This window comes from Oryzias latipes, chromosome 1 (assembly GCF_002234675.1).
Source record: "Oryzias latipes chromosome 1, ASM223467v1".
NCBI lineage: Eukaryota > Metazoa > Chordata > Actinopteri > Beloniformes > Adrianichthyidae > Oryzias > Oryzias latipes.
Window position 1 is genome coordinate 12,964,899 of NC_019859.2, and position 121,896 is coordinate 13,086,794.

Here is a 121,896-nt window from a genome sequence, read left to right on the forward strand (position 1 = left end):
TACTTGTTTACACAACCAAAATGAACAGTTTTCTTCAATGCAGTTTTCTCTAACCATTTTTTTAGGAAAGGTGGCTTTTAAGCAACCACATGAAAGTGTTTTCTCAAAAATGACCAGTAACTAAACTTAGAAAATATTAAACTCTGGTAAACTTCAAAACAGGAGACTATGAGAGAAATAAAACAAAGAACTAAGTATTGGGCAGAACAATACTTTGGACTTAAATAGACTTGGGAGCAATTAACTGAAACCGTGTGAATGATTGAAAGTAAAACTGAAAATAACCTGAACACAACAAAACATAGTGAAGACACTTAAAAACTAAACTGAAAACAAAAAAATCACCAGTCCTAATGCTATTCTTGTTGACCTCTGATTGAAAAATCGCAGGATTGAATCCCGCCTTGCTTGTGTCGAAGTGTCCTTGGGCAAGACACTGAACCCCACATTGCTCCTGGTGGTTACAGGTTGGCTCCAGTGTTAGGCAGCGGAGCCGCCATCAGTGGGTAAATGTGTGTGTGCATGGGTGAATGGGATTGTGACTGTAAAGGGCTTTGGTCCTTTCAAGAAGGGAGCGATGAGCCTATGGCTCGCTCAGCATATTTTCTGATCTATTTTAAACTGTAATTGTTTTTTTGTCCAGTCCTGATTCACAGCAATTTGAATAAATAAATGCTTAGATATGCTATTTTAAGCTTAATTTTCCCAAAACATGTCCTCCTTCCTCAGAAAAATGGCACAAGAAAATGTTAAAGATCCACTCCAATAAAAAAAATCTGTTTTTGGTGTTTTTAACGTGTTCTTGAAACATTTTTCTCATGATATCTGGTTTAAAAACTGTAAAGCTGGATAACTACTATTGCTCGCCATTTTTGTAGCACCAGTAATGTTAGGTTGGGGTTGTGCTGCGGGCGGGAGAGACACGTGTAAACAGATGGATAACGGGAAATGGGGACGGGCTACTCAACGCCAACAGTCTTGCCCACAACTAAGAGGCAAATTTGAATAAACTACTGCCTCCCTGCAGAAGTCACAGAAAATGATTGTGATTTTTTTAAATTTGGCTAAAAACAACATATCATTATCAAAAGACCACTGGGAACGCTTTTGAAAGATCAAAAGATGATCTGAGTGGGGTTTTTAAAAACACGATTCTCATTGGGGTGGGTCTTTACTGTAAATGAAGAAATAATTTTGAAGCGTTAATTATAACATAAATATAAAGAATGTGAAACCATTGTAACAGAAAATCTGCTTTTACAGTTTGCCTTTAGTAACTAAGGAGCCAGTCCTAAAATCAGCTTAAAACAAGCAATTTGGAGAACATTGTTAATGTTATATTTTATTGCTGTAATTGCAATATCATTGCATAATACAGTGAATTAATCTTTTACCTTGCTTTGTATGTGGTAGATTTTCTTATGGACTCAGTTGCCATCGTTAATAATGTGATGGAGGCAAAGCACAGCAGGTTCACATCAAACGCCCGTCAGAAGTCAGCCTAACAGGGGCACAAACAAAGTCCAAACGCTGTGTCACGTCTAGAAGATTTTGATCTGACTAAATGAAAGCTAATGCTCTCTGCGTTTTAACAAGACTGCCTCTGACATCGTCTCCGTCCACCTTCTTGTGCTCTGGGCGCTCTTTACACAGGCGCTTCCCTCAGCAAATGTGGTTACATTTTACAGTTTTCATATTCCCCTTTCAGCTCTCTCCATCCTCCCAGGCAATTAGGATGAACTAGAGCTGGCAAGCCAGACCAAAGCCATTATGATGTGTTCGTGAGCGCCTGCGTGTACATGTGTGTATACCCAGGTGATGTACTTTAAGGCAAAAGAGAAGAATCTATTTTCTCTTCGCACAGAAAAAGGCATGGATCAAAGTAATTGGACAGTTTGGCTCGCGCTTCGACTCTCTGGAGCCTATGTGCATTTTTCTATATGTTTTTTCAATTGACATTACTCCCCATTGCCAATAATGAGACATATATTCTCGGCCTTTATCCACTCTCTGTTGTTCTTGAATTTTCCATATTCTAATCTGCAATCATCTCCTTATGCTGGCTGCACACATGTGGTGCACCAAATTAATACTCGCTTTTTAATCTATTGAAGCAGAGGATGGAGGAGAAGAAAAGGCTAATGGAGGACAGACATGCATGATGCAGAAAGAGATGGGCGAGTAATATAAATTAGAGGGAGAGGTTAACGACATGTGCAAGCTGCTTCACTGAAAAGTGGACTAATGCAACAATAAATCCCACTTATGAACTTGACTGTGTTCTGTGTTATACCACAAAACTGCAGAAGAAATTGGGAATTTTGATGTTCTTACTTTTGCTTTTTTGTCTCACCTATCTGAACATTTTTGAAAATTTAAAAAAAAAAAATTGTAGATTGGAGCCAAAACACACATTTTCAGATGGAAACATAAAACTTTGAGACTGTTAGCCTGTGATGACGGATAAAGAGGACAGTTATTGGAAGGCGCTGGTCTGATTTTATGCTAGTTTTTGGGAGGGCTAACATCAAACCATCCACTTTTTAAGACAAGGCTATTCATTTATTTTAAGTGCTACTTTGTTAACTAAATAATTTTTGTCACTTAAGAGGAAGAATTCACAAAACAAAAAAACCATACTGTCATACAGAAATCCAAATTATTGATGAGTTAAGAAAAACCAGCCTCATTCCATCTCGGTTATACATATGTTGGTTGTTTGTTTTTGTTTTTTTTACAAAAATGAATGTCTACTCTCATTTTCCATGTGGGCCTACTTAGGGTCATGTGACTTTTGAGATTTTGCCATTGACTGTATATGAGAACTTGACTGAGTGACCCCTCCGGCAATCCAAACAGGAAGTACGCTCTGGTCCCATTCATTCATTCATTTATCTTCTAAGGCCATTTTGTCCCTTTTGGGGTCACAGGGCTGCTGGAGCCTATCGCGCCTTGTGGGCGAAAGCAGGGGACACCTTGCTTTCAGCCGGATGCAAGGCCACAATCACACACCCATACACATTCCCATTCACACCTAGGGACAATAGAGTAACCAATTCACCTATGAAGCATTTTTTTTTTTGGGATGGTGGGCTTCCTCCCTTTGGTCCTTAAAGCCAAAATCTCATAGATTTAGATCTCATAGAAATAAAAAGCTAGTACTCAGCTTTTTATTTCTCAGAATTGCTACACTACCTTATTTTTAACATGTTCTTGCTAATCGTAATTTCTTTCACAATATTTTTTCTGTAGCGCAAGTATCAATAAAAGTATGTGGTGTCACAATACACATTTGAAGCATTTGATTGACGGCCCAAATTGAGCCCAATTTCAGAGAAAGGGGGGTGGTCTTCTGACACTCCTGATTGGCGAGAGTGGTTGCCATAGAAATGTGGACTCAGAACAACTCGGACTAATCTTTCCAATGATTTCTGTTTCCAACATGACGAAGGCTGTATTGTGAATGGACTTTATTTTGTTTCTGTGGGTGACGTCACCCTCACTCTGTCCAGTTTTCATTTACGGTCAATTGTTTCTGCCTGCCACAAAACTTAGAAAATTGTAATTTTTTTGTAAAATATCTACATTTTGCCCAATGGACCAATGTAAGTATTACAGAATTTGGAATGAGACTGGGATGGTCAGGAAGCAGATTTGGAGTAACTAATGAATGCACCAGTTCAACCCTTGTGCTATCTTAGATGACCCCACCCTTGCATTGACGTGTTATTCCTACCATGACAAAGGTGGATAAAGGTGGAAAGATTTCATGTAATCATGGACACCAGTGAAGATCACAAATCATTGAAGAAAAAAGGTCTAACTCACTGACAAGTGGGTCTAGATGACCCAACTCCATATGTTAAAGTGCCTAGGATAGCACAAGGGTTACATTGTACACTTGACATAAAGTGTTTTCTGTTCAAAAATGTCAAACATATAATTGTGAAGTTTTAATGTCTTTGCTTCTGAAAGTCAACTAAAGCCCAAACATTTACATCTCCTATGATCCTGCATACTCCTTTCAAAAAATTAAAAAAGCTTGATGATGAATTTCTATTATAACAGAATATTTTTTCTTTTCTTTTAAATGAATTTTGAAACACACACACATTTATTCATGTATCACACACTCATCCTTCATATGCCATATGAACCTATAGGTAGAGGTAATAAATGGCATGACTACACTGAGCTTGCTCTCAATTTAAAGGATCAACAGCTCCAGCTTACACGATGCTTTTACAGAACAATCTGGGGTTTTTTAGTATGTCCAATGGCAGTGATCTGAGTGAAAATACTATTTGTATATAATCTAACACTTCTGTGCTTGTGAGAGGTCATTACATATGACCTATTTGACTGTAGAGGATAATATCATCCTAGGACACATGAGCACAGGCATGTGATGTCCACAGGTCCACACTTCAGGGAATGAAGACCAAATACGACCATTACACACAAACCCACACATGCTCATTCCCTGGTGTGTTGCAGCATAATAACAGGGATAGGGAGAAATGGGGAGCAAAATACAGAGAGTAGATGGCAAGGAAACAAGGGTTTAAAAGTAAAGAACGAAGATTAAATAGAAGGTTGTGAAGAAGGATAAATGTCAGACATGAGAGATGCATTCAACATCACAAGCAGACCAGACAGATAGTATTTTCCTTTCTAACTTCACAAAATGTTTTTACAACAACTTCCCCCAGAAGATACCTACCTTTTTCTTTTTTGCTCCATGTTTCTTTTTATGAGTTTAAGGTTTTATAGCTGAATGCTTACAGAGTTCAAGGTGTGCAGAAGGAGGATTGCATACTGTTATTTTGCTGCTGAAAGTGTTTTTACTGCATGTTTTTTGTGTGATTACATGTAAATGGCGAGATTAGAGAGCATGCAGAATGATTGAAAAGGAGCACAGTGATGTTCTTCTGTCTGTTTCGTTGGTGCTGTAAAGCCATAAAGTTGCACCAGAGACTTCTGAGTGATGGAATTGGACTACCACAACCAGGAGACCAATAACATTTGAAGCTCAGACGGCTCATGCCAAGTGACCAATGAAGGGGGCTGAATTGCCCATCATTTCTCAGCTTCATGCATCCGCTGAGCCTCATTCCCAGACTCCCCCAGTAACAGCACAGCATTTGTATCTTGAGTGTTGCAGAAATGTTTTGGCTTTATTTTTCTCTTTTTATTATTTTTTTTTATTTTGTCCAAAAACATGCAGGCTCTTTCAGAAGTGAAATGAAACAGTACCATATAAAAATAGCATTTCAAGTGAAATATATCAAAATTTCTTAGAACTCAGAATGAAAAATGTATATCCAAATACAAAGAGAAAATCTAACTGAGGGAGAAGTTAACTAAATTTTTTTTTTGCTTTTGTTGCACAATAAGCCTGCAAAATAAAAAAGCTCATTTGAATCCACCATCTTCTTATAGACAATGTCCGATTACTGTATACAACCCATGTGTCTTCTGCTAAATGATGTAAAGCTAATGAACCCGATAACAATTGTACTAAAAAGTCAATCCAAAAAGAAGAAAGGATTATGAAACACAGAGTGTTTAGCATATCAGAGGTCCAGAAAAATCAAAGATCATCAAATTTAAACAAATTTTCACCAAAAAATACTTAATCTTATATTTGTAGAGAAAATTATTGCTAAAATGATATTTTTTACATTTATTTTACTTTGCAGGATGCTTTAACTAACGTGGAGGGATTGCTCATTTGTCTCCTTATATTTTGTAGTTTATCCAAACTGCCTTAAAAACATTAGCTCTGTCAGAGCAAAATCTTTATGTTTTTTTAGCCCCAGCATGCTTGTGTTTGTGCTCGGGTCCCTGGGTGTCTGTTGTGCGTGTATTGATTTCCCCGTATTGAACAGACAAAACAGCAGGGTGATCCAAATCAGTGCTTTCTGTAACGAAAGAACAGCCCTCTTTTTTTTAGTGAAAAATACATGATAAAAGGGAAATTCTGGTTTGTTTGGCAGCTTCTTCAAGTCTCTTCTTTTTGAAACAAACTGAGTCTTCAGCCTCACTGTCAGGCACCAGTGCTGATTTATGAGTAACACATCTCCCATTTGTGTAATTCACAAACTGACCTCAGCTGTTTGACTTATTGATTTTTGCTAGAGTGGGGCTCTTAAAGCACTCGTCTTGTCCTGATGCTGGGACTCGGTCCAGAATACAGTGTGTTCAGAGTCCTTGGTGCTGCCGTGTCCTGTGGTTGTCCAGGGGTCACTGCAGATGGTGAGAAGCACTGGCTGGCCTGTGGTTGTTTCCCAGGTGTCTGTGTGTAATGGCTCCCACAGAACCTACTCCTCGCCGACCATTACTTTCTATGAATAGCTGCTGCATTGCAGATGGGGTGGAACACGTGAAATGGGGAGGAAGGCTGTAACGGTAAGATTGATGCCAATAATGGTAAAGGGAAATGGTTTGCTGAGAAAGGGGGGAGCAGAATAAGATGACCAAGGCGCTGTGTCCATGCTATTGTTGGCGCAGGACTGAAAGTGAAATTCTGTTTTCAAGGTCAGTTGGGTCCTTATACAGAAATAATTCCAAGTGAAGCTGGCTGCTTTTTATTTTCATTGGCTTAGAAAAATTGTCTGGTCCTTCAGAGGACCATCGTATAAGAGGAAAAAATTCAGTCACCTGCCGAGAGGAGTAAAGGAAAACAGCAAGAGGGTTGATAAAATTGATAAAACAATGATTTTCTTCCATTTTTTTATGGTTATCTTTAAGAATGTTCAATGATTGCTGTGGATGAACATCTTACTAAGTGCATCCAAAGTGTCCTTTTGCCCTTTAGAAATAAACAGTATAATTATGTATTACATATATTTGGTGGAAGAGAGCAGAAAGGCAAAAAGGATCAATTCATTATAAAATCCAGTTTACTTCAGAAAAGAATAAAAATAATTAACTTATTTGAAACTGATTTGGAACAGATTTATTTTAGGCAAATATCACCCAAAAAAAGTACAAAAGAAGACAAACAAGAGAGATGTCATGGATATACCAAGCTTAAGATGATTAGTCATTCGTTGTTTAGAAAAAAAAAATTGAAGTAAAATAAATATATATCCATATAAATACATGTTCAGACAAATGCAAATTATACTTTTAATTAGATACAATACATGACCCATTGAATCCATGAAATTTGAAGTTTATCAACTTTAAGTGGCGCTTTAATTATGATTATTCCATTTTTAGGAAATATCAAAAACCTGTGTCATTTTCGACATAGATTCTGCAGAGAGGCAGGAGTACATTAGAAATTTGCCTCTAAATTGTGGGTGAAACTGTTGGCACCTGCGTCCCGAACAGCTTGAGCCAGATGTCAGCTCGGACAAAGAAGATGAAGACGTATGGATCTAGTCGTCTACAAGTGGATGCATCGGAATAGATTGGAGCAGGGAGCTTGTGGCCCACTGATTGTTGCACCTACATTACAGCTACAAGCTTTTTCCAACAGCATTTTTTCATCTGCTCCCGATTCCCAACTATTTAAATACTCAGAAATGCAATTTTAAGCTTAATTTTCTTTGATTACAGTATGTCCTCCATCGTGAGAAAAATGCCATGTTAAAAACACAATTTTCATTGGAGTGGGTGTGTGACGAACATTTTAATACAATGCCTTACTCTTCATTTCGTCGCAAAGAAAATCTAAATATGTTTTTACTAGGGGTGTAATGATTCATTTAAACAATGATTTGATTCACGTCACAATTAGTGGTTGCTGATCTGTTTCATAGTCGATATTAGCTCAGTTGGAAGGATCTTATTCAATCCAGTCAATCCGACCTCATATCGATCCAGGACATCATTAGTGAAAGGTTCGACCAGGGGAACAGGTGAAGTTTTCCAAATCACATGTAAATTTAATGTGTACAAGCAAACAAGTAAACAAGATTTAATGGCACCATTCACATTTCAGTTTCATTAAGTTCAGCTCACTGTTGTTTTTCCACAACAAAATAATGCAAACGAGACATTAGAACATTCTACCACACTGTATGGTCACATGACTGCAGAATTCAGTGCTACAAAGGACTGGAATGATGGCCTGATCATTTTTTGCTGCCATCACGTGTGTGTTGTCCATTGTGATGACACTTGGTCATTTTTACCTCAGTAAAATGAACCTACGATGTGTCAATCCAAATGGTATATTGATTATCGATTTATCTTATTTTGAAACGATTTGATAATGGGTTGGTTAGATTCAATTAACAACATGCCTCAGACAGTTTTTAGAAAGTGCTGGAGGCTGCATATTATTGACTTTATGAAAGAAGCCTATAGACCACTGAACATTTAAACAGGGGCTGTATTTGACCCACGGCCGGACTTTGGACATGCCCTTTCTCATGTCTGGTTGGAGTTTTAAGTTCTTTTAAACTCTAAACAGACCCCCTTTTCCCTCCCTTCCTCTCTCTCTCTCTGTCATGCTCCGCTTTCGGTCCATATACTCCGCGTGGTTCCGCTCTCTCACTCGACTCGCGGTTACCGGGCGCACGGTTGCCAAGAGAGACGCGTGTGCAGCCACATCGGTGGAAAAAACGGCACGGGATCTCCCCCCGCCATTTCCTCGTGTAATAGCCCTGGAATGTCGTGTAGTGGATCGGGCTCTTCCTCGCGGAAGGAGTTCGATGTGAAGCAGATCCTTAGGATCCGATGGAGGTGGTTCGGTCACCCCGCGGTTCCTCCGCCTCTTTCCCCGCCGGTGGGAGATTACCTCGCCAGGAGGAGGACGGGCGGCAGCTCCGGGGAAGGACCGTCCGTTAGCGGCTGTAGCAACTCCAATTCAGCCAGTCTGAACCACAGCTCGGGGAGCCACAGCGGACTGGTGGCCAGCGGCAGCGCGGGCTCGAACCTGTGCAACGGCAGCAACAGAAAGTTTGCCGAATCGGCGGGGAGTCGAAGCGGTCCGGGGGGAGCGACGTTCGGAGCCACGGGGAACTCCTGCACGCGCTCCTTCAGCCACCCAGAGTGCAGAGGCTCGTGGGTGTCCCCTCCGCTCCCCCGTCGCCCTCGCCAGGTGACAAACATGGAGCCCCCTGTCGAGGCCCCGATGCCCCACTTAGTAGCCGAGCCGTCGGCTCATGGCGTGGTTGAGCCGGAGCCTGAGGAGGCTGCCTTGGCGGCGGCTGTGGGCGCGGAGGAGAACAACAACCACCCGGAAACAGACACGAGTTCGTGCAGGTAGGATGGAGATGGAGATTTTATAGTGTCATGGTATTAATAAAAGCTGTGAAAAATACTTTATATTTTGTTTTACAAAAGTCAAAAATAGTAACTTTTGGAAAAGTTTCGACATCAAATGTTCCCCAATGTGGTCCTTTTTTTAAGTTAGTGGAAATAATCCGCTCACATGAAAAGTGGAAACTGAAGAAAATAGTTCTACTGTCTGATTTGGATGATGCTAATCGTTTACTACTTTTATGTGAAAAACCTACAAAAATTGAAAAGAATTACATCGAAAAGTACTATTTTGACTATGACTCAATATGCAAGACTGTAATTGCATATATATATATATATATATATATATATATATATATATATATATATATATATATATATATATATATATATATATATATATATATATTCCTTATGCAGTCTTCGTATTAAAGACAACTATTCATATGTTTTCTCCTAGTTTTCCTTAATCTCAGATAAGTCTCTTTTTTAAGACTTTTCTTATTGTCACTGCTGATATAGTTTCTACGAGGGAAACAGTAAATGATTATGGTTTACTGTTGTGTCAAGTTTCAAATCATATCTTCGTTAATTATAATGGGTGTTAGGCAGAGCAAATTACTCCTCACACATGCGTAAAACCGGTAGGTAAACAAAAATAAAAGAACACATTTTGAATTACATGCATAAAGCCTTGGACATCTTGTGGTTGCCATACCAACGCAGAGATTAGTGTACGTGCGGTTTGGGTTCCTTACATGGATGATTGTGCAGTTGTGTGTGCGACCCATTCCTCTTCTTTTGAGGGTTCCTGCGTACTCCAAGAACCAGGGTGCCATGTTTCTGAAGGGGATCGTGGGAAGCGATGCATATGGAATCTCAAAATGTCTTAAGGCTCTGCTGGGCTCAGCTCCGCTCAAGCCCCCCCCCCCCCCCTTTTTTTTTTGAGGCTACACCAAGCTGTGCCCCGTTTAATCCTGCTGTGCTTTATTTCATTACCCTCTTCTCCCTCCTTCTGTCTCCTGTTCATCCACGCCCAACCCTGCACCATTCATTTGGCCTCTCTATTTCCTCCTGTCAATAGCCATGGAAGTGTGTGTGTGGGTGTGAAAGAGTGAAGCAGGGAGGGAGAATGACAGTTGGCGGACTGTCCTAGCTTGATGCAGGGATTTAACAATCTGTCTGCTTGGTGAGAACCTCCTTCTTTCCACTCGTCCTCTCCACCTCTCTGTTCTATGTTGAGTGCCCACCAGGCTCCGTTCGGGGGAACTGGAAGGCAGTGTTCCCCCACTTCAAAGTCATCTCCTCTGGCAGTATTTAGCCACACCATTCATCTATATACACACATGCACACACACACACCCCTGCACACTCGAGGACAGGAAAGCTCGCCAAAAAAGCTTCCTTTGAGGGTTTGATCTGGATAGGGAAAAGAGGAAATTGAGACAGAAGAGGATGACATGATGAGGTGGAATGAAGGGAGTGAATGATGAGATTAGCTCCAGATGTAAAAGTGGAGACAGGAGAAATGTAGAGGAAGGGAGGAGGAAGACTCTGGTTACAAACATATCAGATTCAAGGCACACATGCAAGCAAAAAGACTAAAGTAAGTGCACGCCATGTGCACCAGTTTTGCTCTTAACTGTTTTTTGGCTCTTCTCAGAGAAACAAACATCACTAATAAATGCGGAAAGAGTGTTTTTATTATCTTTCAGAATAAAACATTCAAATAACTTCATTCTCAACAAATACTTGGAACGAGTTTCCATTCTTTCTCTGTTGGTTAGAATAAATGGAAAATTGTAGTTTATCACAGTTTGATGGAGCCCCATCACACCATGAGGCTTCAGAAATCTAAAAGTGATTTATATCTTTTCCGTCTGTGGAATTGCAGTCATTTTCCAGTGTTGGTTTTATGTTATTCTGGGCCAATTCTGACACTTTTGTTGTTGGGGGGGGAAAAAAAATAAAATAAAAGTCCAGTGTTGAGTCATAAGTTAAGTGCTGTTCTGGGAGCTATAGCGGCGGAAAATTCTTGAGTAGCTGTGGTCCTCGTTTCTAAGAAACCCAAAACCAGAGTGTGGACTCACACCTCCGGCTTTGCTTTTTTTTTTTTTGTTTTATGCAGGTTTGACCCTACCTGGAAGTCTGTTCATTAATGTGTTACTGCCGCACTCAAGCCCCAAACTGCTTGCAATTAAATGAAACGGGGTGAATTACAGTGTATTTAGAGCTCAGCTCCCGCTTTGATTTTAATTGGCTTGTTCTCTTTTTAAGTGTTCTATACTTGTCTCTCCTTTTGCAGCTTGTAACTAGACCATCAAAAAAGGCTTTTGTATGCCCCTGGCAACATATAGTAACCCAGTTAAAATCAAATAAGAAGGAGTTTGCTTAAGAACATGATGAGAAAAAAATTCTGATGTCTGTCAAGACGGACTTAAGCAGCTTAGACTTTCCTTTCACCCCTTTGAACAACAGAGAAACATCCCTTTGTTTTCCTCTTTGTCCTGCGTTCACAGGACGTCCAACAGCAGTGCCACACTGTCTTCATGTGTGTCGATGGAGCCAGAGGACTGCATGTTCACCGCTTTGTCTCATGCTGACGTGACGTTCCGCAAGATGGAGGGCTATTTGAGGTCAAGACAGCTGTGCGACGTCATCCTTGTGGCTGGAGAGAGGAGGATACCTGCCCACAGGTGAAAGCACAACAACTAAACAGTCTCTGAATGTATATTATTAACTTAAATAAGTCAATCTGCAGCTGTCATTGGAAAAAAAGTTGACACTCGATGTGCAGTGTCACGTCTGGAAAGCATTTTTTTTTTTTTTTAAATGCAGCAGCTCCAAAACAACATACAAAAAGTCCTTTCTATTTTTGTCATATTTCTGCATCACATGAACTATAGTTAGCAGTCTCTTGTGGGCCACACAGCACTCATCTGCCTTAAAGCCCACAATATCCTGTTCTGGTTTGTGTTTGCTTTTGGCATATGGCCATTGGTTTGCACATACCAGCAGGAACATTCCTCTTCTCTCAACGCTTTCAACTTCTGTCCCATTTGACAAAATCAAGCACGAGAACCATATGTACCGGTAACAACCCCTCTGCCGTTGTTGTGTATACTGTACATGTGCTCTTTGCTGTTTAATGATGTGGGAGTAAAGGCCCGTACACACCGGGACGAATATTCGCCAGGCGTTATTCGCCAGCGTTTTTGAGCCGAGCGAACATGCAATTTCATTCCCTGACATTAGATGGCGCTTAATGTAAACAGAAATACTCCTGTACACAAGGTGGCGCTGCGCAACTTTACGCTTCTTAAACTCGCTTTTCCCTCAGAAGAAGAGAGCAAGTATTTACGCACTTGTCAGAATAATACAAAGAAAACGTGAATATTTCAAGCACCAGTTGCTCCAACTGGTGCTTGGTTCGGGGATATTTTAGAATGTCCGTCATTATTTCTTCGTGGCTGTGTAGATGCAACTCTGCGTCTATCTTCTTCGCTGGTATGTGTGCTCAGCAAGGCAGTTTTGTGTTTGAGTGCCCCCAAGTTGTGTTTTACTGTAACTTCAGAAGCTCCAGACACGTGTGCAAAAGCGCCGTTCTCATTGGTCGAATAGATTTCGACGCGACGCGTCAAAAAAAAGAAACGCCTCGGGTTCGTTTTTTTTTTTTTTGACGCGTGGCGTTTTTTCGCGTCAGTGTGCACACTCTTATTGGTGCCCTTTGTTTAGTCGCGAGGCGTTAAACGTCGGCGAAAATCGCGCGCGAAATTTGTCCCGCTGTGTACGGGGCCTAAGACTTGTGCGTTTATTAAAGTTGGTCTGCTGGCAATTAACTCTTTGTATTTGTACAGCCTCCTGTTTTTAGGATAAAACCTTAATCTTTTTTTTCTGTCCTCTTCTTTCTTTTTTAATTTTTTCTTTGCAATTTTCAGAGGGCTCCTTAAATTAATCAAAGTCACAAAGTTTTGCAAAGAGCAACATTTTTAAATACTCATGAAAATGTAGAGCACACAAACCCACACATGACAAAACGTGACCCAACTTCACAATCCTGTCCAGAACTTTTCCTGTGAATTAAGGATCCACTTCAATAGAGATTTGACACATGGTGCATGAAAACCTCATTGTAAACCCATCATGTTGTATTTTGTCTATATGGCAGCAGTGGTCGACCTCTGATCCGAAGATTGCAGGTTCTGTTCCCGCCTTACTCAGCCATGTGTTAAAGTGACCCTGGGCACTTTAAAGGCCCGTACACACCGGGACGAATATTCGCCAGGCGTTATTCGCCAGCGTTTTTCGCCACGTTTTTTGTGTTCACACCCAGGCGATTTTCGCTGACGATGAGCCGAGCGAACATGCAATTTCCTTCCCTGCCATTAGATGGCGCTTAATGTAAACAGAAATACTCCTGTACACAAGGTGGCGCTGCGCAAATTTACGCTTCTTAAAGTCGCTTTTTACTATGAAGAAGAGAGCAAGTATTTACGCGCTTGTCAGAATAATACAAAGAAAACGTGAATATTTCATGCACCAGTAGCTCTAACTGGTGCTTGGTTCGGGGATATTTTAGAATGTCCGTCATTATTTCTTCGTGGCTGTGTAGATGCAACTCTGCGTCTATCTTCTTCGCTGGTATGTGTGCTCAGCAAGGCAGTTTTGTGTTTGAGTGCCCCCAAGTTGTGTTTTACTGTAACTTCAGAAGCTCCAGACACGTGTGCAAAAGCGCCGTTCTCATTGGTCGAATAGATTTCGACGCGACGCGTCGAAAAAAAAAAAGAACCCGAGGCGTTTTTTTTTTTGACGCTTTGACGCATGCCGTTTTTTCGCGTCGGTGTGCACACTCTCATTGGTGCCCTTTGTTTAGTCACGCGGCGTTAAACGTCGGCGAAAATCACCGGTGAAATTCGTCCCGGTGTGAACGGGCCTTCACACATGGGTGGCTGCCTGGAGCGCTGAGCGGGTCTCCCTTGGGGGGTCCTGACTCGTACCTGGGGTTGGGGCGGGGGGATGCCCGGAACTCCTGGGTGGTGATGGGGTGCTCGTCTGGGGCTGTGGGTGCCCTTCTCGGGTCGGGCCCTGCGTTGGGCTCTTCCGGTGCGGCGGGGGGGCTGTTCTCCTGGTTGGGCTGGGGCGCCGCTCTCTTTCCCCCGTGCTTCCCTGCTCTCTGGCTCTGGGGGCCTCGCGGCGGTCCTGCTGGTCCTGGCCTGGGTGGCGGATTTGGTCGCCCGGGGGGCGGTTGTCCCCTGCCTGCTGCCGTGTGGCATTGGGGGGTTCTGGCTGCCGCTGCTGCTGCGGCGGGGGTCTGGGTGTGGGGATGGCTGGGCGCTCCTCCTCCTTCTTTTCACATTCCACCATCCATTTTAGAAGAACATAAACACTCACCTGAGCACAGGTGTTAGCTCACCTTTGCACTAATAGTTTGCATAATTGAATGAATGAAAGATTTCACACTAGTTGGTTTAAAGGCATAGGTATGCATTCGTGAACACTATCTGTTTTGTGTACATGTTGACATGTGGACATTTTTGCAGCTAGCAGGTGTGTTGATGACATTTGAGTGTGTGTGTGGACAGGCCCCGCCCTTTTTGTACTACATTTGAGCCTTGCCGTAATGATAAACAACCAGTAAACTTGTCTGCTCTATGCTGCTTCATGGTCTTATCCCCCCCTCCCACTATCACCCCCCCCCCCCCCCCCTCTCTCTAACGTCCCTCTCTCTTCTTCCCTCCTTTCCTTTTCCGTCCGGTCCAACACCAAAGATTTTCAAACATAATTGAAATTGATAAAGTTTGGTCTCAATTACAAAAGGGGTTTATTCAGTCATGCCTTTGGTTTGTCTGAAGATTAATAACCCCTCTTGTTAAAGTAAAATATGTCCAACACAAGAGGCCTCAGCTCTCATCTGTCTGCCCAGCTGTTGGACAGGACAAGTTTAAAAAAAATAAAAATAAAGTGACCCTGGGCAAAACATCACTCCTGGTGGTTCCAGTGTTTGGTGCCAGTGTTTGGCGAAGCCGTCATCGGTGTGTGTGAATGGTCAAATGGGACTGTGACTGTAAAATATACGCCATTTACCGTATGTGATGGCTTTCAAGATCTTTCATGATCTTTGTTTTATTTAATTGCTATTTTCAACAGTTCATTGTATCCCATAATGCCATAAACACAGACTTAAAGATTGACTCCGATCATCTTTTGATCGGTTGTAAAAGTGTTCCCAGTGGTCCTTAAAAAATGGTTTTGCAGTTTTTAGTCATAGTGTGTCGTTTTCTAGGACAGTTTCTGCGGGGTGGCAGGAGTTTATTAATAATTTGCATTTGAGTTTTAGGCAGGACTGTTGGTGTTAGCCCGGCCTATTCCCATCATTCATCCGTCTTCGTGCTCTCCCTCTAGCTTACAGCCCCTCACAACATCAACCTAAAATTACTGGTGCAACAAAAATGGCGAGCAATATTAGAACTATCCAGCTGTACAGTTTTGATCCAGATGAGGAAAACTAAAACGTATTTGGATCTAGTTGTCTGTAAGAAGATGCATCATAACGGAGCAGAGCAGGGAGCTAGTGGCTTGCCATTGTAACTTGTACGTCACACTGGCAAGCTTTTTCCAACAGCATTTTTGTGTCTGCTTTTGATTTACAACAATTTGGGTAAAGAAATACTTAGAAATGCAATTTTAAGCTTAATTTTCTTTATATGTCTTTCATCATAAGAAAATTGCCCCAAGAACATGTTAAAAACACCAAAAACCCGTTTTTCATGTAAGTGAGTCTTTAAGTTATAACCATGCATACGGGGGCATACATTTGTCCACTAAGACTCATGATTATCTGCTGTTTTTGGCTCCACACAACAAACATAATGCTACAGAGCTGACCAACTTCTCTATTTTCTGAATTTTTCCAGCTTGTTCCACAAACCCACAAACATGTGGCAATCCCATGAGCCACATGGGTGTCATGACCAGCAGCTGCACACTGGCGTGCTTGGAGAAAAAGTCACGGGACCATACATCCCTTGTGGCTTCGTTATTATTTTCCTCGCTCACTGTATTCAAGGGTAGATGAAGTGCTTGTTCCAATTATTCAGTCTCACACTAGTTGTCAGTGTGCAGTTGTCAGCTTTTACCCTCCTTTCTTGAGATCGACTCCTCTGTTTCTTGTTGTCCTCGGGCATTTTGTCGTCTCGCTGCTGTCTCTGTTGTGTGACGCTTTCTGACTGTCCTGTCTTTCTTCAGCAGAGTCCTTTGTGTCTTATAACCTTTCTCTGAATGTTGGTTTTGTTTCTCCTAACAAGGTGGAGGCCCCATGAAAGCTAGAGTCTGTGGGGTGGTGGTGGAGGGTTGCTGTATTTGAAATCTTGCAGGAAAACCTCCTGCTGACTGTAGAGTGTTTTGACATTTTTGTCTGCACAAAACTCACAAACGCACCACAGGTACAAAGCTTGTCTCTGCTCCAGGCTATTTGTCAAGGTTTCACTGACACACTTAGCGATAAGGTTATACTCATGTGTATATACTTTAGACACGCTCGATGCTCGAACCCATTCTGCTCCCCCGTGAAGTCTCAAACACGGAAGGACGTGCAGCTTGGAGGTGAGGAAAGCTGCTGTATCACGTCTGAAGTTGTCTCCAAGCCACTATTCTTTGTCATCGGTTAATCTAAAGGGTATTTCTATAGTTCCCTGAAAAGGAGTTCAGCAGTAATCGATCATCAAGGTGGTGTCTTAATGGTGCAATCAATAGTAAAGAGTGGAATGACATCACTGGTTGAAAGGAATACAGTCCTCTCAAAGCTGAAACCAGGTCACAGTTGGCTTCGACGTGACTGATATTTATGTTTCACATCAGGTACCCCTCCGCCATAATTAGACCAAGGAATCATTGTCCCTTTAATTGTTCATCTTCTGTATTGATGATAACGTACAGTTTTAATAGGAGAGAGCCTTCTTTAGGACTTTTTTTATTCACAGAAGTTTTGTGAATGTGAAGCTTGATTAAAAAAAAATTTAAAGACCCACGCCAATGAAATGTTGGAATGGAAATGATTGTAGTTATTAAGTAAAATCTTCAGTGGTGGGCCACTAGCTCCCTGCTCCGCTGCATTCTGATGCATGCAGTTGTAGACAAATAGATCCATGTACGTTCTCATTTTCCTTGTCTGAGCTGAAATCTGGCTCAACACTGTACGGCTGGATAGCTCCAATATAGCTTGCCATTTTTGTTGCACTGGTAATGTATGGTTGGGTTTGTGAGGGGCTATAAGCTAGTGGGAGGGTTTACACAAAGGGATGATGGGAAATGAGGGAAGGCTTATTCCACGCTTACAGTCCCGCCCACAACAAACTACTGCAGCTCTGCTGTATGTCCCAAAAAACAACACAGGATTTCTGACTTTGACTAAAAATGACAATCATAATTAAAAGACTCATGGGAACATTTTGAAAATAACTCAAAAGATGATTGGAGTGGCACTTTAAATATCTACAAAATCCACAAGCTGGTTTTTCAGCTGCTTTCATTTTAATGTAATTGTTATCGTAACGGATTAAAGGCCAACGCAGATTAAGCTAAAGCTGCCTAAGCAATGCTTACAGGAACTGAAAATCTAACAGAAACCAAAAGGTCGTCTGTTCCTCTGTAACAGCTGTGCGTCTCTTCTCTGTCCTCCCCAGGCTCGTTCTGTCATCTGTGTCAGATTACTTTGCAGCCATGTTTACCAGTGATGTGAGGGAAGCCAAGCAGGATGAGGTGAAGATGGAAGGAGTAGACCCTGATGCATTGTGGGTCCTGGTTCAGTATGCATACACAGGTATGCACACATACCTACGTTTCCTTCATTATTTGTACATCATTGTGTACAATTATTAACTTTTTATACTACTTTCCTTTATTATGTACTAATTCTTTTTGATTGGAGATTTCTGATAAAAACGAGATTAATTGAACGTAATGCTGCAAAAATCAGTTAACGTATTTATCGGCCCGAGACATACAAAGAACATTTTTGTTGCTATAGCGTCATCACATATCACTATGTTACTTGAATCCACCTATAAAACTATCATTGTGCTCTTAAAGTGTGACATCATCAGCGTTTTAGGTGACCTATAGATGTGTCGTAGCTGTTTATACCTTTGGGAGACCCATGATTATTGTACTAATAACAAAGGCCACTCAAAACTGCTTCAGATATTCTAACTTGTATGCATAATTAATGAGAAGTATAAGATTTTCTGATTACAACAACATGATTTTTCTCTGTTCTTCTTGGCCAGGCCGGCTCGAGTTAAAAGAGGACACCATCGAGTCTCTGTTGTCAGCCTCCTGTTTGTTGCAGTTGTCTTCGGTTGTCCAAGCCTGCTGTTCTTTCCTTGTGAAACAGCTCCACCCGTCTAACTGCCTCGGCATTCGCTCCTACGCCGATGCTCAAGGCTGCAACGACCTGCAGAGAGCTGCTCACGCCTACACCATGGTGGGAGCAGACAGCACAGCCTGTTTAAATTGTAGTCTCAGCTCTAGGTCACCTTAGAAGTCATTATGAGCAAATAAACAAATTACCAGGATTAAAAATTAATGGTTGTGCGTTTTTTGGGGAAACATTACACTCACGTTAACCATTTAATTTTAGTTTATTTATAACTGTCTTCTTTACATACATCTTTCTTTTATTAGGTGTTGGTCACAGACAGGATTTTTCTTGACAGTATGTGACAGTAGATGCTTTTTAGAATAGGGTTGCCATGGTGACAGTGAAAAGCCTCCTTTATTTACTGGATTTTTCTTTTTTTTAACCCCTTATTTAGTCATTTCTTATTGTGTTGCTATTGTATCTTTCTTTGTCAGCAGCAATGTTCATGTGTCCTTCTTTCTAAGGAATAGTCAGTTATGATACTGTAAAAGGGCCTCTGGTTGGATGTTTGGCGCATCATTAAACACATCATTTACATGAACGCTACAGTCTTTGGGATTCATCAAACTAAAGGCTACACAGTGTGTACTTCTCCACCAGTGTAAGAGCTGAGAAACGGCTTTTCTGTGGCTTTTCTATGAGTTTCCTTAGATCTTTATCTTATAACAATATTGTGCAAAAAGCATCGAGCTCGATTTTACAAAACTTTAATTGAGAGCGGAAGCGTCGGCTGAGAGGGAACTCATTAAATTTTGTTGCCGACCTAAATCTCAGTCATTAAAATTGCAAAGGAAAAACCCACTTGCCTTGTTGACGATGGGAGTCGAACTCTCCCAGGCTTTTTGCATGTTTTTGTAGGAAGAAGGTCACATTTAATTAATGATTCTCTTAGCTATGAGTCTATAGTTAAGGAAAAATAGGAAGTAATATTGGAAAATTGGAAAATATTCCATTTTGATCATTTTATGACCATTTGTTGATCAAATAATTTACTGTTTATAAAAAAACACTTTAGACCTACACATTTGCCTTTGTCTTTATTTACATCATTTTTTTTATCTTTTACCTATTAAAGTCGTTATTGCTTTGTCAAACTTTTTTATTCTTTTCTCCTGATGCCTCCCACCTCATTGATGTGTTTTTTTCCAACTGTTTTTCATGCTATTCCCCTGATTTCTGTACCTTTCCCTGTCTACCTATCACTAAATTTCACTTTTTATCCACCAGGAGCACTTTTTAGATGTTATCGGAGGCCAGGAGTTTCTTCTCCTCCCTGTGGAGGAAATGGAAAGACTGCTCAAATCTGATGACATCAACGTGCCAGACGAGGAAACGGTGGTAACTTCTTTGTTAACCTGGGTCTCTCATGACGCTCCCACCCGCCATCTCCACCTTCCCTTGCTGCTGGCTCACGTCAGAATACCGCTGCTGCAACCACAGGTAAGAGCTGCAAAAATTCATAGATGCACATTTTGAAAAACATTGACAAACAAATAGAAGATGATTGTGTCCAATTTTAAAACCGGCAGATTTTTACATTAATTTTAAGCCTAAGATCTTCTATTTCTTATTTATTGATGTTTTGCTTCTAAACTAGCATCCAGAGAAGACGTTAAGTCTGATATTTTAGGAAAAAAAAGCTAAAACTCCAAATAGCCCAACAAGGAAAATACATCTTTAGATCTCTGCACATTATTTTTCCAGAGCTACTTCAAAAATACAAAGCAGAGATATTCTTTGTGAACAGACGTTCTAGTCAAAAAATACAACCGTCTTATCTTCTTTTTTAGATGTAGTTCAGATGAGTCTGCATAAAGATGGAAGCCGTGTGAACTGAACTTCTAATAGAAAATTGCTTATACTTTAATAGATTAGCAATAAAATGAAATGCCAGATATCCTCAGAGCTAATTCAGCTTTCATGTTTACTGTGTATGAGTTGTTATGGAACAGGTGCATAAGTGTCACATCATAGGTATATATGGTGGACACTGCGAAGATTAAGCTGATTTTATATTGATTTTGCTTGTGTCTGGACTTGTTCTTCTTCTTTACTCAAGAACTACACAACATTGTGTTTGTGGTGTTTTTAGCATGTTCTTGAGGAATTCTTCTCATGATGGAGGACATATATTAAGAAAATGAAGCTCAAAATAGCATTTCTTAGTGTTTCTTTATGCAAATCCTTGCGAATACAAAAAAGTTGGAAGAAGAGCCTTTTTGTGACGTAGATAATAGGCTAAGCAGGCAAAAAGCTCCTCGCTCCGCTTAACCCTTGTGCTATCTTAGATGACCCCACCCTTACCTTGACGTGTTATTCCTACCATGACAAAGGTGGATAAAAGTGGAAAGATTTCATGTAATCCATGGACACCAGTGAAGATCACAAATCATTGAAGAAAAAAGGGTCAACGCACTGTCTAGTGGGTCTAGATGACCCAACTCCCAACGTTAAAGTGCCTAGGATAGCACAAGGGTTACACCGAGAGCTCTCAGCAACAGAGAGGGCACAGGGTGCAGCCAGGGTTGCTCCCTGCTGACAGTCCCGCTAACATCTCGTAGACAAATGTCTAATGAACCACTGACCCTCTGCCGAAACTATGTCAACACATGTTTTTAAATGGGCTATAAACTGAAAAATCACAGTTAAAAGACCGCTGGGAACGCTTTTACAATAGATCAAAAGAGGATTGGATTTGGACTTCTTTTCTGACCATTTGAAGTTATAGGTGGCTAAAATGTTCAAAATGGTCATTAATCAGAGCTTTTCTTGGATTTTATCTCTTATTGCTGCATCACTTGTGTAAAAAATACAGACAAAATACAATTAAGTGTTTACAATGAAATACAGATTCCTTTTGGCAGCCTTGTGAAACTAATACTAGTAGAGTTGCATATAAACCTTCCAGAGTCTTCCAATCAATACTCATCAACCAATTACTCAGCTTTTTATCTTGGCTACTGGGCTTTTACTGATGCGGATACTATTAGTTCTCAAAGTTAACAGCTTTAATCCAGACTTCCGATAACTAGTGTCACATAAAGCACAGCATATAGATGTGGATCTTTGGTTTTGGAGCGCCAAACCTTTGCTTGACTGTAAGAGTGACGCACTCGGTCAGCTGCAATTCTGTTTTGGTAAAAGTGGGTCAAGGCAAAGAGAATCAGTTAACCAAAGAATGTTCACCTAATGTTAAATGAATTTACCAATCTAGGAAAAAAAGTCAAATCGGAATGAACAGGAACGTTATATCATCTAGAATGGCATCTACTTTAAGGGTGTCATATGACAGCAATGAGAAAACCAATTGTTATTATAAAATTGATTTTAGTTTAGAGGGAAAATTCTTTTACCAGACAGGCGAAGAGGCGCCTAAAGCAAAACTAAAAGCACACCTGGGAGGTGTTTGTGTCGCTGTGGGTGTGTTTGTTTTAAGCGGTTAGCACCCGCGTCGTCTTTTTTTCAAGCACCAGGATAACGCAGCGTCTGCAAGCCGCCCTGTAAAGAGAGGACGGGGAGCAGAAGGTGGGACACCTGATGTATTCAGTTTTATCTCACCCCTCCACATGCAGCCTGTCACAGCACGATGGATAAATGACTACAAGGGGAAGGAAAAATGTTTTTCTAAATCTGTCCTTCAGCAAATATGCACACATAAACGACTGCGCCTGTGTACAACTGAAGTGCGGGGTGATCCTTGCGTGAAAGCTGCTTATCCATTTGTCATGCTTGTTTTATGCTCTCCAGTTCTTGTATCCAAATTAGATTTTGCATCCAGTGACCAAATCCTTTTGATGGCGGTGGGCGAACTGGGAAGGGGGATAAAAAGGAAAGCAAGACGTCCAATGTAACGATTGTTTTGTTTGATTGGAATTTATTTATTTATTTATTTTGGAGCCTCGCTCAAGAGAGTTCAACCAGTAAACAAATAAGTGCAGACGCACAGAAATTGAAAAACCTGAAAATTGCTGGATATGCCAGGTAATCCTAACTGCTTGCCTATTGCCACACATGCGCACCAAGACACACAATCACATTCCTGTCTAAATGTAAATCATGTAATTCTTGCCTTCAGGGAGAACTTGTCTCCTGCCACCCTGTCTCTCACAGGCAGCCGTTTCCTCCAGATTTATTTTAAGAAACAGTCTGGCGGATCGAGGGCTTCATGCTGCAGCCTCCGGTTGTTTGTGTGCTCGTGTGTGTGTGTGCACGCGCGTGTGTGTGTTATGAGGTTAGAGGGTATTGACTTGAGCGCTGATGAGATGTTGAAAACAGATTAGAGTTCTAGTGTGTCAGATGATTGGTGTGTACATGCTTGTGCATGTAAGAGACCCAGAGAGGAGAGGGGCCACTAATAGCTGCTGGTGTGATCTGATATAATCTCTGAATCGATAAAAGAACAGGCTTTTTCAAACTCTCACCCCTCTCCCTCTTCAAAAGGAGCAGAAAACGTGTTAGCCAACACTATCCAGTTGGCCAGCATCCATATTTTTCTACAGTATTTTCACCTTGTGATTATGTTGTTATCATTTTCACAAGATCCAGTGTGTTGATATGTGAATCTCCCCCCCCCCATGTGTGCAGTTCTTGGCAGACCTGGAGTCTAATCCGCTCCTCCGTGACAGTGTGGAGTGTCAGCGACTCCTGATGGAGGGGATGAAGTATCATCTTTTGCCCCAGCGGCAGCCCTTGCTGCAGAGTCCCCGCACGCGGCCACGCAAAGCCACCGTGGGGGCCATGTTTGCCGTCGGGGGGATGGACGCCTCAAAAGGTATAAAAGACTGGAGTTGTGGGGTCAGTCCTTGACCTTTCTCCGAAGTGCAGAGTAAAAGGAGTCTTTAATATAAGTTGCTACGGAGCAAAAGCCACAGGAGCCAAGAAATGCATAATAAAGAAAACAACATATATAAGTCACTCAGGAATAAAAATCACACTTTTGGGAGAAAAGCGAAACACTTCTAAACAGAACTGCCTAGCCCGGTGTAATGATGCATTCACACAAATTGCATTTGCATCTTTTTTTGACATGCATCAAGTTCCATCCTTAATGCTTGTCCAAAAATGTTTACATAAACTAGACGCTCTAGTTGCATGTGGGAGAAGCTACCATCCAATTTTAGGCCTCATCCCTACAATGAAGCATTGACTATACATCTCATTTATAATGCATGGAAGACATGGAGAACGTGGAGAGATCAGATTTATATATTTTGAATAGCTCTACAAAAGTATCCATAATCATTTTTCCATGTCTGGGTACAGATTATGCCGTCTTTTTTTCTCTTTCTATACTGCAGGAGCTGCGTCTGAATGACGGCGCTATCAGCGCTATTTCCGTGTCTCTATAACCTAGTTTGATGAATTTCTGTTCTTCGATAGTTTGAGAAGAAGAAAAATAAAAAAACAAGAGTAATGTATCGATGCAAATCAGCAAAATACCATAAAGTTCAGGAGAACAACCAGATTGTCCTCCATGTTTGTTTTGGACGGTGCTTCTTCTTCTGTGGTGCTGTCAGGAGCAAATACTGATACACACACCTACAGTCCCCTCTAGTGGTTGTTAGTGGGAAAATAATGGATATATAAGCCAATTTTTTTATTTTTTCAAATTAACACATCAGTCGCTCTTGAGTATCGCCCACCTGACTAAACTATGCAAAAAAACGCGACTGATTTTCTGAAAAATACACTAATCAAAAGCCCTGCAAGAGGAAATCATTAAATGTCCTTCATGAAGGAATGAAATTAATGCTATAGAGTTATCATCAGATGAGAGCAGCTGTCTGTGGAAAGAGTCATAATGGCGTGCACTTTAGTCTGCACAGGAGCTGCAAAATGCATAGGCTTATGAATAAATGTGTCGGAGTGCAACAGTGCAGCCCATCATGCATAATACATGTTGTTGAACGGTTGTTTACATAATGATATGCAAATAGAACAAATAGTTCTGCAGCTGCAGAATCATGGTTCTGGCCTAAAAAGTGCTGAAATAAACGGCTCCTAATCATTCTTCATCTATTTATTGTCTTTTTCTTCTTTTTCTTTAAATCCAGGTGCCACAAACATTGAACAGTACTGTCTGCGCCGGGACACGTGGAGGCAGGTCGCAACCATGAGCGGGCGACGACTGCAGTTTGGTGTCGCTGTGCTTGACGGCCGTCTTTATGTGGTCGGAGGCAGAGATGGACTCAAGACTCTGAACACCGTGGAGTGTTATAGTCCTCAGAGCAAAACCTGGAGCGTCATGCCGCCCATGTCCACACACAGGCACGGTTTGGGTACGTATCTGTTTCACAACAAACCAAATGTTAAAGACCCACTCTGATGACATATTCAGGCTTAAAATTGCATTTTTGAGGATTTGACCTCCCTGCTCTCCTCTGCAACAGGGAGGGGAAGGGGGGCGGTGTTGCTCCATTCCTCAACTCAGAGGCAAAATTCTAATCCACTACAGAATCCATGTCCTTGAAAACTATACTTTTCTTTATTGTTTTGGCTTAAAATGGCATAATCATAATTAAAAGACCACCAGGAACACTTTGGAGTAAGTCTTTAATGGTTAAACTTGAGGACTTTTCATCAGCATTTCATTAATGTTCCACACCTCTGATATTAGTTCTGCAGAGGAAAAAGACACTTTAGTGTTGCAGCACAAAAACACATCGTTCTCCCAAATCACCTCTGAAGCCTACTGTTACTCTGACACGTTTTCCTAAGACCTGCTGTGCTGCTTGTACGTGTTTTGAAATGTGTTTGTGGAACGAAGACGAGGACTCAGACGCATCTGGAAGCGCAGATGTTCTGGCAGATAATTCCCTGCAGTCTTAATGCCCTGGATTTGGTTGCGCACGGAATGAAGTCACAGATCGTGCTTTTAAAGGTTGTAGGAGGTTTCCTGCTTTTTGACAGTGATCTACATCTGCCGCCGTAGGTGTGGCTGTTTTAGAGGGGCCCATGTATGCAGTGGGGGGACATGATGGTTGGAGCTACCTCAGTACAGTTGAAAGGTGAGCACAAACTTTGCAGTGATGTTTAACTTGTGGGCATTTACTCTAGACATGGGGCCCCTTAACTTTACTACCAAATGTCATCAGGTTTGTCGCTCTTTTAGTTTACTTTTAATGCATGACAGTAATAAAAATGCATTATTTAGAGAAAGATTTCAGTTTGTGAACAGATTTGGCTTCTTCTGTAAAGTGTTGGTTTGGTCTTCCAGGTGGGACCCCCAAGCTCGTCAGTGGAGCTTTGTAGCAAGCATGGCGACGCCTCGCAGCACAGTTGGAGTTGCTGTTCTCAATGGAAAGTAGGTGAAATATTTGCTTTCCTGACTTTTTTTTAACAGGTTGCATGCAATATTTAGTTGGAGAAAATCCTTTTATTTATTTTGGAAATATGCTTTGAATTTTATGTGATAAATCACCTCCTAACTGCATGACATTGGAAACTAGAATTCCTTTTTTGTGCTGCTGAAAAAAAAAGGACCACACTTAAGTTCTAAATCATCACTTTCCTGGTGACAAATAAAGACTTACATGAATAAAATTTGCATGATAAGAGAAAATCACATGTTTCACAGGGAGTTGACTCGTATATGAATATGATTATCAGCCTCCTTTGAGGAATTTAAATCAGTTTCTGCTCATAAATTTAAAAAGACAACGTTCTGTAGGACTTCAGAGGAAAAATATCCTCTTGATTTAATCTGGGTTTTGTAGTCAATCTTTTTAAATAAAGTTAATGTGCCTTTTTTAACAAAACATTGAATTCTAACTAGAGACGAACTTTCAGAATTAACATGAGCTAAAATACCATTAACATTATTTTTAGAAGCTTTTTAGTTAAACTGGATTAGATTATCAAAGAAAATTGAAAAATATGCTAGTTAAATAATGAAGCCAATATAATGTTTCAGTATTTTCCTCGTGTTGAACCTTCTGTTATTTGTTTCATTGGACAGTTGACCTTTCATGGTTAAATTTAGGTAAAATTTTGGAAAAAATAATGATTTAATAGATTAAGTCGTTTAAATAGAAGGCTGGTTGGAGAGAAAATTTTGTGTGGATCTACAAAGTTTGCATAAAGAAAAACGATGATGCCAAGATGGAATTTAAAATGTTCAAATATTTCAGTTAAACCAAAATTAAATTATTAAAAGTATTAGGAATAAAACTTGTACAAAGAATTTACAAAGGACTCTTAGTCTGCTTAAATGCACAGATTTAGAAGAAAAACCTGTCAAGCAGTCCAAGAAAAAGGAAAAAATGAACTGAAGGCAAATGAAATTGTTTTTTCACTCAAGTTTGATATGTTTGCATTATTTTTCTTTAAACTTGAAATGAACTTTAAAAAGAACATTCATTTTATAAGGAATTTTCTGAAGTTGTTCCCTTCTGACAGCTCTTTGATGGTGACAGTTTTGTAACAGATTCTCCACCTTTCATTAAAAACCCAGTTTATAACAAACCTACGAATATAATCAAATGGAAAAATAGAAATAAAGACCAAATCTTTGTTTTCATAGGTGATGTTTGGACAATCAGTGCGAGAGACGTAAAAAAGAATAGTGTAAAACAGAATTATTTTAAGCTCTGGAGGAGTAAAGGTGATTTAAAGAGCTGCTAAACCATGCAGTAATGTAAAATGGTCACCATTATTTGTTTTTGCTGTCATTTTCTAGAGAATCTATTATTTTCATTAATGGATCGCATGGTTATGTTATTTCCTGATGCCATAAACATTATAAATGATCACTTTTTGAATAAATATTTTATAATCAGGACCTTTAATGGAATATCTCAGTGATTCCCATGAATGTTAGCTTATTCTGACAACTTAAAAATGTCTCAAATTGTTACAATTCTAAGAATGCATTGATTTATGGTATAATGGTTTTGTTTCTTAGGCTGTATGCTGTGGGAGGTCGTGACGGCTCTTCGTGTCTGCGTTCAGTCGAGTGCTTTGACCCTCACATAAACAGGTCAGACAGCCGACTTGCAGTGGCTGCAGTTAATTTCCTTTGGCTGCTTTATTTCCTGTCTGCTATTGCATCTGAAGACAAGCCTCCATCCACCACGGTTGTGTATGAAGTCACCACAAGCATTCTTCAGTTGGATCTTTAAAAGTACTTTTTAAAACCATCTGGGGGAAAAAAAGAATTTATCTGTGATTTAATATTATCGTCTAAACTGGGACATTTTAAATGAGATGATTGAGATCTTTTCCAAGGCAAAAAATGTTATAAATGCAGCTTTTATTAGATCAGAATGCTCTTTCAAAGTTAATATTTTACTTTTTTGTGTTGTTGGTTTTTTTTCCTGATGGTTTTGAACACTATGTACAGATGGAACAGCTGTGCTCCCATGGCTAAAAGGCGTGGAGGTGTGGGTGTGGCCACGTGGCATGGTTTCCTGTACGCCATCGGAGGTCACGATGCTCCAGCTTCGTCTTTGGCCTCTCGGCTAAGCGACTGTGTGGAAAGGTGTGGCTGCATTCGAAAGCTTTTTTAATGTTTACGTGTCATGATGTTATTTTCCACCAAAACAGGGAAATATGAGACACTATTTTGCGTAGACGTGTTTTGCCGCTTTTTTAGAGCCATTTTTTTAATCCCTTTTACTTTGTTATTTTTTTTCTTTTACATAGTGATCTATTTCAAGATTAGACGCTTATTTTACAAACACTCACTTCTTTTCTCAAAACTCCTCCAGGTCAAATTTGGTTGCTGCTTTTTTTAAACAAAATATTTATATGTATTTATTTATTTATTTTTTACTTTTATTTTATTTACTTTTTAGGTTGTTGTTAATTGCTGCTTCCCAACATGAAAAAAAGTTGTCAAATTAACCTTAAAAGCCCAGAAGACAATTGTTCTTGGGTTCTCCAGGGATAAGCTTCTACTCTTCTCATGTTTGCTGTGTGAGCTGTCATTTTTGTTGTTTTTGTTAGGTTGGGAGAGTTTTCTGGAAATGAGTTTTCTTAGTGTCTCAGTCGTAGTTCTTAATCTCCCTTTTCAACATCTGCATCTGCAGTAAAAAAAAAAGTTGTTTTCTATTTAATAAATTCTTTGTTGGGAAGTTAGAATTAACTTAGCGTAGACCCAGGCTTCTCTTGAACCCATCTTAGACAGACAAAATGCCATGTTTGCATACTTAAGGGTTTCAGGAGGCTAAAATGGATTGTTGTGTCCATATAAACAGAATTAAGTGGGCTGCGCTGTCAGAACAGGTGTGGAACTCTGGAAAAAAAAGAAGTTCTTTGATTCAGTACATTAAGCTTAAATCTTTTTGTTTCTTAACAATTTTAAATCAATCAATCAAAAACCAAGTATTTTATTTGTGTTTAGTATTTTCATTGAATCTTTGTGAAGCCTCTTTGCCTCAGACGTTGGTAAAGTCCTTTTTAAATTTAGTCTCTGCACGCCCAATGATTTCATTACATTTTTCATTAGCTGCTGGGTCCAGTAAACAGTCACCAGCAGGAGACTTGCAGCGAAATGAAGAGCTGTCATGCTTTCATTGATTTTCTGTGGTGATTCCATCTGCTTCCAGCGATGATGCACAGCTTTGTTGTATCGCTTCCTAGTGTTAGCTCCAAATTAAACACGAACATTTAATGGGTTTTGATTCTTGATGTAAAAAAAAAATGTTGTTTCAAAAACTGTTGATTTATAAGCAACATGGTCTGAATAAAGTGGGTTTCACTATTGTATTTGCAGATATGACCCGCAGACAGACATGTGGACCGCTGTAGCCCCTATGAGCCTCAGCCGAGATGCTGTTGGCGTTTGTCTCCTCGGCGACCGCCTCTATGCTGTAGGCGGGTATGATGGACAGGTGTATCTCAATACTGTGGAAGCCTACGACCCTCAAACCAACGAGTGGTCACAGGTATTGCATACAGATATATAGTTTTGGTTTGTTTTTTATGCTGTTAAGCAGTGTTGTGATAAGAATACCAAACATTGTATCTCGTTCATCTGAAGCAGCTGACCTTCCTCCGCGTCCTCTCCACCAGTCTTCTTTGTCATTTAAATGTGTGTTTTCCCCGAGCTAATATTGTCCTTGCTGCTGTAGGAGGTTGAGGGGACTTTTGAAAAGTTCAACTCTTCCTGCAGCTCTCAAGTATTTGGATCACTCTTCCATTTATACCTCATCTCCTGCAAAGCCTCAAAGGTTTCTCCACCAAAGTCGCTGGGAATGTGACATTTTAGAGACTGGCACCATGCTGACAACAAGAGAGGTGTGGGTGTGTTACAGCTGACAGACAGATGGGAATAAATCAAAACCACAAAATGAGCTCTCTATCATTTGGTAGAAACTAACACACACACACACAAAAAAAAAGATTTGTGTTACTTTTTCCCAGGTATCATCACTTCTGCTTGTTTTTTGCAGAAAGTTGTCAAAGGGTAAACAGTTGAGTCCAAAACTGTTTTGTTAGATCGAAATCCTTTTAGTGATTTAATTAAATGCTGTTACATTTTACCAATAAGAATAAGAAAAACCTTTATTTGTCCCTTTAAGAGAAAAATGCCTGCTTGGTCACTGGTCACTTATTCCAGTTCTCATATACAGTCGATGAGTAAAACTGGATTTTAGAAATGACAGCACAGCTTCTCATACGAACAATTTAACTGGAGCTGCATGTCAGATTTCCTGTTTGTGCCCATCTGTGATTCCTGTTTACTCTTTTGTGTTTCAGGTAGCGCCTCTGTGTCTGGGCAGGGCAGGTGCTTGTGTGGTGACCGTCAGACTGTAAAAAAAAAAACAAAAAAAAGACTTTCAATGGCAGACTGCACAGGATTGGGCTCAGAGACTGTCTTCATCGTCCCTGCTGAAAATTATGAACACTCAATGATCCAGCTGCACACAAAACATCCTTTCTGGTTTGTTTTTATATTTATGCACACCATTTATATTCTTGGGAGAAATTGTGTTGAAGTTTGACTTCAGCATCCTGACAAATGTTCACATCTGAGCGACTTCCAGCAAGGACCGAGCTGCCACCTGCACACACAGGGAAAACAGATCTGCTGCTTTTATCCAAGTACAACAGAACTGCTGTCTTACAACTTTAGATTTTCTGCCTATTAGATTTTTTCCTCTACACAAACTATCTCACCCTGACAGAGCTGCTTTCAGCATCTATTTTTGCTGACAAATGGGTGAGATTGTCAAGAATGCCTCACTGTATGCTCCCTGCTCTCCTTCCACTATCTGATGCTGTTATTTTAATACCTTCCCCGGTATTTTTATGCTGAAGTTGGCAAGTGAGTATCTCCGCTTGGCTGCTGTTGTGCGCACATTTCTGACAGAAAGGGTTTTGACATAATCAGCACGAGCTTAAAAACAGCTGCTCGCTGAAGAATGGCGAGCGTCTTCATTCAGAGAAAACACTTTGTACTTCGCCTGACGTTTTTCCTGTGTTGCATCAGATCTGAAGCTTCTCCAGGTGGAGAGGCCTCTTTTTTTTTGTTTGCAAGGTCCACAAAGAAGTTGTCAAACTTCGTATTTTTGTATTCATTTTTAATTGTGCTTTTCTGATTGTTGCATACAAAGTTTGTAAATGTGAAAAAGATTTAGTCTGCAACGTTAATGAGTTTTTATTGCCATCTTGTTTTTTTGTTGCCATTTTTTTCTCCATGTCAGTTCAGCCTTTTTGTCTACCAGCTACCTTTTTCTATTCTCAATGTTAGAGTCCCACTACAATCATCTTTTGGTCTATTTTTAAGAGCGTTCCCATTGGGCTTTTAATTATAATTGCGCCTTTTTTTACCCCCAAAAAAAACTTCTGTTTTCACTTTCTGCCACTAGCTTACAGCCCCTTACAAACCCAGCTTAACATTACCAGTGCAACGATATTTGGGAAGCAATATCAGAGCTTTCCAGCCGTACAGTTTTGATGCAGATGCCTGCTCAGATGAGGAAAACGAAGATTTACATGGAGCTAGTCATCTGCAAATGGATTCATCAGAATGGAGCAGAGCAAGGGGACATTTTTTTATCTGCTCCTGATTCACAACAGTTTGAAATGCAATTTTAATTTTCTTTATGAATGTCCTTCATTAGAAAATTGCCCCAACAACATGTTGAAACTGTGATTTTCATTGCAGTGGGTCTTTAAGCCATTGTGTGGATGTTTGTGTAAAAAGAACTGTTCTGTCTTCAAAGTCCGCAAGGAGTCCCTTATCTTAAATGAGAATCTTCCTTCCTACATTCCCTCCTCCACACATTTTCAATCCCCTGCTTCACTCTCCTTATCCACGTTTCCCTTTTCATCGTCGCACACACATCCCCGTACAGATGCCTGCGCCATTTCCTTCTACAGCTGGACGGAGCACACAGCAGACCATGTAATGAGACCATGAATTTAATCATGTCAATTCCAACGGCGCTGACATTTTGTTTGATGTCATGTTCAGAGGGTTATTAGATTTGAAGCAAGTATTAGATGAGAGGAGGAATATAAATCTAGGAGATAAACTTGTGTATTCTTACTCGTTGTTTGTGACTAGATTTACGACTGGAATGACGCACAATGACTTCGTTGTTGTACATCTGTGTCTTTTGTTTTGTTGGTTTTTTTTGTACAGTGCTGGTATAAAGCGTGTTCTTCAGTAAGAGTCAAATCAAGCACCCTGTCAAGAGCTGACAGATGTGGGGCTAATGTAGCCCCAAGAATCCACTTTACATTCAAACATGACAGATAGTACACACTCCCATCTGTGCATAAACGGCTGAAAGCCGAGCGCCCCAGGATCTGTGGATGATTGAAAAGCAACCCAAATTTTTCAGCATGACGTCTAAACGGCTGAGACAGGCAAGCTGGTAATTTCCTGCAGCTGAGCTGATGCTTCTCCCCTCTCGTGTACCGGGGCTTTATTTTGTTTGACTCACCTTCTAACCCGCCTGCGGTTTTTGCTTTCGTATTTCCATTTAGAGCTCAGTAGAAGGCATCTTTACTGTGTTTTTGTGTTTACAGGCAGTTAAATATTATTTAAAAAGGGTACATTCCAAAATATGTCAAAAGCTTATATTTATTACTATGTATATAAAGATACAAGTCTGTACATGTTTTTGTGAAAATGATAGTGAATACATTTATGTGCTTCTTTTTGTACCACGAATTCCGATGAAGAATTCAAAATACGCTTTATTGATCTACAACATAGACAGCTGGTGCCACAGATGCTCCTCTGGTTTACCTCTTTAGTAATTCTGTACATGCAGTAGATGCTGCTGCTTAATGATCTTTTATACAATAAAGTCAAAAAGTGATTTAAAACTTGTTTTTATTTTTTCCACCCTGTCTTCCAACAGCACCATCTACCCTTGTTTACAGTGCAGATGTTTTCGCAGGCAGCCTGCATTCGTCACAATCACTATAACTGTCATCACGTTGTAAATTTGTTTATGGGCGGCTCGTTTCTCCTGCAGCACCCCCATCAGTGCAGCTCTACTGGTGGCCTTCGCGGTTCAGTGGTTTGGTCTGCTCAAGCGTGGCTTTGCATTTATTTTCTGTGCCTGGAAGTTCATACGGAGGCTCGTTACTCTTTAGGAGCGCCTCTCCTCACTTGCAAAGCTGCAGAAACAGCGACAGGTTGAAGTGTTTGTTGAGTAAAGCAAATGTGTGTGCGTGCGGGAGAGGAATGATCACAATTTATGGATACTTTTTAGCACAGAGGCAGCGACTGGAAGCCGGCTGAGTCCTCGGTTATTTATTACAAGTGAAGCCTTAAATCATTAGCAGTTCTGACAAATGGCTCCTACTGGCACTGAGAAATGGTGTCAGTGACCTTGTCTTGTAACCTTAACACCGCCTGATTCTATTACACCCAGCAAAAACAAGAAGATGGTCCACTTGTTCAGGATCCAAACAGAGAAATCTCCTACAAAGAGCTCGGCCATGAAGCTAATCTTTTTATCAAAGAACTTAACGATAGGATGAATTTATTTTAAGGATTTTCAAGAATCCTTTTAAACTTAACTGTATTATATAGCAAGCATGTCTAAAGTCTGGCCAGTGGGCCAAATGAGGCAAAAGAAAATCTTAAAATTAATCACATGTGGCCCCCAGCACTTCTTCTAAAAGCTGTGTGCACGATTTCTTGGTTGTGATTGGCTAAAATTACATTATAAACCACTAAAAAAATACATTAAAATACTTTTTTTTTTACTTCACAAAAATTGTTCTAACAATAGATTTTGGTCTATATCCGCCAGTCCAGTGAGCATTGATCCACACTGGTTTTCTGCAGAGACATCTTTGAAATTTCTAGGGCACTTGATTTTGGAATTGTGGCTTCTGACAGCACTCCACACTGACAAACACACTATATAGTGCACTATGTAGTGTGTAGGGGATGACGTTGGACACAGCCTTGGTGATGAAAAACATTTGTCCTAAATAGTAGCACGAGTTTGCCAAAGCAAAAATGTGACATTTAACAAAAATATCATTAATTGTACATTTGTATTTAATGTTGGTTCAAAGAATGTCTGGTTGGTCATCGCACATTTTTACCTCATCAAGTCTGGCTGTTTTCAGATAGTTTGGACAACCTCAGTAGAGCTTTTAACTGACCTCTTTCTTAAACTTGTTCAAACACAGAACAACTTTCTATAGTAGTCCGGGACTTTTTTTTGGTCTATCTTAATTTTTTTTGTTTGCTATAATAATTTACCTTTAAAACTGTTTTTGCGGCGGTGTTTGATACCCATCATCTTAGTACAACGCCACCTTCTATTTTTTCACAGATACATTTTTGATTCTATTAAACAATATTGCCATTCAATTAATGCAATTCTAAGTGGAAAATTTATCATTTTTTTACTGCAAAAATCAAAATCAAACAGTCTTCTTTATTTTGTAGCAAAAGATCAAACATGTTGGGACAAAAAAAAGTATAAATCCACAAATGAAGCAAAGACGAAGTGAAAAATGTTTTAAAAACACGTGAAGCATTATTCTTAGGGGTGTCAATATTATGTGTCATAACTCTGATTGTGTTTGCTGTAACCCTTGTGCTATTCTAGGCACTTTAACATTGGGAGTTGGGTCATCTAGACCCACTAGACAGTGCTCTGAACCTTTTTTCTTCAATGATTTGTGATCTTCATTGGTGTCCATGGATTACATGAAATCTTTCCACCTTTATCCACCTTTGTCATGGTAGAGAGAACACGCCAATGCAAGGGTGGGGTCATCTAAGATAGCACAAGGGTTAAACCAAGAATTTTCAAAGCTGTAAACAATTTGAAAATTTCTCATTCAATTTTGAATAAAAACTATACTAACTGTAAATGACACAGAAATGCTCTGCAGAAATTAAAAAGGGGAATAAATTAAATCGTAACAGATTTTCTGCTGCTGAAGAAAACAAATCATGGGACATTACCACTGTTTTGCACATGAATTAATGTTTTATGATCTGTGAAAGAACCAGAAGATAACTGGGAAAAACTTTTTTTTCACACTTAGTCTTAGTCTTGCAAACTAAACATTTTGCAGCATTCATATTTCACTAAGTATTATTCTGCATTTCTATTTTGCCCATTTTCCGAGGAAAATCCTCCTGCAGCTCTTTTCTGTGCATCTTAATGAGATCTGAGTCAGCATGGTGTGTTTTGTTTCAGGGATCCGGAGCGCACACAGCAATATGTGTTTCATGCAGCTGTTATTTCAATTCATCCCTCTGGAGGGAAATATCATCTCTCGTTTTTCCGTCAAACTTTTAGAAAATACTTATAGGGGTCACAGCAGGGTTTGCTATATCTGTCATCAATAATGAAATTACCAGAGATGGAAAGGCTGACGTTGTCTGGGGTGATGAGATCATTCAGTCTGACTTCATGACAGCGACTTCTTTAATTACTGTCAGTTTGGACAGAAAGGTTTTAGAAATAGTTTTGCGCAATTATTCTTCTAGATTAAAAGTGCAAAACTAACACCTGGCACAGCAATGTTAACCATTCAGAACATAATATCTTCATTACATGTATAATCTACATAATTATGAGAGGCATAATTGTGATATTATATATCTTTGTAAGGATATCATTTTTTATTTCTTAAAAAGACATTGATCTATTTTCAAACATTACCCTTCAGTGGAGAGGAATCAAACCTCACATGAAGATCTGCCGTAGGTCAACGTTAAATTCTATTTGGACATTTAAGAAATAAAAAAAAGCTTTTTCTAATATTCTAATCTTTCTTGTAGTGTCAAATAAGGGGTAAAATTAGGAAAAGTAAAAGTAGAAAAGTAAAGATAAATGTGACAATGAAAGCAAAATTAGGTAAAATCAACTAAGTCTTGCAATCTGCAGCAGCCTTTAATCCTTTAGCTTCACAAATCAGCCTTCTTTTTTTCATCATCCTCATTCCCCTGCCAACATTTTCAATTATTGTATCACAAATATGAAAACTCAATAAAACAACCCAAGGCAGTCATTTTTTTTATCCTACTTATGCATTTCAGACATTTAGTCAATGCAGAATGGAGGAAGAAAACTAAAAAGAGCAGCTCACATCTCAGTTTCCACCATTTGATGCGATCATTTAGAAAAACACTAAATGAGCTCAGAGAACAGTGTGTAATGCAGTTTCTAATCATTCACAAATAAAAAATGGTTTTAAGCTTTCAGGGCTACATTTATTTCTTGTTCTATTTTTAATCTAATTTTCTGACTCCTTAAACAGTTTCCTTCTTTTTTTTCATTTATTTTTCATTGTTTTACTCATTTCCACCCTTCTGTAACAATTGTTTAATCTCCTTTCTTTTGTGAATACTGCTTCTGCAGCTTCTGACCTGTCTTTTTCTAAATTTAGCTCCTCTGTGACTATTTCTGTTTTTCTTTCCAAATGGCTTTTATCTGTCTCTCATACATTTGTGTTTTTTTTATTCAAATATTTCTTGTCCTTGAGCACCTCTCTTTTTTAATTCTCTGTTCTCCTAATGTAGTCTTCATGATTATTTTCAAATTAATTTATCTTTTTCTTTGCCTAAAAGTATTTTATTTTCCTTTTTTAGCAATTTTCACTGCTTCTTCACCAGGGATTCCCTTCCTCTGAACCTGCTATGCCTCTTAAATTGTTCTTCCCTCTCTGTTTCGTCTAAAGTTACTTTAAATCTTAAGCAGTTTTTGTTACATACACTCAAAATTAATATGTGTCTTCTGTATTGTTTTAAAACGTGGTGTATTGTTGGTTTTTCACCACTGTGAAGCACATCTTTGGAGGTCAGGGTCATGTGTTACATCATCACATTCATGTTTAGTGGTGTGAGCAGAAGATGGTTAATGTTTTGTTCCTAAATTTGCAAACATTTTTTTTCCTTCATTACCTCCTTTTTCACTTGCGTTTATCACTGGCAAAAATCAAAAATATATGAAGCCCAGGACTATAGATGAATTTATTTATTTATTTGTTTGTTTTTGTGGTGATTTTAGTGCTAAAAGAAAGTTGAGACATATACTCTACAGGGTTTTAACAGCTGGATACCGTTAACATTGAGATATTAAACCTTCTCAGTGATTATGAGAAATGTAGTGATAGAAGAAAAGAAATGAAAAATCAAAAGAACTATTCAGACAGGGAAAAAAAAGAACACTAGGGGTGTCAGAATCCAGGCCTCGGGGGCCGGTGTCTAACATGTTTTTCGACTAACCTGTCATTGAAGTTCCTTATTAGCTAAAGACACCTGATCCAGGTAATCGGCACCAAATAAGGTAAAGTTTCTAGAAAACTAGCAGGAGACCGACCCTCGAGGCCTGGAGTTTGACACCCCTGCAAGTGTGGAATGAAGGACCACTAGGCAGAAGTGTGCGGAGAGAAGCATGGTGCAGCTGTCGTAAGAGTAGCACCCACCAACACGGCACTTAGATACATTGGCAAATGGATGGGGCGAGGAAAATCCCAAACGAAAGAGGCTACTGAAAGAGGATCTGGAACAGCACAAGCAGAACAAGGATCGAGGACTCAGACGTTTAAATCCAGCAGCAGCCAATGTTTGGCGATAAGAAGAGAGGCCTGATGGAGTTAATTCACACTTTATTAACAAAATCCCATTAGAGCTTATAAATCTGCAGCACTTGAAAGCAAATAGTAAGTAGCAGATGGTATCCAATGCAAACGTGACGCCCAGCAAAAGGGGAACACCACAGTTTTCTGATTGACACCACATCAAAGCAGTGCTGAGAGGTGTGTTGTTTACCCCTGGGACATTTTCCCTGTAAAGTCAGCCCTTGCTGTGAGATTAACACAAACAAGGACAGGGCATGCTGACCCACAAAGACAGTACTAACCATAACATCCAGCTGCATGGCAAGTAAACTGCAGTGGAAGAAAACCATAAGGGTAACACTTTTTAGGATTTATAATCATGGGATGAGATTGTGGCGTATTGCATGACCCAAAAAATACAAAAAAAGTGACTCTTCCTACAAAAACAGCCAACAGGAGGCAAGTGTGATAACTGATGACTCTACTAACAGGAGGTAACTCACGGAGGGGCAGAAAACCTAGACAATTAGAGGATGTTGTAAGTGGAAATAAGGTTCACATTTCCATAGGGCATTATGGAGGATCCCACACACAAAGAAAAGTCATTCAAAGCAGTGGATTTAATTCAGAAATAACACTTTCATCTGAACTACTCTGCCACAGGGCAATAAACAGGCAGAGAACAATCATTAATAAACAAATTGAGGGCGTTAAAGAAACTATTATTTTTTGTCGCGTTTGTTCCTTGAATTCATTGTTGATGAAGCTGCACAGCTCAAATCACAAAAATGAGGCGTCTGGAACGGAACTTTACTGGTGACCAGGTTAATACTGCCACCTTGTGGTCAGATTCTGCAATTAAAAAGCTGCAAGTAAAACAGCACAACAAACCAGTTGTTTTCATACATTGATGCTCTGATTTTCAAGGTGCATTCAGTTCAGTATTTAACCACAATCGAAACTCATGACTACAATATATTTGAGTTCAACTTTTAACATAAGAAATTAACAAAATACAAAAAAAAAACAACAAACTTTTTTTTTCGTCACCCAGTAAGCGCCCTAATTACAGTACATGCAAAAAATATTAATTGTGCGAACATGCTGCATACTGCAGTACGGAAGAGGATTAGGGCCATGGAGAAATAAAAAAAAAGGTCATAGACAATTCTGACTTTAAAGTCAGAATTCTGAGATTAAAGTCAGAATTTTCTATGCGCTTTTTTTTTCTTTGTCCATGGCCCTAATCCTCTTCGGTACTGCAGTGATAAACTATAACAAACTTTCTACAATTACTCTTTTCAGAAACTTGAAATGTATTACTGGCCAAATCAGGATTATTTTTAATCCTAATATTTCCAGCCCTGGAGGGTATGAATCCTTAAATATTGAGGCATTAAATAATCAAAATAATGAAAAAATTTACATTTTCCAAACCCCAATCTATGTTTTGTTAGGAATTAATGTAAGGATTAACATCACTTAATTCGTTTATTTTTGCAGAAACCTGTTTTATCTGATTACGTCATGACAGAAAATCCTCATCCTGTAGATATTGAGGGAATGAGCGAGCACAATTGCAAATATAAAATCGTGTCAGGTACAAAATAATGTTTCAGGCGAGAGCCTTTTGAACGGCAGTTTATGGAGGTGTGTGATTGGCTACTGTCTGTTGCTATGACATCGCTGTAGTGGACGCCTGAGAGTGAAGCATTGTGGGAAATACGTTTTTTATCCCCTTTAGGTTGAGAATCTGATGGCACGAAAACTTCAGTTTCGAGATAATTAAATCAAACAAAATGAAGGTAATTTATATCGCAGTTAAGGGAACTTTGTGGTGGTTACTGTGAAATACGTCTGGGGGAAAAAAGCTGGTTCGGTGTGGTGTTGAGTGCTATGCTAACGTTTTACACAGGCTTTGGTTAAGGTAAATTTATGTATGTGTTCTTAAATTAATTCGTGCCTTTCTTTAATGAGTTGTGGATGGATTTTGAGTGTATACGATGTTTTTAAAAAGGTAAAACGGGTTGGAAGTATAAGCTACAACAGTTTTTAACTGAGTTTTAATGAGTTGTTTGATGCTACTTGCAGAGAAACGTTGTTTTGTTTTGTTTTTTTCCAATTTCATTTTTTTTCTTTTATTATCCAAACTAAGTAAATGTTTTTTAAAAGTCACCCAAATAATTCATAGATATTTGAGAATGAGCCACTTTGACAAGTTTAAGTGAATAGAATTGGGAGGAAACCAAACATTTTGCCACCAATGAGAGGATAATCTGTTGTTTCAAATGTAGGAACAATTATATTTTAAATAACCTTTCACCTGTGTACTGCACTAAAAAGTTGCAGATTTCATAAACAAGGGAGGCATCTCTGTAAATTGTCCCCTCAGAGAAAAGTTAGGTTTTGGATCAGTGATATATTAAAAGAGTCATATATCTCCACAGAGTGTTTTTATTCTTGCCGACAAGGCCTGGACCGGCTCCAACCTGCTTTACAAATGGCAAAAAAGTCTTGGTAATTATATTGCTGTTGCAGGGTGAGTATTATTTTTTTTTTGGGGGGGGGGATTTTAAAAATCAAGGTAAGATTATAACCAGAAGTTCAAAAATGTTTCTTTCTACCTTTATTGCTACAGACAGGACAACTCGGTAAAAATATTTGATCGGTATGGACATAAATGGACTGAACTCAACCTTCCAGGGTAAGTGGGACGTTTTCTTTAGGGTTTGTTTTTGTTTGATCAAGATGGATGAAAAACATAAAATAAAGACCTTTTTGCTTTTCTTTCTCCTCCTCATCCTCCTCCTGTAAGGCGCTGTATGGGGATGGACTGGGATAACGACGGCGACATTCTGGCCGTTATTGCAGCAAAATCCGTCTCCATCTACCTGTGGGACGCCAGTGTCAATAAAACATCACAGATAGACAGTGGCCTGAAGTATGATAATCAATCTCTACGGGTTAGAATAGTTACCAAATGAAACATTCTCAGTGCAAATAAAAATACTAATTTTAGCCTTTATACTTCTTGTTGTCCCCAGCAAAGATCAGATGTCCTTCATCTTGTGGTCAAAGACCGGCCCTCTGTTAGCTGTAGGGACCGCCAAAGGAAACCTGTTGATTTACAACAGACAAACCTCACGCAAAATCCCGGTCTTAGGTAAAGCACACTGAATGCAACCTCAAAAGCTGCATGTCAGTATTGGTGAGTGTTACAGAATGAAATGTCTGATGTTGTCTAACTTTAGGGAAACACACCAAAAGGATCACCTGTGGATGCTGGAACTCTCAGAATTTATTGGCCCTGGGGAGCGATGACAACACTCTCACCATCAGTAACCATGAAGGAGATACCATCTCACAGGTACTGGTGCACTTCCTTTAGTGTCATATAGTGTCAGAACATTTATTATTGTTATCGACCACGGAAATCTGACACAAAAAATGTACGGTAGTTAATCTTTCCCGTCTTTTTTTTTTTTTTTAGGCTGCACTGCGTGGAGAACCTGGTGACATTTACTTTTCATCGATGAAAACAGATGAAAGATCATCTCACGGAGAGAGTACTGTAGGTTTCTGGCTTGATTTGTTTTACTTTAACCATAGGTTATGTTTTGCCTGTTTGAGGTGAGGTTGTTCGATAATACTTGAAAAATTGACTTTATTTGTAGCCTTTTGTTTTTTGCTCTTCCTCACTTTGTGGTGCAGCAGCCTGTTACTGTCACTCATCAGAACTATGTGTCCTATTTTCTTCCATAATTGGTTTAACAGATAGTTTAACTCCTGTTTGTAATAGCCTGAGTGCAGACTCTATGATGATAACACTTTTATTTTTATGAGATGTTGTTTTTTAAACTTTTAATTCTATTTTTATAGTACTCATTTTGTGTTGACCTGCATTTTATTACATGAATTTGTCTATACTGGATGTTTTCCTTACAGAACCATATTTACCTGTTTCAGCATTACACATGTCCGTATTTTGATCACAATCTCTGCCTTCTCAGGTGAGTGTGATTGTGGATAAGAAATCCCTGATGCTCTTCAATATCAACGACCCAGAAAACCCAATAAAACTGGCTTTTCAGAGGACCTATGGAAGCATTGTGTCCTACCACTGGTACTGTTTACTTCCACGCACTACCACCGTATTTGGCACAGCGGGGACTAAATCAAGGCTGAGAATTCTATACTACATTTTTTGTCTGATTGTGCAGGTATGGCGATGGATATATTCTTATTGGATTCTCCCATGGATACTTCATAGTCATTTCGACACATATTAGGGAGATCGGGCACGAGATCTATCAGACTCGCAACCAGGAGGATAGTCTCAACAGTGTGGCCGTATCGCCAGCCCTCCACAAAGCTGCATCTTGTGGGGACAACAGGTGAACTGACCATCAAAGACACCCAGGAAGGCTTTTGTTTTAATGAAATATTGACACTTCTCCTCTGCTGTTACAGCATCAAAGTCCACGAGTTGTCTGAGTCGAAATATATCAGCAGCGTTGTTCAACTTGACGAGGACATTAAAGGTAAATGCTTCCTCTTTTTCATTCTGAGAGATTTCCGCTTCACTCCATCCTTTCCCCCGTAGGTCTGGATCAGATAAGTTGGACAGACGACGGGCAACTTTTTGCTGTCTCGACCAAAAAAGGGGCGCTTCACGTCTTTCTGTTCAAGCTACCCATCCTGGGTGACAGCTACGGTACCAGGCTGGCCTACCTCACCTCCCTGCTGGAGATTACTGTTTCTAATCAGGTGGAAGGGGTAAGAACAGAGCTGTGTCGACACTCAGGTAACTGGGTTACCCAGTTAACTGAGTGGGTTAAAGTAGCAGTAATTGAATTTTGGCCAAATACTACATGTAGTATTTCTTCGTAACTCCTATTGGAATGGACACAAGTATATATATATGTGTTTTTCTTTATTGTTATGCTCAACCTTGATGAAGAAAGCAGCTATTTTTTCTGTTTTTGTGGGCATAGTTCTCCACAGGTCCTGCTGTTCAGCAGATTACCATTACGACAAAACAACAATCAGACAAAAATGTGAACTAATTTGGACCGATGTAGGAATTAGAATTTATATCAAGAGACCAACGGAGCTGTAAAACCATTGTTAACTTTATACAAAAAATGTCCTTAAGTAAAACAGAATAAACGTGACAGTTTTATTTCTAAAGATGACGATTGTTGGATGTAGATGGGTAAAAGAAAAGTGTCAGAGGTCCAAAGACAGTGAGTAGCTAGCCTTGGCAAAAAGTAGTACACTTAATGTTTCTTTTCTCAAGTGTATAAATATATATATATTTATATATATATATTCACATCCTCCCAAGTGACACTTTGACACTTCGTATGAACCAAAGCTGTGATCATTCATTCAGAGATTTTGAAGTTTTTTTTTTTATCTATCATAATATTATCAGCAGTAGCAGTCCTCAGAGTAAATCAATAAAAATAGGTTGAAAAAGAGGATATATGTGTTTTGCAGACCGTGGTGCTTTGATGGATTCAGATGGATCATTAATGGACTTTTCTGTTCTGTTTCCAGGAGAAACCAGTGACCATAGAGGTGGAAGTAGAGCCCACCTTCATCGCAGTGGGACCGTATCATGTGGCTGTGGGCATGAACAACAGAGCCTGGTTCTATGCTCTAGATGACCAAAAACCCGGTGTGTTTGTGTTGTGCGTCTGAATCAGTAACGTTTGCCTAAACTTTTTAAGTCACGTGATCCGTTTTGTGTGTCGCTTAGGATTTAACTTGCTGAAGGACACCGAGTATTTAGGCACGATCGTCAGCATGCACCTCAACTCTGATTATGCAGCGGCTCTGTTTGAGGGGAAAGTGCAGCTTCACATGGTAGGATGGATTTTTTTTTTAGGCTACAAAGGAGCAAACCCTGGGATGCGGTCTGAGCATGTGCAAGCTACAGATGTGTGTTGTGCTTTAGATTGAAAGCAGGCACCAGGAGGAAAGGAAGCAAATGAAACTTTTTCCAGATGATGTCAAAAAGAGCCGGATCCTTTGTCACGCCCTCACCTCGGACTTCCTCTACTACGGCACTGATGTAAGGCTCCTCTGCATCCCATATTCATCCTGTTTGTAAATCAGATCCTTCAGTTCCATGTCAACACTTAAACACCCACTCCGATCATTATTTGGAATAGCATTACCGTAAGTGGTCTTTTGATAATGATTATGCCGTTTTTAGCCAAAAAAAAAAAAAAAAAAGCATGTGTTGTTTTCTAGGACATAGTTTCTGCAGATTGGCAGTACATTGGAAATTTGCCTCTGAGTTGTGGGAGGGACATTTGGAGCGGAGTAAGCCCGCCCCTATTCCTCTCCTTGTTGATGAGAGCTCAGAGCACTGAAGCGTATTTCTTACGTCACAAATTTACTATTTTTCCAAACTGCATTTTTTTTCTCTGCTCTTGATTCACAACAATTTGGTTAAAGAAATACTCAGAAATGCAATTTTAAGTTTTATTTTCTTTATATGTGTCCTCCATCATCACAAAAATACCACAAGAACATGTTACAAACACCATTTTCACCGGAGTGGATCTTCAGTCATAAAACAAACTGAATCAAACACTAGAGAACAGTTATGTACAGTCTTTGGTTTTTCTTAGATGGGTAACGTTGTGTGCGTCTTGGTGGAGGACTGGGAGACTCTGAGCACCTACAGTCATCCTGTTGGAGTCAGGAAAGTGTTTCCTGATGCCAACGGCACACATGTGGTGTTCATCGACGACGAAAACAGCGGCTTCCTGTTGTCCCCTGCAAATGTCAGTGCACGCATACATCAGGACATTTCCTAACTGAAAGTGCTTTTCACTTTGAAAAGAAAACCATGCTAACTCAAAAGATTCTGTATTTATCGAGATTATTTTAAAATAAATACAATTTGGAATCAATTTTAATCTTTATGTAAATAAAACAAAGCTACTAATTCTTCAAAACCAAATTTGAAGTGGCACATTAAACATGAGATTTGTGTGTTTGCTGCAGAAGTTTGATCATTCTGTGTTCATTGCAGGTAACGGCTTCCTGCTTTGAGCTCCCCAATTTTTCTCCCACCATCACAGGAGTGTTGTGGGACACCTGGCACGCAGACCGAGGAGTGTTTGTGGCCTATGACAACGACAAAGTCTACACATATGCCTTTCACAAAACCACTGTTTATGGTATGTAGACGTTAACGTCTCGCATTGGTTTTCTACCCATGTCTGTAAGCTGTCAGCAGAAGAGGGGATGTGTGTGTTTTTTTTATTTTGTTATATTCAGGCCCTCGGGTGGTGTTGGTTGGGAGCGCTGCGCTCCTGTTTTCCCAGAAGCCTTTGCTGCTGTACAATGGTGAGCTGACCTGTCAGACGTCAAGCGGCAGGACCAGCGAACTGGCTCTGAGCACGCACTCCTTTCTCAGGCCGCCGACTGGCTCTGCCGCCGATCCAGAGGAGCTCAGAAAGCAGCTCGCTGAGGCTCTCCAGCTTAAAAGGTCAAACTAATAAGACAGTAGGAAAAATACATTCAATCTGGTCATTTATGAAAGAATACACACATTTATTCTATACAAAGAAGGACAAACATTTTTATGTTGTATTTCCTTCTTGCTAGCTAGGAACGCTTCATTTAAACATTTTTTTTCATTTAACTTGAACTTTTTAACTAAACTCTTTTGACTCAAACTCTTTTTGGCAGCTTCTTATTGTAAAACGTCAAAAATAGTGACAATGTGAGGTTCCCGTCCAGGTTCCAGGAGGCGTGGGATCTGTGCAACTCAGCAGGAAGCAGTGCAGACTGGGCGGCGTTGGGCAGGGCTTGTTTGGTCCACATGGAGGTGGAGCTGGCCATCCGGGTCTACCGCATCAGTGGCAACAGGGACATGGTTCTGTCACTGCAGAGCATCCAGGTGAGCCCGCCTGCATTTCCCACAGTGCTTTCACCATTTATTTCTGCCCCCTAAGGATTCTCTCCTCTGTATTTGTTTAGGGTATAGAGGACAAGAACTTACTAGCAGGACACCTGGCCATGTTTCTGGAGGACTACAATGTGGCCCAAGACCTTTTTCTGTCTTCAAGTTGCCCAATCACTGCTTTGGAGGTGTGTAGTAAAATATTTAGATATTTATTTCAGTAATAAGCTGTAATGGAGCCTTTTCGTTGTTTGGGTTTAGATGAGAAGAGAGTTGTTGCACTGGGACAGTGCACTTTTGTTGGCAAAAAGGCTTGCAGAGGACCAGATTCCGTATATATCTAAAGAGTATGCCATCCATTTGGAGTTTGTGTAAGTGAACACAACACACAACCCAAAGAATGAGAGAAAATTCAGTTTCCAGAAACTCTGTGTTCTCTTTTCAGAGGAGATTACGTAAACGCTTTGGCTCATTATGAAAAAGGCAACACTCACAGCGATAGCGTAAGTCTTTACTCTATAAAGCAACTTCAGTTCAATCCTCTTTTCAATCTTTGCTCATTTGAACTCAAAGTAGCTGGAGGTGAGGACGACAGAATGATCCTCGGTCTTGTGTGCGATTCCAGGAGCACGATGAGACGTGCCAGGCAGGCGTGGCCAGGATGTCCATCAGGATGGGAGACGTGAGGAGAGGAGCAGCTCTGGCGGTTCAGCATCCCAGCAGACTTCTCAAGAAGGAGTGTGGAGCCATTCTGGAAAGCATGAAGGTGAAAAAACAAACAAACTGGAAATGTACAAGAAGTCTTGAAATTTTGTGTCATTTTTCTGCCCAAACAAACAAATCTTGTAAATTAAAAGCAGATTTGATTACCTTGGTGTTTAGTAGTTGATATCAAATGATCTTTAACTGAAAACGACAGCAGGCTGATGGCCCTACCTAATCTCAGTTTAACATTTCTGCCCTTTTGTGTTTTTTACATTTAAAAAATATCCCTCTTTCATAAAAATCTATTTTTATTTCAGAATATAAAGGGAGAATACATGATTTTCCACAAATGAGACATTTTTTTCATTTTGTTTTTCATTTTTTTGAGGGGTTATAAAGGCCAAATATCTGAACTAATTCTGCTGTAAATGCTTTGTTCAGAGTTGTAGAAACTAACTATTTTTATAAATCTTTTTTGCCTTAATTTGTGTGGACTCTATGGCAGCAATTCTCTGAAGCCGCCCAGCTTTATGAAAAAGGCCAGTTTTATGACAAGGCTGCGTTAGTTTACATCCGCTGCAAGAACTGGTAAGTTGAACGAATGCTCACACTCATCACACTATCACTTCACAAAGTGCGTTAATTAACCCACTTATACCATGGTCACTTACAAAAGAAGCCATCACAGTGAAATAGAACATTTAAGCTATATTTGACCGGAACTTATTTTTTAGGCGTGCATTACCACTGTCCATTATCACTTTTTAATCTACACTCAGCAGCCAATCAGAATCAATTATTCAGCCGGACCATGCTTGAATAATAGTCACACGACCTGTTTTTGTTCTTTTTTTCTTTGTTCGAGTCCATGTTTTTGCTCCTCTGTTCTCAGGGCAAAAGTAGAAGAGCTGCTCCCCAACGTCTCCTCTCCCAAGATTCACCTGCAGTACGCCAAAGCCAAAGAAGCAGACGGAAAGTGAGCTTTCAGTTTTCATCTTTTACAGGCGTTTACATTAGTTTTGACGGGAACTCTGGTGTAAAGGAGTGCTTTGTGTATCAGGTATAAGGAGGCCGCTCTGGGCTATGAAAGCGCTAAAGACTGGGACAACGTGATCCGTGTGCTACTGGACCACCTGAACAACCCAGATGACGCCGTACGCATCGTCAGGGAGACGCAGAGCATTGATGGAGCAAAGATGGTCGCCAGGTTTGTCACTACGCTCACTGCGAAAAAACAAAAATTCTTACCCCACTGGCAGATTTTTTGTAACCCTTGTGCTGTCCTAGGCACTTTAACATTGGAAGTTGGGTCATCTAGACCCACTAGACAGTGCTCTGAACCTTTTATCTTCAATGATTTGTGATCTTCACTGGTGTCCATGGATTACATGAAATCTTTCCACCTTTACCCACCTTTGTCATGGTAGGGAGAACACGTCAATGTAAGGGTGGGGTCATCTAAGATAGCACATAAGCAAAAACAATGTGCTAATGGGTTAAGAAAAATGCTCTTACCAAGAGTTATTATTTTAAGAAATAACATAATTCACTAAATCCATGTTTTTTTAAATTAGGATTACGGTATTTGCTATTGAAAAGCTTTCTTGATAAGAGTATTTTTCTTGAAAGACAGAAAATAAGACAATTTTTCTTGAAACACTTCAGATTCAATCCTTCCTGAGAAATATTTTATTAATCTGCACTCAGAATGATTTTGCCCATTAAAGTTCAGAAAAAGGGCAAACTTTAATTATCTAAGAAGCAAAAAAATATATGGATATTTTCTTTAATGTAAACTTTTTGACACATAAAACTACTGTCGATTACTTTTTAGCTTTTTAAGCTTCAAAACGGTGCTACCGTTTTCACTCGTATTTGTGTACGTAAGGTTCTTCCTGCGCTTGAACGACTATGGCTCGGCCATCCACTTCCTGGTTCTGTCCCAGTGCAACGAGGAGGCTTTCCATCTGGCACAGCAGCACGGGCAGATGGAGGTCTACGCTGCAATCATCGGTCAGTCTGAGCCGCCATTTCAACCTGAAATTCACATTCTCGTCAACTAATACCCTGTGTGTTTGCACATTTTTAAAGAGTCTGGTGTTTATGACTTTGTCTTCTGCAGGCTCTGAGGCAACACAGGAGGACTACCAGAGCATCGCTCTCTACTTTGAGGGAGAAAAGAAACACCTGCAGGCTGGCAAGTTCTTCCAGAAGTGTGGGCAGTACAGCAGAGTAAGAGCTATTGGTTATCTACTCATTTTTGATTATTAAAAAAATATCAGTTTAATATGTTGCATCATCCGTCCTATTCTCAGGCCCTGAAGCACTTTCTGAAGTGTTCCAATACAGAGGACAACCAGGCCATCGAAATGGCTATAGAGACTGTAAGAGCTGCATGTTTAAGAGTTTATACACAAAAACAATGTTTGCTTTTGATTAAATGAAAGTTTTCTTGTTTTCATTTCAATCAGGTGGGTCAGGCTAAAGATATGACTTTGACCAATCAGCTGATCGATTTCCTGCTGGGAGAAAGTGATGGAATGCCAAAGGTGATCTCTCTTTTAGGGTTATCAAGGAGAAATTCTGTGTCTATTATGTGAAGTTGATATGTTGTTTTAGGAAAACCGCCTGTTTGCAACATTTTAAGCATTTAAGCAAATCGAAAACCACTTGAAACATTTTTGGAGCTGGAGGTGAAAGTTTTTTGTTAAACCCGTGCTTTTATTTTTGGAAGCGTAAATTTCCGTGTAACTAAGGGTTTAGACTTCTCTCTAAAATCTTCGTAACCAGTTTCCCTTTTCTTCCAGGATGCAAAGTACCTTTTCCGTCTCTACATGGCTCTGCAGCAGTACAGGGAGGCTGCTCGCACCGCCATCATCATTGCCAGAGAAGAGCAGTGTGCAGGTGCCAGCACAGTCCTGTTAAAGAAAATCTACACCAGTAACTGCAATGGTGACATATTCTGCTGCGCGTTTCTGTCTTAGGCAGCTACCTTAATGCTCACAACGTGCTGTTCAGCATGTACACCGAGCTGCAAGCTCACAAGATCAAAATCCCTGCAGAAATGGCCACCAATCTGATGATCCTGCACTCCTACCTGCTGGCCAGGGTAAGGGGTATGGGTTTCTGTTCTTTTGGGGGGGGGGGGGGGGGGGCAGTTACTTACACACTTAGAAGTCTGATCCATCAAATGAAATCATTATTTTATTTTCTTCCTGTGACCCCCAAAAGGGACAAAACAGGTTTAGAAGATGAATGAATTTTATAAAACACAGACTTTCTGTAGCTTTTTGTTGGAATTCCTATTCTTTTAGTTCACCTTCAACTTATGTTGACTTTATTTCACTAGTTAAAAAAAATTTTGTACAGAAAAAAATAGATTTTGATGGAAATTTGAACAACTTTAATCAAAGCGTCTCAAATAGTAAATTCAATCAGAAACACTTGAATCAAAGGATTCAGTTGAATTGGCAGATAGGCAGTCCTATTCTATTCCTACATGGAATGAGTCATTTTTCTTTTGGGACCCAGTGTTGCTTAAAATGGAGAGACATCAGAATAAAATTTGTTTACTTGTTTATGAGGAATCAAATCAGCACAAACCAGAAAAAGAGTCAATTTCTTTGGAGCAGCTACCAAACTGTGATGATGTTCTTTTGATGTAAAAGAGTTAACCTCTCTTACTGTCGGAAATGCATAAACTAAAGCAAAAGCTTCATTAAGATCTGGTTAGACTCCATCTTTACTGGAATTAATGCAACTAACAAGATAGCAGCTGATTCTGAGCTGCAACCCCTGTGTTTTAGCTGCAGTTATAATGTGTTTTTCTACAGATCTATACAAAGAGAGGAGATCACCTGAAGGCGGCGCGCATGCTCATCCGTGTCAGCAACAACATTAGCAAGTTTCCAGCACGTAAGTCAGATAAAAAAGTCACTGACAAATCTAGAGGCTGCTGTTTAGCTGATGCTCTGGTCTGTTTGTGTAGACGTTGTTCCAATTCTAACGTCAGCGGTAATCGAATGCCAGCGTGCCGGTCTAAAGAAATCCGCCTTCAGCTTTGCTTCCATGCTGATGAGACCAGACTACAGAAACGATGTGGACCCGAAGTTCAGGAAGAAGTTTGAATCCCTGGTTCGGTGAGCAGCCGAGTGATTACGGTGTAAAAGTGTGATGTTGGTACCTCGTCCTCCATGTGATGTTCCTCACACTTATTTACTGGCTGTCCTGCCCGTCTCATCTGCAGACATCCACAGATGTCCGAGCTGGATGAAGAAACCACTCCGTGTCCTTACTGCGGATTCCAGCTGCCAGAAAATGAGCTTCTGTGCATCGCCTGCAAGAACAACATCCCCTACTGCATCGCCACGGTACAAATGCCCCATGCCACTTGCTTTTGCTGCTTTAAGACAGTTCTTATTAAATAAATAAATAAATTCCCTTCAGGGTCGTCATTTAATAAAAGAAGACTGGTCTACTTGTCCGCACTGTGACTTTCCTGCACTCTACTCACAGTTTATTCTGTAAGTACCACTTGAAAACAATGTTTTATTTCCTCCAGTTGTGAGTAAAAACAAAGTCGCCATGAAGGTTGTTGGTGAGTGTAACTGATCGTCTTTCCATCTATTTATAAAAATCCCAGTGCTCTTTTAATTATACTTGTGCCGTTTTTAGCCAAAATAAAAAAATCCTACATCGTTTTGCCGGACGTAGTTTCCGCAGAGCGGCAGGGGCACATTTGAAAATTCACCTGAGTTGTGGGCGGGACGGCTGGTAGGGAGCAACCCCGCTCCTCTTCCCAATGCTGAGCTCTCTGAGTGGGGAGCTTGTGGCCTGCCCAGCATATTTTCTACATCACCAAAAGGCTTTTTTTCAAACTGCATTTTTTGTCTGCTCCTGATTCACAATGCTTTGAATATACAAGTATTCAGAAATACTACCTCAATTATTATTTTTAAATATCTCCTCCATCATCAGAAAAACGCTACAAAAGCAAGTTAAAAACAGTAAAAATAGCATTTTTATCAGAGTGGGTCTTTAACATTTTATTCAAAGCATCTGCACAAATCTTAGCTTTGATATTTTCATTTAGCATAAGCAAAACAAAAAATGATGTAATCTGTCAGGAATCAGATTACCTCTGACCTGCTAAATGAGGACCATTTTTTGGAAACCCTGTTCTCCTCCTTTTAACCGCGCTCGTCTCATTTTCTGCCACGGACTGTGCTGCAGGTTCCTGGAAACAGAGACAGCCTGTCCCATGTGTTTTGAAAACCTGAGTGCGAAGGAGCTGAAGAAGATCCCGGATTGTTCCAAATACCTGCAGACCAACGAGCTGGATCCATGACAAGACAGGATCAGTGCGTCTCAGCTGTAGGACTTCTCAAATGCTATATTTTATACATGTACTCAAATTGTAATAAATCGCATTTCAAAATTTCACAGCTGCCCCTCTTTATTTCAAATAGGAATGGTCCATTGTTCTGTAAAACTATTTTGAAGCAATAAAAACACAAACCATCATTAATGTGCAGAAAGTTATTCTTACAAAAAAATTTTAATTTACAGGTAACTGTTGCTTCTACAAAGGTCAGACATGTTTGGAGTGAAAGTGAACAGTCTTCATTATTTACATGCAGACAGCAGGAATGCAAACGGAACGACAGCAGAAAGGCTCCTGATAGGACAGATAACTGCAGCTGCGCAGACATGATGATGAGCGGATCGCCTACTTATTATAGAGACGTCTCAGGTTTAAAATTAAAAAAAAGAAATGGTGAAAAATGCTTCTGAAGTCATTGTTCTGAATAGCTGCTGAGTTTAGGGTCAGTTTTGTTCTTTGTGGTTTTTATTAAAGGTGCAGAGGAACAATTGTCCATGAAGGAGGATCAGAGGAGTTCACTCTCCTACAAAGGGTCATTTCTTAGCCTTTCCTTTTCCTTTGCCCTTGCCTTTGCCTTTTCCAGAATCTTCCTTCTGGGTTTTGGACTCTTTAGTGGTTTTGGTCTTCTTCTGCTGCATGACAGGACACACGGGTCACCCTGCAGCAATGAAGCCAATGTTTCTGCTCGATCTCAAGTCAGGGACACTTACTTTGATCATGGCATCGGTCTTGAGCCCTTCGTCTTCCGACTCTTGACCGTCTTGATCCATTTCTTCTCCCCCCAAATCCGTTTCCCCGCCGCCACGCCGACCCTTCTTCACAGTTTGCAGAGAGTACGGCGTCAGGTGAACCTCCTTGTTGTACGCCCGCGTGAAAGCTGCCTTCACCTGGAAGAGATGCACGCAAAGGATGCTAGATTGAACATCAGGAGGGGAAAAATGCAGGATGCAGAAACTAAACCACACAATTATCAGCTAAAAAACTCCACATCCATCCCAGAAGTGTCCAACTAGAGATGGGTCCTGTTTGGATTATTAAGTTTGCTTTGCCTTTGGCATTTTGACTGAAGCTCCACACATATGAGCCCGCCCACAATCACTGGAAAGCTCAAACGATTGGCTAGAATCGAGCAGCAAAACTGAATAGAATAGAAGTGATTGACACAGAAATCTGGGTCCTCACATGGTACTGGTCGTCCCGTATACTTGAGCCCCATCTCCGTTGGCAGTGGTAGTACCACTATGTTGGTATCAGTAGTCACATATATGTCAGTATCAATAGTGCCACATACGTTGGTACCAGTACTTTCATATTAGCCGGTACTGGTAATATCGTATACGTCTATACAGTTAGTTCAATATAGGACCGTACTGTTAGTATACTGAATGTCTGTACTGTTAGTACAGTATACGTCAGTACTGGTAGTACAGTATACTGACCTTTGAGTCCAGCTTGGAGAAGGGGTCAGGTCTTCCTCCCCAGACGCTGACCTCCATGATGCTGTCCACGTCGTCCTTCACCAGCTGGTAGTCATCCAGAAGCTTCACGGCTTGACCGGCTCCCTCGGCTCCGAGCCTCTGAAGTGGAGCCAACAGCGCCAGGCGCAGGAAGGGCAGATAGTCCAGGTTCAATGCCTGCCTGCTGCCCATCGTTCTGCAGGGGTGGTGAGTGCAGAGCAAAGTCAGGACCTCTGCTTTACACAATGAAAACAATACATTCACTAAAAAAAAAACACTCACTTTAAACTCATGTGAGAGCTGAGCTCCTGCATGATGCGAGAATGTTTGCTGGTGGAGGAGTTTTTGCCGAGCCAGCTAGGAAAGACCGGGAAGTGAGTCATGTAGCCCCTCATTAGCTCGCCTGGTAACACACTGGCGTAGATGGCCTACAGACACAAACACATATTCCAATGAGGTCATAACGTACTGGTAGGTTCTGTTTCAAGGTAAACTTTGTTGCTGCTGGGACAGCACTTTGAAATAATAAAAAAATGTGTTGTTGTTGTTGTTTTTTTAACTTTCACCACAGAACAAGAATAAAAAGTGAACCACTGTTTAAAGCCGTGTTACCTGTGTCGGCAGTAGTGACCAGTTTTGCCCCGAGCGGATCTTCCTGTCCACCAGATCCCCATCAGAGATGGAGTCTGCCGTCTTGCTGAGCAGCACCAGGTGAGACTTCATGTCGCCACTTGGAAAACACAACAGCTGATGTCAGCTTAACCAAAAGATGGGTCAACTCAACACGGTTTACCAGGTTAGCCGTATTCACCCAGCTGCAGCGGGACGGACGTTCACGTAGTTCTCCTGAACAAAAAGCGGCGCCAGCGAGTAGTCGTGGAAAAAGAGATCAGACTTGTCGATGAGGCTCATGTGATCCGTTTCTTCTCCACGGGTGAAAACCTTCCTGCAGACATCGAAGGGCCCCAGCTTCATGTCCTTGCGGGCCCTGGCTGCGTCGGACTTGCACTGGTCATATGTCATGACTTTGTCTTTGGCTGACCACATGCTCAGGTTATGAATCACCTAGAATGGAAGGATGGAAAGAGAAAAGCACAGTTGGGAAGTCATAAAAACACAAGAAAATGAACTATTATCTGACGTTCTTACCTGTCGGACATCCTGATTGGAGGCCAAAATGATTTCATTCAGAGCCGGGGGCGGGATCTTCACCCCCTCCTTGTAAGCGATCGACATCATGGCGCCCTGAAAAAGAGAAGAACCACAAATTAGTCGAATTGATCCTGGGTTTGTAGTCAGGTGAAAAAGGTGGCGCCTACCTTGATCTGCTCCACTCGCGGCCTCTGGAATCGCAGATCAAAGCAGTAGTTGGACAGTGACCTGATCTTAGGGTGATTCCGGTCGTTGCACATGCAGATGATGGGAATCTTTGAAGTCCTTATCAGGCCGATTAACTCCTATCAGAGGGAGGACAAAAGAAAAACCCTCAGTGGGGATGATGGAATATCATTACCATGGGAGGTTTGAAGGATAAAAGCTTTGTCTCCGTCAACAAACTACAACATTTCCAAAAATCCATCGTTCTGCTCCAGTTCAGGAACCCGCCATACGCACATCAAAGGCGTGTAGTTTCCATGTAAAGTCAACGTACAGACCCAATCAGAGGCCCTGCGCCGTGATTTGAGCGTGGTGTGGCGGTCTGGCAGCACCGTGTCTTCGCGTCTGCATTTTTCCAGAGTTTAAATATCAGAACTTTGGCAAAGAATTTATTTCGTGTCAACCAGGCGGGGACTCGGCTTTGGCCCATTACATATTGATGATGTAATGAGCGGGTGAAATCCAAAACCAACATGGAGGAGAATCTGACCGTTAATCAAAAGATCGCCTTATTTTTCCCCCTCTTTTGACTCATGCGGGACAGCCAGTCATCAAACTGCGTCACAGAGAGACAGAAGTAGCGCTGAAAGTGGCCGTCATTCAGACGCAGCTCCTACAGTAGACGGTGAACTTCACCATACTGGAAGAGTCTCTGAATTTACCAGAGACATGAGGGCGTGATTACCAACACTTTAGTAGAGCTTTTCAAAATAAATAACCCTGATTTCTAAATGTGTCTTCAGTTATACCGTCAATGCTTCCATGTAATGATGAGGCTAAAAGCTTTAGACAGTAGCTCCTCCCACATGCGTCAGGAGCGTCAAGTTTATCAACACATTTTTTGGATATGTGTCTAGCAGGGAATTTGACGTGCGTCAAAAGAGAGGTAGCAAATTTGATGCCCAAATAGCATTCGGTGTGAAGGCGGCATTGAAAAAGGGAGTTCACCTGCATTCCTCCGCGGTCTTCGTTACCGGCCATGCCGTCAACCTCATCCATGATGAGGACGTGTCTGCTGCTCACTGTCTGAGAGGTTCCTACAGCAGGCAGAAATCAAACGTTTGAACCGTAACTACAGTTTCAGGGTTTCAGGTTTCAAGTGGACGCTTTAAAGCCACCCGTAAACATCATTTTCTGTTTGTTTTTTGCTAAACTTGTCGTTTTTACTCTACATTTGTGGACAGATTGGTGGGAGAACCGACCCTTGTAGAAGTCCTCGATGCTGGTGTTGTTGAGTGACTCGGACACGACCTCCTTCAGGCTGTTTTTGCTGCGGGTGCAGCTGGCGTTCATCTCCACGTAGCTGAAGCCCAACTCCTGCGGGGAATCGTGTTCACAGGTGAGTGAGAGCTGCTGGCATGAAGTTCAGCTCTCCTTCTTCAGACTGACCTCGCAGACCAGGGCAGCTGTGGTGGTCTTGCCCACCCCCGGAGGACCAGAGAGCAGAGCAGCTTTGTATGTTGAGCCGTCATCTTTGCCAAATTTACTGAACTTTGCAGCTGCGCAGCAGAGAGCATCACACATACAACTTTACCTTGGAGAACAAACATTTAACGGTGGAGTGAAAGTAAAGTCCTCTGCTCCAGTACCTGCTGGTTTTCCAGCTCCACCGCTGTGGTTTTTGTACCAGTTCTGGAGCCAGCGGAGCAGCTTGTTGGCACAGCTCTGCTCCCCCTGCTGGCCAATCACAGCCTTCAAAGACTGTGGCCGGTACTTGTCCACCCACAGAAGGCTAGGCCCCTCCGCTGTCCCTGATGACGACGCCACTTTTGGAGCTGAAGAGGAGGTGGAGGGGGAGAGGCCGAGCTCCCTGCGGGCTGTGTGAGCGGCGCCTCTGCCTGGGGGGGTGCTGCCTTCACTGCTCCTCTGAGCCCGACCCGTCTTTGATGGGCTTGGGGTGTGAGGAGACCTGGAGTTACCTTTAGAGGGGGAGATCTTCTGAGTTTTGGGGGTGTTCTTTGAGGCCTGGCTAGGGGGGGTCTTGGTCTTTGTGGCTTTGCACTAAACAAAGCAGAAAGAGAAAACATTTCCTAAAATAAACATTTGTCAGATAGGATAAAGTTTATCTTCATCCTCTTTAAGCTGCTTTAAACTTTATTTGTACTCTAGATTTTGTGTAAGAACCATTAAACTGGGATTTTCCCTCAACTCAAAACTGTCAAAGTGAAGCTGAATAAATCAGACGCCAACTTCAGCCTCGTCTGAAATTTAGGGTGCGACGGATAAAAACAAAAAAAGGTCACTACAGGTCATATTTTCTAAATATAAAAAGTGGATCCACTGTTTAAGCAACTTTATTAGCAGCAACCTTGTAACATTAGACACCTGGTTGCTGAATATTCGGCCTTATTATTATGGTCTGTGGGAACAACTGTCGCAATAAATCCATATTTGGTGTTAAATGCAATTTTTTTTATTTTAAAGTCAAAGGCTCTTCTTCTGTTTTCTTGCTGACACTTTTCTGCAAAAGAAACTTTGCAAATATGCTTGTTTTAGTTAACTTTGTTGGCTTCAGTTTAGCATTTGGCATAGCTGCTTTCAGAAAGTATCGGATGGATTTTCAACACCCAACCGAGCGTCAAGAACAATCAAATACTGTGGAGAATCCAGTAGTTTTTCCAAAATAAAGCTTCCCTCCTTTTTTTTGGATTCTAGACACAAACCACAATTTTTAAAGGTACTTGGGTTCTGACCTCTGCTTCTGCTGCAATCTCGTACACAGACTTCTTTCCTGGTTTGGTTCTGATCAGCTCCAGCAGACCATCCTCATCCAGAATCTGGGTGCCTAAACTCTCCGCCTACAGACACCAAGAGAATTCTGGATCACTTCAACACAAAAAGGCACAAAACTGAGAAAGTGGACCAGTCAAAAAACACAAATCCTAAGCGAAACCCTCTCCATTTGATTCTGATCCATAAAGTCGTGTCAGTCTGCATCCCTGCTCTGCCTTCAAGAGGCTGACGGACATTTACCTTCTCCAGCTTGGACACTCCGCTGTCCCTGCCCTGCACCAGGTACGTGGTTTTCTTGCTGACGTTGCCCGTCACCTTGCCTCCATAGCGCTCAATAAGAGATTTGGCATCTTCTCTTTCCATGGACTCCAGGACTCCTGTCAGGACGAACATGCAGCCCTCCAGACAGTTTTCTGCCCCCTTAAAGGAGAGCGACGTGTAAGCAGATCGGGATTAGGGGCAGAAAACTCATGATATTTATTTAAATACAGTTTTTATACTTAACGGATTTATCTAAAAACCAACAACCAGTTTTCCTGATACCAGTGACGGCTGGGTTCCTCCCACATTAATGATTGGTTTATCAGAGCTGTGTTTTAGAGAAATTCCACATTACCTTTGGGATTTCCTTTGACCCCAGAGCGCGAGGTCCGTCTCTGTTGAGGAAATTCTTGAACGCCAAAGTGTGGGCTTTCTTCTTCTCGGAGTCATCAGGACTTGTACTGGTGCTCTGGATGGAGACATAAAATCGTTGAATGCTTATCCTCTAGCTTATGATCACGTCACACATCAGTTCCCCATCAGCTCACCTCTGGTTTCTTGGGAGACGTCTTAAGTGCTGTGGGCGTGGTTCCAGCTTTAGGTGTGAACTTCTCGCCTGTGCTTGAAGAGCCAAGCAGCTCCTTCTTAGGTGAGAATTTCATTTTAGAGGGGGAGTTGGCTGTTTTGCTCCTCGGTCCTGCACTCTTTTCCTCCTCCTTTCTCTTCATCGTGGATAGTTTAGAGCTGGTTTTGACTGGGGCTTGTACCTTCCTGGGCGATGGACTGATCACGTTTTCAGAGGTGCTGCGCCTGACCTTCGTCACGCTGCTCGCCTCTGCAGCAGCATCGCCAACACTCTTTTTGGGAGTTGTGCTTTGTTTTTCATCCGCGTTTTTACGAGCCTAAATGAAAAAAAGTTTTAAATGCTCATTAAAGGATTCCACTAAAGTGAAGATGTTCCTCTGGGATTGTTCTCAGTACCTTCTTGGCCTGCGGCTCCGAGTCCATCAAGGCGAGCGTCCTGGCAAACTCCTCATCCTCATGGACTTGTTTTTCCAGCTAAATGAAGAACAAGTGGAAAAAAAAAAATGAATAAGTTACGTCGAGAAGAAGTGTAGCGATCCAGTTCAGCATTTATACACCGAGAACAAATGACAATCTTAATAATAACATAAACATACGTATAGCTAAAATTTTTAATTTTTTTTTATTTTTTTACTTCTATTATTTTAAATTACATTTTTTTCAATTCAAATTTGACAATTTTTGTGCAATTTTTAAAATTCTATCCCTATATTCTACCAAAGTTGATGTTCTACTATCAGACACGGTTGTATTTTTTCACATAACTTACATGTTTCGACAGATGTCTTCTGTCTTTGTCAGAGTCGCTATTTATGTTTTCTATTCATTTTTCTGTTCCATTTGTTCTGTTTTCTTACACTTTTTTTTATTCCAGTCCTTTTCCTCATTGGGATCTTCTACACCTGAGGTGTTGGACTCGAGCCCTCGAGGGCCGGCAACCTGTTGTTCAGAAACCCTGAAATGCCTGTTGCCATGGTTACCTGAATCAGGTTTGTTTTGCCAATTAAAAGCTACAACGGCAGCTTGGATGAAAAAACAAGTAGGACACTGGTTAATGAGGCCTGGAGTCTATACCCGTGGTATCATTTGGAGTGAAGCTCTATGACGTTTCACATTTGATGTTTGGAGCCTTTTCAGCTGCTTTTGTATGAAAAGGATTTTATAAATAAAGCTTGATTGGAAGTGTTGGAAATCGAAAAGATAGAGTTTCAAACCTAGAGGAAGTCTGTGTTTTGATCCGAGCACTTTCTTTAGAGTGAACTCTAGGAGTAAACTTAGTGTACAGATTCCTGAATCACTAACTTCTGCTTCTGTTTTTACGCCGGAGTGTTTGATGATCTGCTCACCTCCATCTCTTCTTCCACCTGCAACTGTCGGGCGATTTCCTCATCACTTATCAGATCCTCAAAGTCTTGTGTTGGCTGGAAGACAGGAGTTATAGTGAAGCTGGATTGTTGTAAAACAAATGAGAGTCCTGAAAGCTGGAGGAGAAGAATGAGGAGGATTCATCAGCACTCACAGCTTTTCTCTTGGCGCTGGCTACCAGCTTCTTTTCTGAGCGATGAATAGCAGCACCGCCGAAATAATCCGCCACTGAGGTAGGAGTTAGTTTGGGTGGAGGTGGTGCAACAGACTTGGGGGTTGTGGGACTCTTTAGCCCAGATTTTCCTGTGACAGGAGAGGCTTTGGATCCTGAGCGAGAACGTTCTGCGTCCGCCTTATTGCTTTTAGGAGAACCGTTCTGTTTGGGTTTGGCTCCTTTCTTCAGCGACTGAAAGTTGTCGCTGTCCGAGTCTAAAAGCACAAAAACAGACGTCAGAAAATCGGCTTTTTAGCTTATTGAATCTGGAGGACGTTGGATGAAGAAAGGCCTCACCTGTTTCAGAGACGTACTGCACTGGGTCTTTTTTAGGAAGAGGCTCTGCTTTGCTGCTCGTCGATTTAGAAGATTTCTTAGACTTTGTTGCAGGTTTCTCCTCTTCTTCTGAATCTGAACAAAACAACAAGAATTTATCCTTCAAGCTTTTTAAAAATAGGATCTGAAATAATATTTACCTTTTAGCTGTTTTAAGTCAAGGATTCACAATTTCCTTTGACACTAAAATAAAATGTTGATTTTATGAAGGAACTTCATACCTTCTTTAAAGGTAAGTAAATCATAATAGGGCTGTGATTGTATAAATTCTGCCTTTAAAGCTATTTTAAACTATTATTTAATAATCCTATTTAATGTGTCATGTGTGTCATACTGTATGCATACGTGCAACTATGTTTATTTATGATTAGGAGTAATTATAATGTCAAGACAATAGCATAATCTTCTTTTATTTTCTAATGAACTTGTGGTTTGGTAGGTAGGTTTGGTATAACTATGTATGTTTATTTCTGCTTGATGCTTCCTGCATCACATATGAACCTCTCAGCCAGCCTCTCACTTTTTCTTTGACATTATTATATAGTGATGCTGAGAGACACTGCACCACTCAAAGACATATTACACTCGTTGTTCACCTTTTGACACATCCTGTCAGAGGTCGCTGCTGCGAATCAGCTTTCACTGAGTCACACATTTGGTTTGGCAGAGACTTTTTTTTAGGCCGGATGCCCTTCCTGACACAACCCTGTATTTTATCCGGGCTGGGGACCAGCACAGGGAGACCTGGAGTTGGCCCCCCATCCAGTGCTGTTAAATCACAGAGGTCATCTCGTGACTTTAAGCCACGCCCATTAGGTCATCCAGAGTCTTTCCTACCTGATGCTATGACAGAATACTTCTTGCGCTTTTTCTCACTGTCTTTGCGTCGCTCCTCTGTTTTGGAGCTTTTGACCTACATGAGATAACACAAGAGAAGCTCAAAATCCCAAACATGTGCAGGAACAGCACTTAGTGTAGAAGTAAAAATGAAAACACAAGAGTATCAACCTTGGTTCTTTTCACATCAGAGGAGTTGAGGTTCTTCTTCTCCTCTGCTTTGGTGTTTGGCGCTGGTTTCTGCACCGCAGGTTTCCCTGATGTCGGTCCAAAGAACCGCCTTATATCCTGAATGCAGAAGCAAAGGAACTTTGAGGCTATTTTAACAAATCAATAATCTGTACTTCAGTGTGCAAAAAAAAAATCCCTGCATCTCTTCAAGGATTAATTAAATTTAAACTACAAATGTGCGGATTTAATTATTAAAACATCCGGTAAATTATAGCTGCTGTGCAATAACCTGTTCCTATATTAAAATAAAAAATGTAGGTCAACAAGTCAATTGTCTTAAAACTGTTTTAGCTAACCCACAGCAGAAGCGCGCGACAACATCTGCTTAGCATCCAGTTTCTCCTCAATGTCAGACTTTGCTCACATGCGTTCGCTTTCTGTGTGAGGTGGAAACCATAACGGTGTGTAACATACCATGTTGGAGATAATTCCACAAGGAAACCTCACAGTTTGTTATCAGCAAAATAATAAAAACTCCCAACTACTTGGCGCCAAGTCTGCAGTCGCTAGGAGATGACGCACCGGATGCTGGCTGCGTCACTGCGTCATCCAACCAGCGTCTTGAGAAATTCATCACACATACATTTAAAATCATTTTAGACAAAACTTCTCATTTGAATATAAACGTCTTTCTGCCGCTAAAAAGATAATTTAAGTGGTTTTCTAGCTACATCTTAGTTGATAAATGATCTGCACCAAGTTAACTTTAAAGATTTATTTAAAAAAAGTAAAAATGCTTTTGACATTTTCATGTGTAGTAAAGCTTGTTTTCCCTTTCTTTTAAAGTGCCTCATAAACAGTTTCTCACTTTTATTTTCAGTCCAGTCAATACAAATCTCTCCTCACAAATAAGCCTGCGTATACTTTCTATTGTGTATTTATAATTCAGCTTTACACTAGAATAAATATAAAGTTTGAAAACGGTACAATAGAAAAATTATGTCCAGAATATTAGGAGGCAAGATAAACAATTCATTGACATGGCTGGCCTCTAAATTGAAGACATTTTTAGCTGTTTACAGAGGATTGTCAGATAATTTTTTTTTTTTGAAAGATAAAGGCCAATTTGAACACTTTTACAAAAAACATTCAACAATTCCTTCAGTATGTGTGACTAATTTTATACCTCTGACCAAACTTTACCACATTTTAGTTCAGATCACAACTGTTGTCTTTAATAAAGCTTTCATTAGATGTCGGCAACAAACGGAGCTCAGCTACTTTCAGATAAACAGCCTTAAATTAGGACTAAAATGGGCAGATGATGGAACTGCTCCACTTTGCTTCAGTGGATGACAGTCGAGATCACAAAACAGAAAGCTGGACAATTTATTTTAACCATAAAATGTATTTGTCACATTTCCGTCTGTCCAACATTTACAAAGACAACTCCATCTTATAACCAAAGGTTAATGTAAAATAAGACAGAAAATGTTTAAAATGACTTGATCCATGTAAATGATGCATGACGGAAACCAGTTTTCCCCCAAAGTTTTTGTGAAAATCATTCAATTTAAAGCTGTCCTTATATTTTGATAAATAATCCCTCACCTGCTTCTTTTATACTGTCACACTGATGAGTTTCTCAATACTCTCATTTTATGTCTTTAGGAACTTTGGATCAAAGCCGAGTCCAGTTTTCTGCTAAAACCTTCTTGATGACTTAAACCTTAAATGCACAGCTTTCTCTAATCAAGCAAAGAACAATTACACAGACAACAAGAGATCAATCGAGCTGGAAAAAGGTTATTTTATTGGTCATAGCAGAATCTGAACATTTATTCACTGGCTGACTCCACCACAGTGGTCCTTTCGCTCACATAGATGCCGTCCAAGAACTTCCTGATGTCCTTCTTCCTCACTGTGGTGGCCTGCTGGATCAAAGCCGCTGCAAAGAGAGAAACAACAAGCGGAGAGCAGAGCGTGAGAACGGGAGCTGTGAGCGGCATGCAGGCCGTGTCTGTGTGGGAGTAACTTCCAGTACCCTGGTGTGTTAGACAATTATCAGTAAAGTGGTTGGTTAGTCACAGGGAAAAAAAAGACAGAAATAAAAGTAAAAAGCAAGAATAATTAAAGAAATAAATAAAAAAGCAGGAATAGTATCCAGAGAAGTAATAAGCATGCAGTCAGACGGCGATGTCTAACCTCTACAAGTGCAGATGTAACTTTTACTGTTCTGGTTCCACTACTGTTCCTTTCTCGGAAACGTAAATGCCGTCCAAGAACTTTCTGATATCCTTATTTTTGACTGTGGTAGCCTGTTGGATCAGGGCAGCTGGAACACAAAGGTTATGACGAGGATGAGCAACAGGTACTTAAAACAGAGACGGACGGTAAGATTTCACAGGCGGTTTTGGGCCACAGGTTCACCACTCTGACAGGAAAGTGAACAAATGAGGTGAAAATACGATTTTACGCTCAGTGAAAAATAGATCAAATAAAATAAACCACTGATCCAATAAACCAGTGAGGCATCTTGATTGTAGTAAAAACGGATGAACATGACATCTGTGAAAAGGTCATCATCATTTTTCTTTAATTTGTCAAAACATTAATTCTTCCTCTTGGCATAAACCCATGAACAGTTTCACACAGGAAAAAGTCAACTCCCCTGCAAATTCACAGTATCAGCTTTGATAGAAGGATTCAAACATCAGACCAGCCTAAAGCTACTTTTGTATTTGCACAGCTTTTTCATAACTTTTGCTAAAACACTGCTTATTCTAGAGGAAACAGTTCAACGGTGTGATGTCTCCATACGATCCTCCCTCCATGAAACAAAATAGTACAAATGTATAAAAGGAAAATATTTAGTTTGAGCCTGAGCTGTTATTAAAAAACTGTCTTGCCTTGGCAGTTTGTAAATGCTTAGGCTTGATTTATTTTATTTATGCACATATAAAACATAACAAATGTATGTACTGTCGATAGGGTGGGTCATATTCCAAAAATCACAGGGAAGTTATTAGATTTCCAGCACTAGAAAATATTTTTGGGGCATGTGAGTTTTGCTGCAGGCAATCACTAGAATCAAGCATTAATAACCACTGACAACGACAAAAGGATTTCCTTGGAGTTCCATCTTTAATTTATTTTAGATACTCCAAAGTCATTCTTGCTTAAAAGCACCTGACTCAACATCCAAACCTAACTGTCAAAAAAGAAAAAACTGAGTTTACCCTAAAATGAGGAACATTCAATTTTATCCATAAAACTTTATTGATACTAAACTCTCATGTTATACTAGTTATATTAGTACAATTTAGATCTGAAAAAATGCCATTTCTTTTAAAATGATAAAATAGAACAAGGTCTAGTTTCTATCACTGCCATCCTTCTCTTACCCTAACCTTAAATTCCTTGCAGGTCTAAATGTTTTCAGTTGAGTCAACAATTCTTCTCCGATTGAAATGAAGACAAGATAGAACCAAGCCATATGATAAACTGCTAAAGAAAGAGTTTAAAAAACCAAAAGAAACGTACCAGAGTTTGAAACCAACTCAATGTCATTACCCTCCAGGACGAGTTCATCCTTCTGGGCAGCAGACACTGCACACATCACACCTGGAAGAAGAACATAGTAGTTTGAAGACACCGTGACACACTGATATGAAAAACCAAGAAATCTCAACGCGTCACCGTAACCTCAGAGAAATCTACTTCTGCAGGTAAAAGTGACATAAGTCAATGAAAAACGGGATTCCAGCAACAGCTTTGCTCTGAACAACCTTTGTGTGACTTTATAGTGATTCACAGATGAAGCACAAAGCAAAACCTCCACGAGTAGTTTACCTTTGTAAAGCTTACGAGCCAATAGGTCAATTTATGATTTATTCATTATAATTGAATTATTTGCATATGGATGTATGCATATGTATATACATCTTCTAATCATTTTATAACTAATTATCCCAAGTTTCATATCTTTCTCTCTCTCTCTATATATATAATTGGTCTTCACAGTAAATCGCAAATTTATCTTTATCACAATATCAAGCTGCAGCGAAAATTGCAATAAATGGCTACCTTGAATGTGCTAAAACACTCCTATGGCAGCTTGAAGTATTTAACGTATCAAATAAATCAATTTCTGCATTTGACCAATCAGATGGACGGCTTCACGTTGTTGACCAATCAGATGGAGCTCTTCTGTTAGATGCTCACTTCCTATGTAGACGAGGGTCATTTGGAGGGTGATTTAAGTAATGTTGACTCTTATTGAAATGAAATTGTTGTAGTAAAGAGGAAATTATGTTTTCGGTTGTTTTGCTATTTGTTCATGTATCTTAAGTTTGAATTTGTTTTGATTACTTGAAATAAACGATATCCAACTCCAGCTCAAGACTGAAAAGGATGTCCTAAAGCAAGTTTCATGACTAAAGAGGGCAGCATAAAGGCAACATTTTAATGTTCCCCTAAAATATACCAAATAATGATCCATCTCACACAGATATAAAAGGTAAAAGTAAATAAATAAAAATTATTAATAAAAAACGAAAAACTGAAAATAAGTCTACCAAATGTGCTTTGAGTTATGGCAGTTATTTCCCAATCATAACATACAAACTTACATTCAAGACAGAAGAAAGTAAACATAACAAGGTTAAGGAAATACTAATGCATGCGTCTTTTTATGCTCTTTGCCAACTGAACAATATTCCAGACTCACCAGCCCTCATTCTGACCCGGCGGATGTACTTCTCTCCCAGGAAGTTCCTGATCTCCACCAGCTGTCCATTTTCCTGAATGACCACGTTGATGGGGAAATGGGCGTACACAGAACGCATTTTATACCGGAAACCCTGCATTCAAACAAAATAAAACTGTTTTAGACGAAAGCAGGGTAACCACCAAACAAAAGTCAATCAGGTCTTTCCCAAAGACCAGGCTGTGCTCTGCTGGAAAGACGCCTCACCAAAGTGACGCCTTTGATCATGTTCTGAACATGGCTGCAGATAGTACGGACTGTGGCCAGCTCCTTCCTGTTTCCCCACCATTTATCCACACGAAGCTGAGGATGAAAACAAGCTTTGTTTGTTTGAAATCACTTCCAGATTACATCCAAGACTTTATCTTGAAAGAAAAGATCGACTATCGACAACTGAGATCATGTAAAATATTTCACTTTAAAAGAGAAAAAACAGCGCACAATTAAACAATTCTACCATATTTCATGTAAGCAACACATGGTGGAATTTACCTTAAAACAATGATTAATCAATTGCCCAATTTTCTTGTATTTGTTGTAATTTGATCAGGTTTATTAATGTTTCAAATGTACACATTTTGTCGTTTTTGTTTCCAGGCCTGATGTAAACAACAGCGGTTTCCATTTCTACTCGGTGAGTTCTAACCCATTTCTTACCTTCTTCTGTTTTTTGCCGAGTAGGCTGAGATCCAGATTGATGTGGTTGAACTCCCTGGTGAGCTTGCCACGGGGCCCCTTCACAATCACAGTGCGCCCCTTTAGCCTCACCTCGACTGCAAAACGCAGAAAGGAACAGTCAACAACCAGACTCCCCCGCCCGGATGATGATCACAAACTCCAGGTGGGTCAAGTTTCTCACCATTGTCAGGGAGGTCCACAGTCTGGCTGCTGAGAATGGTCTTCATTCTGACGAAAACCAAAAATAGTTTCAATGATTAGCTTTAAAGTAAAGGCTGGTGGTTTCTATTCAAATGTTTGTCTGAACTAGTGTGTACTGTTGGTACAGTACAACTCAGCTGTGCTTAGGTCAATCAATGTAGCCGCACTACGTTGACATATGCTAGCTATAATAAAGCTAACGGGCTACAGTACAGGGACATAAACGACTTTTAAATGGAAACTCCGGTGTAAGTATTTTCTCATGCCCAGAAACTTGGTGACCCGCATGCGCTAAATAGTCAAACACTACTGTGTCCACCGTTGTTTAGCCGTTAGTACCAATTCGGGGCTAGGCCTTAGAGTCAGTCTGCTAAAAAAAAGATGTGTGCATATCTTTCTTTACGCTTGCAATGGAGTGAAAATTCCTGTGATATTATGAAAATCAGTATTTTAAGCGACTTTATACTTAAAAAATTTTCGAAACCAACTTTTAATCAACGAAGATGAAGTTAGATTACACTCTGGCGACAAATTCTAGACATCCTCACCTCGCCGGTAGCAGAGGAAAGGAAGCCGGATGGACGTCACGACGTAATTGTAGCGCACGCACGTCCCCAGACATTACGTATCGATCAACAGATTGATCAAAATAGAATTTTACATCCATATGAAGGCCAAACGAAAACAACGTGGTTTAGATTGTAAAATATGGTTACATTTGACGTTTGTATTAAGTCATCGCTTTATATTATTTTATTTAGATACGCTCAGACAATCTAAAATTATAGAACGCAATCTCATATTTACATTTTGATATAAAAAATAACCACTAGCAAAAGCTAAAATTTCATTTAATAAAAATAATTGAACTTGAAGTCAATATTCTCAATGTGTGCCGGAAAAACTTAGTTTTCCGAGTGAAACCAATCACGCGAATGCAGCACCAGACATGGTAGTCGATTACCGATCTGTGTTGCTTACGACAGTTGTATGCTAGCTAAACAAAGTCATGGCGTTACTTAAACAAAGTTGCTGTATTGCAGGCCGCTTCTCCACAAATCACATATGGTTGAGTCCTAGTAGATCCATTCCACATGTGAGTATTTCTCATGACTGTTCGCATCCCTATCACGTTTTTAATCACAAATCTTTGTGGTTTTGAAACTTACTAGTTTGTTGTATGTTAACTCTCAAGGGCAATAACGTGTTTGTAAAAAAAAAAAAAAAAAAAAAAAAAAAAAAAAAAAAACACAGCGAAACAATGTGTGCTTTTTGTTTCTTTTTTTTCCTGCAGATTTCTACAAACAGTCTGGCAACCACAGCCAGATCCCCCTTAGAGCCGGTTGACCGGAAGAAGGCGCTTCAGAGCGACGATGGTCCTGATCTCCAGGACTTCATTTCAGGAGATCTGGCGGAGAAATCCAAGTGGGCAGATTATAAAGGACATCTGAAGAGGCAGAAGGGAGAGAGGTAACATAACTCTTAGACAAAACAGGGCTTTCAAATTTGACTGCAGATAGTGTGTTGAAATTTTCTTAATGTGGAGTTTTATAAATAAATGAGCCTAGTTTTTAGTCATCTAAAGTGAAGACATACATTCTTTGTTTGCATACTCTTATCTTTTCTACATAGCCTGTTATTTCACAACTTGTTGCTGTTTCTGTATTTAAAAAAACAAACTTTCTCTGATTCCTTTCAGGCTGAGGCTTCCCCCGTGGCTGAAGACGGAGATCCCCATTGGAAAAAACTACAACCAGCTGAAGAACACCCTGAGAGATCTCAACCTGCACACAGTATGTGTTATGGTTATAGATTGTTCATATGCTGGAAGTGTCTAAAACCTCTGTTTACCAGATCTCAACATGAAATTTGACCATCAAATACGGATGATAATTGAGTTTTTCTTTGAGAATTTTAGGCTTTTAGTTGATCATCATTTGTAGTTTTTTTAGTTGATCTTCTTTTGGGGGGGCGACATGAGGGATGCAACGATTCCCTTCCCCACAATTCAGTTCAAACCTTGAAGTTTGTGGAATTTAAATTTTGGAGGGAAAAAAACAACAATATTCAACGTGTAAAATTAAGTGATAAATGTGTGTTTGACACTGTCAATGCAAACGTATGCAGATGAGATGCAACGTTTCCTTTTCCCATGGTTCGGTTCAATGATGTGACAAGCGGTTCAGTTTTTAAACTGGGAATGGATGCATCCCTTAGCGCGTATGCCAGAAGAAGAGTTTCTCCTGCGGCACAGAAAGGCCCATGGAGGATTGTCGCACGTCTTTCTGTTCAGGTGTGCGAGGAGGCCAGGTGCCCTAACATCGGGGAGTGTTGGGGAGGAGGAGAGTATGCCACGGCTACAGCCACCATCATGGTGAGTCGCTGAAAGAAAACGGGATTTCTAATCTACAAACATATTTTCTCACTGTTCTAAACGGCTTTCCAAACTCACTGTCCATCCGCTAGTGAAACTACATCTGTTTATGCATTTATTTATTTATTTTTTTTAACCAAGGAAAGAGAGGACATTCTGTCTGTTGAAATAGTTATGGTCAACTTATTTTTCTCCACGTTTAGCTGATGGGAGACACGTGCACTCGCGGCTGCAGGTTCTGCTCAGTAAAAACCGCCCGTCAGCCCCCTCCTCTGGATCCAGACGAGCCATACAACACCGCCAAAGCCATTGCTGCCTGGGGACTGGACTATGTGGTTCTGACCTCTGTTGACAGAGATGGTGAAGATGATGCATAACCAAACTCTCAAATGCCTCTTTAATATTTGCAAGGTTTCCTTTTTTGTTTAAATCAATTCTTAGATGAAAATGCTTGTTTCAGCTCGGTGTCAGGCTTATTCAGGGTTTTTAAAAAATAGGAGTCAATAAAATAAAATGAAAAAGTATGTTAAATTGTGTAAACGGTTGCAAAAAAAGAAAATGTTGACTTTGGATTTCCAGATATTCCTGATGGTGGAGCAGCTCACTTTAGCAAGACAGTCTCTAACCTGAAGGAAAGGTACGACTCCTCCACTGACTCTACTGCTTGCTTCTGCCTTAACATGTAGAGTAATTAGTGGCTTTATTTTTAATCTTTTATTCAGAAACCCTCAGATCTTGGTTGAGTGTTTGACACCGGATTTCCGTGGTGACCTGGCGGCGGTAGAGACGATAGCGCTGTCAGGCTTGGATGTGTACGCCCACAATGTGGAGACTGTGCGTGAACTGCAAAGGTAAAGATCTGCCCCAAATAAAAAAAATTAAAAATCAGATGGGAAATGCCTTTAAATTTAGAGTTTCTGTTTTAAGAAAAGAACTGAAGGCACTTGTCTTAAATACTGCAAAAACTGGAATGAACTGACTAGTTTCCTTTTCTTCTTTTTTTTATTTCCAGATACGTTCGTGACCCCAGAGCAAACATTGACCAATCCCTGAGTGTTTTGAAGCACGCTAAAAAGGTCAGGCCCAGTTTGCTCACCAAGACGTCCATCATGCTGGGGCTCGGGGAGACGGACGAGCAGATCCTCAACACTCTGACAGGTGTGTACTCGCTGCACTGAAACGGAGCCTCTCACCTCAGACGTGTTATGACGGAACGCTTGTGTCGATGCCGCAGAGCTGCGAGAGGCGGGAGTGGACTGTCTCACACTCGGTCAGTACATGCAGCCCACAAAACGACACCTGAAGGTGAGTCGGGTTTCTTGATGCGCTGCGTTCACAACCGCTGGCAGAGCTTGGAAATAACCATGACGGGTGGTTGTGTTTAGGTGGAGGAATATATTCCCCCTGAAAAGTTTGCACATTGGGAAGAAGTTGGGAATCAAATGGGATTTGTGTACACAGCCAGCGGGCCTCTGGTTCGGTCCTCCTACAAAGCAGGTATACCGTCATAATCGTGTACTTTTAATGTACTGTCTAGTATTTTCTCATTGTAATAACAATTTAATGGAAGTATTCCTGTTCTGCATGAAAATAATTTATAAAATTCTACACAAATAACATTTTTAGATCCATCTCTCCAAAGGGATAATTTAGAAAACATCAAATATGAGAGTGAAGTCCAAAAAATCTGATCCTTCATGAGAATATATATAATATATATGAGAATAGACTTTTTTATGCAGAGATAAGTGGGAAAAACTCACAACTTGACAAATTGTTTTGTTGTTTTATGTAGAAATGAATTTCTTTTTATTTAAAAAATTGAAAGCGTAGTAATTTAGTTTTAAATTTGAGTTTTAGGGCCAGTTTATTAATATTTTTTTTATTATGATTTTAAACTCGTACATTTATGAGAAAAGTCATAACTGTTCAATTACAAGAGTAAAGTCGTAAATTTACAACTTCTTGAAGTTTTTTTTTTTTTTTAATATTTAGAAAAATCCAGCCAAATTTGACTTTATAATGGATTGAAGCCGTCAAACTCAGTGATTTTTCTTTTTCTGTGAGCTTTTATCATTTTTATAACATCTCAGTCTGCAGCAGGTATTTCACACGTGAGCTAAAATGACAAATGCTGCTTATTAAAATAAAAGAACAGAATTCTTCTTCTCTCGGATTCACTTGGATTGACCATTTATCTTAAGAACATTTGTGGTCGTGTGTTTCTTTTAACCCCCGTTTACTTCCATTCACAGGAGAATACTTCTTGAAGAATTTACTGAAGAGCAGAAAAGCTGAAGCTCCTCCAGAAGAATGAGGAGAAGCGGCGCTGGAATCTCACCGTTTGAAGAACAAAAGCTTCTTCCATCTCAGATTCCCCTGAGTGTCACAGAAAAACTGGTTTTTATCCGGTCAGAAAATAAAAGCTTGTGAATCAGTTTGAACATCAAGACAGAATCCAGTTCTTCAGAGAGACACAATGGCTGCAGTTTTCTCCTCACTTTATTCTGTTGACACTAAGCTGTCATGTTTTCCAAAGGAAACATCTGCTTCATAGTCTTTTCATAATTTAATTAAATCTATTGGTTAAAGATGGGCAATACAATTGACTTTCTCACATAAACACACTTGGAAATAGTAGTTAAGTCTGTATTATGCTGGTATTTATTCTAGATGTGATGTTTGTTTTGGCTTTATTAAAAACAAAGTGTAAAATCATTAAATCGTATGAGCAAACCTTTGTGCTGTGATCAATTTCTAAAAAAAACAAAAACGCCCAGAAAAGTAGTATATATTGGTGCAGAAAATAATTAACCCTTGTGCTTTCCTAGGCACTTTAACCCTTGTGCTATCTTAGGTGACCCCACCCTTACTTGGACGTGTTATTCCTACCACGATAAAGGTGGAAAGATTTCATGTAATCCATGGACACCAGTGAAGATCACAAATCATTGAAGAAAAAAGGTTCAGCGCACTGTCTAGTGGGTCTAGATGACCCCACTCCCAATGGTAAAGTGCCTAGGATAGACAAATTAACATTGGGAATGGGTCATCTAGACCCACTAGACAGTGCTCTGAACCTTTTTTCTTCAATGATTTGTGATCTTCACTGGTGTCCATGGATTACATGAAATCTTTCCACCTTTATCCACCTTTGTCATGGTAGGGAGAACACGTCAATGTAAGGGCGGGGTCATCTAAAATAGCACAAGGGTTAACAGAAGTAATCTCTGTAATAACTACAAACAGCAGCTGGGATTTTGTCCTGTTCCCCAGTGCAGACTGACCTTTGGAGATCTGCAGGATTTAAATCCAGTGTGTTCTTATAGAAATCTTTCCTATGGTGGTTCCAGCTCTCTCCAGGATTGCTTTCTCACGGTTCTAAAGATAATTTGTACTCCAGCAGGTGAGATCTTACATGGAACCCGAGGTGAAGGGAGATAGTCAGTGATCTCATTGTTCATTTTTCTAATAGTTGCTCCAACGGTTGATCTCTTCTCATCCCTTGGTTTATGCCAATCTTGCTCAGGTGAATGAGCTTGTCCTTGGTGTCCTTCGACAGCTCATTGGTGTTTGCCATGATAAAGAGTTTGCAGACAGACTGTTCAAGGGTGTGGACAGGTGTCTTTTAGACTGATAACCTGTTCAAACAGGTGCCATTATTACAGGTAACAAGTGGAGGATGGAAGAGCTTCTGCGGAACAGAAATCTTGCTTTTTTTGTAGGTCATTAAATGTGTAAAAAAAATACAATGTGACGTCCTGTATTTTTTTTTAACATCCTGTCTCTCACACTTTAAGTTTTTTCTATGATGAGCATTACATACCTCTTGTCTTTTTAAACAGCTCAACTTCCAGAATCAGTCTTTTTTTTTACCTCTAAACTGTCTGAAGTGCTGCTGTTCCTTTTAGGATCAGAGAAACCTCACAGCAATAAAGCTCCTGGATAAACATGACCTCTGTGCGATTGTGGGTCATGACGTAGTTCCTGCACACCTGACAGAACAAACACAACAAAGTACCATCTATTGTTAGCAGAAGCTGTGAATCTTCAGCTTGAGCCCTTCAGGGACCTTTTAGTCACATTCACCATCAAATCCAGCCTTTTCTAACTGGACTTCAGGTTAAAAAAGTCTGTCTGGTTAAATGAAATGTGTTTAGACACAGTTGGGACAAACATGTTCATGCAGTACCTTTAAGACAAAGTGTTTATTATTGAAGAAATAAATAAAAAGACGTCAAAGTCTTTAACCCTTGTGCTATCCTAGGCACTTTAACGTTGGGAGTTGGGTCATCTAGACCCACTAGACAGTGCTCTGAACCTTTTTTCTTCAATGATTTGTGATCTTCACTGGTGTCCATGGATTCCATGAAATCTTTCCACCTTTGTCATGGTAGGAATAACACATCAAAGTAAGGGTGGGGTCATCTAAGATAGCACAAGGGTTAAAAAAGAAAGAAAGTTTAAAGCTGTACTTTGATAAACATTAATCTGCAGATCATTTTGATTTAGGACTGAGTTACACTAACTTTGGATTTTTCATTTATTCTGTTTTGTTGAGTAGAATAAATATTCAGCAACAAAGTTGAATTAAAAAGAAATTTTATTGCATTGGCCCCTTCAACAGTTGAATGAATAAGACAAAAGTTAAGACGCGGTCAAGTGTTTTATAAAAAATAGTTTTAAAAACTGTATAAAACTCTCTGCCTTGAATACATGATTGTGGTGTAAATCACATAATTTGCACGACGACAGGAAGCGCTTGTTCTGTGTGACACGGCGCTCCACACGTTCATCCACTGCAAGCATTCATCCAGCTGGCTGTACGGGTCTGCGCCTCTGATCGCCATGCTTGTTACACTGAGATGCATGAAAATAAAAGGAATGTGCTGCGTTTTCTAAAGTCAAAAAGATTCCAGGCTTTAGACTTTTGCCTTCTTGGTGGGAGGTTCGGTGGCGGCGATGCGAGGACAAGCAGCGGCCGGGGTGTAGGGGATTCGTGTTGCTGCCACTTTCTTCCCAATGGTCTCAATCTGCAGCAGAAGATCATAGTAAACGTCGTTCTCTCCCAGTTATTTTGTATGAGAGGACTTTCTTTCCTCGCCAAACTCACCTGGAAGCCGATGTGCTGGAGCTGGGCGTGGAGGTGGTCCAGCACTCTTCGACCATCAAATATGAAAGCGGGTTTTAGCATCTTCTTATAGATCTTCTCATAATCCAGTTCCTGATTTAAGGAGGTATGGATGTCAGGTTTAGGGTTGTTCTTCTGTGTTTAAACATTTTTTGATGGTTGGACATGAAGCTGACCTTAAACATGTCCCACTCGGTGCAGATGACCAGAGCGTGCGCGCTCTGACAGGCCTCGTATGGGTCTGATGTTACAGTGACCAGATCTGACACTGCGGTGAAGAACAGGAAAGGAATGAAGTCATCTTAGTCAGAAATAAACATGATTTCATCCTAAACTGAATGCAAAGAGACAAGAATATCACAGCACTGAGTTTAAAGACACTCTGATGAAAATGGTGTTTTGAACATGTTCTTGTGGCATTTTTCTAATAATGGAGGACATATATAAAGAAAATGAAGATTAATATTGCATAAGTATTTCTTTGTAAAAACTGTTGTGAACCAGGAACAAACAAAAAAAATATACTGTTTGAAGAAGAGCTTATTTATGGAATCCACCTCCAAACTGTATGGCTGGATAGCTGCAATATTGCTTGCCATTTTTGGGTGCGAGGGGGCTGTAAGCCGACGGGAGAGAGCGTAAACAGATGGATGACAGATCATATGGGCGGGCTCACTCCGTCCACACCTCAGAGGCAAATTTCTGATAAACTCCTGCCGCTCTGCAGAAACTAGGTCCTAGGAAATGACAGTTTTTTTTTTCTTTTTAACTAAAAATGACATTTATATTCGAAAGACCACTGGGAAAGTTTTTACAATAGAGCAAAAGATGATCGGAGTGAGTCTTTAAGTATTTGTCACCAAATATTGTTTTGAACTACAAATCAGTGGAAATGTTAAATGACTTATTTTAAATCTAAAAAGAGCAAAAAGACAAACTTTTGTTCATCTAATACCACATAGCTTTAAAGTTTTTTATAAGATGCATAAAGTATTGCCATTCACTGAACACTGACATTAAGCCACATTTAGAGTCCTACTTCCATCATCCATCCGTTTACATTCTCCCACTCCGAACATTACCAGAGCAACTAAAATGGCGAGCAATGTTGGAGCTTTCCAGCCGTACAGTTTTGATCCAGATGTCAGCTCAGACGAGGAAAACAAAGACGTGGATAAATCTATTCGTCTGAAAGTGGATTCATCAGAATGGAGCGGAGCAGGGGGCTTGTGGCCCGCCGACCGCAGCTTCTGCTTCACACCGATGAGCTTTTTCCAGCGGAATGTTTTCTTCCGCTCCCGATTCACGATTTGAATAAACAAATACTCTAAAATAAAATAAAATGCTATTTTAATTGCAACTTTCTCTATGTCACTTCATCATGAGAAAAAGGCAACAAGAACATGTTAAAAACAACAAAAACACAATTTTCATTGGGGTTTTAATAACTATGAACTAAAAGCTAAAATTGAGCTGAGTGACTTATGATTAAGCTCCTGTCTTAACTCAGAGAACATCCAACTAAAATATCTTCAGTTTGTGGCTGTAGTAGGGTTTGACAGATCTGAGTGATTTCTCTGTGACACACCTCTCTCTGGATTGTCTCCTGAGATGCTGGGTTGGGAGAGATCCAGCATGATCTGAGCTTTGAGAACTTTGGGGTCATAGATGAACAGCTTGGCTCCCTCATCCATCAGGTACTTTGAGATGTAGATACTAGACGACTCCCTAGTATTGTGAAAGACCCACACAAACACACAGGCATTAACCGTGATCGGTGCTAAAGTTCACTGCAACGTGCTTTGGCAGGCTTTCAAGTGGAGCAAAGTGATCCGTGGTGACTGTGCACATCGACCAAAACTCAGTGGAGCTTTGTGTGTAAACCATAAAAAAACAAAGACATGTTTGCTGTGGAATTTAGAACTGATGAAACGATGGACTCGAAGACGCTAACCTGGTGTCGCCAGTGTCCTTTTTGAACGAGAAGCCCAGCAATGCGATTTTTTTCCCAGTAACGGTGTTGAAGAGACAGTCAATAATCCTGCAGGCAAAGCGCCGTCTTTGGTACTCGTTCATGTCTATCACCTGGAAGAAAAAAGACAAAAAAAACTCATTAGAAAGAGTAGAAAGCTCCCAGCCAATTCATTCAGTGGTTTCTCACCTGCTGCCAGTAGGAGGCCACCTCAGGAAGGTTGAGAGCCTCACACAAATACACCAGATTGAGCACATCCTTCTGGAAGCAGCTCCCACCAAAACCTTGAATAGTTATCAGAGATTATTCATTAAGCCAAAACTATAAGAGCTCAATGAGTGTGCAATATTCAGAGAAAACATAAATATGGTTTAATTAAATCAATATTTCATCTTTTTTTCCCTCTACAGTCGCTACAATCTGGCTTTAAAACATCCAAAGTCCCCAAAAGGCAGCACAGAATAACATCCAACTCCAAAAAGGTAAAAGGCAATAAAAAAACGAGATATGAAAGATAAAAACCGAACCAACTGAAATCAAAACTAAAGCTATAAAAACATATTATTGCATCTTGAAATAGGGGATATGGACGCTTTTCTGGCTCATATCTTACCTACGCTGGCTTTCAGGAACTTGCTGCCTATTCTTTGGTCCATTCCGATGGCTTTGGCGACTTCCTCCACATCAGCGCCGGTGGCCTCACACAGAGCACTGATGCTGTTTATGCTGCTGATTCTCTGAGCCAGAAAGGCGTTAGCGGCCTGCAGAGAAACCAAAAACACAATGTTTCAATAAACTAAAATAAACAAGAAACCACCGTAAAAAATACAAGCAAGGTCATCAAGAAGGAAAAGTCAAATATGAGAGAACTTTCAGTTAAAACGTTGCAATCATCACCCTGGGTTGTCACCATTGACTTCCTATTAGAACTGGATCAAGGAGTCTGACATCACCCATGGAAAACGGCTTACTACTTCCGGCTCCAACCAAATAACGAAAATTCCGTCGCCATGTTGGAGCCAGACGTGGTTAGTAAGCCGTGATTGATCCGAATCAATATAGAGTCCTACTTCCATCATCCATCCGTTTACATTCTCCCGCTGGGTCAACATTTCTAAAGCAACCACCCTGGCCAATCGGGAGTGAGCTTGTTGGAACGCCACACCCCTACCACTTGAAAGCGGGCCACACAAAATTTATTGAGGCTTCTGATTGGCCAGCTTATTACTTGAATAACTTCCAATAAATAAAAATATTTTAAAAAATTGGATTAGCAAAAACATTCGTTTTTTTTTTAAAGATATCAGAGCAAGAATAGTTACAATTGACAGATTATGCAACAATAGACAATAACTCTCCACAGAAGTCTATGGGATTGTGACTTCTTGGAACCAGCAGCAGGTGCTTCCTGTTTGGAACACCAGAGGGGAGGGCCACTCAGTCCAGTTCTCATATACAGTCAATGGTTGTAACGTAGTGTAGCAAGTAGGAGCAATTTAACCAAGAGTAAAACAGTAAAGTATGTAATGTTTTGTGGCTCTGAACTCACTAGTTTGGATAGCTCAGACGACCATGTGTTGGTGGTGATGATTCTCGTTTTGGGGACCCAGTGCTCGTACACGGCGCAGAGCGCCCTGATGGCCCTTTGGCCTTCCGCTGTTTCATCGCCACCGATCAGGACCCGGTCTGGATCTTTCAGGTCCCGCACCGCTGTTCCTTCAGCGAGGAACTCTGGGTTGGAGAGCACCTAAAAAACAACAACAACAACAACAACCGGTAATGTTTACGTGACTCCCCATGCACCAAAAGCATACCACATACGTGACAATGCACACCTGTAGGTTAAGGCTGGGCTTAGTGTTGGCATCGAATATTCGTCGGATGCTTTCAGCAGCTCGCACCGGGACCGTGCTTTTCTCCGTGACGATCTTGTAGCCATCAGACACCTCTACGATCCGCCGAGCACAAGCTTCGATGAACTTTAGGTCGGCTGCGCGACCCTTCCCCATCCCATAGGTCTTGGTTGGGGTGTTTACCTGTAGCGAAAAAGTGGAATTCCGCCATTAAAACTGTTGCAAGCATGTTTTTTTTGGGGGTGTGGCTCAGACTAGGAAACTCACTGAAATAAAAACCAGGTCAGCGTCCCTGATGGCTGAGTCGATGTCAGTGGAAAAGAATAAGTTTTTCCCTCGGCATGATTCAACCACCTCCTTCAGTCCTGGCTGAAAGGACAGGAAGTGGGAGATGAGTGAGTAACCATGAGGGAGGACAAAAAACGTCATAAGAATAAGTCAGAATCAGGATGACGCAACACTTTGGGGCTAGTGTGGATGCAGTGTCATTGCAAAACCGTCTGGAACTCATTTATGTTGCACTCTGAAGATGAATTATAGTGAACAAACCCAACAGTTGCCTGGAAACATCTGGAAATTCAGACATGAGCTGCACTAGATAAATATTTCTTGTTAAAAACCTACAACCGTGCTCCTGATAAACTTTGCCTTTTTTTTTTTTTTTTAAACCCTTTATCGAAAACTACCATTAATCACATTTAACCCTCACCCCACTGGATAAAGCTCCTCCTTTACCTCATAAATGGGCAGCGTGTCAGAGTTCCAGGCTTTGATTCGGGACTCGTTGACGTCTACGACCGTCACGGTGACCTCTGGACACATCTGGGCAATGACGCTGCAGGTTGGGCCTCCCACATACCCAGCCCCGATGCAGCAAATCCTTTTGATCTGAAACATCTACAACAAAGCAAGTAATAGTACGTTCAGCGACAAGAATAAACTAGCTGTGAACATTAACTCATAACTGCTGCTTGCTGAGCACTTTACGGTTCATGAACAGTGTCTTTATCTATAACTTTTAGATAGAGAAGGTGGTTCTTTGTGCTCAAGGTAAAGGAGTGAAAGTTGAATTCCTCAGATCCTCGATATCAGTCAGATTATAAATAAAATCGAGACATTTAACAACCAAAATACTACAGGATAGCAATTCTTTTTAACAGTTCAATTCATGTCATAAATTGTGTTGACGATACAATTCATAGTCAATATTGTTTTATTCTGAACGATCCGATTCACTGACCTAAAATCGATCCAACTTGAGCCAAAAATTCAACCAGTGTGACTCTGATAAATTCCAGCATCTTGGACAGTGTGTTCTTGTATTTTCTTAATCAAGTATAGATTAAATGTGTACAATCAAACAGGTAAACCAGAATTGATAAGAAATCCATTCACATTTTAGTATCAAAGTTCAGCCCACTGTTGTTTTCTCACATCAAAATAATCAAAGGGAAATTTATTAGAACATTCTAGCTCTCTGTATGGTCACATCTTTGCTAAATTGGTCGTCGTCATGGTGTTTAGTAAATATAGTATAGTTACAGTAAAATAAACCTATTCAATTCTTATCAATTGATCTCATTTTCAACCAATTTCTTAGTAGTGTAGGTTGATTTGATTAGATTAACAACTTTCCTCAGACTGATTGGATTGTGGGAATAGAAATTAATTCAAAATTAGAAGAGAAACAGTAGATTATTATGACAAATAGTACCAGACAGATGTGGAAATATGCCTGAAAAGATGCTTTCTGACACTTAAAAGGTAGAATTTCCTATTTTCACGTGAAAGAATAGTAATTGTATATGAAACTAGAAAACAAACATGTTACTTTTTTTAGTAGTTTTACTTCTAAAATCAAATGTGGTATATAGTCTGAAACTGTACCAAATTAATTAAAGAAAGAAAATTCAAATTCTATTACTTAGAAGTGTCAATCATTATAGAGAAACGCAGTGGCATCTTTGTGGAGCAAAAAGAAAGAGTCCTTTGTTCGTTCATCAGTTTCGCCACGTCTGGCTGGGAATAAATGAGCCTTTCATCCACAGACGGAGCTGCTTTCGGACACCTTCCCGGCTCAAAACGCCGAGTTTAGCGGCGAACCGGAACACGTTTAACGGAACACCCACGAGCTACTTTAAGCTTTGCGTCAACGCAAACTGAAGCTGGAGGTTGTGTTTAATTGAATAGACTCTTTCTGGGCTGGTTAGCAAACCTTCAGCTAGCGCTGCGTTCCCTCCTCCACCAGGTCGGAACTTGAAGAAGGCGTAGAATTCACCGGCTTCTCCTTTAGAAAGATGAGAGTTCTGGACGAAACAACCACGAAATCCCAAACCGCGAGTCTGCTAACAACGACGAACCTTCCTTAACCTCAGGGAAACCAGAGCTCCGGAAAACGAACTTCCACCACGGAGCTCCTTCTGGCAACTAAAAGTTAAATGAACATACTTCAGTTCATTTACCAGATTTTGAGACAAGTCCACACGCTTCCGGGTTAATTTCAAAATAAAAGCACAACGAATGTTGATCTGTGTAGTAAGGCTCAACTTAATTATTTAGAATTAGATTTTCAAAACAATTACACCCTAACTAGCTTATTGTATTGATATGGAACTACAATTTGAATATTAACCTCAAATGGAATTCCGTGTAAATTAGTAAAATGAATTTATTTTGAAAAGCACCTTGGCAGAGTCTTTGGAAATTATTAGTAGGATCAAATAACAGTTACATTTATCAGTAAATTCACGTGAGCTCATGTAAAACACAAATTTGACATCTCTTAATCAGAGACAAGTGGTTCATTTCAAATACTACCTCATGTATTGTTTTAATCTAGGCTTTTTTTTTTAATCTGAAAATATTACAGCACATATTGTCAAAGATTACCTCATGAAATGCCCCCAAATAATCAATTTAAATCACTTCCTTATACTATAGTATAAGACATTAACAACATATCAATTCGCCACTAAATTGACAATCCTCTTTTTTGTATTTTTAAAATATTTTGTGTATTCTACAGAATACACATTTTATTTTGGAAAGCAAGAAAATTGACACAAAAAAAAAAAACATTTTCATTCACAGCTTGTCTAGTAAATACCAGCTATATTCCACATTCACAACAGAAATTTGTTTCAAGTCTTCAAGAACTGAACAAGAAACTAGAAAAAGCAGTTTATTAGATAAACTCACAGAAGTAAAACAACAAAAGCAAATCTATCAACATATTTTATAGCTGATTTTAAGAGGAAAACACTTTTGCTATTTGAAATGATATGGATGATTGATAATAATGATGATAATAATTGGATTTGGAGAGGTTTGTGAGGTATTTTTTGTCTTTATGTCAAAGATAAAAACTAAAGACAGGTTTAAAAAAAAACAGGTCAGTGTTAGCATTTAAAGATAACAGTTATTGCAGATTTTCATATATGACAGATATCCTTCTGAAATGCTCCTTAATGTGCGTTTGTTTTAGTAACAACTAAATGTATCACTTTCCAGAAAACAAATTTCTAAAAACATATTTAATTTGTACCAAATTGAAGAAAACAATTTCCAAAAAATGTTGGTCAGCTTTTTGGTATATAAAAACATTAAAAAATGAATTGGTTGCTGCAAAATAAATCAAATATATATATGTAGATATTTGAAAAAATAACTGTCCCTTTTTTCAGTCACGGAATACTTTAAAACCCTTCTCTGGATAAGCTGTAGTTGAAGGATTATTTTCTAAAGGGTATGGTTTTGTTTGGTGGGCTCCACGGTGGAGGTGGACTGTCCAACAGTATTGCTTGTATTCGTCTTTCTTCTCTTTGTCTCTTTTGTTCCAGATCTTTTCTTCTCTGTTGGAATCATAAAAAAAAATGAATTGTAACATCTCTTTTATTTTCAGTGTCCTAATTAAGGAGTAGAGGTACTGGGAAGCATGGAAAAGAAGTATCCAAGTATTTCAAAATTAAATCACTAAAATGTATACATGTTTTGGGGATGAATAAACCTAAACTTGTCCTTTTTAAGTATTTAAATTTTATAGGGATGTGACATTTTCTTAACCACCTACTTGTTCATCTCCACTGTCTGTGATCGTTCTACTTACCAGCCAGTTCTCATACATCTGCAAAGCTGTCTTCTCCCTTTCCTCTTTCAGATATTGCTCCTCTTCTTTCTTATTTTCAACCGCTTTGCGTTCCGTTTTTAGCTTTTCATGGAGGACATCTTTTTTCTTTTCACACCTTGAATGTTTTAGGAAAAAAGGAAATAAAAGTATCTGAAAAAACTAATTTACATATCTGCTGCTTCCTCTGCCTGCAAAGTGTTTTAATTCAGTTTTGCTTTCACTGAAACAGAATCCTTGTATTGATCAATTCAATCAATAGTTAGATATTTTTGGCAGATAAAACAAATGTAAATATTTGATCTTTGATGGTTCACTTCATCTGATAGACTCGAGGTCAACATAATAAACAAAACATAAGTCATGCAAAAGAATTAAAATACAAGTAAAATAGAATTTTTTAGGAAAAGATATGTCAACTTTACAGCATCTTTACCTGGTCTGTCGCTATGGCCAGCTTTTAAGACTGATTACTTTGAAAAAAAATGAGAAACCTGAAATCAACATGACCGTAAAAACATGGGATTACCAGTCAGAAAATGCAGATTGGGTGTTTTTCTTTCTTTCCTCCTCTTTCAGTTGTTTTCCTTCCTTCAGTTTGTTTTCGGCCTCTTTCTGTTTTCTGTATTGGTCTTGGAGAAGATGATCATGCTGACGCTTCCATTTCTCAAACATCTTTAATTGTTGTCAAAGATGTTTCAGATTAGCATCAAATGCACACTGGTGTGGTGTTTCGCGACAAACACAAACATTACCTCAATGGCAGACTGCCTTTTTTCCTGTTTCTCTTGAGTTGTTCTTTGTTCTTTTCTAATCCTGTCTTTCCTCTCTTTGGCCATTGCTCGGAGAATTTCGACCTTCTTTTCTTTCCATGCTTTATATGATGCACTCGCTTCTTCTTTTTTAGCCTCTTGGTCCTGTTTTTTGATAAAAGAATGGTCGTAAATGTAACATGATTAATCATTTTTCACATTTCAATCTTCACATATGCAAAGGGTGACTCACTTCTTTCTCTTTTTCCTTCTGAAGTTCCTCTTTCTTCTTCAGCTGCATGTTCTCTCTTGACTTTTCTTTTTTCTTTTTGAGCCATTCCTGCAAAGAATTTAACACATTAGGAAGCAGAGGTCAAAGTGAACTTTCAAAACTGATTTGTCAGAGAAATATCTGAAAGAAATATCTTAGATGTAGAATACGGAGCAGTTTGATACACAAATGTCCCTAGAATTCATGATCACAAAGAAAGGATAAGAATACAGATTTCATTTTGGGATTTCTTTTCTCTGCAGACTTAAGAACTGTCCTTTTGAAAACTTTAGCTCACAACTGTCACACTGACTTCAGATAAGTGCTGCCCCCTGTTGGTTAAAAAAGGTTTTCTGCAGAGTTTTCTTGCTTTCAAATAGGCATCTAGGATTGGCACATTTTTCTCCATGCACAATACATTATTAAATCTATAAATAAATATTAAAATAAAATAAAAATACTAAACAATATTACAAAAGTTTATGCTCAATATGCAGAGGTATTAAATCACAAAGCCTCTATTTGGCAATGTAACTATCCCCTGTAGTAGCTATAATTATTCTTAAACCAGAAAACAATTATCTGCGTTCAATTGTGCTACCTGCTTCAGATAGGAAGTGGGAAAATTCACCTGTCTTGCTGCAAAAATGAACTAATATGTGCTGCAGTAAATTTTAAAGCATCAATGGAATACCAAAAAAAGGTGTTCGTTTTTTTTAAGTGAATTTCAGCAGAACACAACTTTAAATTAAAACTAAGTTTTAGGTAAAAAGGGATCAATAATAGTGATTTTAATCCATCGGTCTTTAACTCCTTTAAATGAGTAGAGGGGTAGCTGAATCCAGAAGTAACCACAAAGACTTTTTTCTGAACATAGGAACCATATTTAGAAACATAACTGCTGGAGTGGGGGCTCCTGCAGCAGGTAAAACAGCCCTCTGACATGCACTGACCTGATAAACAGCTGCTCTGAGGGATTCAGCTGCCTGCGGTTGAGATTCCTGCAGGGAAACTTTGCGGTCAAGAACTTTGAGTGCTCCCAAATACTTGGATTCCACTTTGGTGCACTCACTCCGAGGCCTCTCAGGGGTTTTGGAGCTCGATGTCCTGGTTCAAAGATTAAGGAAGAAAGAAATGGCAGAAAATTACAAAATGATGTTCCCTCAGGGCAACTGGAGTTTAAAATGATGATCTAGAAGACATTAAACCACTCAGATGTGCAACAAACTGTTTTCAAGATTCCTTTTTAAAGGTCTAGCTGCCCTGAAGAACAGAACCCTATCCTGTTTGTCTGAATTGGAAGCAAACCTCGTATCAAATGATTTTTCAGGGGACTGAGAAGGCAGATCTGTGTGATCCCTCGAGGATTCCTGCAGAGAAATATGCAAAAGTTAGGTAATAGTAGTTAGTTGTACTTTAAAAGACAGTCATGTCTGCAAGACTCACACTAAATTCTTGAAATGATGAAGAGTAATTTCTCTCTGGCTCTTTGTTGTCATCAGAAATGAGTCCATCTAAAACAACAGATCTGAAATTAATATTGTTCATTCCTCATAACAAGAATTAAGAACAGCTCGGTTCCAGTTATCACCTCTAGAATCAGAACCACATGTGGTCTTTGTGACAAACTGTTGACTCTCTTTGGAAGAGGATTTACTGAGACTTGAAACTGCTTGGTCTCCTTCTGTCCACTGTCACAAACGAGATTATGCAAACATGTTCACTTTGGAAGCACAAAATAGCAAACAGATGAACAGGCTGATCATTACAGTCATCAGGCTGGAGGTATCAGCTGAGAGTGGGATTGATGCAGAAGACGTCTGGGCTCCACAAGGATCTTGAGATCCAGTTTCTTCTGATGACTTCTCTGTAACATGAGATCTCAGTCTAAAGGTCCTTTGGCGCGGTTTGGGCTTGGGTGGTTCATTATATTTAATATTGTCTGAATAACAAGAAAAAAATGAAATGTAAGTTTAATATCTAAGGACATTTTTTAATATTTTTAAAAAGTCATCAAAACAGACCAGCTGGGATATCATGGTTTTGGTTGGATGTTGGTCTGGATGGACTCTCAGAATTTTCTTCCACTACATCTGGAGTTTCAACCACACTGTTGTCAGATGGCAATGGCAAAGGTAGATTATCCTCTGATGTTTGATATGACAGACTGGAATCTTCTCTAGCGATCTCCGGTTCTGTGGACTCCAAGGCACTGTTTTTAGATGACATGGTTTCTTCCCCAAGATGGGTCGACTGCTCCGAGGAAAAAGAGCCACTATTGTCAACCGGCTGCTCATTTTTTAACAACTCTGGGGTTTCTGTGTGGTTCGATGAGGAGCTGGTTGTTTGGGTTTTCAAGAAGGAGACCTTTTTTCTTGTGGTTTGACTGCTTTCGTCATCCGATAGCTCAAAGTTATTCATTTTGCCTTTATTCTTCCTGGCCTTGAAAGCATTCCTCTTTTTTCTGGAGTTGATGAGTTCATTTAAAAAATCTGAAACATGAGAAGCAACAGATCACTAATTGCTAACATTACTGCTTTGCCAATTATGCTGCTGTCACAACTTACCATCTTCATCATTATCATAATAATCATAATGCTCCAATTTAGCTCTGCTGGCTCTAGAAGACACCGCAGCCTGAAGTTCATCCTACAAGTAGAAATGTCAGTGGTAAACAAATTTAGCTTCTGATTGATCAGATAAACAAACGACTTCACTCACCTGAAATGTTGTTCTTTTAGATGCTTTTGGACTTTTGGGGTAAGCTAGTGTTCTAACCTCTTGATGTGTCATTATAAAAACCTAGATAATTGAGTTACGATTGTGGAGTTGTAGAACATGCTAGCATGTGTTCGAGGCTAATTAACCACTGGATCATTAACCGATGTTTTAGTTTGTTTAATGGTTTCCTCAGTGAAACGCAATGGCAAAGCTTTTATACACACAAACACAATGCAACCAAGAATGAACGGTGTATGTCTAAAACCTACGAACGATAGGGCAATGGTGGATAAAGGCGTTGTTGATGGTAACCCTGGGAGACGACGGCCTGCGCTATTGCGCATGCTCAGAACAGCCCAATGAGGCACGAGCTTTCAAACCTGATTTTAAGTCAATAAAACAGCAACGCACACTTCCACAAACACACACCGACTTGCTCGATTTAACGATAACACGTTTATACGGACCCCTGAACGTGAAAATAAATTTTAAAAAATTGTTCCCTCAAATTAATCATTTGTGGCCACCAAGTACTTTATTTTATTTGCAAAAATTATTTTAGTATCAATTCCTACTACCAATTTGTGACTACAAAAGACTAATTTGTACACACAAAATACTAATTCGTGCCCACTAATTACTAATTTGAGGGAACAATTTTTATTATTTTGAATGTTTCCAGCGCTCTGTACATTTAAACCTATGATTTAAATAAAAAAAACAGTGGTTTTTCATTTACATTTTTCCCTTAGAATTATTCTCATTGGTAATCTTTTGATGAATAACCATTTCTTTATAAACCTCTGAAGGGTAATAAAACTACTAATTATTACTTTATAGCTTATACTTCTTTTTTGTTTTACAGAAATAGCTAAAATAGAGTGCAGTTAGTTGTCATTAATTATTTAGCACAAAAAAAAGTACTTTAAAGATTTTGTAAATACTAAACCAGGTACGTGCAAGCTTGCAACAAAACAGCCAAACATGTAAGACTTAGATCTTTATTCATTGTTGTAGGAAAAGTGCATAGTATAAGCCCTTAAACATTTAGAACAGTATAATTTGAGGTCTCTTTCATTTATCCATCTCAGTGATAACTTGTTGCTTTTGCACAAGTGCTTTGAAAAAAAAAAAAAAAAAAAATCTAGACGACCTTTTTTGGCATTTCCAGAAAAAAAAAATTGAAAAAGAAAAAAAAGCAGTATATATATAAAAAAAAAAAACAATGGTGCACATTTACTGATAGTACAAATGCACCATAAGGTAAACTTTACAATGCAAAAACCTTTGATCTTTAAACAAATGTATTTATGCTCTGGCATTAAGGTCAAGTGGGGAAAACCAAGTGCAATATATAAACTCTCAAAAATGTTAAACATTGTTGAGCTCAAGAAAAACCCCATTTTCTTGCTACAGGGTACAGTTTGAAGGTTTAGCTGGTGATTGTGGGATTCAATGATTCTGTTGAACGGTGGAAGTGGGTAAACCAGGGAAGGAACCAAACGGTTCAGGATACTGCTTTTGTCAGGGTTTCAAGCATGACAAGCAACAAGGAAATATTCTGCTCACCTCTCAACACGTTTCATATAAAACAAAATAAGATCTTGTAGAAAAGTGCTCTAGAATTTCACAATGATTCATTCACATTGGCAAAAAAAAAAAATAAAGAAACGTTTTGTTTTTCCTCACCAGTGTAAAATGAAACATAAGCTAGAAACTTTGGGTTTTCGTGTAGAAAAGGAACACAGACAAGACACAATTCTTTTTTTCTTTTTTTAAGAGGTCAGTTTTACCATTTTTGTCATCTTAGAACAAACCAAAATTCTACCAATTCTTAACGCTGTCCATGAAAGTATTAATGTCGGACCATACCCTGTAATCTCACAATTAAGATGCTGCGTTTGTCAAGTTTTAGCCCAGTATTCTCAGCAGACTGACTGCAGTCTCCCATAACCAACCAAACTGGCATCGAAACTCTTCCTCGTGATGTATTTAAGACTATGAATTGTAGAGGTTTCTTGGAAACATAAATCAATAAACACACAGAGCTGATTTACTGATAAGATTAGTGTTTCCGGAAATTAAACCACAATTTATGAGATAGCTCAATATAAAAAGTGACACATTCTGTAATTATTTTGGTTTGAAAAAATTACTGATAATATTTATTCTGACTGGCACCGTTTGAATGTGTAATATTATTTTAGACGAGGTGGAATGTTTCGAGACACCCACCACCATTAATCATACAAAGTGCAGGATCAAGAATAGTTCATTAGCAACCCCTTCACTAACCAAACATGTCACAATCCTTCACTCTAAGATCCTGTCTGACGTTTATTAAACCTGGTCCAGGCTCAGCTCATTTCCTGATGAAAGGAGGGAACTGATAAGAGTCCAACCGAATCATCAAATGTCTGTTTTTACAGTCCTGACTTTCAAAGATGGATCAGGAATGGAGCATATTCCTGCTGTTATGCCAAAAACCAAACATCTGTGCATTCATTTTGAATAAAGTAAATATTTTGTTTAAAATATTGGAGTAAGAGATTATATTTTAATATATGTTAAAGAATGACTAGAAACTTGTGTATTGCATAACTTCACCATTAAATGTCCCAAATTCTGTGATGGCGTCAGAGATTTGAGTTCAGTCGGGCTCTTAGAGGAACAATCACATAAAGACCTGTGACCAAAGTTTTAAAAAAGAAAAAGGAGGCAGAGGGGTGGAAATGTGAGTAAAAGCTGACAGGAAGGCTGGTCACGTTCCTCCAAAAAGAGCATCAGGACTGCTGGTCGTCTGCATTCAGTGTTAGTCAACGGGTGGGGCTGGAGGTTCCCTTCCGTGATTCTGGAGAGCAACACAAAAGATCATAAATTTCCAAAAACGACGGCAAGTACAAACTGTAGTTATTATAATGTATCGTTGGAGGTCTTAAAACAAGTTTTGTCTGAATATAAGCATTGAACTCAATTTTCAGATAATATTCTGAAAAATATGCTTCCATGTTCTGCAGCAGCACCAATTTTCCCAAATAGATGTTTCTGCGAATAAGTCAAATAATCCTCAGCCACCAGGTATTTACAAATACAATTCAAAACTACTCATTTCAGTCAGAAAGTGACCACAAAATATGGACAAAACCCTGGTATTTTGAGTTAAAACAAAGAAGTATTTGCTGTAATACTACAAGAAAATGCAGGAAACCACGTCAAGCTCAAAAAGATTAAAAGTGAAAAAAAAAAGTTTTAAAAAACAAGGTCAAAAACTGGTCAGAACCAATTTTAACTTAATGGCTTAATTCTTGCCAAAAAAGGGGAATAGTTAGAACTAGTACTGACATTTTGGGGTCCGGAGGGTTTCCCTGTAGGGCGTCGTCCCCTGAGACTGGATGGGCGGAGCAAAAACAAGACCAAGGCCACTACGGCCCATCCCATCAGAACCATGGGGAGGGTCAGATCTCCATCTCCACCGACTAGTCCATTAGGTCCTGGCACTAGACGGAACAAAAACACCATCACGCATCTGAGAACATGACAGCTTCCAGAAAAATGACAAAAAAACGTAAAAACAAATGTCAGAGAATACATACACTCCTGAGGGCACTCTGCATCTGTACAGTAAGACTGGGATTGCCTGAGCTAGAGGGGGGAAAAAGAAGCAAAACAGAAAAGCATTTTACCATTTCCCCCAAAAATAGATTAATAATTGTAAAACAGAATAAAAAAGTATTAACTCCCCAGTTAGTGCCCTGTGAAGTCTAACTAATAATGTTTTAGTGACAGTAAAGAAATAAAAGGTTAAGAATTTCATCCGGACACACCCTTCAATGCAGCGGGCAAACCAGCAACCTTAGCCTGGCTTTTAACTCTAAACCGACTGAAACTCACTGTGCGAGTAGAAGTTTTCTGGAAATGGAGCTAATCTGTCTATTAGATAAACGTTTTGTTTAAAAGCCGAGTTCATTTTTGGGAAATCCCAGTGAAAGTCCTGCATTATTAAGTACATTAGAGACAGAAAAAGTGTGTTAAGCCCTCAAGACAAACACAAAACAGGAACCAGGATATGTTTGCGTAGCATCAAGGAACTTTATTTCCCTCCACTTCTCGTCAAGTCTTTCATTTACTCAGATGTTTACATCTAAACATCTCTCCAATAGCTTTACATCGCATTTATCTCTCATGTTATCACAACTTCCGTTTTCATTTCCTACCGTCCAAATGATCTGTTATCACCACTTTGTGGACATGGAACCTGTCCTGTCACATTTTAAGTTATTCTTTACTCACCAGGTTGATGAGACGCCTCATAGCGAATTCATGACTGCAGATGCACTCGCAGGGGTCGAAGCCGCCCTCCGCCATTTCTCACCAGACCGTCTCCACCTTGAAACAGAAGCACTGTAACTAGGGCAAACGAGTGAGAGAAATCTAATGCTACCTCTTGTTGGTGCTGTGAACTATTGTTATTTCATAGCAGGACAAAGATAAAGAGGGAGGAGACTGCTCTGCTGGCAACATGCAGCAAGAAAAAAAAAAAATCATCCAGTAAATGCTGACAATGAAACCATTACTGTTCCTGCAAAAAACGGGTCTTTGTTGGGAAAAACAATAAAGGTATGATTAAAAAAATTTAGACCAAGGATGGATTGGAGGGATTATGTTTTTCAGCTGGTCTGGGAGAGCTTTTGAATCCCTCAGCAGAACTGGAGGAAGTTTTGGTGGAGAGGGAATTTGGAGCCAGTCTATTAAACTTCTACCCCTGCAAACTGACTTCAGATGAGAGGAAGACGATAGATTTTTTATTTTTTAATGACTGTATTGCTAATACAGACGACAGAGTTTCATCGTTCGCTAGGTAGTGTGCGTTGGAATTTTTTTATTCAAGGAAAACGTATACCTTTGCTCAAAAAAGGTTGAAAAACACTGAAATAGCAGGCTATATTATATACAATACATTATTAAGTAATAGATAAATATAAATAACAATATACCAAAGACCAAATGTGTTATAAACTAAAGACAAATTTAGCAAAAGCACATCCATCTTTTATTTAGACTTGCTTTTTTTTTGGCCAAATTCAAATATGATAGGGATGTGACGTCATATTTATCCGTTTATTTGATTGTCTACAGTCTCAGTCTTACAAGACAGAAAATAAAAGAGCAGTACAGTATTTACTAAAATTTGTATACATACCATAAAAGAAGTCACATAGTATGTTTTTAAGAATTCATTGCTTAAATTTTACAATAAAAAAACATGGCCTGTCAGTTTAAGATTGTAATTTTTCTTCATTAAATTTAAGTTCATTATCTTTTAATTATATGAATTGAAATACTAATTTACATTTCTACCTTTTTCCCCTCTCTCTTTTTTTTGCCTTGATTTTAACTACGAACTAAGTTGATGTCTTAACTTAAGCCATAGGGTTAGCAAAGCTAGTCGGTGCTAGGCTAGTTAGCTACAGAAAACAACAGTGACATACACAACTAAAACAACAATGTTGAGTTTAACAAATGTGTGATGGACATTTTTAGTGAGATTTAGTGCAGCCCTGTTCGTTTTGGCACACAGGCTGAGGCTGAGCGATGAACAGACGGAATATCGCGGTTCTACAGGTTCGGTAACGACCGCAGGCAAACAAACAACACAGCCGTCAGCGCTTCTTTTTTTTTGCTCTATTAGGAATTTTGCTTAAATAGCACCACTGCTACCAGTCTGACCAGCCAAACCAGATGATTATATTTTTTATTTCCTGCTTCCTTTTGCTTTCCCTTTTCCTTCCTACGCGATAAACCCGAAAACATAAACAGCAGCAGCAACAACCAGACTCACCTGACTTTTCAGACCCACGAACAAGGCGACGTAATCGTCTTTAGCGGGCCTGCACCTCACAGTTCTTCCCTACAGTCGCCGTCAGACCAGAGACATGTCAACCATCGGTCTGTGTTTTGTTTAATACACGTGAGCGGCATCCGGGACCTCATGGGAGGCAGATGGTTGCTCCTTATTGGTCAAAATATTTGATTGGCTGGTCTTTTAGCCAATCACGATGCAGCTGTCTGATCGTGTGAACGGTAAACAAAATCCAGCTGGCAGTAAAATGAGACATTAAACATCTGTGTTAATACAACACTCTCAGACTTAACGGAACACACTTTAAAAGTATATCTAAAAATTTAAATGATAATTCCTGTAGTTTTTAAAAACTGTTTAAAAATAAATATTAATTGAATATTTGGCTGAATACAGACAGTTTGACTAATTATTTGTAGGACTGTTGGACTGTACACACTTGTGTCATGTAGTACATTGCAGTAAAAAGATTATTTTCATTTATCATTATTATATATTATAAGCGATAGATGTTGAGAACATATTTGGATGAAGAAAAATTCAATTTTTCTGGATTGTCTTCATAATAGCTCAGCCTCAAACACACGTACTGTACTTTGATGAGCAGAAAGAGGAAAGCAGTTTTTAAGAGAGCAGTTCAGAATAGAAGTGCAGGAGAAACTGAGAGTATTAGATGCTCTGTCATTGAAAAAATATCACCTATCAACATAAGGCACCTTGTCCTTACCAGTATTTTTGGCACAAGCAAAACTGCGACATAGAAAGGTAGGAACGCCTTCTGCTCTGTTTGACCGATTTCAGATTGGGGCACAGACTGCAGAAGGGTGGAACAAAAGTCACCCTCTAAGCTGGTATCGATTGTGTGGCCAGATTAAAAAAAGCAAAAAACATGGGTCTCTGATGATGTTCAGTGGGCCAGACCAAACTATGATCCGGCCCGCGGGCCACAGTCTGCCCACCCCTGGTCTAAATTGTATCAACCAGTAATATGAATTAGTTAATAATAGAGCATAGATATAAGCTTTACATTAACATGGCAATGTTAATGTAAAGAAAAACCCCAACCTAAAAATGTTATCGCCCAAAACTACGGAAACCTTAAAGAAATCGAATTTTTCAAACACCAGTATCTTCTGTTTTTATATCTACACTTTTCTTTTTTAATTTAACTTTTGTATAATATAAACTAAATTAATAATTACATAAATTAATAAAAAATAAGCACTTCGTATTTAACCTCACCTTTAAATAAATAAACGTTTTTCCAGGCGATACTTGTGTCAAAGTAGCTTGGCTTTGCGCCTTTTTCTCAATCTTTTTGGTACATTTTTTATGATTTCTTTTACTACAAATTTACACTCTCCCTTTCTTTGCTTTGAAAACATGAATTGGTTGGCTTCCACCTTGATAAGACTATGCTGTTTGAATTTTAATAAACATCTTCTGACTGCCTGCTACTTCAAACTAAATCTTAAATGTTTCTTTATTTTTGGTGGAGGTCAGAGTATGTATTGAATCAATTAGTTTTTCAAAAATAACCAAAAAAAAAGCATTCCAATGTTGTCTATAGAATAATCATATTTCCGGTAAGTTTACGTTGAAGCAGATGCAAATGTGCAAAATGAAAAATACCACAAGATTATGTTAAAAAGACCAAAAACAATTTTTATCAGAGTGGGTCTTTAAAATCTGAAAGAAGTCACAACACAAGAAGCAATCATAGACTTTTAAAGGGTTTTGTCTAGGAAAAGTCCTAATGTTGCATTCCACATTAACATTCTTCCTCCACTGTGCTTCTGTGTAAAGTTCCGCTATGTCCACAAGTGAATCATAAACATACAGTGTATAGAATTTTACAAAATTTTCTGGCCTACTGTTACATATATACTACAAAATATACTTTAAAAAATACTTTGTTTTTGATATTCAAAAAATAAATAATTGTATTTTAGATGACACATTTTTCAAAGAAGTAAACGTTATAGCCTGGATTAGTTTAAGACCAAAATCAAATTAGGGACAACCATTTAACAAAATATGACATATTTATTTATGTATTTGTTTTTTTATTATTTAACTGTAACATCACCCACACCTAAACTTGTCATTTCTTGTTGCTCCTTGATTGATTTAAATAAATAAATAAATAAACAAACAAACAAACAAATAAATATTTAAAAAAGGAGCATCATTGTGCTAGTTCCATATTAAAATCAACAAATAAACTCCTATTGACAGAACACAATTGGTTGTTCGTATTTTGCTGTCAGGGACTGATGTCGTTGGCGTAACCATTGTGTTCAGGGACTTTCAGAAATGCAGCAGTCCAAGTTCTCCGTCAGTCACCGGCGCTGCTGATGAAAGTTCCAGCTGGTGCTCCATGCAGCGCGTGTTCACGGTCTGCTGGTTCTGGAGTCAGTCTGTGTGCAGGCGGGCGGACACACAGCCAGGTAGACTGCCGACAGCGACCGCGAGGCTGAGCTCCCTCTGGAGTGAAAAGAAGCGCCGGGCGCTGAAAGTGAAACGAGATCGATAACAGTAAGGTATCCCGCCGCCGGCCGACCCCGGGTGACAAGCCCCGGGTCCACCTTGGAGTCAGCAGTCCCTTCACCAGCAGACAGCCATGGCTAACATTGCGGTCCAGCGGATTAAGCGAGAGTTCAAAGAAGTTCTGAAAAGCGAAGAGGTGCGTTTGATTTATAAACTGTTGGTTTCCCCTAAGATCAGTATTTTTTGTTTGTTTTTCTTCTACTCTTTATTTTATTTTATTTGCCGTGACAGTAAAACTTAGAAGGCAGAGCACTTTTACCTGGGGATGCCCCGGTGTTTCAGCAGGTCGGGCCCCGATAACTTTAGCTAGCTTTAGCTTCGTTTTTAGTCGAGACTCTCGTGTCAGGTGGGTGTGTTCAGGAAACACTGGGGATTTCGTTTGTTATGTCACGGGCCTTTTGTTAAAATACATAAATAAAATTCTATCGCAGGTAAATTTATTTACGTACAAAAGCCGAGTATTGTGTGCGCTCTCGTACCCACCGTGGGTTGTTTTCGTATCACTTCAGGTTAGCTAGTTTTTTGGTCTGCTACATTGACAGCTAGAGTTAGCATTTATTAGCATGCCGTGGTGTATTTCATGTTCTTGAATTTATCAAACTTGTTATTTGCTGGTTTGATTCGGAACGAAAGGCCGTTTATGTTGTCATTAAATTGCATGTTAAGTTATTTATATTTTATTATTTTGTTCTTGTTCTATCTGTATTAGTAAGCTATGTGCTGTGCTAACATAAATAACTTAACCCTTTCAGCCACATCACGCTTCCGTGGAACTTTTTTTTTTGATTTTCAGGGGAATGACCAGAGTAGGCTGAGACTTGTCAGTGATTCTAAGTTTACGAAATAGGGGGTTAAATATTTTATAAGGAAACCCCATAAATGGGACATCACTTACGACCTGTTTTGTTTGTTTTTTTTCTCCACGTTTAGACAAGTAAAAACCAGATTAAAGTTGATTTGGTGGATGAGAACTTCACAGAACTACGGGGCGAGATAGCAGGTCCTCCAGATACACCATATGAAGGTATTGTTCTATATTTCCAAATGAAATATTCTAATCCATGCTATTTATTTGTTAAATAACTTTTTTTTCCCTTTTTAAGGTGGGAGATATCAGCTTGAAATAAAGATCCCAGAAACCTATCCGTTTAATCCTCCAAAGGTATGTGTGATGAGGTTTTTCTAGTTCTACAGCACAGAAAATAAAACTTGAACTTTTGTACCATACTAGTAGACAAGTTTCAGGTAGTATTTAGGGTCACTTAGGGACAAATGTGCTTTCATTTTTACTTTTTTTCAGACTTTTCCTTTTTGTTTTACAGGTGCGCTTCATAACCAAGATCTGGCATCCTAATATCAGTTCTGTCACAGGAGCAATATGTTTGGACATCTTAAAAGACCAATGGTGAGCTGCAGAAAAATGCATTTTTCCGTGCTGAACATTTCGATTTATCTCCTCCAATGTTTAAATGTGCCTCACTCAGGGCAGCCGCTATGACCCTGCGGACGGTGCTGTTGTCCCTACAGGCTCTTCTTGCTGCAGCAGAACCAGATGATCCACAGGATGCAGTAGTAGCAAACCAGGTACTGTGTGTGTGTGTCCACTCCATGATCAAGATTTTCTTTTCTTTACTCAAATAAAAATATGACCCCATCTTTTATTCTTTGATCCTCCAAACCAGTTTAAGCAGAACCCAGAAATGTTCAAACAGACTGCAAGGCTGTGGTCCCACGTATACGCAGGTGCTCCCGCCTCCAGTCCGGACTACACACGGAAAATAGACAAACTCTGTGCCATGGGCTTTGATAAGGTCAGACACACTGCACTGCTTTTGTTACACATTACCATTTATACTATGGTCCGGGTGAATACTCGATTCCGATTGGCTGCTGGATGTGCGTTAAAAAGTGATATACCACAGGATAACCGCACGGGGAAAAAAGAAGTTTTGTATCACTGCGCCGGCTTCTTTAAAAGAACCTTTAGCTTCATCATTTGGACAAAAACAAGTGGTAAGAGGTGAACTTCCTCTCTGAACTGATGCTTTATTCAACCCATCGGAAAGATCAGCATATATATATATATACCTGTATACAAATAATTCTTTGATTAATGGTGCAGAAAAGGAAAGATAGGTGGTACATTCAAAAACAAAACTCAACACACAAAATAATTATACTCTACAAAAAAATGATTTGAAAAAGTGATTTGCCACTTGTTCCGTATCTTAATTGAACATAGCTGAAGTTATAGTTGCATAAAAAATAGACTTGTTTAAAGTTTTTCTCCTTTGGAACTGAGCCATAATGAAATAACCGAAAACCCCTCTTGTATTTAGAATGCAGTAATAGCAGCCTTGTCTTCAAAATCCTGGGACGTGGAAACGGCAACAGAGCTGCTGCTCAGCAACTGAAGAGCCCCAATCAAGAGCGAGGACCCAAACTCTGCGTCATCACCCGCTCCCTGCCTGCACCCTTCCAGCATTGCCTTTTGTTAAAGCAGACGCCCTCCTGTGAACACAGCAGTCCAAGCCAACCTTTGACTACCAATTCAACACGGATGCCTGTCCAATCTCATTCACCGTTTTCTTCCTGATGTTAAGAAGCCCAAGCAATCCCTCAAAACTATCCTCCACGCCTCTTTCTTTGAAGTTCGTTTACTTCCCCGCCCCCAAAAAAAGATGCCAAGAGCTGGGGGATTTTTCAGAATAAAAGTCCTCCATACTCCTCTAATTTACATACTGTTTTGAGCAGAGTTGGACTTTTGAGTCTTATTTTTACCCAGATCTTTATGCTATAAGTCCATCAGATTGAATTGACTGGACTGTATAGTTGCTGGGCGAGAGCCGTTAAACTGCTAAACCAGAACTTTGGATGTACACATTTTCCATCATCTATGTAGAACTAGGAATGTTCATCCTCACGTTTCCACTCACGCACAAACAGCTGATCTGTAAATAGATATGTGTACATTTGGAAATACATTAGGGGTATAATTTTTGTTTTATATACACGGATGGCATTGTAAAAACAGATTTATTTTAAATATAAACAATCCCTAGTTGTATCGAGACTTATTTGATGCTTGTGTGATCCATGAAAACTCCCTCTGCAGATCAGGACTTTGATTTTTTTGGTCCCCCCCCCCCCTGCATCTTCTGTGGGGTTTACTGAACAGGAATCCTGATCCAACAGGAGTCGGCTCAGGACCCTACAAGTCAATAATTCTGCTGTACAATCAAAGCCTTTTGCTGGTGGATGTTTTTAATTGCCTTTGTTTTCACCAAACAATATGGTGGATTTTTATCAAATAGTCCCCCTATAGACAGAAAACTGCTTTAAAAGACACCAAGAATATATTATAGTAGCATTGATCAGGGTATTTTCTGAAAACTTTTTTTAAAAACTAGCTCTGTTGAAAATATTTTAGCCCCGCCTCAGAACAGATCTGAATCGGCTCCTGAATGTGATCTGTGCAATTTCTACAGAGCCTTGACATGCGTCCTACTTTTGAAACACCATTTTTTTTTAAAATTCTGATTTACAACAAAATCACAGCAGGAGGACTAGAAAGAAAATGCATTTGTTAAAACCCAGAGCTGTTTATTTAGTGCGGTGTGAAATGGAGGTTAGTGTGCAGCTGTCCCTGGGAGTGACCCCGGCGTCGAACGCACAACTTTCTTGTAAATAGTGGAGTTCTTCATCAATGATGACCGGATCTGCATCCATAAAAAGTAAGAACAGAGACCGAGCTCCGCCCACCCGCTCTCTATCCCGTCTTCCTGGTGTTCAGTGTGCGAATGTTGCACGACGACGATGCAAAAAGAGGGGCTGCTGCATCTCAGTTTCTCCATTTGTGTCGTTTTCTTCGAGGCGCGTCAGCAGTAGAAAAGGCATGGTTATTTATTGTGACATTGTCATGTTTCTTTAATTAAAAAAGTGGAAAACAAGTTGCTTGTGTTCCTAAAAATTGCATTTCCAAATAAGAGGAGCGTAAAAATGTCCTGCTATGTAACATCTGAAGCATTTATTGTTTGGGAGAAGGAAAAAAAAAAACCTTAATAAAAAGCAATATTCTACTACATAAAAGGTAAATGAGCATCAACAACATCGTCCAACTCATTTTACTCTATAAAAAAGACATTTGTAAAAGAGGAAAAAGATGAACACAAATGAGTAAATATGTCTTCAAAAATAGAAAATTGTGACTAAATAAAAAAGAGGACAGCTTCATTTCAGCACCGCTGACTAAATAAATGAGACCGGACAGTTCAAAGGTATTCTGGTGAAACGACGTCTGGAAGCAGCTTCTAAACAAACCCATTTATTTAAATCACTGATTAAACTGCTTTCGCTTCAATCGGATTTATTGAAAGTTAAAGAATAAATTGCTCACGCATATTTACAAACTATATCTGTAAAAAAAAACGTTAGTCCAAATAAAAAAAACACAGAAAGAGGTCGAGTCATTACCCAAAGCTTTGTTCCCAGGAAATTTAATAAGCAACAATCATAATCAGATTAAAATATTTGTAAAATGTCCATGTTTTTTCCCCCCCACTCAGTCTTTTTTCTTTTCTTAAAAATGGCTTCACAAAGAAGCAAAGAACAACAAACACAAAGGGAAAAAATATCTGAGTAAGACCTACATACTGCGAGCTTCTATTTCATGACTGCAGAGTGTTTAAAATCTAGGATGTGTGCAGGGTTGTGTGTGTATTTTTGTGTTTGTTTTTTTTTTTTTTTTTTTAGAAAGGTCCATAATATCTTTAGGAAAGCTTTAAGAGGTGAGAAGGTACAAAGGAAGATTCTGGCCCATTCTCCAGAGTCATGATTTCTTTTTTGTGGTTGTCGTGAGGTCCTCTTTACCTGAAAAACACAAACGTTTAACATTAGAGTCGGCACTGAATCCTTCGTTTAGTCTCCAGATTTCTGCTTTTGTTTGATCACAGCCTAAAAGCTGCTGGATGCGTTTGAAAAATAGGTGATTCCCAGTTATCTTCATGCAGAAATGAAGCTGAAAAACGTTTGCTTTGCCCGAGTCGGAACAAGGCCCAGCGTGCGCTCACCTCTGCAGGTCAATCTGCTGCTGTTTGGACATCTTGATGTTGATGGACTCTGTGGAGGAGTTGGAGTCTGCCGCTCTCTTTCTGCCTCTGCCAGCTCCGGCCGGCGCCACCACCACCACCGCCGCCTCCTTTTCATTCACCGCTGGAGCAGAGGCTGCAGACTTTGGAGGTCGACCGCGTCGTTTGACTGGTGTTCCTTCTGTTCCTGCTTGAGGAGTTCCTTTCTGACTCTGTTCTGCCTGCAGGAAAGAATAATAATAAAAAAAGGCTTTAAAGAGAAGTGCGCTGGCATTTGGAAAGAAACAAAAAACAGGTGCTAAGTGTGACCTTCTTCACTTCTTCATTCTCGATTACTGGGTTCTCGTTGTTTTCTTGCACTCGGCTCTCAGGCGACTCGGGAGGGACACTGCTGTTACTACGTCAGATAAAGAAATGAGTGAAATAATCAGCATTTTTCCCAATAACATGATTGCATCAGCGTCTGGTTTACAGACCTGTTCTTGTTGATGGTGGAGGCCAGAGGAGACGAGTTGCTGCTGGTGTTGGTAGTCGTGTCTGCAACGGTTGTGGTTTTTGTCAAGATCCTCCGACCTGGAACCGTCAGGGGTTTGTTCACAGCTCCCAAAACAGGAGCGGGTTTAGGCTGCAAGACCAAGAGAGAAACCACAACAACGTGATCACGGCAACCATTTACCTACTTTCAAAAAACCACTTCCTGGTTAGAATCCAACAATCGGTGTTTGGAGTTTACCTTCCCAGTGAGCAGCATTTGTCTCATCTCTGCAGTCAGGTACTCCTTATCGTTTTTGAAATCCTGATGGAAAAACAAACACGAAAATATAAGTAAAAACAGATCGATGCAAATGTTGTCTTCACACTTTATGGTTTCAACCTCCCAGAAGAAAACGGTTGATGATGTGATCTAACTAACCCACGTGTGTGTTTGTGTGTGTTACCTTGTCCTGTATGAGGAAGAACTTTCCTGGAAGGACGGGCTCTTTCTGGCAGTCCAAGTGACACGCTGTGCTCTTATTAGCGATCACAAATAGAGCTACGTCACAGACGATGTACAGTTTCTGTTAGGAAAACAAAAATGTTCAAATCATTTCAAATGGACCAAAAACAATCTCTTCCAGGCACTGATGAGAACAGAACTTGTAGTACGCGTTTGACCCCGTTTCAGGTTGGAGTGTTGGCCCTCCCTACCTCATTGGCCTTCGCATCGTCTGGACACTGGGCATCCTTGGTCTGTTTGATGTTCTCCGCCATTTTTCTTAGAAAGGCGTGACTGTTGTTCTCATTTTTGGTCATCAGCACTTCTAACATGAACCACAGGCACCTAAAATAATCAGTTTACACACACAGTAAACACGGCTGCTGTTTTTTAAAATAACGGTGGATACATGGGAAAAAATGGAAAGACAAAAACTCACTCTTTGACGTCCTTTAGCTGTTCGTATTCGTGTGGTTTTGTGAAGTCTGGGTCATGGGCCAGAAGATGGATCATAAAAGGAACGACATACTCAGGAAGAAGAGAAATAAGTTTTTCTGTCAAGGGAGAAGCAAAAGGATCCGTTTAGTTTGGGGTAAAAAATCATATTCATAAAAACAAAGAAAAAGACGAGAAATGCAAGCTGGGTAATTGCCTCTAGCTATTGGAATTCCATTAATTAATAGATCATAGATAGAATCTTTAAAAAATTGGAGTCCTATCACATTTTGGGACAAACTGACCCTGAGCGAGTGGGTTTTGTTTGATGTACTCTCTGCGAACGGAGATGTTTTTGAGGAGGCACTGTCGGGCGTGGGCGCGTCGCTCCTTCACCGGGTCCTTGGCACACAGAGCGAAGACGGCCAAATACTCCAGAGGCAGCAACAGCTTGACCAGAGCCAAGTGGAGCTTCTGTGCAAAAATCTGACGAACCTGGTAGCACTCGTCCTGCAACAAAACGGAAAATAAAGATAAGTCAGGAGTTTTAGTCAAGTTAATACATTTACTGAAGGTGGTTTTTTTTAAATGTGAATAAATAAAACTCGTTTTAGCTCAGGTGACTAAACCAACAGCACATAACTTAAAACAGCCGCAAGAAATTCAATTAAAAATGTCAGAAAAGGGTGAAACTGACATTGATGACGAGTCCACAGAGCTGAAACTGCTCTGGCGTGATGATGTCATGGTAACATGGCTCCTGTGCCAACTTCATGATGGCTGCACCGGCGGCCAGCCTCAGGCGGGACATGTCGGAGTTACTGTTAGAAGACACATGAAAACAATCGAAACGAAACCATCGACTCCAACGAGTTTCTAATCTGACCTGACGGTAAGCAGATGTCATGTGTGATTGACAGCTCTGGGCTGCGCATACCTGATCTTCTTCTGCTCTGTAAGGTCTCCCTCACTGACCAGCATGGCTGACAGCAGGCGTAAAGTGGAGTTCGCTGACTTCGATTGGTTGTTCTTCATTCCTAGTAACCATCGCACCAAAAGCTTGATAGCTTGAACCTGACACAACACATGGATTATGGGTAAAAATATTAGTTTGGTCCTAAAAGAAAACCTAGAAAGGATTGGGTTAGAAATGATGAAAACGTCTTACCTTCGCTAGAACTTCAGCAGATACCTCTTCATCACTGGTCCACAGCTTCCCGTTCTTGTTCCCCGCCATCTGTACAAACAAACACGTCTACTGATATGCTGCTGCTTAAACAAAAGGATGTGAATGTGGAGGCCATACCCTGTCATTCATAAGCAGGTCTTTGACGATGAAGTTAGCCACGATGGATTTCATGGGGGAGGCGAACTGATCGGGGGCCAGCATGGATATGTGACCCAGAGACACCAGCGGGGTGATGAGCTGCTCTGGAACGTCTGCGTTGAGACTCCGCGACAGAGGCTGCCGTGAAGGACGAGAGACACCGTGAATGTGGGACAAGTTTGGGATCAGCGTGAGATCAAAGACCCACTTTGATCGTCTTTTGATCCATTTTAAAAGTGGTCTTTTATTAAGATTATGATGTTTTTAGCCAAAATCTGTGTCGTTTTCTAGACATAGTTTCTGCAGAGGGACACCTTTAAATTGGGGCAAAGCAACCCCACTCCCCCTCCCTATTCCTGATGTTCTGCGTTAACACGCTTTCCCGTTAGCTTACTGGCCCTCACAACCCCCCAACCTAACTAACATTAGCGGTGCAACTAAAATGGCGGGCAATATCGGAACTATCCAGCCGTACGGTTTTGAGCCAGATGCCACATCAGACGAGGAAAACGAAGATGTCCGTGGATCTATGTGTCTGCATCAGAATGGAGCGGACATGTGGCCCCGCCCAGCGTTTTTCCACGTCACAAATACGCTCTTTTTCAAACGGACTTTTTCGCCTGCTCCTGATTCACACCGATTGGAAATGATAAATACTCAGAAATGCACTTTTGAGCCCGTTTCTTTATATATGCTCTCCATCATGAGAAAAATGTCACAAATACAAATTAAAAACACCAAAAACACAATTTTTCATCAAAGCGAGTCTTTAATCTGAATGTGCTGAAAAAGATGCACTCTGTGCCCCTCAAACGTTCAACAACTACTACTGCACTTCTGATGGCAAACAAACAAGTCTGCTCCATTTATATGTATTTGTGGATTAATATGGACCTAATTTCTATTCATTTATGTTCATACTTGTACAGTTCTAAGGTTATTATAGGACAGTCTATTGAGTTCCATCAATTCAACTCATGAACACCAGTGTAGAATAAAATCAACATGTGGTTCCTTACCTCAAAGATTTGTGCCAGCTGTACTTCTTTATTGTTAAAGATGGAGTGAATACAGTGGACCGCCTGCTTGGCCTGGTGAGGCGTACCGCGTTTGGCTTTCTGATGCAGGATTGGAATAAGTGTCCTAAAAGACACATAGCAGAGAATATTGAGGAGAGTGTGCGTTTCTTTTGTTTTTAAATTCTTATGAAGAAGAAGGCCTGGTTTGGTATTTTAACCCCCTTTTGTTCATTTTTAACAACCAAACAAAAAAAGGGTTTTAAATTATATATATATATATATTTTTTTAATGGAAGCATATTACAAAAAAACTGTTAAATTGTGAGATAAACCAAGAGCATGTTTATGTGAATCAAGCAGAATTCCGGGTTTCAGTCTTACGATCGTATCTGTTGTAACTCGCTCTCTATCTTCTGCCCGGTGTTTCTGAAAATCTGGATGGCTGCTTCTGCAACTTTGTCGTCCTCCATCTTTAAGCACTGGAGAAGAGACTCGTAGGTCTCAGCTGAGTGGAACGCCGTGGGATGTGTGAACGACAAGACCTGAAAGTACACGCCATTAATCATTTTTACTCCTTAATTAGTGGAGCTTTTCCCTCAAAACTTTTTATTTTTTTTACACCCACTACTGGTTGATGCCCAATCATGTTACCTTGAGCAACTCCAGTCCAGAGCGGATAGCTGTATCGGGAGTGACGCCTTCCTCGTCATCATCAGCTGTTCCCTCAATAGACCTGTTCAGCAGCTTTACCAAAGCACTAGAAAGAAACAGATTACAAAACTTAAAAACATAAAACCTTTAACAACTGCACACACATATATATATAGCTTTCAAAGTTAAAAGTAGTCACTAGAGTATAAGGTTTTGTAGTATTTTTCCATCAAGTGTAAAGGGTTAAACCCCAGCCCACATTGAGGTCTGCAGTTACACAGCTTCACCACTAGGTGGCCCAGTGACTGAGAAAAGCGTAGTAATACAACTACACTGGAGCACCAAAAGTGAAGCAGAAATGTCACATTTCCTATCAAATAACTATGCTTATCATGAAAAGATGTGAACATTCAGGCATCCTGTATAAGTAATCAGAAATCAAACACAATTCCTTTGGAATTCAGATTCAAATAAAATGATGTGAGTAAAGTCTTGCTCCCGGTTTTCTGACCTGATGGCCTCAGAGTCGATGTGAACAGGAGCGATCCGCTCCAGCAGGAACTTGACCATCTCCAGAAAAGGATTGGTCGGTTGTTTTGGAAATGTCAACTTCCGGGTGATCTCTCTCTGTGCACGCAGAAAAACAACACACTTGTGACAAATACCAATTGCTTTGTACATCTATTCAAAAGAACAAGTCAAGTGAGAGTGATACAAGCACGTTAGCGAGTCGGAAAATAACATGCCTTAACCAAAACAACAATACAATGATGTGGGAAGTGGACAAAGAATATTAAAAGAAAGAAAGAAAGAATCCATGTGTTCTCTTACCACACAGATCTCTGCCTGTTTGCAGGAGCAGGTTGGGCTGATGAGCACCTCCAGCTGGACTCGCAGCTTCTCATCCTCCGTCAGCACTTGATTGAACTTCTTCATGAAGTCCTGAGCCTTTCCAGCATCTGGCAGGTTTTCTACAAACCCAGCAGGGGGGGGAGATTAAAGTCAACTATGCAGGAAAAACAAATAGAAATGTAGCGCCTGTGCTTTTTATCCCAACTTACTCGCAATGCCCATAAGCTTTGCTGACATTAATGTATTGTTGGCCTCAGACTAAATGGAGAGGAGATACGAAATTAAGTAAGAATACATTTTTGTTTGAATTAAAGCTGTTGGAGGGGCAACAAACCACTGGCAGCTTGTGTAGGTCAAGCAGCTCTTTGACAAGACTTCGAAGCATGTTCTGACACTTCCACATCTCATTCAAAGCCCTGAAAGAAAAGATCAGTTACTAGAGAGGAAAACAGAACACACTCATTAAAAAACTGCTTCTATGTCGTAATACGACTGGGTCTGTCAGTTTATGCAGAGAAGTGTAAACATCACAAGTTTTACTAACTTGACGGCATTCGTGTCCAGGCAGGCATACAGGTAGTATAGACATTTCATCTTCTCCTCTGTATCAAGACTGTGTGGTACCATGTACTGGGCAAAGATCTTCTCTACTAATAACCTGCAGAAACAAAGTTTCGATGAATCACTTAAAAGCAAACACCTTCGTGGAAAACAGACTGCACAAATAATCCAAGCGTAAGTTGGGAGTAACCACTCCATCCTGATGAGTCCGTTACTAAGCAAATCAGAATCTCTGCACCAGCTTCAATTCCCAATTTTTTTTTAAAAACTGCACAAATAGGTTCTCACTTGTCATCGATGCTGTTCTGATAGTAGATGTGCAAAAGTTTGTCTTTGATCCAGCTGATCTTCATAGCCGATTCCTTTCCAGCTTCATGGTGCAAACAGTACTTCTTAAAGAGCTGAGCAAGACCCATCATGGCCTCCTTACGCACACGCCACTGCAGAGGCAAGGAGGACACACAAACATGTAATAGGTAAACACAACTGTTGCTTAGGTTAAATAACCTGGTGTTAAAAACGAGGACATTAGATCACTTTCCACAACCCAGAAGATGTTAAAAAACATCAGTAAACTCAAGTTGACCAATTCCTTTCTATGACTTGTTTTAAAGTATACGAGACAGTGATGAACACTAAAGGACCAACACTACAGCTAAGGACTGATGCATTTAGAACATTTCTGTTTCTCTGCCTGCACTACAGGTGTTGAACTCACCCTCTTGTCAAGCGTCCTTTCCCGAACAAAACCCAAGAGCTGGTCGTTGACCAGGTTGAGGTCTTTCTTTCCAGCATTGATGATGGTGACGATGACGTCATGGCGGATGGCCTCCTCTGGATCGTGAGAACGCACTTTCAGGTACTCTGGATTAAAGGAAACGGGCCGTTAACTCACTGCAGCACAGTTGCAGGGACCAGCAGAAGACCTCATAATGGGACTGAAATAAAGCTCACCTGTCAGGTCTCTTGCCAGGTCTGGGTGGTTCATGAGGCAGTGACTTGCAAATTTTACACACTCTAGTCTGACAGGTACGTGAATGTCATTAAACCTAAAGAACATAAAAAAGGCGTTAGGAACCAAATATCACATAAAAAAACACCAAAAATACAAGTGTAACTGATTATTTCTTCCCCCAGAATGCAGGAAAACACAATCCTGAAGCCTTTTAACAGAAGTTTTCAGCTGCATTATGGGTTATCGAGATGACTCACCGTCCCAAGAAACACTGCCACAGCGGTCGGTTCTGAGAGGCCAGCTCAGAGTCTTTAGCCCCAAAGAGTTTCGCTAGCAGCCGGACAACTGCCAAACGCTCCTCGCCATCATTACTCTGCAAAAGTGCAGACATGTATAGTATAAGAGGAAGAAAAGTACAACTACCACGTGATCCATTCAATCTGAGCATGAAATAGACCAAATGTTTCAGTAGGTTTTTCTCTTTTTTGAAGAGGTTTTGCTCTGTTCTGAGACTGACTGAGCTTTCCTGGCCTGTGTTCCATAAGTACCTTAAGTTTGAACTCCAGCTGGGGCATGACTGAGGTCAGCAGCATGGGGTCAATGGCAAACAGTTCCTGGATGAGGTCAAAGACGTGCTCTGAAAGATCACTGACTGATGACTTTCCCATCACTAAAACCTGATTGAAAAACTGCAGAAGGAAAGAAAGAATTGACAAAACATCATAACTTTTTTATTAGGACCTACACTGGAGCAACATCCCCCTAAAAATCTGTAAAAATGTCCTTAACCTTTGAAAATTTCTCTTTAAAAAGTTTCACCAACAATTCTTATCTTAGGAAAAATCCTTTTATCGTCAGTAAGACTTGTTTTCTTAAACTGAGATTGTTTTGCTATAGACAAACTTTCTTAATAAAAAATACTTGCAAAACAGAAAAGAAGACTTTTTAAAAAAAAAAACAATTTCACTTTCTTAAGATTCGGTTTTTGCAGGGAATTGTGCTTTATTTTCCTTCCATTCTTATGGAGAATTCAAACAGCTTTCATTAGGAAAGACGCCTTTCTGCCATTCACATAACTCTGGTTGCAGTAATAAGCAAACACGTCACATGAACACATGAGGTGAGTAGCAGTTCCCCGCATAGTTATTCAGTCCTGAACCAAAGTGGGGGGAGACAAACAACCACAACTTACGTTTGCAATGCACGTCTCAATGGTCTGGACCGTCCTCTTCAGCAAGGTCTTAGCCAGATCGTATGCTTGCTTGTTCAGATTCTATTCAAAGGAATGTTGAAAGAGTGGTGAGTGGATGAAACGGTAAAAATGTGCAGTAATATTTCAAACAGGAAACCTCCTTTCTGACAGGGAGAATGAAACATTTTCATCCATTTGCAGAAGAACATTTTTTTGTGTGTGTTTTTAGTTCATCTTAAGAGCTTCTCATTAATAAATAGAGACACTACTTTTCAAATTAGAACACATTTTTGTTTCATAAAGCAATTTCAGGAGAAGTTTCAATCTATATGTGTTAGAAAATGTAGCTATATGACGATTAAAGAGACTTTTTTATTAATAAATAAACATAATTGATCAACACTATTTCAAAGATAGACTTGAGCTAACAGGGAGTTTTGGCTCCTTATGGCTAACGGGTCTACGGTCTTACTTTGTGTGCAGGGATGAGGTTGATGAGGATTGTATCCAGCAACTCCTGTGTGACTCCGTCTCCCTCCGTGATGATAGAACTCATCAGGTCCATCATGTGCATCTGCACCTTCTGATTGTGGCTGTTACTGTTCAAGACCAAACACTCAAATGTTACACTTCATTTTTCTTAAATGGAACATTAAAACAAACTAGCTTAAAAGAGCAAAAGGAAAGCAGTTCTATGACTAAGCGGACACTCAGTATTTGATGTAAATTATCCGTCTATTTCAAAAGGTGCTTATCAGACCGCCTGAGTCTCCAGCAGGAAGAGTTTTACAGGTAAGAGCAGGTTTCTAAAGCCTTACTTGATGACGGAGAACAGCGTTTTGAAGAGCTGGATGAAGATCTCATTACAGTCCTCCAGTTCAAAGCAGATGTTGTATGACTTCACCCATGCAAGGTTCTAGAAAAAAAAAAAAAAAACGTTTGGAAAAAAAAACCTTGATTGGTTTGTGCATGACTGCATTTTGTTTGAGACAAAGAAACTTGACATTTAGTCTGACTAAATTCTAAAAACAGACACTTTCAATAATATATAAATAGCAATAAAAAATACATAAATAAAGAAATAAAAGAAATGACTTTATTTATAGTCATATATTAAGACATTAAGCTTATTGTCAAAAATCTGAAAGAAGAAGCGACTTTTAGTTGGGCTTCGTTTCTACTGTACCTCCAGCAGGTAGAAATAACGGTTAAACTGAGGACTCTTGGTGTCTTCTAGTCCCTTCAGCTGTCTGGTAATGAAGAGAAAGATGTCCTGCAGAAATAAATCATTTTGAACTCAGTTCCAATATCCGTACAAACACATCTGCCCTTTTAGCAGTGGACTCTTACAGCAAAACAACTTTTTAAGTCTGTTTATTTAAATGAAGAGGCAAAAAGGTAAATATCAAGAAACAAATTTCAAATGAAAATCAATAACTATAGGTTTTCTTTCCAAAAGTCTTGTTAAATTACAGAGCAAACAACTAATAACACCAATGTTAAAGTGATTTAAAACACATTTGTTCCTGTTAGTTCAAGTGTCAGAATGCAGTTAAAATACTTACTTTTTGTAATGGTTATGAATTTAAAAATAATTACACTTTATCATTATTATTATTTGATGTAGAAGAAGCAGATTTAACAACATAACGTTTTTTATCTGACTGCTGTTTATTGCTTGTTTTATTTTGAAATATCGTGAAGTTGGCATAGAAAATAAGTCAAATATATTGGTGGCTCCCCTCTCTTATTGGTAATGGCAATACACCTGTGAATTGTTCAGGATATGATGCATTTAAACCATCTTTCCATAATTCTGACTTAAACTGTGTTGGGTAAAGCATCAGCTGCTAACCTTGAGTTTGTCGTGGGAGGTGTAAGGAGCCTCGGGAGCGTAAATTCTGAAGATATCAGCGAGGCAGCAGGCCACCAGCAGCCGGACATCTTTATTTGGGTTCCTTAGGAAGAACTCGGAGGCGAGGTGGAGCGCCAGGCCAAGGTACTGCTGCTTTTCCTCTTCTGAGTCCTGATCCATGTCCATGTAGGTTTTCACAACCATCTGTCAAGATAAAGGAAGGTGTTAAAGTAAAATCACTTTTATTTATGTCGTTGGCTGCAGGATCCTTAATTTAATTATTGTAATTTAATATTAAATTTACTCTAATAAAGTCTGACTTCATGATAGCTCATGAAGACACCCGATGCAGAATGTTTGTTTAGAGCTTGAGATCGAAGATTGAGCTTGAGAAATGTACCAAGAAAAAACAGAATCTGAGCTCTGCTGCTCCTCTATAATTCAAAGATGCCAGAGGGATCAATGAAAGCTTCTGTCAGAAACTTTTGTAAAAACAAAAAAAGCAAACAAAGTATTTTTTTCATCAAGTCAAGCAGAGACAGGTTGTCGAAGGCTGCTCCACAGCACAGAAAAGCCCCTCTGTGTAAGATAAATCACTTCCAGAAAAGATGATGAAACATGTATTTACATGGTTGTGTCATATTCAAGATCTGAGTTATTAGACTATTTACATAAAATTCTTGAGCAGACAGAATTCAAGATTAGTATACAAATGCAAACACAGCAAAATGACGCAGCTGTTTAAACCATCATTGGCTTAAACATATCAGGGACAGATGGTACAGCTGTCAATTGCTTTGATTTCTACTGTAACAGTCGGCTAACCAGCAGCTGCTCTATTGTCATCAATTTCATTTTCTGTCTTTCCAGCTTCTACGTTCACATCATGCAACTTTTTCCTCATTTAAAACCTTGGAGGTCAGAACAGACGTCTCAAAGTTGAAGCTCTGTAATGGTGCAGCAGATATGACTGAAGCCTGAAGACAAACTGTGTGTGATTCCATGCAACCACACACACGATGTGAATCTGATTTCTTAAGTTACACGATTTTTGAATTTACTTGTAGATGGGGTTTATTTTTAATAATAACAGAAGTTATTCAGACATCAATTTAAATTGACATGAAGGTTTCTCTTCAAAGAGCAGATACTTTCTGGCAAGTATTCACTTTTATCCAATACATTTTTTAGTTTTACATCCGTGCAACTGTTAAAAAAAAAGAGAAGATGGATGACAGTGACATGAGAACTCATTGCACAACTTCCAGAACTGTCATTTCTCCCTCCGTGTGAACAAAAAACCAGCAGCTCATTTATAGACTTTATAGTTGTCATATCAGCAAAGCTAAGGCTAGGGTCGTCTGCACCTCAACCATTGACTGTATACAGAGAACTGGACTGAGTGACCCCTCCCCCTTGCATTCCAAATAGGAAGTACATGCTGGCTCCAAGCAAACAAAAACCCAGAGACTTCTATTTAGAACAGCTGTGCCTAAGTCCTTCCATTGGTCAGACTAAATGTTCTTGTTCCAATACATTTTTCTTAATATTTTCTTGCTAATCTATTTTTTTCATTACATTTTTTCTTTATCACAAGTTATTCAAATTCTAAACTGACCAACCAGATGGCTAATAAAAAGCATGTGATAATAATGCTGGCCCCCACCTTGAACATTTGATTGACGCATTCTCCCTGGCCCGCTTTCAGTGGAAGGAGTGTGGACTTCTAACAAGCTTACTCATGATTGGCCACAGTAGTTGCCCTAGAAACGTAACCGACTAGGATCAATCACTGTCGTCTGGCTCCAAGATGGTGGGGTGTCATGCAAAAATGGCTAATGATTAGGCTTCATTTCGCTGGAGCTGGAGGTAAGGTATTCTCTATGGGTGACGTCACACACAGCATTGTCCAGTTTTCTATATAAAGTCGACACAAAGAAACTCAAGGGGTGGGTTTTGAAAGTAGCCAGCAATTCCAGAGTTACATCCTTAAGTACATAGTTTTCCTGAAAGGGCCAACCTTCACAAGAAAATTAGGATACACAACTGTGTTGTTTTTAAGTCTTAGGTAGATGCCTTCCACAAGCAGGCATGCGCATACAGCCATATTTCTTTTCCTTCTCATTTATTATAAGATCTGTTTTGATTGCAAAAGGTCTCCGCAGTTACAACCTCTTTAATTGTAGAATAAAGTAAAGTAAAGATAAAGTCCCACTATCAGTCACACACCTAGGTGTGCGAAATTTGCTCTCCGCATTTGACCCAACCCCTGGGGGAGCGGTGAGCTGCAGACACAGCTGCGCTCGGGAACCATTTGGTGGTTCAACTCCCCAAGCCAACCCCTCAATGCTGAGTGTCAAGCAGGGAGGCATTGGGTCCAATTTTTAAAGTCTTTGGTATTTCTCGGCCTGGGTTTGAACCCACGACCTTCCAGGTCGGAGCCCTAACCGCTAGGCCACTGAGCTGGATATAAATTGCGGAGCACTCAAGGGCAGGAATAATTCCTCCCTGTGGGTGCAGTGTGAACTGACTTGAGGGTGGAGGTCAGGGCTGCACAATGAGGAAAACTAGCAATGTGCGACATTAATGATCAATATTGCGATGACGACATAACTTGCGATACATGAACAAATACCAAAACAACAACAAAAATCATTTCCATTTCATTGAAACAATTTAATTTAATTAAAAGTCAACGCAACTTGCATTACACTCCAAATGACCCTCGTCTACATAGGAGGCAAACGTCTAACATTAAAGGGCTCCATTTGATTGGTCAACAACATGAAGGGCAACATTTGATTGGTCAACAACATGAAGGGCAACATTTGATTGGTCAAATACATAGAAGGATTTATTTGATTCGTTAAATACTTCAAGCTGCCATAAGATTGTTTCAGGACATTTAAGGTTACCATTTATTGTTTTTGCGATAAGCGTATTGCACAGCTTGATATCGCGATAACGATAAATTTGCGATTTATTGCGCAGGCATAGTGGAGGTGCAACGAAGAAATACTCTGTTAGTATAAAAGGGACAAAGTCTGAGGTGGGGGATGCAAACGGTTCTTTTGTACGATGAGTATTAGAGCAATCATATGAAAAAATCTAAACTTGAGGATAAAGTTGTAAAATTTTGTGGAAAATGGTTGTGAAACTATGAGAAAAAAGTCAACATTTTACAAAAAATAAAGGTGTACATTTAAAGAAAAAATGTCAGCATTTTAAAAGAATATATTCAAAAATGTATTATTTAAAAGTTGTAATTTTACAAGAAATAAAGTTGAGCCTTTTTGTAAATAAATTTGCAATTTTGTGACAGTAAAAATTCATGAGTAGTGTGATGTCCGTCTGATTTCCCTTAACTGTGTGCAACATAAATTAAGCAGATAGTGCTCAACTGTCTATGTTGAAACATTAAAAGCGCTAAATGTAACTTTTTTTTATAGTAAAATTAGGACTCTTTAAAGCATTAATTTACAACTTTACTCATGCAAATTGTTTTTTCTTTTTTCAGAATTGTACAACTTTTTTTTTCCATATATGCATTTATTTTTCTTCTGTTATGGTGTCCCTAATACTGCCATGTACTTTTGTTGTCATTACACGGATTTTACAAGTTTGCAACTATTCTCTAAAAATACAGTGAGCTTTAGCAAACTGCAAGCCTTTTTTCATCCGACCTGAAGTGCTTTTCAATATAACCAAGTTGAAGTCAAAGGGTGATGCAAAAGATTATCCCCATGTTTAACATGTCTCCATAAAGATAGCACTAATACTTATAACAAAAAAATGAACAAACATGAAGGTAGTGTCCAAATTCCTTCACAATGTCCGATTTTACAATTCCAAAATCGAGTACCCTAAAAATTTCTTAGAAAACCAGTGTGCATCGATGCTCACTAGATTGGCGAATATAGACCACAATGCATTGCGTCTGAACAATTTTTGCCAATTTTTTTTTTAATTTAAATCTATTTTTTTAATAAACCATCAATATTTCTATCCTCAGAAGACAGTGGATTCATAAATGGTCGTCGCAAAATGCTCATATCAATTAGATTTTAACTTCTTGAAATCGACGAAATCTTATTGGATAAAATAAAATAAAAAAATAGTGACCATGGTGCACGAATTGCTTTCAAAACCCAGGGCACTACATAGTCCTGCACTATATTGATTTTTAATAGTTGGGGATTAGGGTGGGAATTCGGACATCGCAAACATACCGTAAATCTTTCTTCAATCAGTTTTTCTATAACAACAACTGAAGTTAAAATTACTAGTGTTACTAGTATGCTTTTTATTCAGCCCTTATAATTACAAAACAACCGAATATGTCACACCACTCTTAAGGTTTTTGTGGAAAAGTCTGGAATTTTTGTGTCAGGCTGTCGCTTCCTGTGTGTGGGTGTGTTCAGGAGCTGAAGTGCAGCGGTAAAGCTCCCTCCACCATCAGGCAGGCAGCCAGCAGGAGTGGGGGATGGGCCCACGGCACACACAGGAGCAGTTCTCCCGCCAACACACAACTGTGCAGACACACACACGTATACATCGCTTTTCTTTGCATAAGAAAGTGCTAACAATTTCAAAAGCTCCTGGATTGTGTGCATCTACACAACATGTTTTATTTTTGAATATGTATTCAAGCTAAGCTTTAACCGTGATACAGTTTCACAACAAACACAAACATGGCCTTTAAAACCACGCTAAAGGCCCGTACACACCGGGACGAATATTCGCCAGGCGTTATTCGCCAGCGTTTTTCGCCACGTTTTTTGTGTTCACACCCAGGCGATTTTCGCTGACGATGAGTGGAGTGAACATGCAATTTCATTCCCTGACATTAGATGGCGCTTAATGTAAAACAGAAATACTCCTGTACACAAGGTGGCGCTGCGCAACTTTACGCTTCTTAAAGTCGCTTTTCACTCAGAAGAAGACAGCAAGTATTTACACGCTTGTCAGAACGAAACAAAGAAAACATGAATATTTCAAGCACCAGTAGCTCCAACTGGTGCTTGGTTCGGGGATGTTTTAGAATGTCCGTCATTATTGCTTCGCGGCTGTGTAGACGCTACTTGGCGTCTATCTTCTTCGCTGGTATGTGTGCTCAGCAAGGCAGTTTTGTGTTTGAGCGCCCCCAAGTTGTGTTTTACTGTAACTTCAGAAGCTCCAGACACGTGAGCAAAAGCGCCGTTCTCATTGGTCGAGTAGATTTCGACGCGACGCGTCGAAAAAAAAAAACGAACCCGAGGCGTTTTTTTTTTTTGACGCTTTAACGCCTGGCGTTTTTTCGCGTCGGTGTGCACACTCTCATTGGGGCCCTTTGTTTAGTCACGAGGCGTTAAACGTCGGCGAAAATCGCCGGCGAAATTCGTCCCGGTGTGAACAGGCCTTTAGGCTTCACTCTAAAGGCCCGTACACACCGGGACGAATATTCGCCAGGCGTTATTCGCCAGCGTTTTTCGCCACGTTTTTTGTGTTCACACCCAGGCGATTTTCGCTGACGATGAGTGGAGTGAACATGCAATTTCATTCCCTGACATTAGATGGCGCTTAATGTAAAACAGAAATACTCCTGTACACAAGGTGGCGCTGCGCAACTTTACGCTTCTTAAAGTCGCTTTTCACTCAGAAGAAGAGAGCAAGTATTCACGCGCTTGTCCGAATAATACAAAGAAAACATGAATATTTCAAGCACCAGTAGCTCCAACTGGTGCTTGGTTCGGGGATGTTTTAGAATGTCCGTCATTATTGCTTCGCGGCTGTGTAGACGCTACTTGGCGTCTATCTTCTTCGCTGGTATGTGTGCTCAGCAAGGCAGTTTTGTGTTTGAGCGCCCCCAAGTTGTGTTTTACTGTAACTTCAGAAGCTCCAGACACGTGAGCAAAAGCGCCGTTCTCATTGGTCGAGTAGATTTCGACGCGACGCGTCGAAAAAAAAAAACGAACCCGAGGCGTTTTTTTTTTTTTGACGCTTTAACGCCTGGCGTTTTTTCGCGTCGGTGTGCACACTCTCGTTGGTGCCCTTTGTTTAGTCACGAGGCGTTAAACGTCGGCGAAAATCGCCGGCGAAATTCGTCCCGGTGTGAACAGGCCTTAAAGGCCCGTACACACCGGGACGAATATTCGCCAGGCGTTATTCGCCAGCGTTTTTCGCCACGTTTTTTGTGTTCACACCCAGGCGATTTTCGCTGACGATGAGTGGAGCGAACATGCAATTTCATTCCCTGACATTAGATGGCGCTTAATGTAAAACAGAAATACTCCTGTACACAAGGTGGCGCTGCGCAACTTTACGCTTCTTAAAGTCGCTTTTCACTCAGAAGAAGAGAGCAAGTATTTACACGCTTGTCAGAATCAAACAACGAAAACATGAATATTTCAAGCACCAGTAGGTCCAATTGGTGCTTGGTTCGGGGATATTTTAGAATGTCCGTCATTATTGCTTCGCGGCTGTGTAGACGCTACTCGGCGTCTATCTTCTTCGCTGGTATGTGTGCTCAGCAAGGCAGTTTTGTGTTTGAGCGCCCCCAAGTTGTGTTTTACTGTAACTTCAGAAGCTCCAGACACGTGAGCAAAAGCGCCATTCTCATTGGTCGAGTAGATTTCGACGCGACGCGTCGAAAAAAAAAAACGAACCCGAGGCGTTTTTTTTTTTTGACGCTTTAACGCGTCGCGTTTTTTCGCGTCGGTGTGCACACTCTCGTTGGTGCCCTTTGTTTAGTCACGAGGCGTTAAACGTCGGCGAAAATCGCCGGCGAAATTCGTCCCGGTGTGAACAGGCCTTAAGGCTCTTCTATAATGATCTATGAACTTTAAAAAAAAAAAACATTTTTGGGGGATTTTTCTCATAATGGAGGACATATTATGGATATAAAAACGTGTAGGTTTAAAATTTCTTGAATCAAATTGTAGAGAATCTGAAGCAGATGAAAAAAAAAATAGCTGTTTCAGAAAGTTCTCAATTGTGATGCAGGAACTGAAAAGGGCGGGCAAAAGTCTTCCTGCTCCGCCCCACTCTGATGCAACCTGATGCAGACAAATAGATCCATTAACGTCTTCAGTTTCTTCGTCGGAACTGGCATCTGGCTCAAAACCTTATGGCTGAATAGTTCGGATATTGCTCGCCATTTTAGTTACAACCGTTAGCCTGGGGTTGTGAGGGGCTGTGAGCTAGCAGGAGAGTCTAAACAAAGGGATCATGGATATCAGTGGAGGCTTACTTCTATGTCAATGGTCCCGCCCACAACTCAGAGGCGAATTTCTGACCAACTCCTGTCACACTGCTCAAACTGCCCAAGAAAACTACAGGTTTGTTTATTTTGGCTAAAAACAGAACAAATAAGAGGTAAAGACCACTGGGAAGGCTGTTACAACAGATTTACCTGCTCTTTTAAAAAACATTATTTCAGCTTTTGACATCATCGCCACTGTAATCAGCATCCTTTCAATAAAGTTTTTTATACCTGTATAGATTTGAACATAAACAGAAACATGAGCCAATAATGGTTTTTATTTTGCACAAGATTCAAATTATAATATTTGCATTTAAGAATCCAAACTCTATAAGGTTTCTATAATTCTTTCATCATAGAGCATAAAAGACAAATCCATTTGCTAAATGTTTGCGTCATCATATTGTAAGGAATGTGTTGTAGATGCTCCATAGCTCTGGGAATAGGAATGAATGGTACCTCAGGTTTCATATCCCTACTGGGATGTATGTATGATTGGAGGGGGGGGGTAAGAAGCATGAGTGAAGTGGTGGTATTTGGCCTGTTAATAGGTTAGATCAATTTAAAAAAAGAATAAACTAAGGGGCAACTTGAGAACCAATCTAATATTTTCCCACAAACCCTTTGCAACCCGTAAAGACTTGATCTTCCTTTTTAAAAGTAAGTGCAGACTAGGGAATCAATCCTGTAATCGTTCAGTCCCTCGACAGACACTTCCACTAATACAGCTAAATAACAGCCATAGGCCGCAGACTCGCTGAATTCTAAATTATACCAGGCATCCAAGCTATTTTATGCCTTTTAGCTTTCTTTCGTATTTTTCCAACATGGAAATCACACTATTAGGTATGGAAAAAGAAAATCACCATAAATGCCTAGATTTCAATATTCCCCACCGATTCTTAGTGGGTAAATATTTGTTACACTGATTTGCTCAACCACCACCAACTAATGTAACCATCCTCTTATTATATGACTAGCAGCAGCACTGAAGGACTTCAGTTCTCTACACCGGGTACCAAATATAACCAAAAGAAATGAATCGCAGCATTTCATGTAAACGTGCACAAACATTTACATAGACATGAGTCATAACGTAGATACATGGTGTATTTATGTTTTCAATGTTTCATTTCCTGTTGCTCTGGCAGAAATGAAATTTTCAGCAAAATAATGTTATGTCACGGTGTCTGCTTCTATTGCTTTGCCTGCTGTTGTTTTTTAAGCCCAGATGTAGCCGCTTCCATCTGCAAATCACTTTTGGCATCAAACCAGATCGTCGCATAAGGATCCTGCCAGTTAGTCTGCATTTTATGAAAACAACTTCTACTGCTGTAAATGTAACACTGGCAAATCAAATGACATTTGACTCTTCTCTAATGCCATAATCCATTTAAAAACTGAGAAACGTCACTGAACAAAAGGCTCCCAAATCAATCTTGTTTGTTCTTGCAAATGCTGTATTAAAGTTCAGTTTGTTTTTATTTTATATTTATAAAGTGCAAGTATACCATCCTTTCACATCACGTTTACTACCTTTGTTTAATTTACACAAGAGATTACTGATTAAATCCATAGCGTTCTTTAAAAAAAACAAAAAGAAGAGAATTCTGCAAAATGCAAAGCATTTCATATTCCTAGTTTAATGTGTGACTGAAGCGCTTCTATGCAGGCTGAATGCAAATGCAGAAGAACAACTGTCGAGTACAGAGTTTAACATGAAACAGTGCACATATGTCTTACAGGGACGGCTAGCATTATTAGATTCTTAATCCAGATCTTCGGGTTTCACAGACAGGATGTAGAGACTTATGCACACATTTTAGCACTCTTTTTAATAGGAGAATGACAGGATAAAAATGCAAAAATTAAAACTAAGTCTTGAATTTGCTTTCAATATTCTGATCTGAAGGTACTCCATCTTCAATTTACTGATAAATTTTAGATAAATGAAGAATTATTTTATCAAAAGAGGACTTTGAAAAACAAAAGTTTCTTAATGTCTCTCATTTTGCATACAACTACAAAACTTTAAATTCTTTTGAAAGGCTATAGCACTTCCCTTCTTCCACAATAAAACTGGGACACCCCCTCCCTTTAGAAGAGGGGTCCCCAAATCCAGGCCTTGAGGGCCGGTGTCCTGCTGGTTTTCCAGAAACCCTACCATACCGGTACCAAATGACCCACGGACCGGTACCGGTCCCCGGCCCGGGGTTTGGGGACCGTTGATGTAGGATACCGGCCCTCGAGGCCTGGATTTGGGGACCCATGATTTAGAACATAGAGTCAAGGCAGACAGGGAGAGTCTGCATTAACCAGTAAGTAGCCTCTTATTACAGTGAGTGTTTGTATGAAAACTAGCCTTTAGTTGATTAAAAACTTAACATACTATGGTGAAAATTTGAACTGAAAAGGTGGTTTGGTTTGTCAATGTGTCTAGGAAGGGACTTCATAAGATACACACTTTTTTTAACTAAACTATAAACAAGAAAGCACAACAAGAAGCAATAAATTCTCAAAATCTAACATACCAGTCTGATTCGGACAATGGAAAAGTCAGTCAGCTTTAACAATGTATTTATAGCATACGTTACATGATTGCTACACTCTGAGTTTTATCATTTAAGCAATTTTAAAGGTGTTCAAATAAATGACATGGTGTGTGACAGGGACAAGAAGAAACTGGACGAGCTGGTCAAGAGGGCTAGCTCTGTCCTGGGCTGGACTCAGAGGACTCTGTAGGTGAGAGGAGGATGCTGACCAAGCTGTCCAGCATCCGGAACAACCCCTCTCATCTTCTGTATGAGATGGTGAGGACCACGAGTAGCTTGTTCAGCCGCAGACTGCTGCACCCTCAGTACAAAAAGGAACGCTACAGGAGGTCCTTTGTCCCAAAAGCAGTTAAACTGTACAATTAGGACGTGTACTTTTACCACCATTTTTCACTACTACGTCTGTCTTTTCTCTTGCTATTTGTTTTTTTAACGGTTATATTTCTTGTTTGGCTGCTGTAACAACTAAATTTCCCTCCGGGGATCAATAAAGTCTGATCTCAGCTTATGCCATTAGTTTTAAATCTGTGACACAATTTCTCTGTTACAAGATATAGGCTTTTTTATTCTCCATAAATAATACCTGTCCTCATAACATGAATGTCAAAAAACAGTTTGAAGTTTATGTTTTGAACAATCTCAATTTGCCCTTTTCTCACTTAATCTCTTAGGATCACATGCGAGGACATCACATTTTAAAAATACAACCACAGTAGTTAATTTTGTTAAACTGGAGCGCTGTGACTACATATTTAAAGGGTTAATTCCTACATGTTCTGGGGTCTTAACCGGTTAAATTGTGTTTTTAACATGTTCTTGTGCATTTTCAATAAACTACTGTCGTTCTGCAGAAACTATGTCCTAGAAGACAACATACGTTTTTGGATCTGAGCTAAACTGCATAATTGTAAATGACGTTTTTAAATGAGATTACAAGATTATCATTATTTAATAGCTAAACAAATTTGTATTAGTGTTGCTGCTGCTATTCAACATCCGAACTGAGCTTTCAGTGTAAAAATAAATGTGAGGAAAGGATTCTAACACTGAATAGTTTTAGGTAAAACCTTGACATAAACATAGAGTCTGGGCACCACAACATTAGACTGAAAACATGATTTCGTTACAAAACACAGAAAGAAAGAGAATTTATGGGAAGTTCACAAAGTCAGGAGGATCTTGGCACTGAGTCACAGGCTGAGTACTTTTGACAAAGTCATAGGTCGTAAGGGTAAAATCTCATCAACGTACCTTCAATCTCTTCACCACCTCGTCATTGCTGATTTTATCCGTAATCTCTTTCACTCCCGGAGGATAGACTACTTTCCCGTCCCCCGTGGGTTTCTGCTGTTGCGCGAACTCCATGCTTGTTGATGCTCAGTCCACACGGTCTCTACTGGCCTCTATAGGTCAAAAAACATTACTTCAATACAACCATGCTACCGCACTTACTAAAACACATCTTTAAGGGAGACTAGTGTGTGCCACTCGTTGTAGTTTCCTCTTAAAAGATCTAAAACAACATTCAAATGATAAATTACATTAAATCCCTTCACCTAGACCAAAAATAGCACCACTGAAGAAGGATCGCGTGTGTTATTAGCTTACATGCTAATTTTCCCCAGCTAAACACCAGCAGTTATGCTCTTACAAATCGTTCGTGAAATTCCGTTTAGATAGGGAAAGGAGTTCCGCTTACACTTTAAAAACACACACATATAAAAGCAGTCCGGATAAAAACGGCAATTACAAAAAACACAACAGGAGCCGGTGTCTAGCTCCTGTCATATTGATTCTTACATTAGCTAGCTAGAAGTGCTAACAACACAGGCTAATATTTTGCGGGAAGGAAGTCGTGTTAGCTGCTAATTCCCATTAGCAGCGCTCCGATGCTAGCCTAGGCCGCAAACTGTTCAGGTGCCCATCACATCTCCGTCTACATACAATCACAGAGGAAGTGAAGTATCGTCTCATCTTTGTTTAAAACAGCCACGATCCTGCTCAATTCCTGTGATTTCTAACTAATGCCGATACTTTTAGAAGTTAGAAAATTGAGGTTATTTACTTGTGAAGGTCTTTTTCAACTTCCCAGCATCGCTCCGTACTACCGCTAGTTTACAGGCGAGGCAGGGCTGCTACCGTCGCCCTGAGCCCTCCTCTCTCTCAACAACTTGCCCCACGGAGTATTTTAAACACCTTAACAAATACAGAATGAGTCTATTTTTAAACCATCAAATGCTGCATCCCGGGACACAAGTCCAGCGTTCCTTCCAAAGTATTTACCTGGGCCGTTTTAATTCATTGGTCTGATTCAGGTTGGGCTTAGTTTTTCGGCACAAAGCTCTCTGTCCGTTCAGTCAGCGCTGTCTATGTGAAGCCTGAGTACACAGCGCCCCCCTCGGTCTCAAAGGAGTGGTGCAGTTCCCTAAACATGGCGGGAGAAAGCGCCACTGTGGATTCATCGAAGACGGAAGAACATCATTTATTTACTCCAAAAAACAGACATCCATTATGTTTTACGGTTACAGAAGGATCTTCCAGGAAAATTTACATATTTGGAAGAACAATGACATACCTACTACGACTGAGTTTACAATTAAGCACATGTGATGTGTTACTTCAAATGAAAGAGGTTATAACAAAGTGCAACACTGCATTATTGGAGAAATCCTTTAAATCCTTTAAACAAATGCAGATTAAAAATATACATTTTCTCTCAGAAATCAACCAAATACATTTATTTCCTGTTCATTTTTCAATAAAATTGCTTACATCTCAAAGTTTTTTCCTGTTGCCTGGAATCCGACCAAAAACATCAATATAAGAAAAAAAAAAAGACAGGACAATGTTAAATTGAGATAAGTACTAAAACATAAAAGTAGAATGTACAAAAAAATCTGACTTAATGTGCCTTTGACATGTGCATTGATGTAATCCTAATGAAATC

The 121,896-nt window shown here is 39.8% G+C and overlaps 10 protein-coding genes across 17 annotated transcripts; 4 read left to right on the forward strand and 6 right to left on the reverse strand.

The window, feature by feature from the left end:
• Positions 1-7,826: 7,826 nt before the first annotated feature.
• Positions 7,827-30,406, forward strand: klhl5 (kelch like family member 5). Its single transcript, XM_023956525.1, has 13 exons — positions 7,827-9,222; positions 11,742-11,918; positions 17,904-18,040; positions 18,507-18,703; positions 19,868-20,080; positions 23,225-23,411; positions 24,694-24,918; positions 25,572-25,647; positions 25,857-25,943; positions 27,543-27,617; positions 27,981-28,118; positions 29,355-29,526; positions 30,341-30,406. The coding sequence occupies exons 1-13, from the start codon at positions 8,627-8,629 to the stop codon at positions 30,395-30,397; spliced, it is 2,337 nt and encodes a 778-aa protein (XP_023812293.1). The 5' UTR covers positions 7,827-8,626; the 3' UTR covers positions 30,398-30,406.
• An 8,923-nt stretch (positions 30,407-39,329) lies between these two features.
• On the forward strand, positions 39,330-51,714 carry wdr19 (WD repeat domain 19). The gene is made up of 36 exons (XM_011474929.3): positions 39,330-39,447; positions 40,090-40,181; positions 40,281-40,346; positions 40,458-40,583; positions 40,687-40,805; positions 40,894-41,009; positions 41,133-41,213; positions 41,653-41,765; positions 41,863-42,036; positions 42,113-42,183; positions 42,246-42,418; positions 43,205-43,325; positions 43,407-43,513; positions 43,605-43,721; positions 44,287-44,442; positions 44,694-44,841; positions 44,942-45,152; positions 45,407-45,566; positions 45,647-45,757; positions 45,831-45,940; positions 46,015-46,072; positions 46,195-46,335; positions 46,780-46,862; positions 47,167-47,250; positions 47,335-47,481; positions 48,163-48,287; positions 48,397-48,506; positions 48,590-48,658; positions 48,746-48,823; positions 49,082-49,178; positions 49,259-49,383; positions 50,108-50,189; positions 50,263-50,413; positions 50,521-50,644; positions 50,721-50,797; positions 51,507-51,714. The coding sequence occupies exons 1-36, from the start codon at positions 39,442-39,444 to the stop codon at positions 51,619-51,621; spliced, it is 4,044 nt and encodes a 1,347-aa protein (XP_011473231.1). The 5' UTR covers positions 39,330-39,441; the 3' UTR covers positions 51,622-51,714.
• Positions 51,715-51,797: 83 nt separating this feature from the next.
• rfc1 (replication factor C subunit 1) lies at positions 51,798-61,597 on the reverse strand. Of its 2 annotated transcripts, none has more exons than XM_011474945.3 (23): positions 61,468-61,597; positions 60,994-61,110; positions 60,823-60,898; positions 59,947-60,060; positions 59,590-59,864; positions 59,417-59,491; positions 58,467-58,544; positions 58,034-58,387; positions 57,841-57,954; positions 57,465-57,644; positions 57,185-57,289; positions 56,081-56,492; positions 55,881-55,990; positions 55,694-55,808; positions 55,440-55,528; positions 54,434-54,571; positions 54,264-54,359; positions 53,926-54,179; positions 53,727-53,844; positions 53,397-53,542; positions 53,097-53,310; positions 52,368-52,544; positions 51,798-52,286 (listed from the first exon to the last, which is right to left on the reverse strand). In XM_011474945.3, exons 1-23 carry the CDS (start codon positions 61,468-61,470, stop codon positions 52,191-52,193), a joined length of 3,456 nt encoding a protein of 1,151 aa, XP_011473247.1. In that variant the 5' UTR covers positions 61,471-61,597; the 3' UTR covers positions 51,798-52,190. The 2 variants fall into 2 exon arrangements, with proteins under 2 accessions (XP_011473247.1, XP_004065892.1); XM_004065844.4 differs by having other exon boundaries at positions 51,798-52,289.
• A 1,186-nt stretch (positions 61,598-62,783) lies between these two features.
• Positions 62,784-67,277, reverse strand: rpl9 (ribosomal protein L9). 3 transcript variants are annotated; one of them, XM_023956552.1, is made up of 8 exons: positions 67,189-67,277; positions 66,621-66,667; positions 66,419-66,534; positions 65,969-66,064; positions 65,723-65,855; positions 64,537-64,617; positions 63,199-63,328; positions 62,784-62,941 (listed from the first exon to the last, which is right to left on the reverse strand). In XM_023956552.1, the coding sequence occupies exons 1-7, from the start codon at positions 67,260-67,262 to the stop codon at positions 63,222-63,224; spliced, it is 654 nt and encodes a 217-aa protein (XP_023812320.1). In that variant the 5' UTR covers positions 67,263-67,277; the 3' UTR covers positions 62,784-62,941; positions 63,199-63,221. The 3 variants fall into 3 exon arrangements, with proteins under 3 accessions (XP_023812320.1, XP_023812322.1, XP_023812321.1); XM_023956554.1 differs by having other exon boundaries at positions 67,129-67,212; XM_023956553.1 differs by lacking the exon at positions 63,199-63,328 and having other exon boundaries at positions 67,129-67,194.
• Positions 67,278-67,581: 304 nt separating this feature from the next.
• On the forward strand, positions 67,582-71,750 carry lias (lipoic acid synthetase). The gene is made up of 11 exons (XM_004065738.4): positions 67,582-67,736; positions 67,935-68,110; positions 68,340-68,433; positions 68,934-69,014; positions 69,218-69,374; positions 69,594-69,651; positions 69,737-69,865; positions 70,027-70,172; positions 70,249-70,319; positions 70,400-70,511; positions 71,270-71,750. The coding sequence occupies exons 1-11, from the start codon at positions 67,650-67,652 to the stop codon at positions 71,329-71,331; spliced, it is 1,173 nt and encodes a 390-aa protein (XP_004065786.1). The 5' UTR covers positions 67,582-67,649; the 3' UTR covers positions 71,332-71,750.
• Positions 71,751-73,599: 1,849 nt separating this feature from the next.
• Positions 73,600-80,408, reverse strand: ugdh (UDP-glucose 6-dehydrogenase). Its single transcript, XM_004065741.4, has 12 exons — positions 80,186-80,408; positions 78,706-78,867; positions 78,238-78,339; positions 77,953-78,153; positions 77,667-77,864; positions 76,731-76,878; positions 76,307-76,401; positions 76,100-76,230; positions 75,734-75,873; positions 74,322-74,413; positions 74,128-74,238; positions 73,600-74,047 (listed from the first exon to the last, which is right to left on the reverse strand). The coding sequence occupies exons 2-12, from the start codon at positions 78,865-78,867 to the stop codon at positions 73,937-73,939; spliced, it is 1,491 nt and encodes a 496-aa protein (XP_004065789.1). The 5' UTR covers positions 80,186-80,408; the 3' UTR covers positions 73,600-73,936.
• A 728-nt stretch (positions 80,409-81,136) lies between these two features.
• On the reverse strand, positions 81,137-86,744 carry map9 (microtubule associated protein 9). The gene is made up of 13 exons (XM_004065742.4): positions 85,838-86,744; positions 85,684-85,765; positions 85,141-85,608; positions 84,886-85,058; positions 84,708-84,807; positions 84,563-84,630; positions 84,425-84,486; positions 84,070-84,223; positions 83,099-83,185; positions 82,849-83,010; positions 82,623-82,768; positions 82,076-82,211; positions 81,137-81,821 (listed from the first exon to the last, which is right to left on the reverse strand). The coding sequence occupies exons 1-13, from the start codon at positions 85,907-85,909 to the stop codon at positions 81,702-81,704; spliced, it is 1,830 nt and encodes a 609-aa protein (XP_004065790.3). The 5' UTR covers positions 85,910-86,744; the 3' UTR covers positions 81,137-81,701.
• An 80-nt stretch (positions 86,745-86,824) lies between these two features.
• smim14 (small integral membrane protein 14) lies at positions 86,825-91,806 on the reverse strand. The gene is made up of 5 exons (XM_004065743.4): positions 91,677-91,806; positions 90,128-90,223; positions 89,431-89,479; positions 89,180-89,334; positions 86,825-88,688 (listed from the first exon to the last, which is right to left on the reverse strand). The coding sequence occupies exons 2-5, from the start codon at positions 90,200-90,202 to the stop codon at positions 88,650-88,652; spliced, it is 318 nt and encodes a 105-aa protein (XP_004065791.1). The 5' UTR covers positions 90,203-90,223; positions 91,677-91,806; the 3' UTR covers positions 86,825-88,649.
• Positions 91,807-93,913: 2,107 nt separating this feature from the next.
• ube2k (ubiquitin conjugating enzyme E2 K) lies at positions 93,914-98,197 on the forward strand. Its single transcript, XM_004065744.4, has 7 exons — positions 93,914-94,383; positions 95,178-95,271; positions 95,351-95,409; positions 95,570-95,652; positions 95,732-95,831; positions 95,930-96,058; positions 96,587-98,197. The coding sequence occupies exons 1-7, from the start codon at positions 94,321-94,323 to the stop codon at positions 96,659-96,661; spliced, it is 603 nt and encodes a 200-aa protein (XP_004065792.1). The 5' UTR covers positions 93,914-94,320; the 3' UTR covers positions 96,662-98,197.
• Positions 98,198-98,978: 781 nt separating this feature from the next.
• Positions 98,979-121,361, reverse strand: pds5a (PDS5 cohesin associated factor A). 5 transcript variants are annotated; one of them, XM_023956570.1, is made up of 34 exons: positions 121,233-121,320; positions 121,015-121,145; positions 120,201-120,352; positions 109,158-109,361; positions 108,489-108,575; positions 108,121-108,218; positions 107,775-107,901; positions 107,303-107,383; positions 106,659-106,799; positions 106,368-106,483; positions 106,110-106,204; positions 105,874-106,019; positions 105,444-105,595; positions 105,139-105,252; positions 104,929-105,010; positions 104,804-104,852; positions 104,574-104,713; positions 104,254-104,369; positions 103,743-103,848; positions 103,473-103,633; positions 103,092-103,215; positions 102,052-102,210; positions 101,914-101,982; positions 101,683-101,819; positions 101,443-101,566; positions 101,051-101,255; positions 100,750-100,864; positions 100,523-100,655; positions 100,273-100,392; positions 100,068-100,130; positions 99,811-99,959; positions 99,644-99,731; positions 99,317-99,555; positions 98,979-99,116 (listed from the first exon to the last, which is right to left on the reverse strand). In XM_023956570.1, exons 3-34 carry the CDS (start codon positions 120,312-120,314, stop codon positions 99,113-99,115), a joined length of 3,858 nt encoding a protein of 1,285 aa, XP_023812338.1. In that variant the 5' UTR covers positions 120,315-120,352; positions 121,015-121,145; positions 121,233-121,320; the 3' UTR covers positions 98,979-99,112. The 5 variants fall into 5 exon arrangements, with proteins under 5 accessions (XP_023812338.1, XP_023812331.1, XP_023812332.1 ...); XM_023956563.1 differs by lacking the exon at positions 121,015-121,145 and having other exon boundaries at positions 121,233-121,361; XM_023956564.1 differs by lacking the exon at positions 121,233-121,320 and having other exon boundaries at positions 121,015-121,203.
• Between the last annotated feature and the right edge of the window lie 535 nt (positions 121,362-121,896).

Excerpts from the sequence above, each read along its gene's own strand:
- klhl5 (XM_023956525.1), top strand. The coding sequence starts at position 8,627 with ATGTCGTGTAGTGGATCGGGCTCTTCCTCGCGGAAGGAGTTCGATGTG. Across the intron at positions 9,223-11,741 it reads ACAGACACGAGTTCGTGCAG|GACGTCCAACAGCAGTGCCA; the intron begins GTAGGATGGAGA and ends CTGCGTTCACAG. Across the intron at positions 23,412-24,693 it reads GGGGATGGACGCCTCAAAAG|GTGCCACAAACATTGAACAG; the intron begins GTATAAAAGACT and ends CTTTAAATCCAG.
- wdr19 (XM_011474929.3), top strand. Across the intron at positions 42,037-42,112 it reads GCATCTTGTGGGGACAACAG|CATCAAAGTCCACGAGTTGT; the intron begins GTGAACTGACCA and ends CTGCTGTTACAG. Across the intron at positions 45,758-45,830 it reads GCCCAATCACTGCTTTGGAG|ATGAGAAGAGAGTTGTTGCA; the intron begins GTGTGTAGTAAA and ends GTTTGGGTTTAG.
- rfc1 (XM_004065844.4), bottom strand. Across the intron at positions 53,845-53,925 it reads GTCCGTCCCGCTGCAGCTGG|TGGCGACATGAAGTCTCACC; the intron begins GTGAATACGGCT and ends GTGTTTTCCAAG. Across the intron at positions 52,545-53,096 it reads TCTCCAAGCTGGACTCAAAG|GTGAAGGCAGCTTTCACGCG; the intron begins GTCAGTATACTG and ends CATCTCTTCCAG.
- rpl9 (XM_023956552.1), bottom strand. The coding sequence starts at position 67,262 with ATGTCTGGGGACGTGCGTGCGCTACAATTACGTCGTGACGTCCATCCG. Across the intron at positions 66,065-66,418 it reads TCGGCAAAAAACAGAAGAAG|CTTCGTGTGGATAAATGGTG; the intron begins GTAAGAAATGGG and ends TTTCATCCTCAG. Across the intron at positions 64,618-65,722 it reads CCGGGTCAGAATGAGGGCTG|GTGTGATGTGTGCAGTGTCT; the intron begins GTGAGTCTGGAA and ends TTCTTCTTCCAG.
- lias (XM_004065738.4), top strand. The coding sequence starts at position 67,650 with ATGGCGTTACTTAAACAAAGTTGCTGTATTGCAGGCCGCTTCTCCACA. Across the intron at positions 68,111-68,339 it reads AAGAGGCAGAAGGGAGAGAG|GCTGAGGCTTCCCCCGTGGC; the intron begins GTAACATAACTC and ends GATTCCTTTCAG. Across the intron at positions 69,866-70,026 it reads ACTGTGCGTGAACTGCAAAG|ATACGTTCGTGACCCCAGAG; the intron begins GTAAAGATCTGC and ends TTTTATTTCCAG.
- ugdh (XM_004065741.4), bottom strand. The coding sequence starts at position 78,867 with ATGTTTCAGATCAAAAGGATTTGCTGCATCGGGGCTGGGTATGTGGGA. Across the intron at positions 78,340-78,705 it reads ACACGCTGCCCATTTATGAG|CCAGGACTGAAGGAGGTGGT; the intron begins GTAAAGGAGGAG and ends CTGTCCTTTCAG. Across the intron at positions 74,048-74,127 it reads TCCAGCACATCGGCTTCCAG|ATTGAGACCATTGGGAAGAA; the intron begins GTGAGTTTGGCG and ends CTTCTGCTGCAG.
- map9 (XM_004065742.4), bottom strand. The coding sequence starts at position 85,909 with ATGACACATCAAGAGGTTAGAACACTAGCTTACCCCAAAAGTCCAAAA. Across the intron at positions 84,808-84,885 it reads ATACCTCCAGCCTGATGACT|TGGACAGAAGGAGACCAAGC; the intron begins GTAATGATCAGC and ends CGTTTGTGACAG. Across the intron at positions 82,769-82,848 it reads AAAGGCAGTCTGCCATTGAG|ATGTTTGAGAAATGGAAGCG; the intron begins GTAATGTTTGTG and ends CAACAATTAAAG.
- smim14 (XM_004065743.4), bottom strand. The coding sequence starts at position 90,202 with ATGGCGGAGGGCGGCTTCGACCCCTGCGAGTGCATCTGCAGTCATGAA. Across the intron at positions 89,335-89,430 it reads TGCAGAGTGCCCTCAGGAGT|TGCCAGGACCTAATGGACTA; the intron begins GTATGTATTCTC and ends TGTTCCGTCTAG. Across the intron at positions 88,689-89,179 it reads AACCCTCCGGACCCCAAAAT|AATCACGGAAGGGAACCTCC; the intron begins GTCAGTACTAGT and ends GTTGCTCTCCAG.
- ube2k (XM_004065744.4), top strand. The coding sequence starts at position 94,321 with ATGGCTAACATTGCGGTCCAGCGGATTAAGCGAGAGTTCAAAGAAGTT. Across the intron at positions 95,653-95,731 it reads GACATCTTAAAAGACCAATG|GGCAGCCGCTATGACCCTGC; the intron begins GTGAGCTGCAGA and ends TGCCTCACTCAG. Across the intron at positions 96,059-96,586 it reads GTGCCATGGGCTTTGATAAG|AATGCAGTAATAGCAGCCTT; the intron begins GTCAGACACACT and ends TCTTGTATTTAG.
- pds5a (XM_023956563.1), bottom strand. The coding sequence starts at position 120,314 with ATGGAGTTCGCGCAACAGCAGAAACCCACGGGGGACGGGAAAGTAGTC. Across the intron at positions 104,714-104,803 it reads AAAGCTTATGGGCATTGCGA|AAAACCTGCCAGATGCTGGA; the intron begins GTAAGTTGGGAT and ends CTGGGTTTGTAG. Across the intron at positions 101,983-102,051 it reads ACCTGCTTATGAATGACAGG|ATGGCGGGGAACAAGAACGG; the intron begins GTATGGCCTCCA and ends TTGTTTGTACAG.